Below are 117,851 nucleotides of genomic sequence, written 5' to 3' on the forward strand. Positions count from 1 at the left end.
CATTGAAAACATATTTGAAATCTCAGAAAACTATTAGACTAGAATTTAAGGATGAAACATTTCATCTTTAAAGGATGTCATCATTTTCTTTTCTCTTCTTTTCTAATTTTGAGAGAAATACCTTGTATTACCCTTAAAATACCCTGTTTACCAACATTGTTCAAGTGTTCACACTTAACACGTTGACCTTATAGCACAAAGCAGTAGGATCATTTGCTTATTTGAGGAACTATCAATTGATACGCTGTTAATGAGTAAGTAAAAGCAGGAACATACTCTGCTGTATACTGTATGACCATTGATAAAATATTTTCCTCTTATTAGATATGTGTAAATGAGATTTGTTTTAACAGATAAACATTAGTATTAACTGTAAAAGTCTCTCTGTTCCTTTCTTCTGTTTTTACTGGATGATACTATAAACCCTAAATTCTGCTGATTATGACATTATGTATTTTTTCTTAACACCCACTGATGTGAAAGTAGTTATTTCTCAATCAGGTTTGAGTCATTGCAGTGTGACACAAATCAACTATAAAGGGAACTAATACATTGCTTCAGTGACATCATTACTCTATCATATATATATATTTAGAAAGATCATTTTTCCTATAGGGCACCATTTTAACAGATGTGTCTGTAAAACAGTTTTCGAACACCTCCAACCCCAACCCACAAGGTTCTGCATTTGTAAAACATTCTCACCTCATTAAAAAGTGAGTTTTATTTTTGTGACATACTGTAACCTTAATATAAAGTCTGTGGCCCAACCAAGAACACATATATAGAACCAGCAGATAGAATGCTAATGCACGAACAAGTAATGTTTGAATAGAGATGCTGAGATTCAGATACCAGACGAGTTGCTAACTAATAGTTAATAGGTCTAAAGGGATGGTGCTTGGACAACTAAACGGCCTTGGCATTAGGACAAGGGCACGCCAAGTGCTCGTATAGGCTCTGACTGGGCCAAAGAGTGGCACTTAAACACACTACAAAAACTATCATGTGCATTCTGCGCCTGCATAAGAAGAAATTACTCTCTATATCAGCAGGTGACAATAGTCTGTATTCGTTTTTCCATCAGGTAAAGTGAAAGAAAGCACCACACTGTAAAAACAACAACAAAAAAAGGATTGTTGGAACTTCGATCCCACTTATCATAGACAGTTTCAGTTTCTTTATTCCAAATGTGATGAAGATGAAAAATAAGAAGAGGCTTCCGTGTGTGTCCTCTTGTGCCCCCTATGTAGTTTTCTTGCTTTCATCACTTCTGTTTACCTTCTCATGGTGTGACTTGCTGAGCTAAACAGCCAATAAGAACCACCTAAACACCCAATCATGCTAAATCGTCCAAAAAGCCACAGATGGAGGCACAACTAGTGCCAGAGGGCTTGGTGTGTCACAGCCATTAGACCAGTGAAGCTTGATAAAAAGGGATAATGGCTGGGCTACTGAGTGGGCCTTTGCATTGAGATAAAACTGCCTGTGAAGTCAGTCATTGTAGTTTAGTCTGTAAAGTCTAAAATATAAACCGTAAAACAGTAAAGGAATTGGTATTTTCATATTTCAAACATACGGTATTTATTGTATTAGGAGTTTAGTATCTCCCTCTGAAATGTAGTGGCTCACTCTATTCCAGTTTACTAATGCATAATGTTGTTTAAATAAATCAGAACAGTAAAATATCTCAACATGCATATATCTCGATGTTGGGACTGTGGCTACAAGGCAGCATTAATGTTCTTTATAGGACATGACATGTAAAAGGAGTAAAATAATATCAGTTCAGTTCAGTACTAATTGTCATGATGGTAATTCACATTAACATTTGAGGCATTTTAACTTTATTGTATATAGTGAATTCAGCATTTTGTGATAACTAAAATAGGTTATCGTACCAAATACAAACTATTTGCCTTGACTTTTTAATTTCCTTTCACACACTGTTGAGGGGTTTGAGTAAATGGTGCAGTTTCATGTTAAATACCACACCCTGTAAGCTATTCTCACTTCCTTAGTTGAAAAAGAGAAGAGACAGGGTAGAAAAGTGTTGAATCACGGAGTAAGATGAACACATGCATCAAGCACGCTGTGCATTACGTGGAGATCGGATTTTCACTCTTTCGAACTCACAGGAACATTTTATTTCAACAAAGGGAGATTCAACAGCAAGATTCTGAAGATTCATTCGCTTTTTGTGGTGCAGTAAGTATCATTTGTCATTTCTTCACAAGAATGTTTAGTGACTTGTTGCCAGCGCTTTATAATACAGTCAGTGTTTTAAAGTCTGTGAATGAAACTGTGATTAATGAGGAATAATGAGAGGAATAACAGTTCATCGCACAAACAGTACCTGATTTTCATTGTATAAAAATGCAAATTAGCTTGACTGAGTTAGTTAGACTAGCATATGAGTTAGTAAACTTAGTTAATTACCATAGCTTAGGTTTATCAGTACACAACAACCATAGCTTATCTTATAATGCATTACAGATAAGTTTCTGTCATGTCTGTTTCCTTCTAACTACAAGAAAGAGGTAATTCAGGAATTCTGAGTGAACTCCGTGCAGCTCATTTATTATACTCAGCAGAATATTTATATTTACCTGTATACAAAACAAATTAAGAATGTGACGCATCCTCACATCTGTTTTTGCATACTAGAAATTTTCTTTAGATTTGTGCCATGGTTAAGGTTATGAAAAACTAACTGTTTGGTTTGGTTTGGTTTGGTTTGGTTTGGTTTAAGCACAAAAACAACATGGTTAAGTTTAGGGAAAATCCCGGTTTGGGTTACTATAATCAGTCCTCCAGGATTTCACAGATTATTTTAGGATTGTTAAGTCACAATTTAGGATTGTTAAATCACAATGAATTTGCAGGAGAGAGTGAAAAACAGGCAAGCCAGCCTCTGTCACCTTATAGTACACTGCCATTAACTATACTTACTTAACCCAGCTCTCCTAGATTTTTTTGAGCACTAGATCGCAATAGATCTGTCCGGTTCCTGCACCCACTGCGCTCAACTGTGCACAAGTTTTAAGAAAAAGGAAAGTAACTCTGCGTAGCGTTAGCAGTGCAGTACAAGCGAGGCATTCAGGGTGGTTGATTGGTAAAGGGTGATAGGTGAAGATTGCACAGGATTGACAGGAATTGGTTCAATTTGAATTAATAGTGATTGCAACAATGCAAATTCCTAGATTAACTGAATAATGTGCATGTACTTCGATTTCATCCAGGTTACCTAAAAAAACAAAAAAACAGGTGGTTTTGAACAGGTCATAGAAACATTAATAGGACACTGTCAGTCATCACAACCTCCTTCCAATCTGCTCTTTCACTTCTTATTTAACACATTTTTTTTGTTGTTGTCTGTTTTATTGATTTGCAGGATCAACAGTGGAAACATATATCGGCAAACCGTAAAACACTGCAATTCCTTCGACAGTTGGATTTCACTTTTGTTGCAAAGGAAGAAAATGAGCCTTGCAGTGAAAGCGGATGAACCAAATTTAATGGGAGGAAAAAAACATTTTCAATTAATACTTTTCTTCTGCTTGTTGAATATCAACATCTTCATTGTCCCATGCACAGGATTTATAATGAAGAACTGCAAAATCAGCTACAATATTGCCCTGTGTGACAACAGTAAACTAAGCACTGTTCCTCAAGATATTCCCTCAAAGGTGAAGGGTTTAGACTTGTCTGGGAACAGAATTTCAAAAATACAAGTATCCGATTTCGAAGCTCTACCACTTTTGACACAGTTAGAACTAAATCACAATTACATTACGCACATAGATAACAGTGCTTTTTCAACTATGATTTACCTTGAGAAGTTAAATCTAAATAGTAATAAACTTGTAGAACTTGGCGAGGATCTGTTTAAAGGCTTGAGCAACCTCATTGAGCTTAGAATTAGCAGTAATCGCATAACAACTGTAGCATCCACAGCTTTTAAGTCCCTGACGAGTTTAAAATTATTGGACATAACTCACAATAGACTGCGCCACATAACAACGGTTCAATTGATATTACAGCATCTGCCTCATCTACAAAACCTGTTTATTAGAAAAAACTTTTTAACCACTTTTCAATCATGGGAGCTGACAAACAGGTCGCTCGAACTCAGTCACCTTGATCTGTCTCAGAATCCCATCGTAGTCTTAAGAATCACTGCAGATGTTTTCCCAAATCTCACCTGGTTAAAAATTGGCGACTCTCCTGGAAAGCAACAGATGATACTGGATGTGCATAACAAGACATTTCTTAGTAGAGTGTCTACTCTTGATATCAGTGGGCTTCAAATGGCTTTTGATGACATGAAAACATTACTACAGACTGTAAACACGTCACTTAGGTCTCTGAGGATGAACTCAATGAAACGTAACCTCACAGCATTAGTCTACATCTCCTGCACCATCCCAACAATGTCCACGCTGCAGCTACGCCATAACAAACTCAGGACTGTCAGTTCAGATATGTTTAACATGTGCATTAATTTAAAAGAGTTAGATTTAGCAGAGAATCGAATAGAAAGCATTCGGGACGACGCCTTTAGACCTTTGCAAAGGTTAAGGATCTTAAGCCTGAGCCGCAATAACCTTTCCTCTGTTCCAGTCGCTACAAGGAATCTACCAGCTCTTGAAGAACTGGATCTTAGTACCAATAACATCAGTGGACTTGGATGTGATGATTTTGCAAATCGTACAATGCTCAGACGACTCAGCCTTTACAACAATTCAATCTCAGTTTTGAAGGAGTGTGTTTTCAAGGATTTAGTACGGTTGCAAGTTTTAAAGCTACAGACCAACTGTCTATCAAAATTAAATGATGCTTTCAAAAATAATTTGCCAAACCTCAGACAGCTGTATTTAAATAGAAATAAACTCACTGCTATTAAAAATGGTGAGTTTAAAGGGTTACAATCTCTTCAGAACCTGTCATTACATGAAAATCAAATAAACAATCTTGAAAAGGGTTGTTTTAGTGGTTTGACAAATCTTACCGATATTCTGCTACAGAAGAATTCTATTACCAAAGACGAAATAAACAGAGGTGTCTTCAATGACCTGATAAGTTTAAGAAGATTGGATTTTAGAGATAATTACATAAAATATCAGGATAAATCGCCATTGGAAGCTCCACCATTTTCTCAGCTGTCTCAACTGGAGACATTAGCTTTACTTTCACAACGCGGCAGGGGGAAGTCTGAACTACCTAACAACTTTCTGCAAGGTTTGACAAATCTACTGGTTTTCAATGCCAGAGACATTCAACTTAAATCATTAGATAAAGACATGTTTAAGTACACGCCTCAGCTGCAAACACTTGACATCAGCTCAAATGAACTACAGGATCTCTCTTCAGAATTGTTTTCCCCAATTCCAAACCTTAAAAGCCTCTACATCTCTAGAACAAAACTTCACTCTCTAGATTTTCTTAACAATGCCAACCTTAGTCAACTTGAGTTCCTGCAGGCAAGGGAGAATCAATATCCAGTTATCAGTGAGGAAACAATAAAGTCCGTACCAGCTCTCGTTTATGTGGATCTTCAAGGCAACAGTTTTATCTGTGATTGCAGTAATGCCTGGTTCCTCCAGTGGATAAAGAGCAACAACCAGACCCAAGTTTATGATGGATTTAACTTTGTTTGCAACCATCCTCCCGACCTTAAAGATAAGAAACTTCTCAACCTTGATATTGGATCCTGTTCAGTTGACGTACAATTCATCTGCTTTGTTTCCACCACATGTGTGACTCTCCTGTTTATGGTGGCGTCAGTCACCTACCATTTCCTGAGGTGGCAGCTAGTATATGCCTACTACCTGTTCTTGGCTCTACTTGCTGACAAAAACCAAAAAAACAAAAAAGATAACAATCAGTATGATGCATTCATCTCATACAACATCCATGATGAACCCTGGGTCACTGGAGAGCTGTTGCCCAGACTGGAGGAGGAACAGGGCTGGAGGTTGTGTCTGCACCATCGAGACTTTGAGCCAGGTAGGGCTTCTCTTCACACCTGATATATATTTCTCTTTGTTCAGCTGCACTCCACTGTTAAAGGCTTGATAAAAATGATTGACGATTTCAATATTTTTTATTAATTATTAACTAAGCCACACAGGTCCCCTTTTAGACCCCTTGCAGTTTGTATATAGAACTAATAGGGATCTACAGGATGCCACCATAATACTCATTAACCACATCTATAAACAGTGTTTTATGCTAGAACTCATACTAGACTGGTGTTTGTAGCCATCTTATCAGCATTTAACACCCTCCAGGACTCAGAGAGCAAGTGAACAGACACTTCTCAGACCAGACCACTTGACTGGTTCACCACAGGTCTATGTTCTCTTTCCTCTCATCTTATGCACAAACAATTGTATCAGCAGGTCTGAAAATTGTCGTATATTGAAATACGCAGACACAGTGATAATCGAGTAGTCTCATGGTCTTGTGGTGGATGAATTTAGGAAATGGTGCTCTAGACATAATGCACCAGGTTCTGTCAGCAATGGCCATACTGTAAAAATGGTCAAGTCCTTTTAAATACCTGCGCACAATAATTGACAACAACTGTCCAAACATGCTGTGCAAGAAAAGTCAACGTTGTCATTTCGGTCTTCGAAAGGCTTGAACAAGGTTAAGGTTAAAAGAACTCTGATGACACTGTTCTACAGAGCTTCCAGTGAAAGTGCCCTTACATTTTCATGTATCTGTTGATTTGACTCTCTTATTGTTAAACTGAAGAAAAAATAAACACAAAATGTGATGGTTAAAGTTAGTAGTAAAATCATTGGAACTCCATTAAGCAGCCTGTCTGAATGTCTCCATTGAAAGCAGCTGCTTAAATGTGATGAAAGTGCCCAATGTTCATAAGCCACTGGAATTAAATTCTCACGTTGCACTTTCATTTATACTCCAGAAGGTGGCACACTGGCACTGGCATGAGAGTGGAGATTTGATAGTTTTATCACTGAATGTTGTCATGTTTTCCTTTCCTCTTCCTCAGGTAAACCCATCATTGACAACATCACTGATGCCATCTATGGAAGCAGGAAGACCATCTGCGTGATCAGTCGCAAATACCTGGAGAGTGAGTGGTGCTCCAGAGAGATCCAGGTGGCCAGGTCAGCTCACCAAGATACACAATACAGAGTTAATTGTCAATAAAGATATTGAGTTAATATCTCTAAATGTATTGTACTGAAGTCTAAAATGTATCCCCATTTTGCAACTGTCACCATGAACACTGAAATTTAATAGACTTTAAATTGAAACACCTAAGGGAGACATCAAAGCAACTTACTATATGTATAGTATGTTAAATAACTGCCCTAACTTAAATCTAATACAAAAAATATACAGTAAGTTGATTACCAATTGCTATAAAAAATGTTTGTATTTACCTCAATAAGGGGGAGAACGAGGCCTTTATTCTGTCATGTGAAAGACTTGTGTCTATGTCTATGGGCAGAGTTGAATCACATGCATGTGGTCAGCAGAGGGAAGACTAATGTGAATGTGTGCCTCAAAACGTAAAAGCAAACCTGGATCAGTTTGTGTCCAACCATCAAAAACTAGAATTAGCTAGAATTTGGTCACACACATTTTTGACTAACCGTAGTCCCTATTAATCTTTCTCTGTGTAGTTTCCGTCTGTTTGATGAGAAGAAGGACGTGCTGATCCTGGTGTTTCTGGAGGAGATTCCAACCTGTGAGTTGTCTCCTTACTACAGCATGAGGAAACTTCTCAAGAGGAAGACCTACCTGAGTTGGCCTCGAGCCAGCAGACACACTGGGCTCTTCTGGGAGAAACTCTGCCAGGCTCTGAAAACAACGGGAGATTTTGGTGAAGACAGGTTCTGTCTCACTGTAGTGGACAGAAAAAACAAAATTTCACAGCCAGTGTAGTTCTCTGGTTTGACTCTATTGGTTTGTTAAAAATGAAGAAATAAAATTGACACAGCATAATAAAAAGCAGGTTGTGATAACTTTTCATTTTCATTACATCATCTGGTTTGTTATGTGATGATGATCCATGACTAAAATAACATTTTCCATTTGAAAAACTCAGTGAATATGTGAGCTCTACCTCTGAATTCTGCAATTGGACAGTGAATTGATAGTCAGTTTATAACGACAAACAACAGTTGGATAGAGGATAATGACATACTGTACACAACAACTCATAGAAAAGAAACATGTTAAACAATGCTATGTAAAAAAAGTACTGACAACACATTGGTACCATAAGTAAAACTTTTTCTCCTTGTCATTAATTGTTGTCAAAAGCAACACAATCTCTTTCAGATTCAACTGTCACTTGAATCTATCAGAGTGGCACAAGTACATTTTACAGACAAATCATCTCTGTCTGGATGACTCTTGATTTAGTTATTAGTTAGGTTTCATACAGGTCACAGACCCTTTTTTTGGATTTGTTCTCCTTGCAGTCTTTTACAGTTTGACACATACAGTTTCCTTCCACTTTAATAAAAGCTTTTCACTATACAGTCACTGTACAGATACAATCTGTGGCACACTGATGAGTTCTGCTTCAGAACACATATGTAAGCTATGTTTAGCAAATATTTTTCTTAAAGGAATATTATATTTTGCTTACTTTTACAATAACATTATTATATAATTCCCACTCTATGCTTCCTGGATTATATGATGGCTTTAGAGTTAGAGCATACCCACAATACAGTATACTGTATTTATTGCTAGTATTAAACCTAAAATGCTTAATAAAGTCGACAAGGAAACAGAACTTTTATTTTAGAACTTTTATAACATCACAGTGGAATAATTTACATTTAACAGTTACACATAGTACTGTTTAGTTATTCATATCACAATAACTCAGTGGTGGCTCAGTGGATAGATCATTGGCCTTAGATACAGAAGGTTCGGGGTTCAGACACCAGGTGTATCCTTGAGCAAGACACTCCACGCTAGCTCCCCGGGCGCTGTATGTAGCTGCCCACTGCTCCTCCCAGGGGGATGGGTTAAATGCGGAGGACTAATTTCATCTGTAACATGTGAAAAGTGACAAATAAAGGCTGTTTCTTCTTTCTTCTTCTAAGTAGTCTGCTGACCACAACTGAAGTAAAGAAAAAAAAAAAACAGTAATATAAGTAATACTTTTCTGTTTTGATATAACTGCCTTGTCTTACTTGTTATTGTTGTGTACTTGGAACACAAAGCAAATCAATTCATGGGTTAAGCGACAATAGAGTAATAAGCTACTGTAAATAGTGAAAATGGAAATGGTAATATATGTTTATTAATAAAACATTTTCTTACACTGAGAGTGTATTTGCTGTTTCTGGCCTGTATCATTATTGCATTGTTCCACCTGCATGCAGCCGTTTTCAACTTATTTAAATTCTCTCTGTACTTGCTCAGAACAGTAAGAGTTAATAATGGACTTTGACAAAAACACAACTCCAAATCAGTGATAATGTTGTGCCATACAAATAAAACTGAACTGAATTCAAATCTGCATTTCAACCTGTATAAGCAACTGAAATTAATGTTGTCAATTTGCACTTTCTTTTATGCTCCACAGGGTGGCACCATGGTACCTTTTGTACTGCATTATCAGAGGAGAGAATTGATGGTTTTATCACTTACTGTTAAGTTTTACTTTCCTCTTCCTCAGGTAAACCCATTATAGACAACATCACTGATGCCATCTATGGAAGCAGGAACACCATCTGTGTGATCAGTCGCAAATACCTGGAGATTGAGTGGTGCTTTAGAGAGATCCAGGTGGCCAAGTAGAAAAGATTCGGTCAGACATTTTTGACCAACACTAGTCCTTATTAATCTTTCTCTATCTAGTTTGCCTCTGTTTACTTTTAAATTAAAGCAACTGGGAATCACCTGAACACTAGTTCTGTTCAACATTTAACAAAACAGTATGTTTAAGTGCTATTTTAAAAGTGAGTTTACACAGGAACATACTAACTCTTACAGTCAAATACTGCAAGGCTGGTAACAAGGCAGGAAAATGGCCGGTGAGCAGTGATCCCAATTGACAATCTCAATCGAGCGTTAAAGCAAAGGGTGAACACAGGTGGAACTGATCCATAATCACGGCACCGGAAAGTGGAGAGGGAGGCAGTCCATGGGAATAATGGGAACAGGAAGTGGCTGGGGAGCAGAGTCACAGGAGTGGTACCAGGTGAAAGAGAGAGAGAAACAAAATCAACTGGGCCAGGACCAAGCTCGTGACAGCTGCCCGCCTGAAGTTTGTGAAAGAGCACATTCACCACAGTTTTGGCAAAATGTATTGTGAACTGATAAAACTGAGATTGAATGTACAGCACTACATCTGTCATCTGAATTTCCAAATGATCAAAAAATTCTTCAAGATAATGTGAGAATGTCTGTACGTCAGCTGAAACTGTCAGATCAGATCACATGTTTTGACAAATTAATGTTGAAAACCATAACATTCTTAAGGGTTCATATACTTTACCTTGCTACTGTTATTAAAAGCATTTCAAGCTAAAGACTCACTGACTACTGTATGACAAAGTTTTAAGAAGTGCAGTAGAACATAGTTTACCACATGCTGACCAGGCTACTCAGAACAACTTGCTCAATCTCGATTTGTTCATCATGTGCTGGCAGCTCTGCACTTCTCAGATATATATATCTATCTATCTCACATATAGCTTTATAGTAGCCTACAATACAGTATACTATAATTACACCTTGCTTTTAGCCTATAATGCTTTTTGGTAACATTTTACAACTGCAGTTGTTAAAGAGTAGGTAGGAGTTTCATTTCTGATAACATCAGCAGCAACAACAACAATTACACATTAGCTAACCTGTAGTTTAATGAAATATGTTGTGTTTGTGTTTATGCTTGTGTCCACCCAAAACCAATCACTAGCAGTTCAGCTAAACTTTAGTAGGTAAATAAGCACACATTTATAAAATGAATGGGTGTTACAAAAGACTTAAAAATCCCCACCATTGCTGACCACAACTAAAAGTGATTTCCACAGTTACATTACAAGAGGGAGTAAAAATGGGAGTCTATTGATTTGACATCAACTTTTTCTCCTACTTAGTGTGTTTATGCTTTTTTCTCACTACTCTCCTTTAAATCTTTCTCTGTATGTTATTTTCTACGTATATGTATTTATAGCTGATACTGGAACCTGTGAGTCAGTAAAATCAAAGTCTGAAGCCTTAATGCAAAGAGGAGCACAATATCTGAAGTATGCATGACACTGGCCTTTTTCTGGTTAGAAGGGAGAGCCTTGAAAAACATAACGTTTTTGAAGAGAAAATCAGTGCACCACAGCTAAGAGGTCAATTATTTTGGATCAAATAACCTTACACAACCTTACTCAGATGCTTTTTCATTTTGTTTTACTTAAATCTATTACTAAATGTAAGCACAACAAGGAAGAAAAATTAAATCTTTGTCAAAACAAACAAGAAAACAGAAATTTATGAACAGGCGCCGCCTCCCCCCCACCTTTCACTTCCCTAGTCGATCTAAAAAACACAATGGGCAGAACTGGATTTGCAGTTCTCTTTGGAGCTGAGACAAACATTTTACACACACAGGAGAAAATATACTTCAACATTCAGTGGAAAGAATTGTACATGCTTTCCTTAAAGCAACTGTGAGTATAATGAGCATTTGGTTATACAGTATTTTCACCTGGTTAAGAAGACTTTTTTACGATTTCTTTTGCAATAGGTTGTCTTCCTTCTCCACTTTTAATGAGGTTTGAGAACTTTGCCATTCTCAAATGTTTATGCTTCCTATATGAATATTTTTCTAAATTGAGTGTTTGTGCTGTTGCTGTCATTGATGGCATGTATTATTTGTTTTATTGGATTTTCAGGATTACCATTACCATACATTAAGAAATAGACATTTTGCTTGGACTTCACTCAACAAAAATGTTTGAAATGGGTCGTGGAGTGAAAGCAGACAAAGCAACGCCAACAACAGGATCAAAATGCTGGAAAATAAGTACAATTTTTCTCTGCTTGATGAATATGAGCACTTTAGTTGTCCCAGTCACAGGATTTGCACTGAAGACTTGTCGAATCAGTAACGAAGTTGCAGTGTGTGTTAAAAGAGAACTAAGGGCTGTTCCTGATGATATCCCCTCGACAGTGAAGGGTTTAGACTTGTCAACAAACCAAATTTCAAAAATACATGTATCAGATTTTAAAAAACTATCAAATATGACTGAGTTATATTTAGATAAAAATAACATTTCCCAGATTGATAATAGTGCCTTTGCCAGCCTGATTTGCCTTAAGGAGTTAAATCTACACCTTAACAAACTTGTTGAACTTCAAGAGGGTTTGTTCGATGGCCTGAGCAACCTCACCAAGCTTATAATTAGCAGGAATTACATTAAAACTGTAGCAGCCACTGCATTTCAGCCCATGACAAGCTTAAAGGTGTTGGACCTTTCTAATAACAAACTGGAGCACATAACAGAAGTTCGTTCAATATCACAACTTCTGCCTCATCTACAAATGCTGTACATTACGAGGAACAATTTCAACACTTTTCAATCATGGGAGCTGACAAACAGGTCAGTAGGACTCAGTCACCTTGATTTGTCTCAGAATCCAATGGTAGTCTTAAGAATTACTGCAGACGTTTTTCCAAATCTAACATTTTTAAACATTAGCAACTCTCCTGGAAAGCAACAGATGATACTGGATGTGCATAACAAGACATTTCTTAGTAGAGTGTCTACTCTTGATATCAGTGGGCTTCAAATGGCTTTTGATGACATGAAAACATTACTACAGACTGTAAACACGTCACTTAGGTCTCTGAGGATGAACGCAATGAAACAGAACCTCACAGCACTAGTCTACATCTCCTGCTCCATCCCAACAATGTCCACACTGCAGCTACGCCATAACAAACTCAGGACTGTCAGTTCAGATATGTTTAACATGTGCATTAATGTAACTGAGTTAGATCTGATAAATAATCAAATCCAAATAATTCACAAAGACGCCTTCAGAGCTCTTCAAAAGTTAAGGATCTTGACTTTGAGTGGCAATCTACTTTCCTCTGTTCCAACCGCCACAAGGAACCTACCAGCTCTTGAAGAACTGAATCTTAACAATAACAACATTAGCAGACTTGAATGTGAAGATTTTGCCAACCAAACGATGCTCAGACGACTCAGCCTTTACCACAATTCAATCTCAGCTCTGAAAGACTGTGTTTTCAAGGATTTAATACGGTTACAAGTTTTAAAGCTACAGACAAACCACCTGTCTGACTTAAACAGTGCTTTCAAAAAACACTTGCCAAATCTCAGTATACTGTATTTGAATGCAAATCAGTTAACGCAAATTAAAAATGTAGAGTTTAAAGGTTTGCACTCCCTCCAGAATTTATCATTACATGATAATCAAATAAAAGATCTAGAAAAGGGTTGCTTTATTGGCTTGACAAATCTTACAGAGATTCTGCTGCAGAAAAATAAAGTTACAGAAGCTGAACTAAACAAAGGTGTTTTTAACGATCTGAGAAATTTAAGAAGATTGGATTTACGGGAAAATCGCATAAAATATCAGAGCAGTTCATCTTTGCGTGAGCCACCATTTTCTCAGCTGTTTCAGCTGGAAACGTTAGCTTTACCTTCACAACATCGCAGAGATAAGGCTCACTTGCCGTGCAACTTCCTGCAAGGTTTGACAAATCTGTTGGTTTTTGACATGAGAAGCGCTCAACTTCTATCATTAGACAAAGACATGTTTAAGTACACGCCCCGGCTGCAAACACTTGACATCAGCTCAAATGAACTACAGGATCTCTCTTCAGAATTGTTTTCCCCAATTCCAAACCTTAAAAGCCTCTACATCTCTAGAACAAGTCTTCACTCTCTAGATTTTCTAATCAATGCCAACCTTAGTCAGCTTGAGTTCCTGCAGGCAAGGAAGAATGAATATTCAGTTATCAGAGAAGAAACAATAAAGTCTGTACCAGCTCTCGTTTATGTGGATCTTCAAGGCAACAGTTTTACCTGTGACTGCGATAATGCCTGGTTCCTCCAGTGGGTAGAAAGCAACAGCCAAACCCAAGTTTATGACGGATTTAACTTTGTTTGCAACCATCCTCCCGATCTTAATGGAAAGAAACTTCTCGACATCGATATTCAATCCTGTTCAGTTGACGTACAATTCATCTGCTTTGTTTCCACCACATGTGTGACTCTCCTGTTTATGGTGGGGTCAGTCACTTACCATTTCCTGAGGTGGCAGCTAGTATATGCCTACTACCTTTTCTTGGCTCTACTTGCTGACAAAAACCAAAAAAACAAAAAAGATAACAATCAGTATGACGCATTCATCTCATACAACATCCATGATGAACCCTGGGTCACTGGAGAGCTGTTGCCCAAACTGGAGGAGGAACAGGGCTGGAGGTTGTGCCTGCACCATCGAGACTTTGAGCCAGGTAGGACCTTTTCTCATACCTTTTTCTTTGCTTTGGACCTCAGCAGGAAGTATAACATTTGCTCGAAGTTGGACATCAATATGTTTTTATGCATAATTCATTATTCATAATTATTCATATTATTTTGCATTTTCAGGCAATGATCCGGAAAGTATCACCATAGTGCTTTTTGTACTAGTAGAAAAATTATTATGTTTTCATCACTGAATGTTGTCATTTTTTCTTCCCTCTTCCTCAGGTAAACCCATCATGGACAACATCACTGATGCCATCTATGGAAGCAGGAAAACTATCTGTGTGATCAGTCGCAAATACCTGGAGAGTGAGTGGTGCTCCAGAGAGATCCAGGTGGCCAGGTAATGTCAGATGGCTTTAAACATCTGTACGTGTGTGATGATGAAATAAATTAAAGTTAATCATTTGCTAGCAATGTTTATGCACTGTACTTTCTTTTATTTTAGTGTCCTTCTTATGTTGTACTTTTATGGTGTATTGTGTCTCTTTTTCCTCTTAGTCCTATTGCCATTTATTGTTTTAAATTGATTCTGTAAATTGTTTTACATTGCCTTGAGTTAAAAGTTGTCTCTGCTTTTTCTACTTGTGTTTGTCGGGTTAGCTTCCGCCTGTTTGACGAGAAGAAGGACGTATTGATCCTGGTGTTTCTGGAAGAGATCCCAACTTCCCTTCTGTCTCCTTACTACCGCATGAGGAAACTGGTGAAGAAGAAGACCTACCTGAGCTGGCCTCATGCCGGCATGCACACCGTACTGTTCTGGGAGAAACTTGGCCAGGCTCTGCAGACCAGAGGAGATCTTGGTGAAGACCTCCCACAACTTACGATGATGGACAGGCCATGAAAGAAATAAAGGAGGTTTACAGTAAATTATAGTTTTCTGATTTGATTCATTTAATTAACTAAATAATTTGCTAGTTTTTCAATAAAATGGTCGTAAGTCTTTAAATACTAATTACAATTTGTTTTAACATTTGTCACGTTCAGGATTCTCTGTGAGCACTGTCTATGATGATGATTTTAATGAGCACATAATATAAAGAGTCAACAACACTGTATGAAAGAGGTCAAACTGCTATTTAGTCCCACCAGAAATGTTTGACTCACTGTGTTGATGACAAATCTTCATCTTTTGCTTGTCCCTCATTGCCACAATGTGCTTATATATTGTAAGCTTTTAACAGATTTACTAAGGACATGAAGTACTCAGGTGGCAATCAACAAAGTTAAAATTGAGTATTTGGTTTGAATATGTATCATGTTAGCTTACAAAGGAGCTGGGGGCAGATACAGATACTTTACTAATTCTGAACAACCAGACAGAAAGGCATGATAATTTTCAATAGGTTCATTGAATCCATGATAAACTAAGCCAGAAAGTAGTAAAGAGTATTAATGTTGTGCAGACATTCAATTTTACTTTGTTTAGTAGTTTGACTCATGACCAAACTTCTGCAAAACTACTAAGAGTGTCATTATTATCTTTTTTTTCCCCTCAAATGTACCATAGCGAATCATTAAAAAGAATTAAGCCACTTTTAAAAACCTTCTAAATCTTGACCGGGGTAAAAAAAAAAAAAAAAGACATGTTAAAAAAAGAAAAATGCAACAAAGTTCAATAAGGAAGGTTGTTGTACTTGAAGGGTCAGCATCACCAGCTGTTTATTTCAACTGACTAACTAATGTTTACGGGATGGTAGTGGATACAAATTTGTATTAATTTACATTTTATTCCACAGTTGTTGTTGTTTTTTTGTTGGTGTTGTTTGTTTGTTTGTTTGTTTGTTTGTTTGTTTGTTTTTGCAATTGACTTAGTTTGGGTTCATTCTGGATGATGTGTTATTTTCTGATAAAATCGTATGGTTCTTATATACAGTAGATGAAATTAAAGGTAAAAGTATTAATTTCTTTGGTTTTAAAACAGAAAATGTTGTATTGAAGATATAAAATAACCTCTGTGATTATTGTGAATGGTATGAAATCAATACAGACCAACACATTTATTATTAAACTTAGTTTAATAAATTCTTTATGTGTGACAGTTAACCGTCTTACTTTTTAAGAACACAACGTTTCATGCTCCATATCCCTGACCACAAAATTCCAACATGGTGGACATTAAACACAAATTTAATAAAAAGAAAAAAGTGATTTTTTTCTTTTCTTATTCTTTTTTTGTCGACTCAGCTTTAGCTTAAAGTTTACTGTATGTGTATTAAGAATACTACACTTTTCTGTTTATAAAACAGAACCAATATTCTATGAAAATGTCACAAAAGCTTTGAGTGAGGAATGTGAAGAACATACTACAAAACTTTGTAGTATATAAATATATATATATATATATGTATAAAACATTTTCCATTGTCAAAGTTAGATCTTAGCTGCAGGAATTAATAAAAATTCTGCAGCTATAAAGTGTAGAGATGAGTTCATTCTGATGAGGTGGTGTGAATGTTATGATTTCCTCTTCATTTCACTGTAAAGAAAATGAAAACATCACATGGATGAGTTTTTTTTTTTTTTTTTTTTTTTTATGTACTAAATTAATCATGTACACAAAAACTAGATTGACATGCTTATACTCACTCCACACATTTCATCCTATGTTGGGTCCAAACCATTCGGGGGTTGGCACACACGAACCTTTCTTCAAGGTGGAAGCTGTGGAATGTGGGAAACTTAGTTACTGAAGATTCAAAGTACAATTTTTTTCCCCTGTGGCCTCATTCTAGCTTTTGTATTAACCTCAGACAGTTTTACCTGTACATAATTATAGCAGCAGTGTCATCTACAAAACATTGCTGCTCTCAGACAGTGCTTCAGCACTTTTTGGTTACACTTTAACTACTGAGTACACAGTATCAGATTTGTCACCTCTGTGAATCAGGTTTTATTTCTTTCACTTCAGCCAAAGTGTGGTTTGTCCTCATTTTCACTTCCTATCTTATTTGCACTGTGTTTTTTTTTTTTTTTTTTTACTTCAATTATTATATAACCACACTGAAAACATAATGTAACTGAAGATGAAAAAAGCCCAAACCTAATGAGCAACAACAGATCAGATATCATGATCAACAAGATATACAGTAAGATAACACTTTCCTGGATGACACCCTATCGAAATAACTAGGCAAGTCTTGGCTTTGTATACACAAATGTGTGAATAACTTTTAACTCACACAATGGCATCGATATCACAGGAAGTGTTGATGTTCTGGATGGTGTATCCAGTGAGTCGTTTGCATGGCAACGGACGCTTGGTGTATCTCAGGCAGCAGCTTGCTACAAATGCAAAATTGAATTGGAAACAAAACTACAGTATGAATAATATACTTTTATTTAAGTTGCAAATACAGCATATACAGTGCTAAAATAACACAGCCTTGACAATAACATAAAGCTTTCTCCACAGGTATCTCACTGTACATACATTACTGGACTCTGTCGGACTCACCTGACTGTGTGTTGCCGATGAAGTTGGTGAGGATGACAAAGAAGCACAGAGCTGCCAGGAGACACACTTTACCGCTTGCCATGCTTTCTGCAGGTGCTGTACTAGTTCGGCTAGTCTATGTCGGAGTGAGGCTGCAGTATCTTACCAGTGCTCTTAAGCGCTTGAAGGCATTCAGTAAGAGTGTGACAGAGGCTTCACTGTGACCATTCCTTAAGTAGGACGCCTCTGGGAGTTTCCCTTGTTGGACAGGATTGTGCAATTCCATGTGTGATTGTTAAGAGTGGAAGCGAGCCAGGAAAAAAAACACAGGCACACCTGTCACTTGATGCAGTCCAGCCTCCTGGTGAGAGGAAATGTACTGGAAAATGAAGCTGTCTACAGCAAAGCATCAACATGTGATACATTAAAAATTTCAAACGTGCTATGTTTTTGAGTGAAATTTAAAGTGGTTATAATAGTTTAATATCAATATAGCCAATGGCAATGTAAAAAAATCAATCTACAGAGCATCATTACTCAAATCCGAAGTCTCCTTCAGCTTTATTGAGCTTTTTAGTCAATATTTATCTGTATGCCTGCACCTGAACTTCACTCTCACGCACTCATAGTGTGGTTTCTGACAGCAGCATGCAGATGTTGTCAGTGAAACGCTTTGAAACACCGCTGTACACCACAGTATGGAACATTTTTCAAACCCTCATAGTAGACATATGATTCACAACTTAGCTTTGTGCTGAGGTGTTGTTAAAGCCTCCTGTGGCACATACTAACAAAGCGGTAGTGCAGAGAGACATTTTTCTCTAAAGGTTTTTGAGTGAGGAGCCACGTTCCAACCAATCTGACATCAGATTTTTGGTTTTAACACAGCATCAGTATTAGACTAGCTTGACAGATAGCTTAAAAGTGTCAAATTTTAGCTTTATTTTCAACTCTATGATTCATGCTTTAATAAATAGTAATTAACTGTGTGCTTTATTGCATCCAGATACACGAGGTATAGGTTGAGCTCTTTTATCTGGAGTTTTTTATTTCCTTGTACTTCCTTTTATAAGTTATTCAGTAACTCCCTCCCTCACAGAAACACAGCATGGAATGTAATTTCATCACGCTGTGTGTGTGTGTGTGTGTGTGTGTGTAAAAGAGAGCGTGGTGGTTTGGTATGTCTATGTTCTTTCCAAGCACTATGTACCAGATACAGTGAGGGAAAAAATTATTTGAACCCCAGCTGATTTTGTAAGTTTGCCCACTAACAAAGAAATGATCAGTCTATAATTTCAATGGTAGGTGTATTTGAACAGTGAGACACAACAATGACAAAAAAAATCCAGAAAAATGCGTTTCAAAAAGAGTTATAAATTAATTTGCATTTCCACGAAGGAAAGAAGTATTTGATCCCTTCGAAAAACGTGCTTTAGTACTTGGTGGCAAAACCTTTGTTGGCAATCACAGAGGTCAGCCGTTTCTTGTAGTTGGCCACAAGGTTTGCACACATCTCAGGGGGGATTTTGGCCCACTCCTCTTTGCAGATCCTCTCCAATGTTTGGCAACTCGAACCTTCAGCTCCCTCCACAGATTTTCTATGGGATTAAGGTCTGGAGACTGACTAGGCCACTCCATGACCTTAATATGCTTCTTCTTGAGCCAGTGATTTGTTGCCTTAGCCGTGTGTTTTGGATCATTGTCATGCTGGAGTACCCAACCACGACCCTTTTCAATGCCCTGACTGAGGGAAGGAGGTTCTCACCCAACATTTGACGGTACATGGCCCCATCCATCCTCCCTTTGATGCGGTGCAATTGTCCTGGCCCCTTGGCAGAAAAACACCCCCAAAGCATAATGTTTCCACCTCCATATTTGACAGTGGGGATGGTGTTTTTGGAGTCATAGGCAGCCTTCCTCCTCCTCCAAACACAGCGAGTTGAGTTGATGCCAAAGAGCTCGATTTTGGTCTTATCTGACCACAACACTTTCACCCAGTCTTCCTCTGAATCAGTCAGATGTTCAGTGGCAAACTTCAAACGGGCCTGTAGATGGGCTTTCTTGAGCAGGGGGACCTTGCGGGCACAGCAGGATTTCAGTCCTTCACGGCGTAGTGTGTTACCAACTGTTTTTTTGGTGACTATGGTCCCAGCTGCCTTGAGATCATTGACAAGTTCCTCCCGAGTGGTTCTTGGCTGATTCCTCACCGTTCTCATTATCATTGAAACTCCACGAGGTGAGATTTTGCATGGATCTCCAGACCAAGGGAGATTGGCAGTTAATTTATGTTTCTTCCATTTGCGAATAATTGCACCAACTGTTGTCACCTTCTCACCCAGCTGCTTGGCGATGGTCTTGTAGGCCCATTCCAGCCTTGTGTAGGTCCACAATCTTGTCCCTGACATCCTTGGAAAGCTCTTTGGTCTTGGCCATGGTGAAGAGTTTGGAATCTGGATTGATTGATTGCTTCTGTGGACAGGTCTCTTTTATACAGGTAACGAGCTGAGAGGGCTGCCAATGTCAGCTTGTTACCTGTATAAGATCCACCTGGGAGCTAGAGATCTTGCTGACGCATAGGGGATCAAATACTTATTTCCTTCATGGAAATGCAAATTAATTTATAACTCTTTTTGAAACGCATTTTTCTGGATTTTTTTTTGTCATTGTTGTGTCTCACTGTTCAAATAAACCTACCATTGAAATTATAGACTGATCATTTCTTTGTTAGTGGGCAAACTTACAAAATCAGCTGGGGTTCAAATAATTTTTTCCCTCACTGTAAAAGGCACAAAGTAGTTCATCTAAGGGTCAAATTAGTTCAACCTTAGCAACCTATAGTGAAGCATCTGGAAAAATCCTTGCACGACTGCAGAAATCACCTTTGGCACGAGAATGGTGTGAGACGTGACATGATTTTTTTAAAAAAGGGAAGTTTATCTGAGGAGTACATAGCTGACATCGTAATGCCTGATTATAGATTTAAAAGATAAATAGAGGCCTTTTGTTGGGTAGAAAGTACCTTGACTCCCTCCCTCACATGCACCCAGTGTGTGATCATTCATTTAGATTTCCCTAGTTGTCCTAGTTATAAGTTAGTTAGCCACTAAAAAAATAGCATAAAAAACTACACTTGGTGCTCTGTAAAATAAATCAAAGATCAACTTGAGTGCTCCATCTACAACCTAATATGTTATTTGACTAGTGGTGCTGTTGTGTAATACTACTGCTGAAAAAAATCTGAAAATTAGACTGGAAAGCTGCATTTTCAAGATGGTTTTCTATTTTTGGCTGCTGGCTGACAATATTGGTTGAAAATTGGCTACACAATGTGGTTCTGCCCCTTATGACCTAAGGGTATCTTGTCAGCCTTAGTAAAACCTTCCTTCACAGCTTTACCACGGTATTTTACACCAGCGTAATGTGATAATGTCTTCCCCTTTCTTTTTCCTTATATTTATGAGAAGACCAAGGAAGCACATAAGCTCAAACTTGTATCATTTTTTATAATGTTTTTTTTTTATGATGGACATAATTTTACTGTATACTGTGCATGTTTGTGTGTTAACAAGCTCCTAGATGAATCATTAGTTACCAACTGAAACAGTGGTATTTCACGTGAGTGAGTGACATCAGGTATAATTAAATATAATGAATAAAGATTTCCTATAATATTCATGCCATTACAGGGCGGCTGTATTTTTTTATTGTTTGCTTGATTACTGAACGATTCAAATATAGTAGCACCTGCTGAGGGAGGGGAATTTTCCCTTTTTTACAGCCTGCATTTATGTGTTAATTAGCAAGTCAGTACAGTACAAACTTTTTTCATGCATCAAAGCCACTGATGCACTATGAAAGCATTGTTACACTGCACATCACAAAGCAAGTACAAAAGATCCCTTCTCCTTAAAAGTGGCCAAAATAGGATTGGCAGCAAAATGTTTTTATTCATAACAATAAAATGTGTCCGTGCATTATGTGCCAACTACAGTCTTACTTTCACTTACTTTTTTTTTTTTTACCACAAAAAAAAATCCAACCAACAAAGGGTACTTTCTCAAATGTTGTTACAGCCAAACCAACACATGAGGTATCTAAATAACATGGACTTTGTTGAATCCTTAGCCTCCTAGTGGCGATTTGAAGAGTCTAGTGTATGCTAGTGACGGGTATCGTAGCCTTGAGTTGTTGGCCATCAAACAAAGGTGAGAATTGTGCAATCAAGGTCCGATAACCCAGTCCTATCTTCATGTATCAAACTAGCTGATATCTTATGTCACTGGGTTTTTTTTTTTTTTTTTACTTCCTCCAAAAGCTTTCTCTCCTACTCTGTAATTGTGTTACTACCCCAGACAGCTATATAAACATAAATGTCTAAACAATCAGCACTCCCTGAATGATACGGTCCTACTCTTTTCCTCATATTGGCAAAGTATGGGAACAGGACGATGAGTCAGTTTAAGATGAAAATAATTGCAACATTGTAAGACCCAGTCAAACAGTTTAGTGTACAAGCAATGTACATAAAAAATAAGCTGCAGTGATCAATTTTCTTATACTTTAATTCCAGATAACACAGAACGAGTTCACCATGACAAACAGCCATGTAATTAGCTTGAGCTTCGTGTACCTAATAAGCTGGCTACTACTGGAAGTGTAAACTACTAGTACTACTGCCACCGCATGCAAACATAAATATATTGTACTTTTCCTATGTACTATTGTGCATACTGAATAAATGCTAATGCAGTATTAAGAGCAAAAACAATGCAAAACAATTTGTTCATATATTGACAATGAGGCCATAACTAGACTTAATAATAAGATAATGTAATTAAAGAGTTATTATGATAACACATAACACATAAGGTGGCATGGTGATGTTTATGGAAAGTTCATGAATGGGACTAAGATTCAAATATGTGCGAAGACCAGAGAACATCTGGTTATTTTATGTGAACCTTCCGTGCACAAGGCCATCTATAATTAGAAATCTATTTTTACACCATGAGGACCTAAAAATAGAAAATGAGCTGAGCTAAAAATAGTGACAGTGGAACTGTCCGTCCCAGCATGTGAACAACGAGGTGAGGTGTGCACCGCAGTTTCCTTGTTGATGCAACCACAATAGGTGACGTAATAGAGATTACAGTGCTGTAAAAGAGCAGTTCTAGTGAAGTGAATGTCCTGAATCAAAGGTTATTACAGATATAAACCTTTTATTTATCAGACCAATTAACTTTATCTCATGCATTGCTCTTTAATATTTATCAGCCACAATGTTTGTTCAGTGAGTGAGAGAATGTGGACTGATCCCGTAAATCACATTACACAGCACAACCGTATATGTTTGGTTTCCTATTAGAAAGCAAAGTAACCTATTAAAGAAGCACTTAGGAACATTCTTATTAACAGTGGAGGAAACAGGTGCAGTCTGTGATAGCCTACTTTCTAGCTCTGTTTTCTAGTATGACCAACATCTTTTCCAACAGAAAAACCTAAGGAAAAAAACCTGACTATGTTGGGAGGATGTAGGATTCTGGTAAGTACGTATGTATTGTTAGGTTTTCTGGCTTACTATTCAGGGCAAAAAGTCAGGCTTGGAAAAGATTTGTCTTTGTCCAGGCAGAGGTGTAGAGAGGTGGTGTGTTTGTTCTCAGCAGCTAGAGGATGGGAGTATGGGTCTATGAGTGGACAAGGACTCGGTCAGCACCGATTCTGAAATGTCTAAAACAGAATGAGAGAGTGAAGGCCACTTCAGAGCCAAGGTTCAAAAGGTAGAGGATCACACCTACTGAGCCAAATCCAGAGTCACGGCCTCAAATCAGACAGGCCGCTTTAAAGCACCAGTAGATCAATCAGATCAGAGATTGGCTGGATCTGTAGAGTAGTGAATGACCTCACAATGTAGACAGAGGTGTACGGATTAGACTTATAGTAATGTTTCCAAATGTATGAAAATGCTAAAACAGAAATATCACATCGAGATAAGTAATCAAACCCTTTGGACTTTCTACGGTACTTTGTTGAAAGACATAACGTTTTGAGTGTGAAGTGACTGTCCCAGACCACAATCTTTCTCTCGTTGTCAGATACAATGGATGTTGTAAAACAAGACTTTAGATTGTAAATAAAATATTTTATTACTAATACAATTTTCAGAGTGATCTGTTGCCTTTCTAAAACAATAGGTCTTATCTCCAAAGGTTCTAGGACAGTTGATAAAGAGAGGGTTTGACGTAGGAACCGTAAACTACAGTTTTAGGGTTACATAAATCTCAGTGGAAGCTAAATCTAAATGAAAAGATCTTTGATCCTAATTGTGCTTTTGCTTGGTGAACAAAGAATTAAGGTCAGCGAAGTGGAAAAAAATACATTCTCCTGCGCAAGTAAAGCAAGTAAATACACATTCATCCACAAAAAATTACTGGCAGGCCCTCCCTCCCTTTTATCTTTCCCAGTGATAAATCCCAGAGGAGTTCCAAACAATACTTTACTCCATCAGCAAGAGCCACAGCATCTTGTTTGTGGTGAAATGAGGCTGCTTCCTATTGTTCCACTAGGTCTTCTTTGGCTGGCCATCATGGTCACAAACATGCACACCACGGTTCGGGCAGCAGGTAAGTGATTTGATTATATTTAAAATGCAATCAGAGTATTTTTTTTTGGTCTGCAGCTTAGACTGCAGTGGTTCACAGATCACATCAACCTTGGTTCAGTCACTGACTCCTGCCTGCTGCCAAAAAATGTGAGCGATTAGCTTGTGGATAAGCTTTTGTACAACTTGGCTATAAGATGGCTAACATGGTATCTACATCGTTTAACATAGGTGTACTATCACTTGTGAGTTATTAGTTTTTTTGTTCAACAAAAACCATTGAAAGATTTTTGAAAAGCATACACTGGAAAAAAAACAAAGAGTTGCAAGAGCATGAGATAACTGTCAAGATGTTACCTGAACTATTCAAAGTTGCCTGCCAAAGTCGGCCTGATACTTGTATCAGATGTCGTGTGTGTGTGTGTGTGTGTGTGTGTGTGTGTGTGTGTGTGTGTGTGTGTGTGTGTGTGATTGTTTCTTGCAGAGCATCATGGTTGTTGTACAGCTTTCTCCAAAGTACCCTCTGAAAGCCTAATGAAAAGAGGAGGGAAGGTGCGGTGCCACCGGCAGGATATTACAGAAGGTTGCAGGATTAATGCTGTGTAAGATTATGTTTTCGCCCCCCTTTTTTTTTTGTTTTTTTTTGGTAATAATTTATTGTATTATGTTATTGTATGAGTTCTTGAGCTACGCTCACCAGTATCAACTTAAGTCCCACAACAATATGACCTTGTTTTCAAAGTGACATAATAGACACTGAAACCGAAACTCTTTAACGATGTCTCATATTATTTTTCGTAGCTGTTTATCTATCTTTTTTTGCTTCCACCCATTCTTCATGCCATTGGCACTATCATATTGAGAACTTTTTGTTGTTTCTGTTTCTTCTCAAGTGTACTAAGGTTGAAACACCGCCAAGTGTGTGTGAACCCAAGACCTCATAAGATGCGAAACCTTCTGAAAGTTTTGTGGTAATGTAGGCACCCGTACACCCAGTGCACTAACAATGTACAAAACAGCGACAAAACCTCTTGGAAATCTGGTCCGACACGACTCTATTTCAAAATGTTCCCTATCCTCAGTAACACAGTGGCAAGAACAAGTATGTGATATGTCAATTTAATATACAGTTTTTGTCTATACAACAGTGTTATAAGCATACACCTAGATACTGATGTACTGATATGTTTTGAGCTTCGGATGTTGAAGCACTGAGCACAAGGTCAAAGTAAAAGCATATCTGGCATCAGACACTGGCGGGTGTTTGGATGACGACTACTGTATTTCCAAAAAATCAACAGTTGCTGGCTAGAAATGAAATCACCACAATTACCACATGTACTGTAGCAGCATAAAGTCAGAGCCAATCCCTGCTGGGTGTATAGATGGTATTGAAGATACTAGATAATAGGTTTTGAGTGGTACTTTCCTTAAAACAAAATGGTTTTGAAGCAATAGACCACAAATGGAAACTCAGCAGCTTGTTTAGCAATACAGCATAGCCACAGTTAATGTGTGGTTATGTGGTAAGGTGGGAATTTATTATCACACACGCACACAATGATAACAGACTTAAACAAACAAAACCTATTTTCACTGTCTATTTTCACACACCTTTTTTCCCCCCAAGTACACAAAAAAAAAAAATCCTAAGTGGCAATTAATCATTCACCAGTGCTTTCCGAAACCCATTTTGTCACTGTAAAGTTATGCTGAGCTGCCTTCTTTGTGTTTTTATCCAACAGCCGCACTAAAACTGGTGAGAGAGTGGGAAAGCCCGGCCGCCTGAACAAGAGGAGGACTAAAAGCTGAACAATCATCTTCTGTCACTATTAGTACTTGTCTTCTGTTGAACTGCAGAGTCATCAAGACTAAGTCAAGTTATCTCTGCCAGGAGAGGCATGCATACAAGCTCTGTTTCTGCAATACTATGAATGTGCCAGTGGGGTTTTAGGGCCTGACACCTTATTGTTGACAGTGACTCTCATAGGCTGACACAGGCTGACACAACTGTAACAGTTTGCTAATATGTATGCCTCTTTGAATTTGATATGCCGGTGTTTATATCCTGTATAGTGCCATTTATCATTTCAACATGCCACCTTAACAAAGTTTCTTCAGTCACCAAATGCATTTCTGCTGGACACGTGGGTGAGGTGTAACTTATAAATACACATATCAAAGAGTGACGCACAAATTGAACCACACACAGGTGCAGGGACAAAGGGAAGTCAAGAACATTGAAGTCAAATAAAGATATAATTTGAAACACAATTGGCTGAGAGAACAATGCATCTTTCAGTGATTCCATGTCTTCAGGCAGTGTGATATGATGTTGGGAATATTAAAAAGCCTTGGCACAAGGAAGCAGGACAAGATAAATGAACACCTCTGCCATTTCAAGGGCCAATGCAAAACATGCCACAGAATTTCCCAGCATTAAAAGCACCGTGAACCAGTGTGTTAATGAGCAATTCACTTGCTTTGTTTGTGTCCTGCTGTGACGCACATCCATGCCACGGGGTGATGATGTAATACATATTTGTGTCAGCTGCAGACGGTGGCATGTTAATGGTTGCAATACACTGCAAAGTGTTACGAACTGAAAGATGATCGGCTCAGTGCAGACTTCATTTTTAAATGATGTGTTACAGACAGGATCACATTCGATGTGTTTGTTTGGCCTCAAAGCAACGCGTTGCATAATATCCACTTTAGACCACTGACTCTACTACAGCCAGCAGTCAACTGGCTTTGCTTAACACAGATACTGAAACAGAGGGAACAAGTTATTCTGGCTGTTTGAAAGTAATAAAATAAACCCTTAGCACCTCTGAAGGGTGTGATGTCTTCTCTGTTCAATACATACACACAGCATGCATTAATGACAAACAGGATGTAGGTGAACTTTGTTCTGATTTTGCTGGCAGGGGGGATTAATTTTTAATTAAAAAGAATGAAAAACAAAGACGGGCTACAAGCTAGAGGTAGCTCTGGTGAAAAAGAAAGGGTTTTCCCCTTTTCTCCAAACTATTCCAAGCATCTGCAAGTTGTCTTTTATTTTCCGTGCAGATATGAGAGTGGTATTGTTTGTATTCCTATACGTGTGAGTATGCGCGCTTTAAAGTTGTGTATCACGTTCTATTTCTTTAAGTGTTACAACGGTTTTCATTTTATATCTTTATTGCTTAAATAAAAGCATTATTGTTGTGACAGTTTGTGAAAACAAATTCCTTGAATGTTTATTAAAGGGTTAATGATTTACCTGTTTCCCTGTGGGGATGTTTCTTTGCCGCGACACGTCTTCTTGCTTGTTGATGGGTTTTAATCTGCTTCTTGATAAGTACATGCTTACAGCAGGTCAACCGTACACGCTCAAACACGGAAGAAAGCTTTTGTCCCCGTCTCATGAAAATTAGAAGAATGCACACAGTTAACGGAGGTTTTTTCCAAAGTGTTTGATAGAGCTCCTGCGAAAAAAACTATTTAAAGCTGTTGGGAAAAACGTGCCCAGCTGCAGCCGGCGCGTTCGCGTTTTATTTCCTCAAATAAAATCCCAGCATTTGGAGGCATTTTCCCTGCAGCAGGTAGGGAAACAGAAATTCAAAACACAAACAGTTCTCCACAGAAAAACAAAGCACAAGCTCAAGCATGTTTACTTTTTGCTTTCCTTGTTCCTTTTGTTATGAAAAAAAAAAAAATCACCTGCTGTGTTAATAAATGCAAATGTGCTGCATGATTTGATGAGATAATAACTGAATAACTGAAACGGCATTGCAGCACACACACTGCAAACAGCTATCACTGAGGCCGTTTCCTTGATAGAAATGGATCCAATGACAACTGCTGAGCGCACGTTCTGTTCTGCACAGCTCTACACTACTTAGGGAAAGTTGCTATTGATTTTTTTAGAAATCTAGGGATTTGCAATTTTCAGAAATATCTCAACAGCTACTGGAGAATGGGATGAATGGTTCTATGTTCTTTTAACATTACTTTTACAGTACATTTATTTATTTATTATTTTTTTATCCAAATCAACTTACAAGGCAAGCAAAAAGCTAAGTGACATTGAAAATAAAGTAGGGAAGCGTTTCGGTTTTATCAGATCTATGTAACAGAAGGATGAAGGGTTACACGTAGGAAGTAGTGTCTTTAGTTATTTTCTGGCTATTATGTGACTATTAGTCAGCTTGTTCCACCGCTGTGGTTCACTGAGCTGAAAGAGATTTGCTTGGCACCTGCATATGGGTGTTCAAGTAGGAAGGTGCTGCTAAGTTGACACCTGTTGACCCTGTAGCCAAGTGTCCTTGAACCTGATATCTGGCCAGGTGCGTGCTGGTCCTAAGATGATGCTTATGGCCGAGTTGTATGAAATACAATATTGGCGGGGAAATCTAGCACTTCTGTCTTGAAAAGGTCGAGTTGAGAAAGGTTAGATGGAGAAACTGAGAACAGAACCTCCACACGTGGAGAGGCGATGAGAGCTGGATCCTTGCCCATGTCAAGTGAAGACATGCTTATTCTCAGGTGTATAAATATGGTAACTATGCACCTGACCACATACTGTACCACTAGTGGTAAATGAGACAAGTTTTGTTGATGTTATTTAAAAAGTACTGGTTACATCAGAGTAAAAGATAGCAGGGCATTAGACTAAATACTGGGTTGTTTACCTATATGGATTACTGTTGCAGAAGGCAGGCAGTCATTGAAAGTAGGTAGGTCATAGTTTAAACAAGCAGACAAACTGGTTTTAGGCAAGTAACCATGAAAAAATCTAAGATTAATCTGTCTCTTCTCTTGAAACTGATACAGTGACTACACGTGAACGTTGGGAAACGAAAGTTAACTTTGCAAAATAAAAGTCTTTAACTGTCATAGTTCATCTAAACACTGCCCATATTTCAGTGATCACCAACAGTGGACAAGGGCTCCATTATTTTCATGTTTATTGCAGTTATAAAGCAGTTGTGACACAGACGAGCACATAAACATTAGTTGGGATAAAAAACATTTCAATTCAGATACACACAGAGGACAAAAGGACAGTTACTTCATTGAGAATATAAAAGTAATATTACACAACTCATAAATAACATGCATACAAATATAAAGGCAGTGATGGGGTGGCAGTCATAATGTGTGTGCATGTTTCAGTAAATCATCTCAGTGTGGCTGCATCACTTAAACTTCACAGATGTAAGGCATGAGTCTTTAATCGAGACACTTACAGTACAAACAGTACACAAACAGATCTTCAATAAAAGGTCTGGCAGGAGATAATACAGTACGTGCATACGTTTGTGCACTATCCTTCACACCGTTGTGAAATAGTTAATACAATACAATAAATGAACGTGCTTTTATGTGAAATTAGAAATGTTTTACTTTTGTTTACAGTTTGGCTGAACTGCAACAGTGACATAGCGTTCTGTACTGCTATGCTCACTGGTCATGTAGAAGATTTGCATGTTTTCATGAATAAAATGCAGGTGTACACCTACGTATTTTATATAAACAACAATAACTGACATTACAAATAGAGATTTGGTCATAGTTTGCAGCTTGTTTCTTTACAGAGAAAAGAGATCGTGATCAGCCATGACTTACTGTAGTTGCTAATGATGCCAACAGTAGTGTGTTTTTTGGACTATCAAGCTACTTGTGCAACATATTTAGCACGTTTAGAGTGATGCAATATGTGCAAAAAAGTAAAAGAAGTTGACACAGGTGAGCTTCATGCAATGTAACCATATCTTGGTAGAACATAAGATTATTTGAACCAAATGTTTCCACCCTGGATGATCAGACCCCCATGGGCACAACATGATAAAGTGATGACAAATAAAATATATAAAATTACACAATTTGTTTATTTATATATTTATATTATATATTATATATTATTATTTATATATTTTTGCTTGTGAAACACATGCATTCACCTCTTCAACTCTCCCAAATTCCTTCATATTGAACATGGTTGCTCATGACTCCTCCATTAAGACTATAAGGTGATGTCTGAGGGTCATGAGTAAATGCTACGTTTGTGAATCACTGGTTTAATATATTCTGAGAATAAGGATAGACGGGGAAATTTTGAAATGTTTTAATGGGGTTGATACTTTTTACCGCTATTAAAACCAGTGTACACATATATCACACATATTTAAGCACATGTAAAGAAAAGTAGTGCCTGCACTAAAGCGCTTTGGTCTGGTCAGGTCTGACTCTATGGATGTGCGTGAGTACGTGTCAGCAAAGGTTCAGTCAGTCCTGTGCATACAATGCAGAGAATACAACATGAAAAAGGCACTGTGGAGAGAGAGAAAGGAGAGCTAGCCATGCAGGCCTGGTAGTGCGTGGATGTGTGCGTGTTCCTGCAAAACTGAGTCCCCCAGAGTTGTAGTCCAAGTATCGCATCACGCGTCGTCTTCCGAGCATCCGTCGCTCCTCTCTCGCTCTCTGTGTCGCTGGATGGCTCGCCAGATGCGGCAGAGGACTCCTCCCCTGCAGCAAAGACAGTTTCTACTTCACATTTCTTATTTTGGGTAAGTGAAAAAGGATAAATTGCACTTGTTTATACCCTCTGCTATGTCACTGGTTTCCTCAAAGGTGGTTAACCACTGGCAGTTTTGTTAAAAAAAAAAAAAAAAGAGGAACTATTAAAAACTTCTTAACTTCACATTTTACATGCAGCCTGATTTGAAAAAACCCAGAGGGAACAGACAATGCAAAACATGTCCTATGACTTTAAAAAGCACCATTTTATTTAAATTTCACTGCCTGTAAAGGTTTTTCAAAACATTACCTGAGTTTTTTTCCCCTGACATCACTGATGCTGTGAATTCTGGACAGTTTCTTTTACTTTGCAGCGTTAAACACCAAATTATACGTTTACACAGATGTGCATATAAAAAACGAATAAAGAATAATTCAAAAGATATATTGTCTAACTGCTTCAGGGATTAAATGTGTGTATAGCTGGTCCAAACTGGCACAGTGGAATGAACAGTGAAGTGAAAGTTGGTCATTATAAAGAGACACGGAGGTGCAATGCTGTTTTCTCTAGGATCTTGGTAATGATGATCATAATAAAGCAAAAATAGAAATGAAAACTACAAATGACTGTACAGCCGGTCAGTCCTGGTGTGAACTGGGTGTGAATTGTGGATAGAGTGTTTAGAAAGGTGTAAGGGAAGGAGGTTCAGGCCATTTGCAACAGTCAATTAGTTTCATTAAAAGTTCCCGCCTAACAGTTTTGTTGTCACGGGATGGGCGGTGATGAGAAAGCAAATACCGTAGACGTAGACAGCGGAGGTCATCTTTGGTAACATCTTTGAGAATGTCAGTCAGAGTGTATTCCTCCAGCACAAACTAGGATACAAAACAGAAAACTGTTCTGTGAGCCATCACACTATTATCACACTGTGTGCTGACATGGCGTCGGGAAAAAGAACAAGGCGCTATAGATATTCAACCTTTTCTATGGTGTCAGCATCTGCCCCCTGCTCTTTCAGCCAGTCGATGAGCTGCTTGTCCGGCTCATGGTCTGCTGGGATGGGGAAGATGGAGGGGAGTGAAATGTCTGTGAAGAAATAGAGCTGTGAAATGACGCAGGCCTTAACACAAACCCAAACTGAGGAAAGAGCTGTCTGTACTCCGAGACGTGTTTACCCGGTGGTCTGTGTCTGACTCGGACCAGGTCCATGTCATGTGTTCTCTGCTGCAGTGTGGCCTTCAGGACCTGCTGATACTCCTTCTCCTTCTGCAGCAGCTCCTCCAGTAGCCTGAAGCAGCAGTAAGATCTGTCAAAAAAAATCTCCCAGGAATACAACATGGAGGGCTGCTGTACTGCAGATAGCAGATGCAAATAGAAACAGTCCATGGACTTTAAATTCCAGAATAAACCTGGGATAAATCAATCAACGCGATGTTCTGTGTCATTTATCACCTGATATGATATCATGTTTTCAATCCACTATTGTCTCGGCCAGAAATAATTCATAATACTGATATTATGGTAAGATAAGATAAATATGCTATCAGTCAGTCATCTGTTTACTGTTGTGTTCTGGCTTTCTTTGGCAAATGCATTACAGTTAAAAGTAAATCGGATGAACAGATAAATTTGTTTAGATACTTTAAGTCTGACGAAGTGGTGGACTGACTTCCAAAATGGGCACACTCAAGGTGAAGCAGAGTCACAGATTGGTTTCCACACACATTAAGCATATTGAAAAATGCTTTGCTGAAAATGTGTCAAAGGCGTATAATTGATACTGAACTGTGGAGTTAGACCATTAAACGGTATTTCATCATTCGGGCAGGGCAGAAATAAAGCTTGATGACGCACTGCGCCCACCTAACTGAAGTGAGCCCGGAACACTGATTGTTATATTGCTAATAGTGATAATAAGTCCAGCCTTGAAACACAGGTCCAAGAGTGTGTCATGTAACTAACTTGGTGTGTTAAGATACGTTTATGCTCTCTCCACGTTGTCTCTGCTCCCAGCATTTCAGTGCAGACATTTTGAAACAAACATAGGATGTGTTAAGGGCATTAAAGGGTTAAATGAAAATTAAACAAATGACTCCCAGGCATTTGGATGGAAGCCAGGAGCGGGGCTTTTTTTTTTAAGGTTTCAAATTCAGAGTTTCCATTTAGTCTGCAAGGATCAAACAAAAGAGTAATCATTTGATCATTTTCTCGTGAGTGAGCATGTTTATTATTTTGAAAATATGTCTGGCGGTCACAGTCTTCAAATGTAAATAATGTAGGATGTAATAATAAAGGAAGTAACAATTGTGTTTCCATCTCAAGGAAGGAAGTCTTCAATAGTTTTTGAGTGGCAGGGTTGTCTTTGTAGACTTTTGTTTTACTGTAGAAGATCATATGACGATCTAAAACGTCTAGGATGTGTAGTAGGATGGCAGCTGTCTGTTTAAATGAAGATATTTTAACATACGTATATTTTTAGAAATCCTATGCAGGTTATTAACAGAACCTGACAAACTAAAAGTTGAATAATCTCTATGAGCTTTTGTATTGTCCTATATTTGTAAAACCATTGTGCTATTCCCATACTGCTGCTCTAACCTGTTGTCTGTCGTTATCCAGCACATCAAGCAGCGACTCATATGTTCCATTCATAGAAAGCTCACGTGTTTGTTTGCATATTTGGGAGCGTGTTTGGTCTTGTAGGTGCACATTCTCTTCATCTTTTCCACTTCTTGTCATGAAAATGGGAGGAATTTAATCATCATAACTACTTTTCACACGATATGTTCATGTCTGGAGCAATATTTCCATGAGTGTGTGGGTGTCTGTGGGAAAAAGCATGTGTTGAAAGTATTTAAATCACGCTCTCTCCCCTCAGGTTATGGAAAGCAAAGATACTGGTATTGCCAGTGTGCGGTTGCTTACCTGTTGGTCTCCTGTTTGAGCCGTCCCAGCTGAGCTCCCAGCTGATGGTGTGAGCGCTGATGCTCCTGAGAGTGGACAGAGTTGAGCGTGCTCACTGCAGAGTGGGTGGGATCAGCTGTTGTCCCAGAATCGTCATTGTGCGAAGCTAAGCCAGGAACAAACTCTGCTTCCTCCTCATCCACCTCGTCCTCTTTCTCGGCGCCCTCACACTCCGACGCTGGGCCAAAATGGGTCTGCAGCTCTGTAGATGACAATCGAAAGGTCACAGTTCTGCCTACTAGTTTAGAGATTCAATACAACAGCGTCTTATGACTGATATTTCTGTATGAACGTGCCAATGGATGACAGTAAATTGTGACATCTAAAAATGTGCATTTGTCCACAAGATGGCGCCAAAAAGTGTGGCTGCAGCAGCCCGACCCACTTACCTGGTATGAGGATGGTGATTGCAGCCTGCACAGCTCTGCGGATGATGTTATCCATAGCAAACATCCAGTGAGGTTTAATGTGATGATTCCTCAGGACCTTATTCACCTGAGAATGTTGGACGCAAACAAAACCAGGACAAACATTCAGACGTGATGATGATGATTCTGTAAAAGCAAACTTACAAATGCAAACTCATGTGAGGCACGAACTGTGAGAACTGACCGAGTCCTGGAAACCAAAGAGCACCAACTGTATCTGGTTAATGGAAGTGGAGTCGAAGTCCAGGTCGAGCTTGAGCTTGGAGATGGTGGCCGCCATGACGCGCCGCTCTGGGGAATGGATGAAGTCTCGAAGGATGCAGATGATCTGCTTGATGTGCTCGACAGACAGCTGGAGCTCCTCGCTGCCCTATACACACATACATGTACATACATATAATTCTATACAGATATGACCAATTCAAAGGCGCTTTAAAGTAAACTGATCATTTCATCAGTGGTTTGTGATCTTTTTTTTTTAACAGTGATGTTTCAGCCCCCAAGTGGTGATTTTGAGCAATGACACTGACAACAATGCAGGCTCTTTTCCTGTCATACATATTTTTACATTTACATTGATTTTCTTTTCCAACACTGAAAGAATAGTATACTACTCATGATTTGATGACCTCACCAACATGACTTCACAGGAACTTTACCTAAACTTGTGTTAATTTTTATGTTCGTGCATATATTTATTTATTTCTTCAGCAAATTTCCATACATGAGCTTTAGAGTTTATTTTTCTAGCGATGACATTTATTGTAGATGACAAGCGCAATAGGAGGATGGGTATTTGAATGTATGGTTGTCTACTGGAGTAAAGTCTTTTTTTTTAAATACTGAATGTCACCCACCAATATAAAAATGTATTTACTTTGTTTTTTTTATTTATCTATGATGCCCTTGGCATGAATGGGAGCTGTCATATTTATCTTTTTAAGAAGAAATAGTGGGCACTTCTTCTGCACTCACAAATACACACAGACCTGAATGTGGTTCTCCATCAGGTTAGAGATGACCTTCTCCTGGTCTTCATTGAGGACTTTAAACAGAATGGCCCGTCTCTCACTGTCTTTCTTCAGCAGGAACAGGCCGCTATCCCTGTCCTCGGGGGACGGGGGAGCACTGCGGTCTTCCGATGCCAAACCCTCATCTGGCACACTGCAATACGCACATAAACACGCAGTGATCTCACAGCAACATAAAACCACAAATGATTTACAAAAGTGTGATGCACCGTTCAGTTTATTTACAGATACAAGCCTCGCCTGGCTACTATGTGTGCCCAGGGAAGTGCAGAGGCAGCATGAGTCAGCTCCGAAAGCCGTGCATGTGTGTATACACACACTTGCCTGTGCGCGTGCAGATGTGCACGTGCTGGTGCGTGTGTGCTCAGCCGCCAGCTGAAGCTCATAAAATGATCAGACTTCATTATATTAGCGCTGTAAAAAGCAGCGGAGCGCACTGTGTGCACAACAAGGCCACCTGCCAGTCACACATGTACACACACACACACACATACACATTCATCCACATCTTTTCACATGAACTGACCAGCGCCTGGAGGAGTTGTCAGCAGTAATGTGCCGTTTTAATAATTCAGGGATATGTGACACATTGGTTTCCCATTTAAAAATAATTATTAATTCAACAAGAAAGTTCTAATGCCTTCCAGAATTAACAAGCCAAGATATGGATAGTCAGTGTTAAATTCAACACAAGCGGCAGCAGATGAGACATTTAAGAATTCTGGATTTGACTGGTTCTCAAAATCACATGAAATCTGTGAACACCTGAGTGACTCGCTATTTGCTCACACAGGCTGCACATACACACCTCAGGTAGTTTGAATTGGGGCGCTTGAGAAGGGTGTCGTGACTGGAGCTTTTCTTCTTATGGAAGAAAACATCGTGTTTGGAGTCGCAGTCTGGGCTCACAGAGCCGTGTTCACTGCTGCTGCTCCCCGTGGCCTCGCACTGCAACTGCACGGGCAGCAAAACATTGTGGATGTTATCTGCAAAAAGATACACACACAGAAAACGTCTATGAAGGACTAGAGAAGGCAAAAATATTAAGTCACACCCTACAAATTTAGTGGGAGTATTCTACTCCGCGTGTATGCGTGGTAACCTGATGGTTTGAAGGCGATCTTGCTCTTCTTGCCCTTGGTGATTTGCCTGACAAAGGTGTCTCTAAGCAGATCGGAGGCGATGGCTCTCTTATGAGGGTCTGGCTCAAAGCAGCGTAAGATAAACGACTTGGCCTCCAGTGACAAAGACTCAGGGATCTCCGGGTGAATCTTGAACATGCCCACCTATAACACACAGCCACAGAGACGCATGTAAACTGTTATTGTTCACAAAAGCCTTTGACTGCTGAAAGATACGTTTTGGAGCATTAATCTTTAACATGGCAGCTCATAAACAGTGTGTGTTGCACTGTTGGCATTTAAAGCACACTTGCCCTTTCACCTTCTAAAGGAACACACATGCACAAAGACTCACCGTCCTACCTTAAACATAGCAGCCTGTGGTTCCCCCAGCTCATGGAAGGGGGGTTTCCCAGTGGCCATTTCAATGATTGTGCACCCCAGGGACCAGATATCAGCCGGGGCTCCATACCCTCGAGGACCCTTATCAATGATTTCTGGTGCCATGTACTGCAGGGTGCCTGCAGACAGAGAGGTAGACGGTAACCTAGAGCAATGATTTCCTACAGATAAAGACATGTAATTAAGCTTATTAACCAATAATTATAGCAAATATTTGTCCAACTCACAAACTGAAATGGAAATTTAGAAATATAACTTTTTACTAGAAGGTTTTTTTTTATATAAAAGTCGATTAGAAGTCATGCATTCATCTTTCTAGAGGTCTTATTATTAAACTGTTGCATACATGATTTGTTTTAGACTACTGTATATATATTAAACTATACATTTGCATTTTGCATTTGAAATTCAGGCCACGTTTTGACAAATGCAAATGTCATTATAGTTTATTTTATTGACTGAGGTTTAGGTATAGTTCATAAGAAACTGCCATTAAAAAGAATAATTACGTGTATCTTAAAGTATTAAAGTATTCCATTTGTAATCTACAATTCTGAGCAGGCTTGGCATTTGTGCTCTGCCCTAAATTCTGATGTAAACGGATAGAAACAGAGTTATAAAAGGAGACGAGTCAGAGAGGGCAGAGAGAAAAGGCAGAGCAGAGACAGATAAGGACACATGCACATACACACACCTGCTAATGAAAGGTAAACACCCTTCTGCCTCCTGCTTGATTAGCTAATCTAATTACACACCTTGCTGGCCGCTGGACAAGGCCAGATGGCCATTGAATGTGCATGTCCCTAAGTGTGCACATGCACATTCATACACGCTCGTGTTTCCATAGAGGCTGATAGTGGCTCTTGACATTTCGAGGGTCATTTGATATTTACACTAGTAGTCTGAGACCTGCAGCATTTCTATGACTCCATTTATGCAGCCCAGACTGAATTACTTACTCTGTTTATGCATGGCAGCACTTTGTCAAGCTCAGACTTGTGTGGAGTGTCTGTCTCTGGGAGTCCTTAAGCACTATTCATCCACTTTCTTTTGAAAATGTTGTTTGGTAACGTCGGTGGTGTGGTGTTTGGTGGCATATTAAGATGTAAAACAGTAGAAATAGAATTTAATAGTTTTAAAACTGTATGTAAATTAATGTATTATGTTAATTTTGGTAATGGGTCTATTATTTATTTGCATTAGGTGGATGGAAATGAATCTAATGTACAGATACAATTTGTGCTAACAAGCAAAAAAACTGCTAAATTACCTGCTCAAAAACCACAGAATGAGTTTCACTGGGGGTTTGCTTACATGAACGAAATCTCCATGAAATCTCTCTCTATGTCCACTTTTATTTCTATTTGAAATTTGGGGATTTTGGGACATGCCAGTTACAAATTAAACATACACAGTATATGTTTTTGTGTGATATAAGCAGGACAAGAATGGCTTTTATTGCAGGAAGAATTAGCATTAGTTACCGGTGAATGTTTCTGTGCACGGGTTGACTCCAGCCAAACGCTTCGAAGTACCAAAGTCTGAGATCTTCAAGACGCCACTGTAGGTGTTCACTAAGACATTATCACCCTAATAGGGAAACAGACAGACACAGACACAGAGGAAGAAAACAGGTTTTTATGTGGTACAGTATGAGCAAGAATCGACTTTTACCCTGAATTTGTTTGTTGCCAAAAGACTGCAGTGCTTACTCATTGCTGCAGCATGACGCTTGCAACATGAAGGAAAATCAACAGTGCAGCGAACATTAATGGTGGCTCTGTTCCAGTGAACGTCACCGTGACTCATCAGGCACAAAGGAACCTGATGTGTCAAAGATCTCGTAACAGTGGGTAAACCACACGAGCAATTACTAACATTACTGGTGGCTGGGATTTTATTTAGTGATTGTATTTCCATGATCCTGCTTTAATTGTTGCTAATCTCTACTGTAGTGTAATAGCACATGTAACTGAGACAGAGCCGTCATCAATGTCAAAATACTTGCCAACACATGTCAACATGTCTGCTGTAAAAAAAAAAAAAAAAGGCAATGGGAGGGGAGCGGTTCAGCTTCCTTTGGATTCATGATTGACTTGTTGCCTTATAGACAATCAGAGCAATAACTAAGAGTGAGGAAACCACAGATAATTAAATTATCACTTGCATTTGACAACTGGGATACGGACCACTCATCTCTACATCACAGGCGGCTGTAAACCCACAGCACCGCCGACTGCGCGCAGACTCCACGCACCTTGATATCTCTGTGGACGATCTGGTTTTCGTGCAGGTATCGGAGCCCCTCCAGGATCTGCCTGGTGTAAAATATTATTGTCGCCTCCTTCAGAGGGCCCCATTTCGACCGCAGCAGCGCGGACAGGCTTCCTGGAGAAAGGAGAGAAGGAGTGTCCAAAACCTATCATGAAATGGGAAGATGACCAAGCAGTTAGAGAGACCGCCCAGTAACCGAAAGGTCACAAGAATCGATCTCTGACTATTCGTGCGCGAGTTAGGCCTGAGTGGTACTTTAGGTTCCTTTACCAGCCTACCTTTAGGGAAACACTCCACTCAGATTAAGAAGATTTGATATATTTTGTTGTTGTGTTGAGTCTAAATGCCTTTTACAGCGTTAACAGTGTTTCTTACCACACAAAGTAATTATATTATTACACAAGACTCTATGTGTTCCCTTCTCTCTCTCTCTCTCTCTTGTACAAACACACCTCCGGGCACTTGTTCCATGAAGATCTTGATGTACCCATTCTCAGAAACGGAGCCCAAGTACTGAACAATGTTCCTGTGCTTCAAGTACTTGTGAAGGGCGATCTCTTCATGAAGGGGCTGAGAGTACCTGATCCACAGAGAGAGAGAGAGGGAGAGACAGAGATTTTATTCAGTTTGCCTATTCTTTTTCAGGTATGTGAAGACAGGAAGTGATCATTATGGAGTTATGTGTTGGTTAGGCCACCACTGAGGTAATATATACAGCTTCTTAATTAACATGCAATGTAAAACATTAATATTTTACAATTACAAAAATCGAAAGCCATCTAGACTATCACACGCTGCCACGCACACCTACCTGCTGTCTCTTTCAGGGATTTCTTTGATAGCTATTCGGACCTGGTTGCTGAGGTCTCGTCCAGCATACACAACTCCATAGGTGCCGCGTCCCAACACCACCCTGTCCCCCGTCTCGTTGGTGTCGTACTCATACTATAAACCCACAAATATTTTTAATGAGACTTTAAGTGGCTTAGAAGATTGATATTTCACCGGTTATATTTATGCACCCTCTGACCTCCAGCGTATCTGCATCTCCCTCCCCTTCCAGCTCCACAGCATTTCCTGTGCTATCAGATATCATCTCCTTCACCATGGAGCAGAACCTGGAACACATATAGAAAAAGAACCACAAACACCAACACATTACGCCATCAGTGTTTCCAGCTCCATCAGCTTATACGGTCGTTTTTTTTTTTTTGGTTTTGCTGTTTTTTTTTTGTTTTTTTTTTTTTTTATCTAATCGCACAAACGAAGTGTACGAACACAAACGCAGACAAACACACACACCTACACAGACACATCTAGAGGTGTGTATCCTCACCGACCGCACTGCTCCTCGGTGGAGAAGTAGATCTGGAAGTCATCGGAGTTATCGTGGACATAGAGGAAGCAGCAACGTTCGTCGAACTTACTGATACTGCAGACAGAAGAGATGCAGTAGGTGAAAGCTGTATTTTTTTTTATCTCTTGATATCCAACATGAATGTATTTTATTCACCTCCGCCTATTTATTCATACCTAATGCCTTTGATGGACATTGCAGTGAAGTTCCACTCATGGATGCCCTTCTGTGGAATAAGTTTGAATTTTTCACATTATTCATTTTTGCTCATAATGGTCACATAACCAGGATTCAAGCATTAGGACATGTAAAGTTAAATCTTTGGATAGGAGAATGATGAATAGTGAGATTAAGCTAAAACATGGATTTTTATGTGATGGAAAATTTGTGTAAAACAGGTGAATGGAAACACCTTTATTGTGAATGTTTCAATGCAATAAAATGTTTTGTGAAGCGATAAAGCAAAAAAAAAAAAAAGACAAACGCATGACATTCTTACTGTTTCAGCAGGAGAAACATGCCAGATAGAGACGTTCTTCTCTTCTGCCTCGTTGTTAATGGACACGTATGATGGCTGGTACACTTTAGTTGGCTCCAGGATCAACACCTGTCGTGTTAGAATAAAAGATCAATAGACACGTTAGCATGTGGTTTGAATGCTGTACCTAATTGAGCATCTGTGTGCCTTTGTACCGGAAATCGCAGTCTATTGGTGGTGCCCTGCGTGGCCTCGACTATAATGTCCATCCAGAAGTTGAGTCTCTCCCTCTGAGGGGAGTGTTCCACTGTCTGCTTCTTAAACCTCTGGATCAGCTGTAAATTCTGCACCACTGACCGCAAATACCTGGAAATAAAAAGACAAATGACAGAAAAAGGCAAAAGAAGAGGCCGAGACAAAAGAACTACTCTCTATTAACCACCTAATACAAACTACCACTTTCTAAAATCCTTCTCTAATATTTATGAGTACAAATTGTGACAGTAGGTTGAAAACATTCCCTTTGACTGGCTTTACGCTGCACTGCTGACTTACTTTTAGTTACTGCCTTCCGACAACCTGCAATCCTTCAACTACAGACTGACAAAGAAAGAATATATCTTTACCAGATGGGAGGCTTGAGTTTGAAGAGTTTCTCAGCAGCCTGAGTAGCTTTAGGGATGTCGTTGGCCAACATGCTGACAGTGAAGAACTGGCCCACGTCCCAGTAGTTATTCATCTTCTCCAGGGAACCTTTGCGCCCCAACAGACTGTTCAACCTCACACCTAAGGCATAAGATCATCTAGTTAGTTCATTTGATAGAAATCTACACACCTGCATCTTATATGGTGTCTATATATCCAGGTGTCTAACGTCTGTATATGCACTGAACACCGATCAAGGGGACGTCATGCTCAGGATGCTCTCACCTATTTTCCTCAGTTCAATGGAGCTTTCAAACTGCTGCCCAGCGACTATGAGGAGGACAGCCAGGTTGATACCAGAGTAGAGAGTGGGCTGCAGCTCAAAACCTTTCCTGTACCTGTGGGTGCGAGGTGACTCACACGTGAATTCATGAACGCGATTACACGTCGACGCGTTTATTTTCGTGCTCTTACCACTGTATTGCGTTGTCCCTGTTTTTAGTGTCTTTGCAGTCTGAGTCTAGGAAGATGTCCTTGTATATCCGTCCACAAAGGCAGAACATGTCCGGTGCTGGGTGTTCACACGACTGTAACACCTGCAGCATCACCCTGAGAGCCTGCTCTCTGTCGCCAGGACTGTTTCTCCTGCAAACAGATACATTCAATAGATGTTAGCTGTAATTAACAATTCTGGTTCATAGCTGTACATACAGTTGTGCTATGATAAATCAGATTCTGGTCTAAACCGTACTGTGTTCTGTCTTTGCTCTACTGAAAGGTAGACAAGGACATTTTCTATTTAAACTGAAAGTTAAAGGTGAATAAACTTTAACTATACAACTAAAGTTTGTATAATCCCATCCTGAACCTATTCAAGACATTACAACTGGGTTTCTTTAAGCTGCTGTGTACCTGTTGAGAGCAAAGGCGTAGTGGAACTGAATCATTGGCTGAGTTGCCAGATCACACGTTGGGAGCATCTCCAGAGTTTGCACCAGCTTCACCATGGCATCATAGTCCTGGTGGTCAGATAAGGTGAAATAATATGTTATATGCTGTTGCTACTGCAGCTCTACGTTTAGACCATGTTGCACACGTTGGTACCTGTATGTCTCTGTAGGAAAACAGCAGGTTCATGACGATGTCCTGTGTGAGGACTTCGGTGTTGTCGATTCTGAGTTTGATACGCGAGAGCTCTTTGGCCAGCTCCTCTCCCTGGTACTTCTCCCTGGCCTTCCTGATGTCGTTGAGCAGGGTGTCCTTGAAGGAGGCACTGCATAGGACACAAAAACACACCACAAAGGGAGACAGCGATAGCTTTTATAGATATTCCACCTTTGTAAAGGGTTTTTTAAGCTCAAATGTAAAACAAGTGGATAGAAACACGCCTCCTGATTACCCCAGTTTTCAAAGTCCTCTTGCAGGGCTTACAGATCAGACAGACAGATACTTCAATATTCAGTTTTTAATCTGTCTTAACTTTATTTTTATTTATTTTTTCATCAATTGTCATTTGTTCACAGAAAAAGAAAAAGTGGAAAATTCTGTGTAGGACAATTTGTGTTTCCGTCAGTGTTTGTCTCACCATGATGTGACGTGAATGTCCTTCAACAGACTGGTGAAGCGGTCGGTCAGAGGAACACACAGCGGCCCCAGCAGGTTGTCCCAGCTGGGCTGCATGTACTCACTGGCCCGGCGCTGGGCATCACTCTCACAGCACATATACTCATGGTTAGGAGTAACTATGTAGGGGATGAAGTAGTAGTTACCACTGGATGCCTGGAAGGAAAACAGGAGGGGGGGGGGTTACAATGCAAACAAGAGGAGTCTGATTTCAGTCTGAGCAGTAGAGGTGAATTTAAAGTACTTGTGTAAACACTGTATAATACAGCTACATTAAATATCAGATAAACACACATGCTGGATAATGATGCCAGGTGTTAAAGGCAGAAAAAGACAGGGAGAGGGAAGGAGGGGGTTGGATGAGAGAGGGGGGTGGGGATAAGAGAGTAATTAATAAGGAGGGTTGGTACGAACCTGCCTCTCCCCCAGTGATGGCTGGGATGGACAAGCGACAGGGATAATAAATGAATGAATAAATGTTTTTGACTTATTATAGTATAGTAGAGTATATAGGCAGAAGAGCTGCCAGACCAGAAGAGAAGAGGAAGGCTGAGGGAGAGGTTCATGGATGCGGTAAAGGAGGATATGAGAAAGCCTGGTGTGCCAGACATACCTGTAAAGGCATCAGTAAAAATAGAAAAAGAAGAAGGCACACAGACGAACTAGTGAAGTGATGTGACAGGAGCTCACTTATTAACAATCCAAAGAAGACGCAAGATATACTGTATGTGCAACAAGGTACGACAGCTCGTTTACTTTCTTAGAAGACTGAGGTTATTTGGAGCCAGTACACAGATTGGAGTCAAGTGTTTTACAGGATTCTCTGAAAAGATGCTGACTTTACATGAGGAATATCAGCTGTTGCCTTCAGAGAGAAGATTTAAAGATCCACGCATTTGACTGAACAAATAAAACGTTTGCTCCTCAGGCTGGTGGTTTCTTAGAAGGCCCTAGTAAACTCCAAATGTTGGACCTGCGATAACTTATCATATGGTCTGATATGATGGTTATTATTGTGTTGAATGCAGGAGTATGCATGGCAAATAAGCCAAAGCGCAGGTGAGGGATTCACTCCTATGCGTGCGTATGTGAGGCTATAAGAGGAGGTTACTCACACTGGAGTTAGACAAATGTCGGTACTTATTTTTATTTTTTTACTGTCCTTCTACTGCTACTCAACGGCTATATTTTTAATTTAATACAAAAAAAATATTGAACTTTTGATTTTTACTTCTACTTCAGTTTAATAATTTCAGATCTTAACTTCACTCAAATGCATTTATGTATTTTTGGGTGCAATGAAATTTGTCAGCAGACCTATGTCAGTGATGTGGAAATGTTTGTATATCATCCTTTAAGATGACTTTAAGAATGAGGAAGCTCATGGTAAATGAAGAGTTGGTAGGCTATTCATAAATTTTATCATCCCATCTAAGACGGGATGGCACTTCCTGTTCTATTTTCGTTGTGATTAATTGGAGCTCAAGTTAAGATACTATCATCAAAACACAAGCTACAGAATCTCCGTCATGTCCCAAAGTCATTTTTTCCTTCTTTGGCTTTGTGAGTTGCGTGTTGTTACTGGATTTAATTTGTTATTCACACAACATCCCATGGGGAGGTCAGTGACATTCAGCCCCTCCTCCATGTTTAGTATTATTATTAGTCTATGGGAGAATCTCCCAGCATGCTTTAGTGCACAACGGTACCTACTTTATTGCGCAATCCAGAGCCTCTGTACTCTGGAGGCAACTGAACCCAAGGAAAACCTAATGCTGGAGGCCGAGCAGCCTACTCCACACACACACACACACACACACACACATACCCACACACACACACACACAAACACACACATACTTTAGCAATTGTCTTCCTGTGTGTATGTGAGAAAGAGAGAGAGCGTGAGAGCAATAGAGTGACAGAATAGCATGTATGAATTCCTGCACGTGTTTGTGCATGAGAGGACGGACAGCACTTGTCACGAATACTATTCCACAAATAGAACAAACAGTATGTGGACATAAATCACACTGAAACACACACACACGCAGAAACTTACGGTGTTTTTCTGCGCCACCATGTCCTGTAAGGAAATAACACAAGTGGAATTTCAGAATGGATCTCAGCACCCGAAACTTCCTATGTATTCTTGTAGCTCGTTGGAGCTACACTGCACTGTACTACGCTTTACTATTTCAACCCCTTGCGGCACAGGCCACTAGCCTGTAAATAACTGAGTGGATCACCTTGTTCCAAGGAGGCGCAAAAGGAATGGCATCCATGAACTTTGATTTCAGTGAGAGGATATTAAAAGGGGTGTGTGTACCTTCAGTGACTGGGCAGTGTCGGGGTCGGTGTCGTGGTACAGGATGACATTGTTGGCCATGTCGAAGCTCTCCCTCACGCCCAAGTGGTAAAACAAGGAGGGTTGCCGAAACACATCGCTCATGTCCACAACTGCGATGTCTACAAGGACAAAGAGTAGAAAGATGATGATGATACATACACACACACACAACTAAAGTGGACGAACATCATCACATTAAGAAATAATAGCTTCTAATTGGAGGTCCTTCTTGAGTGAAACGATAGAAGGAGAGTAATCCTTCAATCAAGCTGGTAGTTTTTTTAATAATTACAGAGTTCCTGGATCAAATTACGACGTGTCTGCATAAGGGAAACAAGAACGGGACAGTGTGCAGACACGAAGAACCACATTTTCCTCGGGTAGCTTTATAGACGTAATAATTATATACACACAATCTGAAACCTGGTACTGTTGAATGTGTGAATGAAATATCTCTTGCTGAGCTCCGCCCCCTAGGCTTTAGAAGATCCTGAATGTATCAGTTATTAATAGGATTTCTGAAAGCTTTTCCAAAGGAAATGCAAACAAAATACATTTTTGATATAAGCAATATATTCATTATGTCCAATTTTGTAATCGTACCATCGACTTAAATGTTTGCACATCTTTCTGGGGATCTTTATGTGGGAGTCTCTGCCTTCCATCCCTTGCGACATGAGGGCACAGTGTGAAGTGCTTATGTCAATTTGCTGATAATGCCAATGCCAACATGCTGATGTAACACTTGCCCACGTTGTCATCTTAGTTTAGCGTGCACAAACCAAATGACTAGTTAAATACTGATCTGGCAATCACCAGTGTAATTACAAATAATCCTGAGGGGGCACATTCATGTCTGTAACAAATGACATGAAAATCCATTCAAAAAGTTGATGATCTCCGAATCAACACGTTCTATTGATATCAGGATATACGCTTTGGATTTCTGAATATTATACTTTTACACTGCAGTATTTCACAGCGAACCTTCTGACCTGTCATAGCTGGAAAACCACAGGCAGGATCAGTAACACAAACAGTGTCTCGATACCATTTACTAAAGGTTTTCCAGTTCCCAGCTCTGCATTGTGCAAGCAGGCTCTGTGTCATGGCTTAGTGGGAAACATCAAAGTCAGCAGTTCATGATTAATTACACTTAGGACTGCGTCTTACTTGTTCTGACAAGTCAAATGTCTGCCATTAGACACGTTTAACTCTTCTTACCCCTCTGCTTTTTTTTCTCAAGTTGAACACGGTCATGCGTATCCTCTCTGACAGAAGCTAGAGATTTAGTGGATCATTTGTTCCGTCAACCCAAACTGTGTGATATTTTCTGCAAGCAGGCCCAGGCCCAGGATATTTGTCGAGATAAAACCTCCTATCTGTGTCATCTTCAGCAGAGCTGTGGACAACACCATCGCCCGGTATAAATAGCTCGCAATTAAAGGCTTTTGAGAGGAGCTCTGGTTTCACTGAACTGATGAGCGGCGAAGTGTTTGCTTTCATGACGAAGACAGATGAATCATGCAATTGAAAAGTAGTTGGGAGACACAGAGGACTATTTATACTCAGTCAGTAAAGGCGTTCAGATTGTGTAAGCAGGTGAACATTTTGGAATTGCGTGGTTCTTTTGCATTAATTTGTCATAAAACTTGATCTGATCTTCAACTAAGTCAAGAGTATTAACAAATATCATGTGCCTAAGATAATAACAACACAATAACACAACACAAAAAATGTGATCTTTCATGTCTTTACTGTGAACAACCATAAAAACCTCATGGTGACGGTGGAAAAAGTATGTGAACCCTTTGAATAATGAAGAAAAAAAAAAAGTTAATTGGAGTCAGGTGTCACTGACCGAATTCAGGAGGAATTTTAGCCCATTCTCCCTGCAGAACTGCTTAAACATCTCATGTCTGTGGCTCTCTTCAAATCGTTCCATAGCATCTCTATTGGGTTGAGGTCTGTGTTTTTTGTCAGTCGAAGTCAGTAACACCTGACTCCTATTAGCTTTGTTGAGGTCATTATTTAAAGGGTTCACATACTTTTTTTCCACTATCACTATGATGTTTTTATAGTTGTGTGTCATTACTTTACGTACATTATAGTGGTTAATACTCTTGACTTAGATTCAAGGTTCACATACTTTTTCTTACCACTGTATATCCTCAGGTCATGTCCGGAGAACATCATTGTAGTAGAAAATAGGAGATGATAAAATTCTCACTTTGTGATTGGCTTGTATTGTACATCAATCCAAACAATGATGGTAATCTCACTTCACTGTGACAACACTGATGAATGTAAATCGACCATGACCGTGCATGTGAGCAGATGCATGCTTCTAAATACTGGATGTATGAGAGTAAGTTTGTAGGTAGTTTATGGTGATCTCCAGCAGCATACTCCCAACAGCTCTCCTGATGAATAACACGACCTGTTTCGACAGCGTGTCAGTGGCTGTTTCCCCTTGTTCTGCTGTGAACATGCTGAAACACCGTTTGTGTAAAAACCGTTAACTCTTGCAGCCGTTTTTGTCTAGTTTTAACCGAGACGACCTGCTCATGATCCAAACACACGCACACACACACACACACACAGAAACACACACACACACCTGCATCGTAGAAACTATCCAGGACTGATGTTTCTCCGAAGTCCAGTCTCCCAAAGGTGACGGTGGTGAGCAGGGCGCTCTCGGAGTCGCAGGCTCTCTGCAGACACTGCAGCGCTCCGGACTCCGGGCTGCTGGCCATCACCGACTTCAGCCCGTCGTTCAGGACGTACACGACCCGCAGAGAGCGCTGTTTGAACGGGGGACTGGGACTGGACACCTCGCCCCTCTCTCGATCCCTGTCTCTATCCCGCTCCGCCGCGCACACCCCAGCGGAGTGCTCCCCTCCCATGTCGGCGACCTGCGCGCTCTGCCCCGTTTCCATAGCGAGAACCTGGAGCGAGTGTCTCTGCTTTACCTCCTTCCTGCTCCGGTCACTTTCCACCTCTCCCTGTCGTTAATCCCTTTATCCTGTCCTCTCCCCCCCAGTGTCGTCCTCCTCACGCTCACTTGTTGCGCACCTGCCGTCGCCGGAGAGGAGCGCGTCTGAGTTTGTCTCCGCGCATCTCCGCCTCATTAACTCACATCATCTGCCGATTATCTCGCACCAAGAAGTCCGCTTCACCCAAACTGGATCCGACTAGATCCCGAAGAGAGAGGAGGAGATGTGGGGAGAGGGAGGAGAGTGTGTGGGGGGGGGGAGACATAAAAACGCATCTATAAGTTGAATTATTCTCTTTGGCCTGTCGCCTTTAACCTGGTTTAAAGTTTCCCACGGACACTGTGTTTATGTTTCAGGATAAAATCAGGACGGTTTCCGTCCCCTGCCGTCCTGTCCACAGTTTGCAATGTTATCGCCATGTCGTTAGTTGTCTAAATATAAAACTGTATGTCCTTCAAACTGCAGCCAAGTTATTCTCAGTTCTCCCAGCACATGAATTTATCAGGGAGCAGATGTGATGATTTCAAGTCATTTATTTTATCATCCAGAATCAGGTTCCACAGCATCTTATGATGTCTGTAAATGCTTTTCTCTGGTCTCTATGGACACATTATTGAGATAAGCATAAGTGCAGCAGCTGAAAATCCCATATAAATCAAACGCAGCCGAGGTGACCATTGTCAAAGGAACATTTTCAGATGATATTGTGTTAAGAGAATGAATCTCTTGTGGCAATACTGGACTGTACAGTGACGGCCACCGGCCATCTGCTGTATGAGGGGACAGCTAAAGGTTCATGAGTGCACAAAGTGGGGTCAGTATACCGACTGGTTCTTCCTTAATGTTTCCTCAAAGAGTAGTTTTCCATCTTCATGTTGATGTTGGTGACTGAGTGAAGTAAGAGGCATAATAAAGAATGCCTCTAGAATAATGAAGAAGAAGAATAATGCTCCTTCTAAGGAGGTAAGTAAATGTATAAGAATAAAGGTGGAATAGGTTTTATATACATATATCTATGTTTATGTTCTATGTATGTATGAAAATAAATAACAGTGGAGGTGAGAGGGCATAATAAAAGACAGGGACCAAAAGAAGGGAGCATCCCTCCCTCTGCTGCTTCTTTGACCACAGAAGTGCAAAATAAAATTAATCAAATTAAATGTTTAATCTCCTTTCCTCCTCTTTCCCAGTCACGGTTGGATTTCCGCACACTATTCGAGTTACCACACTTTTGACACTTTCACGCTCACGATTACTGTAGCTCATGTTGCTCAACACAGTAACCACTTTACACTGCAACAGAACTGCTGGCTGACAGCGTCTTGTCATTGACAATCAGGGTTTTTATCCAGATTTACCTTACATAAAATTCTTGCTATTGCAGAAAATCTGCAGTGATTTCAGTGTTTCCATTAAGGCTGATTCAGGACTTTCATTTCTCCTTTTTGCTCAACCAGATCACACACAAGCAGAGCGTATGTCCCGTTTCCAGCTGCGGTGCTCTCTCTTCATGCAACTAAATATGGTTCATACAGAATCTACCGTATGTTACACATGCGCGCATCGCATTGTTTTTGTCATTTTTAAAAACATCATATACACACACGGACACACAATACATAATAGCATCTTTATTACACTGAAATATAAAAGTATATATTTATCACTATCCTGGAGAGAAAGGACCGAGTCAAGAAAACAACTTGTAGCCTCAGTTGTAGCAGTTTTCTTGTTGTCATACGAAAGAAAGAAAGAAAGAAAGAAAGAAAGAAAGACTGAAAAAACAGGAAGGCCACAGTGACGGGTTGCCATAGATTCTGTGCACATATAAGGAAGGGAGGCAAACAGCCATACATGCTAATACACGCACACACACACACACACACACACACGTGCATACGCACATTTTTCTCTTCCTTTTTCTTGTGAGGGTATTTTATTGACTACATTCCTTACACCGTCCCTAACTTCAGCCTACACCTGCTGTCAAAAGAGCACCAGAAACATCAGGTGTGCACAGGTCTTGGTTTGAGATTTTGGGGTATGATACGACCAGTTTGTTAGTCGCTGTACAAAAGTGCAAAAGCAAAAAAAGGACAAATAATCTGGTTTTCTTCAGAAGGCAATACTCAGGCAATACTAGACTGATAGCTGTGTTCATGCAGTGACACAGTACTTTTCTTTAAATAAGGTTTTTATTTGCAGCCAAATATCTGTGGGCAGTGGGGAAGGTGAACAAAATCCATCTAGCATTACCTCGATTGTGCTCCGTTATTGACATCCTTTGTCTCCTTTTTGTTCTGTCTGTATAAAAGTTCAAAGCGCAAAAACAACAATTTGTGGATTTATGGAGGTATAATGCAGGACTCTTTCTTGAGAGAGAGTGGTGACTCTCTGAGGTCAAGGTTTTACCTCATCTAACTACACAAAAGCAAATGCTTCAGCATATTTTCCTAAATGTCTTACTTGAAATAGCACCTACAGTATTAGTACTTATCACGTGAGGATCCAGATGCACTTTTTTACCCTGCTTAATTTAACAGATGGAATATTTGACTGCAAATTAAAAAGCTATGACACTTAAGACGAAAACTGGAGAGGAGGGTTGATGCTTCAGAATCGCCCGCCTGCAGTGTACCACAGAAACATCAAGCTCGCTGTGTCCTCAATGCTAACGATGTGCCTCAAAGCCGGGCCTTCATTCCTAAACCCAGATCCTAACCTTAGTCCAGCAAGTTGAAGAAGTTGGGACTCATTTTACAGTCCACAACTAGAGTCTCCGCATGGATAAAAAAAGAAAACACACACACACACACACACACACACACACAGATAAGAGGCAAAGGCCGCAGAGTGGACACACGACAGCACAGAGGTCGTCTGAGCCAGGCGGGCTACGGAAGTCAAGGTCCCACTTTTCTTCGCACTCCGGGAAAGTACCAGTGACAACGCCACGGCAACTACGGGTCCGTGACATTGTTCTGTAACCATGGCAACACACAGCGGCAAGCCGCAGCCAGTCAGTACCGGTGGCACAGCAAGCTCCGACAAGATAGCAGTAAACTGAACATAGAAGCCTCTTTCAAAGAAAAATAAAGAAGTAAATGATAAGGCGGCGTCGGGGGAGGGGGAGGGGGAGGGCGGGGGCTGATCCCATGGTGCTGAATTGTTGCTGACGGTGATCGCGATGATCATTTGGCACAAACTTTGCTTGGCTGGAGGCTCAGCCAACAGTGAAAATGTTTTCAAATGATGGCCTCCGATGTGCTGATAAGGATGCTTTAGTCTTTATTTTGACAGGTTCTTCTTTATGTGCTCGACTTCCATCTGTGAAAGAAACACAAAAAGAGTCAAGGCATTTGTACATATCACTTCATTTTAAAGATCTGTGGTCTTAAAATTAATAAAAACTGTAATAAACGCAACACAATATTCATCATATCGGGAAGATAACTACTCCTTTATGAGTCTCACCTGTAAACTAAGACGAATCCTCTTCTCCTCCTCCAGCACACTGGTCAACTGTTTTAGCTCCATCCTGGAATCATCCAGCGAAGCAGTCAGTAAACGCAAACACGAAAAAACCTGCACACATGTCGGCACAGAGACGCACACTCACCTGTGCTGGTTCTTCAGCATTTCTACGGAGGTCCTCAGTTCTCTCAGCTGGTTCCTCAGCTCCTCAAGCGTCGGGGGAGTCAGAGGTGAGTGCCGGAGCTCCGGGGAGGGGCTCAGACCTGAGGAGGAAGACGGGGAAATGGAGCGATGGCTGGAGTTCGGAGGGGTCAGGGCAGAGGGCTTGGTGGGGAGCGGTGCTTTGCTGTCGGGTACCTAACAAAAATACAGATCACAAATTATAAATCCATTATATATAAATGTTTATATTTTCCTCCCTCTGTAAAATCTCACATTGTTTATAACACTACAGAGCTGCCTGAAAAGTCAGAAACCCAGAACCCCATGTGATGAGGAAGGAAGGTTGAGCAATCTGATGAAAAGCTCGGGAGCAGCTTTTTCGTGACAAGGTTTTTCTAATGAAAACATTCCTAACACTTGAATTGTCACTAAAATGACAACATGAGTCGAGAGGAAGCTGAATTTCTTAGTGATTATCAGCTGTTGTTGAACTCCTTATTAAAATATCATCCATCATGGTGTCATCTGTCTACAGAAGGTGTCCTCGTGGACATTTACTCACAAGTGCTATTTAACGTTTGACTAGTAAAAAAAAAAAGACAAGGCAAAAAAAAAACTGTGGTGTGGCGCCCCCTGCAGGACAAAACAAATGATTGCGTTGAACTGGTGGTCTTACAGAGACAACAGGAACTCCTTTTCTCAGGGCGACGTCTACAGGTCTTGTGGAGACTATATCATGGTCCTCCTTCGCTCTCTCCTTCTCTTTTCTGTCCTCCACTGCAGGAGCATCCAGGTCCGTAGAAGACTGCAGGAAAGAGGGAAACATGACTGACGCTCTTATTTCTTCAGGACTTCTAAAGGGACACTTTGTCATAACAGTTCTGCAAGAATTGCATTTTTCTCTGGGTAATGAATGTAGAGAATTATTTTAATTTAGTTCTCAACAAAAAAAATAAATAAATATGATAATACATTTCAAACACTGTAATGAGTTTGCTGCTGCCATCCTTAAACCATATTGTAGGGTCTTACTATCTAAACTGTCCTGATGCTTAAATGGAGATTATTATCTGAATTTCAGCAGCAGGACCACGCCTCAACCACTTGTCTTCCTGTTATTAGCATATCTACCATCTTATCCTTCACACCTCTCTCTCACTCTACCTTGCTCCAAAACCTTCCCTACACTGCAGACATTACATGTAACATTAATCATCACCAAACAAGGGTCTCAGGACAGAGAACGTTGTTGTTGAACAGCGTACAACCCACTGAGACAAATTGGTGACTGCATTTGATGGTCTCTTGGCTTTAGGTTAGGGTTATTTTCGGAATTCCCCCGAAACCCCAAAATGTTCCGTTTAAAATGAAAACACACAAAAGGTCTTTACATGCAAAAAGACTGAAGATCACAGAAATTGTTTACGAGTCTGTTTTCTGAAATAGATTCATCAGTAATGGTTTAAACTCAGAGTTAACGTAGCACTGCGACACAGAATGGTGGTGCAGATGCTGAATAAGGCGACTGTGGGTCGACCTCTGACAGGCTGACTGCAAACACTTACAGGTGCGACGATCTGAGAACGAGGTCGGCGGTCGGTGACTCTTGGCCGTGAGGCTGTGGGATGACTCAGTTTCTCTGTAGACGTAACCACTGCATCCAGGTCTATGTCTACACAAACACACGCCAAAATGCAAAAACACTCGAATCATGTGAAGCACACAACACAGAGAGCGCGCTGACAGTTACTGAGGCACCAAGTCCTGATCTCATTGGTCAGTTGCTCCCTCAGGTCAAACTCACCAGTGTCATGTGACCTGTCAGGGGCAGATTCTGGTGTTGAAGCCCCGCCCTCAGACTTGGGGCTTTCACACCTGAGCAGGTAAACCATACAACAACATTAGGCTGCATACGCTTGGGGAGTCAAGCACGTTTTCTGAGTGAGTGTTCAAGTGTGTTACTAACGCTAGGGTGGGCGGTCTCTCGGGACGCCGCGGGGGCTGGGAGGAGGAAAAGGAGCTTGTCTTTGGAGGGAGGGGTTTCTTGGGGAGCATAGATGGGAAGGAGGGTTTGGGGGTGTCTCCAGCCTTCACCTCTTCACCTACACACACACACACACAAATAATCATACAAACACACATGGATATACAAGGTGATAACAATAAAAAAAAAAAAAAAAACATTTACAAGACATATCAGACTAGTAGAGATGCAAAGAGGAGGAGCTCAGACACTCACACAAAGACATGCAGTTTAAATTGCAGGAGTACAGTGATAGAGTCTGAAGCCGCAGCAGTAACACTGAACTAAATTTAACGCAAGGAGGAAAATGGGTTAAAAAAAAAGAGGAAGCAGAGAGGTCTGAAGTCACCCAAGGTTGCAAGAACAGGAAATAGAAAAAAAACCATGAAGAAAAAATGTACAGTAGCGCTATAGAGAGCTGGCGTCGAAATGGAGAGAGTAGTATTTTAAGGTGTTAAATTTATTTTGTCTCTACTTCCTTTTAAACTGTTTTTAACTTTTTCCACTTGCTGTATTGGAATAAAAAAAAAAATGCTACATATGTGAAAAATAATAATAAAAGCAATCTGAAAAAAAAGAGTGACTGCTTTGAATTGTTTTGGTAGAATCTGACACCCGCAGCAAACTTGATGCCAGTGCATCAAGATCAAAACCAAAGTGCCCATAGACTTCCTGTTGCACAGGGACTGATGTCGAAATGCACCTTCAATCAAAGCTTTGTTTCTTCACTTCACAAAAGAGAACAAGACATGCTGCGAGTGATTTGAACAAGTTTCACATGTTTCAACATGCGCTCCTGCCACTGTTCCCAAAAAAACAGATTTATTAACGTTGAGCGTTAAGTTAGTGCTCTGTCTAGGAGCAGCTGGAAGATCAGCAGAAAGCTGTGAGATGCTGCAGGATGAAGGGAGCTGAAGAAGTCGACGAGACCTAAACTGTACCTCGATCCTGGTCTCTTTGTGGCAGGTGTTCCGGCCGTTCAGGAGGAACCTTTCTCACATCAGACTTTTTCTCTACAGGTCAGAGTGTACATGTTTTTTGCTTATTTTTATCACCTTCTCTCTTTCTCTCTCAGAGCAGAAATACGAGGCTGAAAAGTAGACGAATTATTAGGCATTACCTGTGGGGAGTTTGGCTGAAGGTGCACTGGGAGGAGGCGGTTTCTTTGGTCTCTGGAAACACACACAGCCATTATAGAAAGACATCTTTGAGACCTTCCAAGCTTCAAACATCACAGTAAACACAACGTGCCAAGAAGCCAGAATTACCTCTTTCTCAACTTCTAGCAGCTTGACAAAGTTATCTGGGAAAACACCTTGTCTTCCGCCGACCTCCCCCATCCACCAGCCTGCATCAGCGCAGTCCTGGACAAAAGGAAGCAAGGTTTGGTCTGGTCTACACTGTGTGCACTAAATGCCTGCTATCTGCATTTGGTGAACAGCTGGAATTGTACTTTTCTTACCAGCACAAAAACTAATCCAACTAACCAAGTCATACACACTCCTAGTCTAACTTACCTTGGTGATAATGTTGATGATATCCCCCTCTTTGATCGTCAGCTCGTCTTGATTTTGTGCTTCATATGGAAAGAGGACTTTACACTGCTCGCGCCCTATCGGCCAATCAAATCAAGGATATAATCAGATCAGTGATGCAGAACAGCACAATAACACTGCAGGAGATTTTAAAGATATATCCCCTTTGAAGTCAAAAACCAGGAGATGCACTGATATTTAACACGAACACTCCATAAACCAAAGCTAGAAACTGCACCCATGCCTCTGTTGTTTACTGAAGTGTCTTTATTCTTATAGTTGCAAAAAAAAAAAAAATTCTTTTGACATGGATGACTCAGAAATATGGGGAAAAACATTAAGTCTCAGAAAATAAAAAAAATAGATGTTTTAGGTATGTAATAAAGGATGACGTGTTGTTTATGCATTTTTAGTCCATTAACTACCAATGTTGTGAGCCGAGAAACTACCAAATTCACTTTTGCTTTATGTTGATTTGCAAAAATTTAATTTTGCTTCCAAAACTTGTTTTATACACTTTACCACCACCAACAAGGAAGAATTTTCAAAGCGCTACACAACTACACTATAATACTGTCAAAATAACAGGTAATATTTTTATACCAAAGAGTAGTAATGTAATATTAATGTTATGTTGGAAATTATATTATTATGAAGTAAATTTAATCGAATGCATTTGCTTTGCTAAATCCTATATTTTGTGTTTCATGTCTTATTTTTTGTTTGCTAGCTGCGTCTATGATCTATATTAGAGTAAAGCTGTAACTTCTTACCTTTGGATTTGCTTTCTGCATCAGCCTTCATGGTTTCTGCACTCGCTGCTTTCCCCTCGTTGATCTAAGTGTTGAACAGATTGAAGAAAAGCTTCAGTTTCACATTCGGTCTCGTCCTCAGATGCAGTAACAAATACAGTGTCTTTGTAGTCAGTGGTATAGTGTTTAATTCGAACTACTCTGATTTGGTTTGGGACTTCCTGAGTCTACCATAGTAACTTTCAAAACTTAAATTTTGTGACCTGTTTTTTTCTGCTGTGGTTGCTGTAGAGGTGGAGAGTGCGATATTGACGGCAGAGTACCAGGTTTATTCAGTACAGTATCTCTGCAGATGCTACAGTGGGTTTCTTCCTGTACAAATTCTTCCCCGTGCCTTATTCTTGCTAAATAATTATCTGGAACTACAAGTAAATTAAGAAAAAAATACTAGCATGCTAACATGGCCGCACACTCACACACAGAAAAGTGTCAGGACTTCCTATGACTTGAAAAAGCATATTTACAAGATACTGTATTGAATTTGCGAGTGTGAGAGAGGAGCTATTAACATTAGGGCGGGACTCCCTCAAGTGCTGGGAGGAGATGCGGTGTGTCAGCGGCAGCAGATGCTGGAGTCCTGTCTTCCCAAAGTCTCCCTAGATTAGAAATAAAATCCAAATGATGCCCTGTGCACAGCAATGCCCCTGTGCTTTAAATCCAACCAGCTATTTAAAGAGGAGAAGCTGACTTGCAGATGAAGCGTACATGCTCCAGTGTTTGTGTCTGCGTGCATGAGCAGTGCAGGTTGTTAAAGGACCCGTTGTTTTTTTTTTTTCTACTGGAGTGGATCCCTCGACAGTGTTTGTGGAACCAGGGTGGCTCTTCCACAGGAACATGCACACATATACACTCACAGGGCCCAGTCTGTGCCCAACACACAAACTGCTCTGTTCTGTTGGGGGCAGAGAAAATCCACACCGCCTCCCCCCCCCCCACCACCACCACCACCACCAGCTTCTCTGCTCCCTCTGAAGCCTTCTCTTTCTCTCCCTTCCTAATGAGACCCATGTGGTGCCACAAGCGTCGAGACATCGTTACAGAATACCAGAGGTTTCTCTGCCCACTAGTATCACACTGCTGAACCTCAACAATAAGACCAGTAAGAGTTTCTTGATGCCGCAACTATTTTTAGAAGGAATTAGAGGCAAATGCTACTTTCATTACTCCCACTGACAACTATTTTCTTATATCCTTCTGAAACCTAAGAATGTATTTTTGTCCTGACAGACATGTCACTCTTCTGTATTTCAGTAACCACAGAAGTCTGTTTGAACAACAAAGGTTTGAACACGTTTAACAGTTTTTCAACAATATAATATATATAATATATACTTTTTTATTTTGCGTTCACAGCAACGCTGTCAGTTACAGTTACATTACATGGAACTTTTTTTGTGCGTGTGTCTCAACCCTGTGCACATATTGCGGCCCTCATCAGTCACTGAGGGCAAAATAAACACAGTGGAAAGCAACAAAGACACAGATGGAGGGGGGAGAAATTTGATATTTTTAGATTTGTTGGACATTTATGGAAGGAGGATATGTAGCTGAGCGGTTTTTGAGGAAATGTCACAATGTGACAGGGACACTAACGACATTGTTATCATGAGCTTGTGGCTCACAAGTTTGACCCTGCATGGTGTGTTTAGGTGTGCACATCATGCATATCTTCATCTCTCTATAAGGGCTATAATTGGTTTCTTGACCACACTGCTAAATGTGGTGTCTATAAGCAGCAGTGAAGTAGTGTTGTTTTGTTTTTTAATATTGGAGAAACATTAGATGACACTGATGCTGCATTTAAATGATGTCCTTATGTCACAGAGCAGCATCACTGTAAGCCAAGCTTGCACCTGCAAAATAAGTTAAGACTTGAGGCAGGAAATTCAAACTAGCATCAAGCACGCATGGCGTTGCAAGCTAGTTTACAATATGGCCTTCACAGAAAAAGTGTCAAACATTTTTAACCGGAGGAAAGTGCTGTTCTGCAACATGTGGTCTGATGCATCTCAAAATTGTGTTTTGCGGGTTCTGTTACGAAACATAAATCAGCCCACGAGCCTCGTATTGTAAGCTCAGTATTTTCGATTTGTGAGATTTGCTTCTGCTCTGTTTTGATGTTCAGATTATTATGAACATCATGACTTTTTTTGTTTGCATTTGTCTTTGCCATGGCAAAAAACTCGTGCTCCCACAACACACACTACACTCTGAGGAAACTTTGAAGAAACTCAGAGAAATATTTGTAGCACAAGACTACTTGACAAGCCCAAAGCCGAGAAGATAACCCTGATGATATTAATGTGTTATATACATTAGCTTATATACAGCCATAAACATAAGAGTTTTAATATGCAAAATGTGTTTATATCGTTTATATCTACTGTACAAGTGCCACAAAAAGAATCAACATTTATCCTATACTGTACACTACTGTACCGTAAACCCATGTACCTGTTACTATGCTCTGTGCTCTGTCCTCCACTGTTCTTCAGCAGATTGTCAGAATAAAACTCAAGTTTAATAAAAACAAAACAGATGTGATGGCGTTGTCTGGGTAAGGTTCGGATAGTGTAGTAGTAACATCACCAGGTTTCGAATCCCCCCCTACTTCCAGTAGACCTTCTTATGCTTACCTTGCCTTGTACCTTGTAACTAACTTGTAAGTTACTTTGGATAAAAGCTTCTGCTAAATGTAAGTGTAACTGTTTTTATCTCCTCTTCTATTAAATTACTAAAACCTGACCCTGGACCTTTCTATTACATATGGGGGGAGTCTGTTAATTCTCCCACGCCAACAAATTCCCTAAAACTAATAAAACTTTCATGAAGATTTAATAAAACATACATATTATTGCGTTAAGGCTGCTGATTGTGTTTTGCCCTGAGGAACCAATAGGCACCACAAAAACCCAGCTGACTCTGACTCACCATGGAGAAAAAACAGTCAGAGGAAACAGTGAGCGCTGCTCCTTTTAGTGGCATAAAAGCAGAAATATATTGAATACTGGCCCAGAAAAGAATCCAAATCATTATTATCAGATGCAAAGAAGAGCTCCTAAACACATATACATACTGAAACCAGCTTTATGTATTTACTGTGTGCTTCTGTTCAGGACACTAGCGTAGCTGCACCCATGCACAAGCAGCTGAACATTAAGCTAAGTTATAAAGTTTATGTGGCTTTTGAGTGACTCAGCTCCCCCATCCCGGATAGAGACGCTGTCACCTCCTCCAGAGGCTCATTAGGGAGTAAAGAGACTCGTCTCACTGTAAAGCAACATAACAGCCTCCCGCTCAGCAGGACAGGCTGACAAACATCCTTCAGAACAGACACACGCACATAGAGTATGTCTGCAGCAGCTACCGGAGGATTGGTCAACCAGCATGTGTGTGTTTGAAAAGCCCTTTCACGATTATTACTATTATTATTTCATGCTCTTTTGTTTTCACACAGTTCATTTTCATCCTGTCCCTCAAGTTCCTGATCTTAAGTGAGGTCAGACTTTGGCTTATGTCACGGAGAAGCAGATTTGCCTGTGGATTAAAAAGAAGAAGGGTTCTTTGTGTTTTGATGGTCGGTTCATGAAAATAACAAATAAGTTGTACAATTTCTTATGCTAATGGTTTTATCTTTACAACATTTGAGATTTCAACAGTTAAGTATCAATACAACAATGAGAAAACACTCACATTATCGGTCCTAAAGTCAAGAACCTGCTTACAGTAAGTTTCGCAAAATGTGCATCAGCATCAAGGACAGGTGTACTCTGGACTGAACAGCAGGTCTTGACTGGCATACGTTTTGTGAACTATTGGATCTTTTTGCTATTTCTGTCCTCCAACGTTTATGTAAATGAAGCTATTTGAGAAATTAGGAGGGGACATGCCTCTTAAGTGGAACTCAGACATCTGGCTTTGCTCACGAGGGGTTCAAGTTGGTTTGGGACAAGATCACACAACAAAGCGCTTGGCTGGTTTTATGCTTTAATAATATAAAGTCTGTCATGAGCCCATTTTATGTTTTTATGTAGCAGCTCACAGATAATATCAGTGCAGGAAAGTACATTATTTATCTAAGCACCACTGTTTTTAAACTTCTTCAACTTCACAACTTAAATATTTTAAGTCACCTTTGGACAAATAAAACATCATGTTACAGATTAATCATCAACATGGACAAAACTCTTCACATTGATTTTTTTAATTTAAATGTAATAAAAAACTGAACAAAAGCCTGCAGCCAGAAGTCTACACTAATTACAAAACCTACGCCTTCTATAGTGAAACCACCACACGTGTAACATTGTTTCATTTCATGGGAAACAGTGCGTATTAGGCAAAAAAAAGCTAAATGCCGACGATAAGAGAAGAAGACATAAGACACACAGGACGACAATAAATTAAGTGGCAGAAGAAGAAAAAACAAAAAGAAGAGAAGAGAAAACGGGACCCTACCGTCCTCTGGTTCCAGTCAAACGCAGACACACAGACGAAGTGTTGCTACATCAGTGCAGACTCAGCCGGAGACAGTGTGTGTGTGTGTGTGTGTGTGTGTGTGTGTGTGTGTGTGTGTGTGTGTGTGTGTGTGTGTGTGTGTGTGAATATGTCAACGTCACTGAAAAACTGTACTCGCTCTCTCTCTCGCTCTCTCTCTCTCTCGCTCTCTCTCTCTCTCTCTCTGTCCCACTCTGCCCTGAGCTCTCACTTCTGCTTTGCTTGTCAAATCCCTGTGGGAGGTGTGTGTGTGTGTATGTGTGTGTGTGTCTGCGTGTGTGTGTGCCTGTCGACATAAAATCATTTCCTGTGCTGTTAAGCTGAAACAGAGGAAGAGGAGGAGCCAAGGCTGGGACTTCCTTCCCTCATTGCACACAATACAATGATCACTGAATCAAAAAGAATTTATAAAGAAAGAGTTCTGTGTGTGTGTGTGTGTGTGTGTGTGTGTGTGTGTGTGTGTGTGTGTGTGTGTGTGTGTGTGTGTGTGTGTGTGTGTGTGTGTGTGACTCACCTTGTCCCCCTCTGAGTCCAAGTCCATAGAGCGAGGTCTGAGCTTGATAGGCTGGTCTTTGAAGATGTCCCCAAAACCAAACCCTCGAATCTACATGTTGATTTCGAGAGATCAGATGACACACCGTGGGCTTGTTGGTAAATTGATAGGTTCAGACTTTAATTATGTGCATGATGAGCACCACTAAAACTGCCACATGAAGCTAACTGCACAACTTTGGTTGTGGAAATGTTTTTTACTGCTGTGTTTTACAAATGTCAATTTTGCAAAATTCAAGAGAATTTCTTCACCGACATATCAAGATTTGACTCATCTGAAGCTTCACCTGGATGAAATTACTGATACCAGAACTTATTTCATATTGTTTACAATCTTAATGCTCAGAGTAGGAAAGTCCTCACTTCCAATAAAGGATCTTTAGGTTTCTGTCTAGTGTGTCAACCTCTGTAGCTGCAGCCAACAGTGTAAAATCACCTACTTGTGCACTTTAATAGTCTCTCATTTCTCAGTAATTGTTGTGTTTTTGTATTTTGTAATACCACAGTTTGTCTAATGCAACAGCTGGCACTGTTAAACGTGTTACGCTTTAATATGCAGACTGGAATCTCCGCATAAATTCTTTTTTACGCTGTAAAACTTCTTGTTTTTAAGAATGAAACTTTCCCAGAAGGCAGCCTTACGTGTTAATTTTAGGTGCATGAAATGTGCTGATGATCCAACCTCACAAGGACACACTTCCTCATAGGCAGTAACTCATCTGATAAAAAGCTACTTTTATTTATGAAGTAACGATTAAATTGAATTGTAATCTTAGCTGGAAGCACATTTGTCTTGATGAGTCATAACATCTGTCTGTGTGTGTGTGTGTGTGTGCTGGAAGAGCAGAATCATCTTCCTGTGCTTCGTTTTAATAGAACTGCTGCATGATCCCGGCTTACAGGAAAAAGACGGCTTTTTCAAACACTGTCCCACATTCAAAACATTTGTACTAAGGTTGGATGCAAGAGCGCAGACGGTATGGCAGCAGACGGCGAGTAAGTAAAAATATGTTTGTAAAACTCTGGACTGCAGATGTCTGATTACCTTCTTAGGCTGGACTTCTGTGGACCCTGTCTCGGACCGACTGTCCCCTCCATCACTTTCGCTGCCTGGGCTGTCCTTACCTACACACACAAGCGCATGAAATACACACAATACAAATGAATGTTCTCTTTGGCACTTCTGAAAACAGAACTAAAACTCACACTTGTTTTTCTGATCAGACTCACTTCTGCGGAGCTCGTCCTGCGAATTGGGAGTGTCTACTGAGGCCGTGTCGGACTCCGCCAGGATCTCTTTGGTGAAATTGGAGGGAAACATTCCAGTCTTCCCGTTGAGAAGTCCCTCCCACCAGCCTTCCTCCACCTGAGACACGCACAGAGCAATCAAGTAAAACAAGTGTCAAATTAGGCACAATTATGAATTAATTAGACGTGTGTGTGTATGTGTGTGTGTGTGTGTGTGTGTGTGTGTGTGTAATCAGTCTCACCTCTGCTATGATCTCAATGATGTCTCCTATTTTCAACTCTAGTTCATCTTCATGCTGAGGCACATAGCTGAACGCCGCTTTACACCTCCTCTTACGGATCTGCTCAGCTGCAGCGCGCACACACACACACACACACACACACACACACACACACACACACACACACAGACACAGACACAGAACAAGAGTGTATGTAAAGACGTGTCACAAATAGCTTGTGCATTTGTGTATTAGTCACTGACTCGACAAAAGCCCCAGTGGCTGAAGTCTGACACTTTCTGACCTTTCACCTTACAATTAGAGGGCCGTCTTAGCAGCACTGACATCTAATGCTTCCCACTGGCCTTGCAGTTGTTTGTCTTATGGTCATTAGCCTGCTCATTACTCTTTGACTCATTCCACACCAGCTCAAACATTAAGACATGACCCCGCAGTCCCAATTCTGCCCACATGGTGTCGCTCTTCTTCACGGTAAATTGGAACACATCACGTGAAGGCGTGTGCGCAGCCATAGACAGGGATGGGCTTAGAAATGTTTCAATGAGGGTGGTGGATTTGGGGAAGGTAATGGAATATGAATAAGATGCCAGTGCTCTGTGTTAATATGAGCAAATTTATGCCTCTTTGAAATTATTTTGCATCTTTATGTAATCATTTTGTGTCCCTCAGAAGTAGCTTTTCATCTCTTTTAGTCATTATGTAGTGTGTTTTATTTTTGTGTAGTCGTTTCATATTTCTTCATAGTCAGGTGTGGCCTCTTTTTGCTTGTTTTGTGTCTCTTTATGTTGTCATTTGTGTCTCTTTGTGTCTTTAGAGTCATTTTTTGTGTAGCCATTTTGCATCTTTATGCAGTAATTCTGTGTGTCTTCACAGTTAGTTGTGTCTCTTTGCGGTTGTGTTACATCTTTTTTGTTGTCATTTTGTGTGTTTCCAGTCAGTTCTGTCTTTCTGCGGTGATTTTGTGTTGCCTAATAACATTGGATCGTTTTGTAACAGTTTTGTGTCATATTGTAATTATTTTATTGCATGCCCAACAAAAATTGTGAAATGTCACACCCCCCGTGCCACTGCTCTGACCGCCTTCCTGAGCACGTGTATATGCTTAGTGTGTGCATACATGTTTGTGGTAGAAAGGTGAGAAACACTTGACAGACTTGACATGATGTATAGTAAGTTTGAGCCTGGAGATTTAACACTGCCCAATAATCACAATGTGTCAACGTGACTGCGTGTACGAGCTCAGTACCTTTCCGGCCCGGTCGTGCGCTGGGCTCGGACACAGGGCTGGCCCTTCCGTTGGAAAGGTCATTTTTTATCATGCTGGTCTGTCCTCCATCTCTCTTCCCCTCTTTCTTTATCTCCTGTGGAGAGAGGCAGAAGAGATGATTAGTGGCAGAGGAAAAGGAGGGGAGAGAGATGGAAAAAAAGGAGACTCGGTCGAGAATATGCATGTGACAGAACCAGAACTAAGAAGAGAACAACAGAGAAATTAGGTGATGAGAAAGAGTTAAAAGCGCAAAAGTGTAATCAGTTTAAATTACAGCTTCATTAAAAGGTAAGTCGTCTAAACGGGTGATTGACTTTCAGATTCTTAGGTTACATAAATGACACACAGTCTAACAGAGCAAATAATTACATTTTGTCCACAAAACTTAATAATAAATATTAGACTTCTGTATTTCCAGATACATTAGACAAAATTATTTGCAATCCACTCTTGATGCTACACATAAAATACAGTTTCAGTTTTATAGTCAGTCGTTCTGCTACAGTAACAATTCCTTATAATAGTAGATCAATAATAGGGTTGATTAACGAAAGGGAATCTCGCATCAACATCTAACATGTCTCAGGCATAACTGAAATAAAGGCTCACACTTCTTCATACCTGACCTACGTGCATGAGAAGAATGCCTAATCAGACTTCAGCAGACTGAGTTGCATAAATCAGATGGTTATCATCTATGTACAAGTTACAAATGTATTAAGATAGACTTCTTTAAGGCACGCATAAAGGACAGAACGAAGAGAAACTGTGATTGTAAGGAAAAGGCTAGACCTACATTTATTTATTTTTGGTGGTTCTTATTATAAAGAATTTATGGAAATGACTGAGGCTAGAATGCAAAATTGCTGGCAGCACTAGCACTGCTGAATACAAAAAAACGCAAGGTTATAAGGTTATTTGTTATGCAATAAATGTGCTGAAGTATTCAATAAATGCAAATTATGTTTGCTACACTGTATGTTTATTAGCCATCCTGCTCTGCTCTGTGCGGTGCAGCAGATGCTGCTGTGGAGCAGCAATATTAGATTTCAATGACCCGGGTGACCCTCTGTATTTACCTGCAGACAACAGCAAGAGCTTGCAAAGTGTGGACAAACACAAACACAAAACCGCCCCCTCCATCACTGCTGCAACCTTTCCCTTTGTTTCCGCTCACTAACTCTCTGTCCCCATGACTTTTGCTTGCCAAAAAGAAGAAGCACGAGGCACCGTGTAAAACTGGTGAAGGAAACCGCGGGCAGACAAGTACAGTGGGCGACAGAAGAATCAACACGCAGGAGTAGATGGGGAGACAGCAAACAGGGAGACGCACAGACATTCGCATTCACACACACAGAGATCCAGAAATACTAGACATGACGGTTCACATCTCCCCAATACATTCAGCATGACACTGTTTCATAAGCCCTGGCCTCTGGCGAGCACAGCTCTGTGAAGCAGACGGACCCCGGTACGCTGACTCACAGAGTCTAACCCCTCACACACACACTCTGCTTGTGTATGGCCTGGTGTGGCGTGAACGCCTTAATGAGCCATGGAGATCCAAAAATACCAACAAGACATAGTTTCCTAGACAACAACTGAAGAGCCATTTTAGGAGCTATAAATGTTGGGAACCGGACATAATGCAGGAGTGAGGGAGATTTTTTTGTGTAAACCAGTCTAAACTACTAATTTGGCACACACAGCAGAGCACACATTCACATTCCCAGTAGTTGAGAGGCCAATTAAAATCCAACATGGGGTATGTGCACTCCTTTTTGCTGCAGGGAGTGGCAGATAAAACAGTGGGGACTGAGAAGATACAATTCTCACTCTCCCCACCGAGAAATGAACTAACCAACCTTTTTACGTCTTTCTTCTCTCTGTACCTCTATTTAAATAGCTGTATTTATTTACTTACTTAAAAAATAGGAGATGTTTATTATATATCAGACGGAATGAGGCCAGCTGTTTCCCCAAGTTTAAGCAAGAGCCAAAAGCATAATCCGCAAGGTTGAGCTTTAACCAGTATTATCATAGTTTGGGTTATTTTAGGGCAGCACAACCTGTTATAAATACAACACTGATCATATTGTTTTTCACCGTGTTGTTTTTGGCGAACATCAGCATACTGTTCCCTGTTTTTACACTCCACAGGCATAGAGCAACATTAACACTGAAAGTGTGTTTCTGGCAGGACTTGAAATTATTTTTTCAACTCACTGTCTATCTCTAACTGTCCCAGACTTAACAAGCACAGTTCAAAATGAAGTCGCTTCTTATTTCGCAATTTGACAGAATTCACAAAGCCAAGACACTGAACAGCTGCCAGATGACTAAATGCATATTTAATTAAGCCCCATGTCAACCTAACACTGAAAATCAAGGAAATATCTGGTACTTCCACTGCAAAACTCTCCACTATTCACCAGCTGACTTTGGTCTCTAACATTGTCTGTATTCCACTGAGAGTGTTTCTGTAAAAATATAGTCAACAAATATTACTTATTTACAGTATAACATAATGACAGTAATAATTACTTTTGTGCCTCAGCTTGGTTCAGTCAAAGGTGCTTTTTGATTTTATGTCAGATGTTTTGTGACTTAACTTACCATGAACTGGAAGCCTGGCCCTCAATCTGTACACAACTGAAAGTTAGTCCTTGTTTAAAGCCTTTTTTGACCACAAATCGGTAAAAAAATTTATCTTGTATGTAAAAACTGCTTCTATTTTTAATGTTATTGTTTCATGATTTCTGCCCGCCGAGAGGTTGGGCCGGTCACACAGTTACCTTTCCCTGACATGCTTTCAGTTTGTTAACTAGGCTAATGTACTGTTGTGTTAATGTAAAAAACAGGAAAGCAGACATTGATTCTGCAGCCACGGTGCAGAACAGTTGGCTCCCATTGCATGCCTTCATGTACTGCAAAAAAAAACACACACACACACACACACACACACACACACACACACACACACACACACATTCATTCAGAAACTGAGACACAGACTGGTGAAAAAAAAAAATCACACTTTGAACTTGGAGACTCCACAATGCACAAGACAGCCTACGCAAAAACCCACAGCAGCCATTTGTTAGCCTACAGCTTCCTTTTTTGGAAGGAGAGGCGGTGTTTACTGTTTGGCTCTTTGCTGCATCTGCATGAAAAGCAATGGAACATAAATTCTTCTTCTTGGATAAAAATCTATAACGCATCTATTTTTTTCATTATAGCTGCTAGTTTAAATAATTCATATATTTGAGTTTGGAACCAAAGACTAATGATTAGGAGGTGTTGCAGAGGAAAACACAGAGAAAGCTGTACTGTTCTTGGAAACCTTTGTTTCTGCTTGGACTCTATTCATGCTCTAATGCACTTCTTCCTGTGGGGATTATGAAGGTAACTCAGAGTTAAAGGAAACCCATCTGAAAAGAAAAGAGGAAGACAACGTGATTCATCATATCTGAACAGGAAACACCTGTATTATGTACAACGCACTACGTTCAGTGTTGTGTACATGTTTGTCTGTGCTCCTTTTATGCTAAACATTGCTTTGTGCCTCCACTATCATCACAACCCTGACCTCTTCTCGTCTCCCAGTCACAGATAATGTAAAACAATGCAGTGTAGCAGCTAACTGCCACTGTGTTGAATACATTAGTCTAACACAGACATGGAGAGAGAAGCAGAATGAGGAAACAGAGAGAGTGTATGCAATAAAAAAAACATTGTGAAATACAGTGGAACAGTGATGCAAACATATTATTTTCCTCCTTTTTTGGTAAAAATATCTTTAATGCACAACTTTATGGGACAAACTAATGGAGACAAGCATTTGTACAAACTATCTTTGTATCAAGAATAGTTGCTGTAGCTGAAAGGCTTTATAGATCAACCAATCGTTTAAACAGCATTTCTCAATACCCACATAAAGACACATACCATCACTCAAACAAACAATCTACAAATGGAGACACTTTGGGACTGTGGCTACTCTACCAAGAAGTGGGTGGCTAGAAAATGACCCCAAGAGCACAATGAACTCTTATTATGAGGTAAAGAAGCAACCCCGAGTGACAGTCAAAGATTTGAAGGCATCATTGAAACTGGCTAACATCTGTGTTCATGAGTCTACAATAGGTAAAACATTGAACAAGCAGGGTGTCTATAGGAGGACACCACGAAGGAAGCTGCTGCTTACTGAAAAGAACACTGCTGCACGCCTTTTGCCAGAGCACATTTATACTCCACAGCAGTACCATTGGCAAAATGTTTTGTGGACTGATGAAACTATACTGAACTATTTGGAAAGAACACACAGCACTACATCTGGTGTAAAAAGGTCACTGCATATCATCATGAAAACATCATCCTAATTGTAAAGTATAGTGGAGGAAACATCATGATTTGGGCCTGCTTTGCTGCATCAGGGCCTGGGCAACTTGCAGTGACTGGAGGGTAGATAAATTCCCAAGTGTATCAAAAGATTCTTCAGAATAATGTGAGAATGTTTGTACATCAGCTGAAACTCTGTAGAAGTTGGGTGATGCTACAGGACGATGACCCAAAACACACAAAACAATGGCTTCAGAAAAACAAAATCCACCTTTTGGAGTGACCAGGTCAGACCCCAGACCTCAACCCAATAGAGATGATATGAAAAGACTTGAGCCACAGACATTTATTCCAAGGGTTCACATACTTTTTCCACAACACTATAAGGTTTTAATAGTTGTTCTCAATAAAGACATGAAGGATCAGATTTTTTTGTTTTATTACTTTAGGCACATGATATTTGTTAATACTCTTGAATTAGATGAAGATCATATCAGGTTTTATGACATATTAATGCAGAAAACCATGAAATTCCAAAAGGTTCGCATACTCGTTCTTGCCACGGTACAAGTAAAAGAAAAAGGTTCTCTGCATGAACCCTTCCTATACATTAGGACAGGACTAGAGCAGCAGTGCTTTCTAAGTCCAAACAAAGTAAGTGCTTAGTTCATGTGTGTGACTGTTGCTACCTGGACTACAACCTACCTGATTTATTGTACACGTCATTGTGTTACTTCTACTTTTAATGCTAGTTGTGTCACTATTGGAGGCCAGTTTTTAATTGGCATACATGGCACACTGCTTCTCTGTCATCATACAGTTTAAAGTATTCCCACACAGCTGGCGTCTTCAGCATTTTCCCTTCTTTTTAACAGCACTAGTGAATAAAAAGTATGACTGCTACGTCCTTGAATAAAAAAGATGTCAACAAGATGGCGCATATTCCCTCATATGAACACTGCCGTTTAAAAAAGAGTCCCGATGCTTTTTAATAATGTTGCAACAGCTCTGTATATCTATTGTTCTGATAACTAGTAGTTCTGTTCACTGAATGCAGTGTGACCTGTTAGTGTACTTAAAAGTAAGAGGAACATTTTAATAAAGCTAATAGTAATGAATAGATGGCCAAGATTAGGTCTTCGATTACTGGCTAAACGGAATGAATTAAGTGCATGATCTGTACAATGTGACCTTCCTTCCGCTACTGTCGTACAGATATTGCACGTACAGTACATCGTCCAACTTCCCTTCTCTACATTATACTATTATTGTAGTATACATTTTAACTACATCTCAGCTAAACCTATTTTTCCCCCCACAAGGACCCAAAAAAGTGTTGTTCGATGGAATTGCTTGCAGCCCTAGTTTAAATCTATGACTAATAATAATGATATCATAACTGTTTTTCCAATATTTTGCAACTGAACTACAGTGACTTCGACTCTCAGAAGGGGCTCGGTTGCAATACCTGCTTGTCAAATTCACAGAGGTCAGATGACTAGAGCAGTTCCCACAAACAGGATATCCTCAACCTCAGCTGAGAACATGGGTCTGCAGGGATATTCCCAAAGAATGCAGCAAACATCAAGCGACATCTTTTGTTGGAAGTAAAATAACAATACTGCCCCAGTGCTGGTTAGATTGCAACAAGGAGTAGATTAGTGAAGTGGCCAATTAAGAGAAAATTAAAGGCCAACTGTTTTGAGAGTCAGTAAAGAAATGGAAACAGAAAATATTCAGCAGGCTACAGAACATAAAACAATAATGAATTCTTATTAACAGTCTTCTTCAGCATTTAACTGGCTTCTTTTTGGGAAACATTAGCCGAGAAAGTTGACTGTGTTTCTATTCTAATATCAGAGGTCTTATGACTGACAGTATCTCGAAAAAAGTTGATAGATATGGTGAATGCTTGTGTGGCTTTTGACGCACTCGCATTTCCCTGGTGACTAATGTGGTTTGTAGATCATATGAGCTGAGCTACTTGATTTGAGAACCACTGATATAGCCTGTAGCACAAACACATCAGATAGTAAATGCATCTTGAAAAAGTCAGAATATGTTGCCTGTAGACATGATATCTGTAACATGCTTTGCTAGATTACCCATCTGTGTACACTAACCATGCCACGAATCACATGTTTCAAATGGGAAATATTAATCTGGTGACCTCAACAACAAGACTCTTAATCAATTATCTGTCCTTGTTGTCTTCTGTGACAGCACTGGCAGGGGGCTGTTCACATACCATAGCTTCCTGTTACCTTTTTAACCTACTTATCCACAACCCCCCCACTTCCTACACGCACGCACATTCATCAGCGTTGTGAAGCTTAATGTCACTGATTCCCATAACTGCAGTCTTGTGACAGACCAGTCTGGCATTCCTGCATTACTCACAATCTCCCTCTGTTTCGCACACACAGATATAAGCACATCCACACACGGTCAGCGAGACTTCACAGGCCCATTGTCCGGCTTTCTGACAGTGAATAAGGGCTGTGACATTCGGTCAGCACAAATAGAGCCAGAACCACCTGACAATAGATGCACTTCTTTAGTGCTGTCAAACCCTGTTGTCTGACATCATTAGCTCGTGGCACTTGTCTACTTCCTCTTACGGTACAGTAAATAGGATGCTTCCCTTTCCTTAGAGCCACAAACAGTTTACCACTACACATATGATATCAAAGAACGGCTCCACCAACCAAATTTGCTGTCTAGACTGATGCCTCAGTACTAATAATAGTATATTAGTAACAGGGGCCATTTTTCTGCGACCTGAGTGCTGTAACTGAATGTCACAGACCTCAGGTCACATCGCAATCACTGAACAGAGCTGCTTTATAGCAATACAGGATTTACAAGATTGTTGCATCAATATGAGGAAGTACCTTTATTAGTCAGTTCACTAAATTAACCAAAATTGCTCCTGCTTTGTTTTCTTTTTACTCTAGATGGGTTAAAAACACAAATTGTGGTATATGAGCCCAAAGCTCAAACTGATGTTCAGTGTTTTATTTTTTTAAGTGTAGATATTAGACCTATTATAGATATTAGATCAGATATTAGATATTAAAAATAGGTTGACTTTGTAGCCTTGCAGTTTTCTTTGTCGTGTACTTTGCCATCTCTTTTATTTCATTTCATTTCTCTTTTTGTTTGTCATGTGTCTCTTTACTGTAGTTTTGCTGTTAATTTGTGTTTTTATATTGTTAATAGTTGTGTGGTTTCTTGTATCTCACTATTTTTAATCATTTTTGAACTATTTGTGGTGAATTAGTTTCTTTTTTTCTTCTCTTTTTGGTCTCATTTTTCCATTTTTTGTGGTCATTTTGCGTCATGTTTTGGTGTCACATGTTCACTGTGCAGAACCCCTGCTATGAGCCTCATCATGATCTATCCATTTTCCAGCTATACTAAATGTTGTAGCATTTATTGAACTTATTGTTGTGATGCATTCTCATCACAGTGGAAAAAAAGGGACTGTGGTCAACATAGTGTTTACCACTTGGAAACACCCAGTGTACCACTACAACCCCAAAGATGCCTAATCATTTTGTCTGGTATGATCCGAGGTTGTGTTGTTATGTTACATTTCTGCAAATAACATTTCAACATAATAATGAGGTACGCTCAAAAGCTGTTTTACTATTTATCACGTTCAATGTAATATTTAAGTCATCAATATGTTTACATCAGAATGTAGGCTCTATTTGTCACTCTACAATCCCATTCAGTAAAACAAACCATAAACCGCATATTAGCTTGGCTGTTGCCTGCTCTGAGTTCACAAAGTGCATTCAAAACAAAGAAGCAAGGGGTTGACTGCGATTACTCACCCTGACAAAGTTATCCGGGAACAGGCCCCTGCGTCCACCCAGCTCACCCTCCCACCATCCACCATCGTCTCGTCGTATGTTCACGATGATGTCGCCCACCGTCAGGCTCAACTCATCATCCTGCTGAGCCTCATAGTCAAACTCCACCACGGCCTCCACTGTGCACACATAATGAGAAAGACACAGTTAGTATGTTTATGAAAAAATCTCAAATCTCACAGAGAAGCCACTGTTCCATTTTTAGTCTCAGTGGTTTTTATTTAGATGACTGTGCGAGTTTTAGTTATTGATCCAAAACTAGAAGTAAAAGGAGAACCCGCACAAACTCACACATGGGTAAACACACAAAATCACAGTAATTACTGAATTATACACCAGAAGACTATTTACTCTGGGTTGCAGCACTGTAGGGATATAGTAAACAGTATTTAATTGCTACTTTCCGCTGCTCTGATTTATTGAGTGTTTAATTTCCTTAGATTGAAACTGGTATTCAAAAAATGTCCAACTCTTAAACATGCACAAACAAATGCAGGCCAAAACTAATTCTTGGTGGGATGTTGGAATTATCCGTACTGTCATTGCTCAAATGGTGAATTCTGCATCATGTACATTTCCGCGGCACCATTTCAGTATTATATAGGGTCATGTTGTACTCAACGCTCTGCTGCTCTGCTGAGTTTTGCTTTTAAACTAGCAAATCTCACTCACTACTATTTTCTAAACAAACATGTCTACATGCGGTATTTCTCACCAAAATGCCATGTATGTTTCGTTGTGGTCTAAGAAGCGTGATGAATGCACGTCTTTCTTCAGAAAAACAACACTGTCATTCCAAAGAAGAATTACAGCATCAGTCCTTTTAGCCCATGATGGGCACAAAGGAGGATGTTATACAGCAACAGCAAGTATGGGAGACTGCTGTTCATTTCCTGTTTCAAACTGACAGTCAGCGCTGGTTTTGTTAGCAAACAATCATTTGTTATTGTAACCATGATGGTGCAGCTCAGCTAACACTAGCAAGTACTTATTTTAACCCAAACCGCATTGCCATAGACCTGACTGAGTTCTTTTTGAGCCTGAACATAACTAAACCCTCACCATAACACTGAAGCATCATCATCATCATCAATAATCATTTTATTATTATTATTTTTCATAGTTTAAAAAGTGATTTGTAACAGCTTCGAAAAAAATATCAGATGAGAAAACACATCTACGTGTGATCTGAAGAGCACGTACGAATAATGGATTTGGTCATTTTTTTTTTGTTGCAAACAAAGTTCTACATCCTGCTCTTTCATCGTCCTCGGCCCCGTTGGCACAGCAACATTTCTTTGAGCATTACTGCGGCAAACTGTCAGTTGTTCGATCAGCACGAAGCTGTTGAGTATCACGTTCTTGCAAGTGCAACATCATGCAACATAACGCAAGTGCATAATACGTGCGTGATGTTACTTTATACTGCGCAACAAGTGGTCAAAAATACATACACCACAAAGCACGTTTAATTCCGGTCAGTAATACTGACACAGTTCTTTCGTGCAGTATTTGATCTACTGTCAGTGAATTTGGACACTTCTTGTATAAGAATTGGATTAAAGAATCAGGGTTTTTATGAGTTCCCCAATACAATAAGTGAGGATGGACAAAGTACAAACCAGAGAGCACTGATAAACCATGTATTTTAACAACCGTTTTGGAAAACGTTTAGCATAAACCCCTTTTTTTTTTAAGAACGTTGTTTACATCCATGGTCATTAACTTGCATTGTTGTTTTTCCATACCTTTATTGACCACTTACTTTTTACAATTACTATTTTATTACTGGTACTAACTCAATGGTCTTACTGGTACTAAGTCAGTGGAATAGCATACAAGTGGCTGTGGCACCCATGCTAGTGGATTTATGAGAGTACACAACACAAGTGCATGTTACCATGATGATACAATGTACAACTAGTGTTTAGAAACCTGTCTAAATACTAAACAACTGTCCTCTAATTCTATACAGTACTTTCCAGCTGAATTTGAAAAAAGGTATTACTAATATTTTATATTATAAGTTATATAATCATAGGTAAAAAAAAAATTAGTTATGAGGTAAATAAAAAAAATGGAAAGGTTGTTCCATTTGAGTCTATTTGAAGACTTTTCTTGTCAAAGTAGATAGTGGGCATCTGATGTGCCACTGAAACTAACATTATGCTGGACCTAGAAAAGTAACATTAAAAAGTATTCATTAAACATGTGGAGGAAGTCTTCAGTTTGCATTACGAGCAAACAGCAGCAACTTAAAACAGAGGCAGATAAAAGACAGAAATGTAAAAATAAAAAGAGGATATCAGTTTTTAACAGACGTTTCAAATAAAAGTCTTGAATTGAATGACTATTTGAAAATAGCACAACAGCGCAAAAACTCAAATGCAAACCCACGACACAGCAGATCACCCATTCGCACACCTTGTGCCTGCTTGTGTCAGTTCTGGTTAAATAATTTACTAAATGTGTCATATTACATATAATTTTTCAACTATCTCCACACACACACACTAACACGAACATACACTAAAGCACACACAGTCATACTGGCCAACAAGCTGATCCTTGCCTAAACAGTGTGGGCAGCTGAAAGGGGGGGGGGGGGGGGGGGGGGAGTTTTGGGGGTAGGGTAACCATGGGAACAACAGCATGAAGGGGTAGCAATGAGTCAGACCTACTGGCTTCCTCCCTCACAGGCATTCATATAATATAAAATGCACAGAAATGCACGTCCTTACACAAAAATGCATCAACGGTCAACGCCCAAGATGATGTTAGCAAGAAAGAAAGAACCACAAGACCATAGCTCTTGTGCAAGCAGTTGTACTAAAGCAGAAGGTCAGGGCCTTGCCGAGAGGTTACACCAGTGGAAAGAGGGAGGAAAGCTTCCACTAGACATCAATATTAAGCAGACACCAGTAGTCCATGTTGGCCTGTTGCTCTGGCTTGAGATAACTAGAGTGATTAGCTGCAGACAAAGCAACAACGTGGCACAATTTGCCCAATTTACTGTTTTATTTTTATTTATTTATTTATTTATTTTTGGTTTTGAGTTGTAAGCTTCATGAGGAAGTGGCAGACACTGAGTGCAAGTGGAAGGTTCTTAGTAAGGAGAAGTATGTACAGTTAAATGATAGCTTGTGGCATTTATCTTGCAAATCACATTACAGTACATCTGAGTGGCAGAACAGGAGAGCACACTGCAGCACACCCACCCATCCACGTCAGTCAACAGCACAGAACACCAGCGAAGAAGACGACAGCTTGCGGCTCTGCGAAGCAGCGAGTGCAAAGAAGGGTACAGGTTGAGAATGACACAGAGTCAACACCAAATGTGCTCTGGAGAGGAGCTCTGTCTGGTGTAAAGCTGTGCGATAAGAGCGGAGAAAGAAAGATGTTAATCCAAGATGTCAGTGCACACAGAATGCATTGAAACCTGGATGCTACTGGATCTCAGGCGGCTACTGATGAGCCCTTCCTGTGCAAAGATGCAGAAGCAGAGCCCGTGGAGTGTCGTTACGTCCCATCTGGCGTCCAGAGGAAAACATTGCGTGTTGAAGCAAAAAAAATATTCCAGGAAATACTTATTTATCTTTCATATGAATGTACTTTTCACCTAACCCCAACCCAGCTGGATTTGTAAAGGCGACCAAACCGACCACGTGTTGAGTGTTGATGACAATACGTCCCACATGCAGTCGCCACCTTTACCTTTAGCATTAGTATAAGACACATGAAGGAGTTACAAAGCGGCAGTATAATAATAATCATTTGCACCCGTTCAGTGAAATGAAATGATGCAACCCGTGTTAAACCCGAAGTCTGTGTGCAAGACTAAAAATGGCAGACACAAGACTTTGAAAAGAAAGGACTCAATATTTGAAAAACCTGCAGACAAAACAAAACTCCCACTCAAGCGACCCGAGAAACACACACACACACACACACACACACATGCACACGGGAACTGACTCAGGCCTGTAGCTGCCGCTGAACAGCTGCAGTCAGTTTAGATAAGAGGAAATCATACATAGAGACACACTGAACTCTGCAAACTCATGCTGACACTTCACTGGGTTCTAGCAGGCCGGTGTTCAGCTCTGTGTTTCGCCACTGATGATGTCAAGAGCAGCTGTGCGTTTCTGTCTGTACAACATTCACGCTGGACTGGAGTCCACTGGAATCCAAAGCCACCCACTCTGACTACGGATCAAATCACAGACTTCAGCAAATTCTCCCACATTAAAGGAAAATCCCAACTATTTTCTGCTCGTTGCACATTTTTTTGTGACTGTTTGGAATTTTCTCTACTCCCTCAACATGAAGTGTGGACTTCCCAGTCCTCCCAATATGCAGAAAGCCTTTCGATAAGAATGCTGTGCATTGTACTATTGTACTACAATGTGCTGTAGGTGGAGAACACAACAGACCGAAAGCAAAAAAGTGAGCTTGGGTGAGAGTGTTTTGGTTCCAGTTGAGAAAAGTGAATCATGTCTGTCGGCTCATTTGTACTCCTTCCTGTTAAGATGAATGACGACATAGAAACTGAGCTCTATTAAGGTGTTTCTCCTTGTCTCGCTGTTGAAGGTTTCTACTAAATGGTATGTCTTGGACCGAAGGGCCTTGGTACAGATCTTTGACACTGTTTTCTCATTAAAAACTGCTGCAACAGCAGAAGTAACGACAGCTAACCACTATTAGGTGTGATGTTTTATCTTCGGGTCTTAATTTTTACACCATCTCTACAAGCAATGTCAAGGTGCATTTGCTGTTTGGAGCCATCCAATGCTAGTTTAACATATTTCAGTTAAAGTTTCCTTTAACTCAGGCCACTTTATTTCATATGTCTTTATAGTCTAATGCACGTAATACAATTCAAAACAACTCTCCTGCCATAAAGTCTAAAGAGGTGTTAATTAAATCTGATGCCTTAGCAGTGAGGTGCAGTCAGTGTTTTACGGGACTGCACGATGTTCAGAGGCGTTTTCAACCTTCTGCACCGTGTTAGTACAGAGAAGACAAGATAGTGTTATTAGAAACACATTTCAGTATACTGTAATGTAGCCCAGTACAATGCTATCTTTAACAGTGACCTCTGTAATAATGGTGCGGGGACGTGGAGCAGTTGGTTTGCAGCCTTGGTGGCGGTGTGTGTAACTATGTGTTAATGTGAGTGTTACCTTTGAGCTTAGCTGTGCACTCTTTGTTTGCATGCAACAGAGACTGAGGACCCCTGCAAAGGAAGTAGATGAAAAAGCACACAGCGTGTATACAACTAATGACTGCCTCCATTACTGGCTGATATTTAGAGCATTCACCTGACCAATAAATCATTCATGCCTCTGTGATGACATTATCCAAAAGGACGTGAACAGATATGAACGTGCAAATATAAAGAGTCAGGACCAGAGAAAGGAAGCAGCTCCTGGCCCCAACATAACAAATGTGCACACATGCACTCGCTTACTTGATGACTCCTGCAGTTATAATGTATGCATTGTGTAAAAACAGCGCAGTGCTGTGGAAAACGATGGCGATGGTGAGGAGAGGGGTTCGCCACAGTCAGGCCCCCGGTTTCATCCACGCCGACGCGGAGCTGGAGCGGCTCAAACGACCGTGCAACACAACGGGGCAGACAAGTGGGACTGAACGTAAACGTGTCAGCATCTGCAACTCATCAACGTGACCCCGCCGCTTGTCTTCTGACTCGAGGCGGCTCGGCTCGGCTCGGCTCGGCTCTGCTCTGCACGCCCACGCGCCGCTTACTAATCATGTATGAAGCGTTTTTGGGGAACGTGCGAAAACGCAGCGCGACGCTTAAACCTGCAGCGGCCACTTCCAAACGGCTCGGCTTCGTATGAATGCCTGGTGTCAGGGGAGGTGAGGTGGGGAGGAGAGCAGAGGAGAGCAGAGAAAGAGAGAGAGAGAGAGAGAGAAAGAAAGAGAGAGAGAAGGAGAAGAGGGGAGGGAGGGGGAGAGACTCAACCCAGCGCGCATCTGGACCGGGCGTTCATTCCTCCCCATCCAGATGCGCAGAGGCGCTGGAGGCTATTTTGGGGCATTGTCCGCATAAAAAGCAGAAAGAAAGCACAGCATCTCACCCATTTATGTCTCCCGGCGTGTCGGTAGTGCTCCTGCAGGCTGGTTGCTAATGGGGAAGGTGGTTGTTTCAGGTATAGAGGGGGGTTTTGCACCGGACCGTGCCCCGGCCTCTTGCTCGTACTACAGCAGCGCTGGAACGGGAGGAGCGTCAGATGAAACCATATTCCTTCCTCTTTTTTTTTTTCTGTCCGGTGACACGACAGAGGAGGCAGAGCGAGTGCCCAGAAAACGGAAAAAGAGCTGATGAACAAATCTCTCTCTCTCTCTCTCTCTCTCTCTCTCAATGTCTTTGCTACCTTCAGGCGCACTGCGTAAATCCCGCTTTTCCAGTTTGCATTTCTATCATAGGCAGACATGAGCGCGGTGTGACGCACTCACAGCAGATGGTGGTGGCACAGCTACTCTGTGGTATGGGGCAGCAGACCTCAATGCTAAAAATAAGCTAGTGATAATTTGATTTCACCCAGCAAATAAGCTCTAACATGTTCAAGCTGTTTATGCTTGTGTCAGACACTTATTTTATTTTAATTTTTTTAAAATCTCATTTTATATTAAATTTCAATCAAATCTGAACATGCTAGTTCTGTCAGCTAGTGCATAGTTTAAATTAATGAATAAATTCACACTCTACATCTTTCACTTACATCTTCACTCATGCTACTGACTGCCACACTTTCCAACCTTCGTTTTTATTACGTACATTTATTTGAAATTACTAATAGCTCTTTCACATAAGGTTTCATGTAAAAACCTACAACTGGTTCATGAAGTTATAAAGCAACTTTGATTTTTGACATGCTGATGAAATTTCCCAGGTTATGCAGTCAGTTTAGAAAAGTTACAATCCAGAAGTTCTGCTTGTGATTTAGCCTAATATTTTGTGATCTGTGTCCTCGATGTGGCTTCACACAACCCACTACTTTTACTTAAGTAGAAGTGAATACTGTAGGCTACTGCAGTTATAATGTTTGTACTATCTTCTTAGGTACCTATACATACAGAATATACAAGACACGTTGAGTAAGATATTGTGTAGCCTAATACAAATATTAATTTTAAATACACATTTAAAATAAATCAGATTATAATAGAAAATAAAAACTGTACAACAAAATGATGGTCTATGTAAACTGAGTATTTTAGAGAATGGATATTAAATGCAAAGTAAGCACAACACAAAGTCTAATCAAACACATTAACAACTTTAATTACATACTTTTTAAATTAATTATGTAAAAGTTGTATATCCTGTTATTGCATATCTTTTATTATTGCCTTTTATCTTTTATGCATTGTAAAGCAAAATCAGAACCACATCACTCTACCACTTTTTCGAGAAAAGTTTGTCCTTGTTTTACTTAGAGCGTCATTATTTCCAACTGTCATTGAAGGTAGCATAGGTTTGAGCTCAAAGCCCCGCACCTATGTACCCCAAATCTCGCGATAATTACACCCACTATATATATGGCATCAAACTGAGTTTATACTGACTTGATCTCCATCTGAGTAACATATCTTATGGGGTGGTCAGATTGTTTTAGTTTACATTAAAAAAAAACTGTAGATGTAATCAGTTCATGGAAACCTTAAATACAAAAACTCTGTATCTCTCTCTCTCTCACACACACACACACACCATGCTGAGCCCTGCAGTGTTGTTGTCCCCTTGATCAGTCCACATGCAGGGGAGAATGTGCTGGTGGCAGCGGAAAGAGGGCGGCGAAATGATGCAGCAACAGAGCAGAGAAAAAAAAGAGATGAGGAATTTAGATTTTTCCACAATCAGCCGTCATTTTAGTGGAGCACAGTGATAGAACAAGCTGCTTTATAGAAAACAAGGAAGCTCTGATATACTCAACTGTCCAGAAAAGTGTAAATGGTTCTCACGTATCTGTGGTGCAACAGATACTTACCTGACCTTGACTTTAATGACGCCAGCATCATATTGAATTGACAAATAAGAGTGTCGACCTTCTAAAGGCACGAGTCCTTATGTGAAAAAATGGCCAAGTCGTGAGCTTAGTTAAAAGCTAATAAACACAAAAAGAAGAATAAAAAATCCCAAAAAGGAAACTAATGATGGTAAAATTAATGTAGTGGTGTAAAAGTACAATATTTTCCTCTGACTTGTAGTGTAATAAAAGTAAAAGTAACATAAGATGGACATACAGTAAAGTACAAGTACCTCAAAACTGTAGTGTTTACACTTCATGAAGTTTTAAAAGTGTGTCATAGGTGAGAAAAGTAGCACGGGCTCATTTACTAAGAAAAGGTACATTAACTGAGTGTTGTTAGGAGCAGAAATTCAAAAAAGTACATTACTTAAGTACAGATTTTAGGCTACCGTTTCTATCCCACCTCAATTCACAGATCAATACTATAGTCACTCCATATCATTTACTGTATACAGTACATGTCCCTGCAGTTTCCTTGACAAGTCACTGTGATGTTATGAACAAAACATACAATTAGAAAATGAAATATGCATCATTAAACATTAAATGACTGAACAGCAGCCTACAAAAGGAAGTTCAAAAAGGGCATTGCAACCAACCAGCCTGCAGAACTGATGTGTTAATGCATTCATTATTATCTAAAAATGTAATGCTGTATTACTGACATGGTGAGAAGTTATATGTTGTTTTTAGTGGTTTGGTCCAACAGGCAGCCAAAAAAATCCATCTGCCAGGCGTGTAAGCAACATGCCTAACTTCTGTATGATCAGTCCCAAGATATGATGACTATGACGTGTAAAAAGTAAAATATGTGATATTTTGGTAACTGCTCTCACATATCCTCTCAAAACCATCTGTGCTGTTAGTCTGCTTTAGGAGACACACATTGTTTTCTGTTGCAGAGATGGAGGATAATGTCTCCTGAGATGAGAAGTAATTTTAACACAAAGCACAAAGGTGACACCATCTGGGACACTGTTGCTAGTGCATGATGTGCTCAGTCCCAATTAAATCTTCCCACATGTGGAACACCACAAACACACATACACAGTGAGAAGCCTTAGTGGGGACACATTATTTCTAGCGCGTTGCAGTCCAGCAATTTAAATTTAGGGTATAACCATGTTTTTTTTTCTGATAGACCACTTTCACAACACAACACGTGTAGACCTACTTAAGCACAGGTTTAGATATCGTTACTTTACTCAATGCTTTGTACTAGCATCTCTCATTATTTTGCTTATGACCTCTTATAATATAGCACTGTGTAGCTCGGGTCCGTGGTTTTTAGCAGATTCTCCCCGTAAACCTCTGAGGTTTTATTTACCTAGCAGTTTCAGTATCAGATCATGAAATGTTAAAATTCCCCTAATTTGTGGCGACAGTGACAGATAAAAATCTCATGAGAAAAAAAATGACACAAACAAACTGTCAGAAATAGTAAAACATTTCCACCTTTTCTGACATACTTTTCCTCCCTGATAAATTGAATAAATTCCCTTGACTATTGCTACTGACTCAAACGTCTCTACAGGCCCACCATACTACTTTATTTAGTACACCACAGTCCAGCTCTGCACTTTGACAGATGACTGGTAACCAAACCATCTGTACTACCACTACTGAGTAAGATCATATTTCTGTAAATATCTTCCTTCGCAGGATGTGGTGGTTACAGAAAAATAATTTCCTACCTGAATAGATTGTTGGTGAAGATAAGCAGTCTGAGAAGTGTTTCCTTCACTCTCTTATGTCAGAGTAAAACTTGAAGCCTTTCACACATAACTGATGCTGTTGATAGCATATTCTGCTTGTTCATCACAGAAATTAACTACAGGAAAAAGAGTGTGCGGTTGGGTAAACGTCCAACAATGCCAACGGCAAATAAGACATAAATAGACTAAAATGTGTTTATTTGGTTGCTGATGTTAAACTGGGTTATAGAGTCCACAGAATTGGCAAAAGCAAGAGCAGGAAAACAGGAAAAGAACACAGAGAAAAGTATTTGTATCTGCGTGCAACGACACAATAAATAATAATAATAATAATAATAATAATAATAATAATAATAATAATAATAATAATAATAATAATAATACATTAATTTAAGGGACCCCTGGTCAGTTTGCTTCCGCCCCCAACTACGTCACTTCGCCCGCGCAGGGCGACGTATGGCGAGATGACGTAAAGCGGAAGCGCTGCAGCGGCAGAAAGACACCGAGCAGCAGGGCGTCAGGTTGGAGAGTACCTGCGGCAAGGTGAGTTAGGCCTACACTACCTATTTCCATCCATTATTTATTCTTTTCTGGGTTATAAAGTTAGTGTAGTGTAGTTTTGCTTCGAGTCCTTTGTCGCTAGTCAAACTCCCGAGAACACACAAGGGGAAAGCACCTCGCTAATCCATGATGCTGTCAATCATCTTTAACGATGATTCCTAGCACCGGTGTGCATCGACACCAGGTCAAAACAAAGTGTTTCCATGCGAAATGGTCCAGTTCTGTGTTTTATTCGTTCGTTTGTTTCGTGTTTGTAAATGTGCGTGAACATGGAGGCTTGTGATGCTTTCAAAAAAATCTCTCCAAATGTTAAAAATAGCCCAAGTTAATATGTGTAATATTGTATCTGACAGCAGTTTAATAATACCTGTTTGGTGGGGATCAGCTTTCATGTGCAGTCGCAGCATGATGCAACTTCCTCATGTCCTCCAAAGCGAATTGCTAACCTCTTATACTGTTATTTATTTATTTATATATAATATATGGCAGAAGCTCATAAATGCATGAGGAAGTTTTGTATTTTATAAGAATGTAGCTCCAGAGCTAGATGATCAGTAACCTATCATGGTTACCAGCCAGCCCGCATGGTGGGTGGAAAGGCAGCTCGGCTTGTTAAAAAGGCCGGCTAATACTGGGTTTTTAGGTTGATGTGAGAGGGATTAAGTCCTCTACATTCACCAACTTCAGTCAGTGTGCCACAATATTTTAGCTTGGTTGAACTTAACTGATCTTCTAATGGCCAACAACGTTTCCTCCTTCTCTCACTCACAATGGTGCTTTCCAGTAAAGTGGTAGGGTTACTACGCCTTGCATCATTTCCTGAATCTTTAAGGAAGCAGACATACCTGAAAATACAGATTATCAGTCCGTCTCCATCTGTTTATAGTTTAAATAAAACTGAACAGAATGAATTGTTATGAGGAAACGATATCTGGAGGTCACATTTTCCAAGAACTGTCTGACTCGTGTCTTTGTGTCAAACGAGTTGTTAAAAGTTACTCAAGACTTTTGAAAATTTGCATTGAGATAGGAGCCCCTAATGGCACTGAAGAAAGCATTCATTAATGATTAAATAATAATTAATAGTTTGTAACTATTAATGTTACTTAAAAAAGAACTGTTTATTTGAGAGTTGCAGGTTTAATCCCTGTTGATCACCTAATTAATGAAATGACTAATCACTGGAGCTCTAATCCGTTAAGCTGGTGGTTCTTAACTTGATTCTTAAATTAATCATTTCGTTTGCCACAATTCCCTGAAGCTCTAAGTAATGTTAAAAATCTCATGAGATTATTAAATGCTAGATTTGTAATTTTGTGTTTTATAAAAATACAATATTTTAATACAGATTTTTTTATAATGACGGTGTAATTATATTTCTTTTTTTTTTTTTTTTTGGACACAGTGTTCTAGTCCTAATTGTTTTGTACAAACTTCAGTGATATCTCTCATCATATACAAAACAAATCCATGTACTGTGTATATACTGTAAAATCTGGTCTCGGATGCTGTTGGTGCTGTAAATGTTTCTGTGTCAGGAAATGCGTATCTGCCTGTTTACAGAGAAAACACTCTTCACACTCAGACCATAGAGCAACATTTAATGGCCGTTTGAATAGCAGCTCTGTTACAAACCTGACTCACCACATGCACTCGCTGCTCCTGCCCTCTCTTACTCCCTCCCTGCATCTTTTTCTGTCTCTCCCTCTCTCCCTGATTCCTTTGCTCTTTTTTTTTATCCTATTTTCAACTCGCCTTTTGCATGCGCTTTCCTTATTTTTCGCTCACAATCTCGTCTTTTTCTACCACCTTCTGTTTTTAGAATAATGACAGCGATGGATCGAGTGAGGTCAGCATTTAACAGCATGGTGAGTTTTTGCTATTTACATTACACTTTTTATTTTATTTTATAAATAAATGTTTTATAAATTGGACCTTTCTAAGTACCTGGCGACTCATTGTTTCTTGCAGCTGCTGTAGCAGGTATGCATTTCTCATAGTTTTCCCTCTTATCTCCTCCGGTCTTTGCTTCTCTCTCCAGTTCAAAAGTGAGCAGTACAGCAGGTTCACTTTGCAGCGGGCGGAGGATGGAGAACGACACGTTGAGGTCAAACTGTCGGACGATGCTACAGATGACAGCAGAGAGGTCGAGGGCCAGGCGGGGGGCTCTCCAACCTTCAGGCCAGCACCTCAGCATCAGAGCAGGCGTAAAATGTGTTACCTGGCTCTGGGATTCCTGCTGATCTTTGTCACTGGTAGGTTTTTGATTTATCACGTTAGTGTTTCCTCTTTCGCTGTCTGTATTCTTTGTAACAAATCAGTGTGACACATTCAAACGTACTGGGCCTGTAGCTAAGAGTTATTTTCGGTTAAGTAGAAGAATAGGATAGTAGTAGTTCACACGCTTCTGTATGAGCGATGGGATAATTCAGTCTTCTCTCTCTTTAACACACATTTGGTTCATTTTGTTTCTCCATGTAACCAGTTTCTGGTGTCTCTGTCCTGTTTGTCCTCCAGGCTACCTGGTTGGTTACATAAGTCACCGTAAGCCATGGGTGGAGCCTGAGAGCTGTGACACACACCTTGAGACTGAAAATGCACTGAAGAGCACGACAGCTGATGTTGAACCGCCTCCAGAACTTCAGCTGAACTGGAAAGACATCACCCAACTCCTGACACAGAAACTCACTAGTCAGACCTTTGAGAAGACTTTAAGGTAAACTGTTATGTGCATGCCCTCAGAACACACGCAATGATTTAAGCACCGACCACAATCTGCCCATTATGTTAGAGACAAGAGAATATCTACACTACGGTGGTGGCGTGTGACAGTTGCTTGTTTTGTTTTTAGCCTCTTTGTGGTCATATTGTATCTCTTTGTAGTGGTTTTGTGAGTCACATATCCTACCACTTTTGAGTTAGAGGAAAAAGAAAATCATAATTCTCCTCCTGCAGCCTCATGAAAACCTTTTTAAACACTCACTACATTATTTCAAAAATGTTTTATCTCAAAGCAGCCAAACTAATCTGCACACAAACAGTGTCTTCACCTGACAAACTAGGGATGAGAGTTGGATAATAGCACTATATTCTAAAGCCCTAAGATCACTTTGGCCTCGTCAAGGTGACAACACTTTCATACAGTAAAATATTTTTTCTTGGTTTCCAAGAAACACGGTGGTTGGCATTTAAGTATGTTACGTTCCTTTTGAGTTGAAGGGTTGAAGGCTGTTGAGTCATATTTTGGTCTGCACATGAAACACTCATTTAGCAAAAAGGAACTGTGAGGGGAAATTTGACTTGCTCTTCTTTGCAGGGACTTTGATTCGAAAAAGCGTTCAGCAGGAAGTGAAGAAGATATGACTCTGGCAAACAACATCTTTGACAGATTTGAGAAACTAGGCATGGATCCCTGGACTGACATTCACTTTGTCCAGCTTCAGACACCAGACAGGTTGACACACACACATTTATTATTTTTTTTTTTTACTGTACTTTATTTTTTAACTAGACTGTACTGTATTTTTTACTTTTACTAGCCGTATTGAAGCACGTTAAACTATAACATTGCTTCTCTCTTATGTCCTCCATCTTCCATGACTATCCCAGAGTCTCAGGAGCATTTTGTCCTGTTTCTGCTTTGATCATTTTACTGTAAAATCTTCTCGATCCAAACCTTCATGCTTCATGATCAGCAATTTTATGATTATTTCCTTAGAATTCCCTCAGTTATTTCCACAAATAGCTATTTAATGTGGTACTATTACAAAATAATTAGACAGTAGCAACAAGCTTTTTTATTTTTTTAGTTGAGCAGTAAATTCCTCTGTACCACTTTGCATAGGTTTCAGTAAACATAAAAGAAAACAAAGAAAGCCAAAATGATACCATAACAAGATTTCACTCTGTCATTCGCAGAGAGTGCGCAAACCGTGTCATTTTTGGTTCACATGTCTTTGAGCCTGCGGGGTATCTGGCCTACAGTGCTCCTGGGCATGTTCAGGTGGGTCTACTTAGTTTAAATTAAAGACACATTTACACGTCAATAGTACAATATTGTTTTCTCACCTTATGTTTCTAGTTTTGTTCTAGATGTACAGGACTTAAGCCAAAATACTCAAGTCGTCCTGTATTTGTATTTACATCTCAGTTTTTTCTTTAAAAGTGGGTCTGTTGTGTTTTTTTGTTTGCATGTTTATAAGCTGTTTCTCCTTTTGTGAAACGTTGAATGTTGTGGCCTGTTTGCCTTGTTAACATAGGGAACGTTGGTGTATGGAAACTACGGTCGTCAGGAAGATCTAGATGTTCTGCAGAACAAGGCTCTTGAGCTGAAAGGTTCCGTGTTGCTGCTCCGAAGTGGAAATATCAGTTTTGCAGAGCAGGTACCGTCTGGTTTAAGGTGCTCTCATGTTGCGTATCGGATGTATCTGTTCCATTGTTAGCAGAGAACAATATCTCACATCCTTTTCTTTTTTTCTTTTTTTCTTTCTTTTATTTCTTTTGTTTGGCATTATGTTTTTTTAGGTGGATAATGCTGCAACAAAGGGGGCATCTGCTGTTCTAATCTACCCCGATGTTCAAGATTACAAGTATCTAGCAGACACAGCCCTCTACGGACATGTGAGTTGGAACATAATAGGAGATTATTATCATAGAACATTATTGAACAAAGTGGCCTCACTCTGGAGCACAGTGGATTTGTGTCTTAATACTGTATTTTGTCCTTTTCAGGTCCATCTGGGATCAGGTGACCCTTACACCCCTGGATTTCCATCTTTCAATCATACACAGTTTCCCCCAACTCAGTCGTCCGGTCTTCCCAAAATCCTAGCCCAGACCATCACGGCAAACATGGCTTCTACTATACTGAAGTAAGATGCACACACACACACACACACACATATGCCACATATTCTCACAATAAAAAAAGGATGTTGGATGTTTACTAATTCAGTGGTATTTGTTGAATCTAACATGTCAGTGAACAAGCAGTTTATTCTTACTGTGTCTACCTTTTAAAAATCTCAACGTCAATATAATGTTAATGAGTTTGTATTTGATTTCTTATCACCTCACCTGTCTCTCATTGTCTCTTGCAGGGAAATTGGTGGCCCCGAGTCAAATGCAAATAGTGGTTTTAAAGGTGGTTTGCCGTCGGTGTCTTACCAACTAGGAGGCACCAAGAACATCAGTGTTAACGTGAACAATGTGCTGGTCAACAAGGAGATCCACAATGTTTTCGGAGTGATCAAAGGATTCACTGATCCTGGTAGAGTCAACCTTTTGCATGCATTATACACACTGGAACTATTTCTTTTTCTTCATTGTGTTACATACAGTCGTGATGGTTTTGCGTTTTTGTTTTGCAACTCTGCAGATCGCTACGTTGTCCTGGGAGCTCAGAGAGACGCCTGGGGGAATGGTTATGCTAGAGCTGCTGTTGGAACCTCTGTGCTGATAGAGTTGGCCAAGGCCATTCGCGAGATGGTGGAGAAAGGTAACAAATATAATACTTTTTGAACTCAATATCGGTGTCCTGGAAACATGGCGACATTCTTATGAACTTGATAACTAATGATACATAATAGAAATAAACACCAAAGTAGATGATTTGAAGCACCTGTAGATGTTGATTATGGAATATTGATTCTCCTTAATACTTGAAGCTGTACCAAGGATTCTCCTTAATACTTGAAGCTGTACCAAATACAGGTATGTTGATACCTTCTGTGTAGCATTCAAATACTTCACCATCTCTCTGCCTACACTCTGTGCTACCAAAGTACCTTCCTGTTTGGAAATCAGTCTGATATGAGTATTTTTAAGAATCGCAGCTGTGGGTTTTAGGAAAGGAATTAGCAGTGATGCCACCATGATGATGGCGTGACAATTTAGAGGCTTCATTATCTGTTATTGTTGAATCATATGATGACGACACGGTCAAAAAAGAGGCATTATTTCATTTATCAAGGATGAAAAAGCTAAGTTACAATCTTTACTCCTGTGTGGTGGTTTTGTAACAACTTGCAACCCACTCCTGCTGAGGCATTTGTTATTGAGGAACATTTTGTTTCCTTGTAAGATAAAACTCGAAAACATGCAGGGTTGTCAAGGACACCAATGTTTCTGTGATCTGCTTTGGTTTTGTTGTTGCTGTATTGTTGTATTGTGTTTTAAGAAGATTTAATTTACAGATTTTTCACCTGTTGTGATTTGCCTTTTTTGTTTTGCTGTTTGCAGTTGAGAGGCACCACTAAGTACCGCAGTGCCATCATTTGCTCAGTCATCGTTATATCAACGGTGTAATTTTTGTGTGTGTTTTTCAGATGGATTCAGGCCAAAGAGAAGCCTTGTGTTTGCAAGTTGGAGCGCTGGAGAGTATGGAAGTGTTGGCGCCACCGAGTGGTTGGAGGTGAGAACTGAATGCCTGATAAATGTGCACAAGGAGACAAGTCTCAGCGTATTTTCATAATGTCTGATTGTCTTTTGTATATTTCTAATTTTTTATTTTATTTTATTTTTTTGAAGAGTCGCATGTCCTCTGACAAAAGCGTATTTACCTACATAAGCCTGGATGGAGTGGTCATGGGTATGTAGAGTACGCACACCTTATTTCTCTGCATTTGAATGGTTAAAATTGTGAATAGACTGGATACATTTCCTCACCAGGTCGTGGGAGCTTCATGGCCTCAGCAAGCCCAATGCTCTACAAACTCATTGAGAACACAATGAAAGAGGTAATGACAGTACATAAATTACACAGATGCATGCTAATCCTGACTTTGTACAAACCATGGGAATTTTATTGCTTTGTCCATACAGGTGCAAAGTCCCCTCGGTTCTGACACGTTATATGATATGATGGGAAAAAACAAGTGGGAAGCAAACGTGTAAGTAGAAACCTATCACTGTTTTGTTTTGTTTTGTTTGTTTGTTTGTTTGTTTGTTTGTTTGTTTGTTTGTTTGTTTTAAATAAAATTAATATTAAGATTGAGGTTCAGCTTGGCAATTTTAAATGATTATACTCTGACCAGGCTTTTATGCCAGAGGAAGCATCCTGGTGCTACAGACACATTTCAGTCCAGATCTAAGACGGTTTTAAGACTTTTTGTCACTAGAAAGGTCTCATTAAGATTGTATTAGTCTTATAGCTGCTTTATGTACAATAATTTTACTATTTTATTGTGCAGTCTGAGGCCCATGACGATAGATGATCCTGCCTATCCCTTCCTGGCCTTCTCCGGGATTCCGTCCATCTCTTTTCACTTCATCACTCCCAATGTGAGTCTAATTAAACATCAGTGATTATTTTCATGATGGTTTAAAGCATGCTAAAATGCCAGCATTTATTGAATTCAGCATGTTGTACATGAGGACTTGATGTCTTTTGACATCTCATATGTTGATAACGTTTTTGGTTTTGGTCTGGTTGACAAAAAAAACATTTAACTTTTCTCTATTTTGTGACTTTTTAAAGACTAAGCTATTAAATTATAGTGAAAGCGTCTTTGTAGAAGTGCGAAGTCTGTTTTTGTTGTTTACTGTACGAGTTAATATGTGATTATAATGAAAGGAGGGTAAAAGCTTATTTTGACAAAATCAACTACAACACATTTCTACCTAAGCACAGATACTAGTGCGCATTGTTAATGTAATTGTTTGCATGTCCGCTAGTTGACCGACATCTGGTTGCTTCTGGTGTCAAACCTGTAAACCCTTTGTCTTGTATTGAACCCCCTCTTCACTTGTTTGTGCTTGGCAGACTGAGTACTACACTTACTATGGTACCAACCTAGACAACATGGATCACCTCAATTACCAAACCAACCATCGCACCAGTGAAATGACGGCGGTGGCGGCACAGTTTGCAGGACAGATGGCATTGCGACTTGTCCACGACCACATGCTCAGTCTGGACGTGAGCCGGTACAGAAGGTGTCCTTAACAAGGCTGTGGCCAAAGTCTTCCGACACATTAACCAGCTCCTACAGGTCCATCTCCCACTTTTCCTCTGTATTAGACATGTTATAGGTGTGCGTGTGTGTGTATTTATATTAGATCTTCTTTGTTTTTCTGTAGTCTGGTCAGCTAAAAGATGTGAGCCCCTACTGGCTGAGCCGTGCACGAGGCTCCTTCCAACGAGCTGCTGACAGCATCAACAATGCCATAGACAACACCGACTTGAACGACAAGGAGGCCTGTCGGATCCTCAATGACAGGATTATGAGGGTAAGATACATCTTGTGACAATTCCACACTAAGATACACACTATATACTATTTAAAAAGTGTGGTGACCAATTCCATTCTGAACTTGATAAAAGCTGGATGTGTGGTTATTAGAAACGTGAGATATTGAAGGGATTTCTTACTTCCCCTGGTTATGTTTACAATACTACTGCAGTAACAGCCCCTCACTTGTAGTCGTTGGCCAAGTGAAAACAAGATTTGGTGTTGAATCGTAATTGAAAGTGAGGTTACACTGAGGTTATGGTCAACACCACACACAAATTATCTTTGAATCATTCTAGGTTGAACACACCCTCCTCTCTCCATATGTATCCCCCGTTGAGACCCCCTACCGTCACCTCCTGCTGGGCCGGGGCTCCCACACTTTGGCATCCATCGCTGAGACCACCGACATGGAGCAGCTCCGCACCCAGCTGGCCCTGGCCACCTGGAACCTGCAGGGCTGTGCCAACAACATGGTGGGAAACATCTGGGATATCGACAACGAAATTTAAAGAGTTTTGAGGTGTTCTATGTCTGTGTGTCTGTGTGTGTGTGTGTGTGTTTGTGTGTGTGTTTGAAATGAGTTTTTTCTTTATTTTGGTGAATTGTTGCTCCAGTATCAGCAATTAATCACAAGCTGTCAATCAGAGGTCCCATCCTATAAATACAGGCATTCATTCAGTTCTTTGCAGTAACCTCTTACCATCAAATCACTGAAAAATCTTATTTATACTGAAGTTCTTTTTCTTTTTTTTTTTCTTTTTTTTAATCAGTGGCAGCGCCCACTATAAAGTTGTCTTTCTATATGATGTTATCGGAAGCAGTGCCTTCCATAATTATGACGGTTATACTGTCTGATTCAACAGCAGCATCTGCTACACAAATGACTCCTCAACTGTTGCTGACAAAATGGACCCCTGATATTTGTAGAGATTGACATGATTTGGACGGTATGAACCACTGTAAAAGTAATGTTTATTTAAAAGATTTTTTTTTTCCCCAGTGCAGAGTCTGGCACTATTACAACTACTTCTGTCTGGATGTTAGGAAGTTTTAATCTAAATACCACAAGGCCAGACATAAATTGTGTCTAACGTGATTTATTCTGCACTTTAGGGCAGGATGAATACTAAATTAAATCCCCCTTTACCGCAACTTAGCTGACTGATTACATAATTTGCAAGAAAGCCATTTATGTTGCACAGTCTACTTTGGAGCAGTTACTCTGTTAAAGTTATCGGGAGCAGGGTCTTCCATAATTAAAACCCATTATCGGGAGCAGTGCCTTCCATAATGACAAGCATTGATGGTAGTTTTTGTCTACCAGTGTGTAATCACGTGTGTTTTACAGTAAATGTGTATTTATCGAGAGCAGTGTCTCTCATATTTCACTTCAAGAGTGGAACAACTTATCGGGTACAGTGTTTCCCAGAGTTTTATACTTGAAATATTTGTTTTCTTTATTTTTGAATTGTGTGTGTGTGTGTGTGTCCCACTGACCTCCAGAAACTGTGTTTTTCTGATTTCTTTCTGTTTTGCTTGTGCTTATAGTTTTGATTCATACTATGGCGTTAACTCAGCAGTCTGATCAGAGTCTGATCAGCCCCATTTCAACAGGATAACCACACATTATCACAGGAACAGGTGGAAAATGACACTTTCACTGTGCTCCTCTATAATTTAAATCATGTTAACTGTTGGAAAATTACAGGATAGGTTCTATAATAGATGTTCGGTAGTACAGAGCCAGAATAGAAAACCAAAAGCCACCTCATTAGAACAAGAGTCAGAATTACAGGTGTCGTAAGTCATTCAAATCTTAACACACACATGTGAAAAGCTATTAAACATATATAAACCCACTTGGAATTTATTAACTTCCTGACTATCATCAGGTTTTTAAGTTTACCTCAGCACCAGTGTAATCCAGTGGTAGCTTTAATGGATGGCTTTAATTATTTTACACCAGTCGTCTTGGTTCCAAAAAAGGCTGATATGTGGGATGAATTTTATTTAAGTTTATTACTTCTTTAAAAAGCAGGAGTATGGGCAGCTCTTAAATGCAACTTGTAGTGGTGAAAAATGATCCACATACTCGTTCAAGGCGGGAGTAAGATCACTGATCAGAGCATCTCACTTTCCCTAGAGAATTACATTCAGTTCAGCGAGGCTTCTTTGTTTTAGTTTAGTTTTTTATCGTCCTGAAGCAACTCAATACACACATACTGAAGAATCTTTAAATGCACTGTAGACATTGTAGATGGCAACAGATGAAGCCTCCAAACATTTGTTGTTTCTCTCTGGTGTTCATGATGTTAGAAAAACATAGATGCTATACTATTTACTGTATGAATTCACTCCTAAACTGTCATTGCGTGCATTTTAATTATTCATTCCTCTTTGCTGCATGTTACATTAAGAAACCTCTCAAATATTATCTACCAAAAAAAGTGCTTTATTTTACTTCAGCATACCCTCAGTAAGTATCAGACTATCCATGTTTCGTCACTATTCAGATTACTGGAAGATATTTCGTGCCATATTTGTTCTGTTGATCTCGTGACTGTTTTACTTTCCTACATTTGTTACGAGAATAAAAAACGAAATGTCTGAATGCTGAAAATGCATGGATTGTCTACTCCCTGTGTTCATTTACATAACCTGATAAGTATGATTTCTGTGATTCCCATGTTTTAATATATAGTAGAAGTGTAATAAACCTTTTGGCTAAACATCCAGTATGTCTCAGTTTTTATTATTGTAGTAGAGGTTAAACACTGAAATTCACTGCAGATGCTTCATGTTTACTTTTCTGTCTTTCTTTTGACATTTTTACCTACAGAGTCCTTCTATTTTTTTGAATTCACATCCTCTTTGCTATCTTTCTTTGCTAGTGTTAAATGTTATCACCAGCCCAATATTTCAACTACAAGTTCATGGGGTTAAACAAGGTCTGCTTTTCAGATTAAAAGCTGTATTTGCAGTTGGCTTTGCCATTCACCATATAAAAACAATAGATGTGTGCAGAGAAATTAAGCCAATACCGACAAATAATAAAAAAAAAAATTATAAGGTGCATTTTTATTTGCTAAACTGGGAAATATTTGGCTGATAAATTGATAATGTGTCCGCAATTTGCAGTTTTAATAATGCATTTGTACTGTAGAATAATACTCTTTTATTTTGAAGCCCTGACCCCAAAACAGGAAGTGCCTTTATTTTGGTAGTTCCGTAGCAACACCATCAGCACCGGTGCCTTCGTGCGTGTTGATCTTACGCACGGTGACGTTCATAAATCTCGGCAGCCGTACTGTGGACCGTCCCGGACTTAACGGAGGAGAGAGAGAGAGAGACAGTGGGGAGAGATACATAACGGATCCGGTGAATTTAAGCGATTCCCCCGATAATCAGCGCGGCTCCCACCGGGCTGCGGCGGCTGAGAGCGGCGGACGTAGCGAGCAGCCCGCGGACGAGGGGACTGCTCTCCCTGCAGAGCCCGTCTTCATAGGTCGGTATGCCAGGGTTAGGTTTTATTATTCCCGGAGCCGCTGTTACGACATGTTGCACCCAAACAAAAACATTAGATTAATAATCAAAGTGTAAACAGCACGATGTTTGCGTCCTGTGTTGAGGAGGTAAACTGATGTTTCCATTGTGTCAGGCTGACAGGTGTCCACCTACTGGAACATGACTGAAGGAGGCTAATCAGCTGTTAAGTGGCTGCGTGTGAAGCAGCAGCTTAATCAATTAAAATCTATTCTGGTCTATTCATTAGAAATCTTCCCTTCATTCACCATCTGTGTGTTTTTTATATTAGTATTCCTCATGGTTTGCAGTAGCCTACTGTGCTTTATTATTCACCTGTGACGCTTAAAGTACTGCACTGTATTATTATGGTAGTACAAGTAACACTACTTTGAATTCAATATGTTTACATTCACATGTTATTGTACAAAATCAAGTTGATTTTTGTCACTGATGAAGACACAGTCAGCCTTTGTCCTTTTCCAACTTCACAAGGTAATTTCCTCGAAATTGCTGCTCAAAACCCAGAATAAATTCCAATTAAAAATACAGCATGTGATCTCAGTGGATGGAGTTTAAATAATAAAAAATAAATAGTTAAAATGGAGACCAAATGTATCTTTACTCAGCCAGATGCAGTGGTTACAGTATATCGTTAAATAAAAAACATGATTGTCACAGATAGAAGATGATTGAGACATTATTATTTTATTTTGAACAGTATTAACCTGTAATTTGACAAACATAGCTTGAACTTGTCATGAAAAGTTTCCCATGGGGCCAGTATGGAAACATATAGAAATAAAATAAATGATAGAAGCTGATGTTGGGGATAATATGCCTGTTGTTACTGGGTTGCCAGGTTTGCCTGTTGAAGATCAACTTTGCGTTGTTAGGTTAGGTTTCAAAATAAATCTTAATGTTTTCTTTCTCCCTGTTTGCAGACGTGGGGTCTCTACATTCATGGGCTTCTGCAGGTGACCTCCAGTGACCCCAGTCACTACAGACTGCAGCTTCAATACGAGATTGGAAGACCTGTGCAGGGTGAGACCAGTCTAACAATATGACTATTGCAGAGATAACTCATACATATATACAGCACAGTACATTCTCTGCTTCCCCATATTCTGTAAACAACAGATTCCTTCACTGTCATATACTGTCAGTTCAAAGATGTTTAGCACATGTTAGCATTATTAGTATTCTGAGAAACAATATCAACAGAATAGCTGCGGTATTGTGGTATGGGTGATTATCATAAAACACTGATACCATAAAGACCTCAGTTTCTTAAGCATCAGCCAAAAGCAGTTAGTTGTAATTGACTCCTCACAGTGTAAGTGTTTCATATAGCCAATTATCAAAACTATTGTTTTGATAATTGATAAAGACAGATTACAAAATAACTCTCAGTGAAAAGATGTTTTGTGTGGTTAATTGTACAAGGTGTATTAAATATGAGTAAAGGGTTAAACGTTGCTCTCAATGTAAACCCGTAGGGATCTCTAACAGACTGATCTGTGGTTTGACAAACAGCATTTTCATAAAAATAATAATCTATGAACAAGTGTCTAAAAAAGATAGAAGGTGGGCTGCGAAATTTTGATCGTGAGTCGCACTGAAATATAAAATAACTTCAATACTAGCTGTACTACAGTGTATACTTTCATTTCATGAGTGTTATAGTGTTCAGTGGAAAATATACTGACAAATGCAAATAATTTGTATGGCAAAAAAGCCAAATTCCTGAGGCCTTTCAAAATTGCAAGTGGTATTTTTCCACTATTCCTTAACATATTACAGTTTTAATAAAGAACAGCTACAGTGTCATTATGTGGCCCGACTGAACACAATAGCTCCAAAAGCTAAAACACCATCAAAGATATCTCAATAAATTCCTGTTATATTTCATGTCGTCTCCAAACCGCTGTGACTCTACAAGCTGACTGAACGGCAAATGCACCAAATTAGAGGCAAGCTGCTTCTAAAACTGGCATTTCTTGGTGCCTGTAATTAGTCCATGGGCATGAAATCCTACATGGAGATAGAGAAAATACGTTCTCATCCTCATCATAGAGGGAAATTTTAAGTCTCTGTTTTTTTTTAATGTTGCGATGGGAGCAAAGTAAATCAGCCTCATTCACACCACATCACTTTTAATGCCACTGAATGTAATCTAAATTTAGCTTTGCTATTTTTAGAGCATCACCCTCAATAAAACACATGCGCGCAGTGAGAGGAAAGTCTGATTTTCTGCTCATTTAGGCCGCAGATACACATGCATACATGAAATGAACACAAATGCACACACACTGCCATCACAGCTGTGGTTCCTGCACCAGTTAGTCGTCAAATGTTGTTACTGGCTGCAGCTCAGCACCTGAACCTATGTCTGCATTTATTGATCTACGCTATCTCTGTTATTAAATGTTTTATTTAACTGTTCTGCCTTAAACTTTAACGTTTAAGAAAGCGAGCACCGTTCTCAAATCCATCAAAAGCTTGAGATCACAGCATTTTGATGCTGTAAAATCTCCCAGTTTTGTTGTGTGTCTGCTAGTAAAGGGGCCTCTTGATGTTAAGTATGGGATTTGGGAGACTGCAAGAAACAGTGAAATGTAGAAATCTAGTGGCTAAGGACGGCCACATCCGTAGACAAACAAGGGCCAGATATTGAGAAATGTTGAGGTCAAAATTTTCCCTCCCATCAGTCTAAAGAATGTTTGATAAGCCACCAACCAAACTCTGTTGACATTTTTATGTATTAAAAATCTCTTCACACGATGGTGTAAATGTTGTTCCCAGTTTTTTTTTTTTTTTTGCCTAATCATGGTGTATTGATCTTTCACCTGTTTCCTGGCAGTCCATTCAGTAAATGTGAATACAATCCTTACGATTATATATACAATTTCTTTTTATCATCTTATCTCTCAATGATTGAGCGCATAAAACATCTAAAACATGATGAACTCTTGATTTCTCCAAAATAAAACTCCACTGCTCAAATGTTAATATAGGTTTGTCTGACCAACAGCTCAAAACCCAAACAGTTTATTATGTTAAAACCACGTAGACTAGTTTCATAAATGACATTGTTTAACAATTTCTTCAAAAATGTTCCGGAAATCAGCTTCAAAGAAGGTTTGTTTACATTTTCAAATGAATCGCGATTATTCCATCCTTCACAAATGTTATTCTGTGTGGATCAATGTCACATTTTACTACTGTCTACACCGATCAAATGCATGCTGGGAAACCTATCCGTATCCTTTCTCTTTGGCTGGACCGTCTATGCATTCACCAGTCCATCTGTCCGCCTATTTGTATCTACATTTTCTCCCCTCCTTCCTGCAAGCTCTCCCTCTCCCTGCCTCTCATCCTCTCGTTAGAGCTTCTGAATTATTTAACATCAGACAGTGCGCTCTGCTGCCGAGCCACGGGGAGATGGAGAAAGAGAGCTAGAGAGGAGAGGAAGTAAGAGAAGAGGGAAAGATGGAGAGAGAAGGGGAAGTATGGAGGTGTCCGACGCTGCAGGAAGTTGTGAGTCAGCAAGGAGAGAAAGAACCAGTGGGAGGGAAGACGGAGAGGATTTATAGATAGCTTTAGGTGATACAACTGGAGAGCATGGCGTCAAATGCCTCCCGGTGCGTCTGCGTGTGTGTGTGTGTGCGTGCGTCTATCGATTGAGCATAGAAGGTCATGGAGCTGAGAGCAGATTAGCAAACTAGACTGAGAGGCAGGGGAGCAGGGCGGTAAAGCTAACGCCTCCTCTGAATAGCAGCTAGACAGATAAAGCAAAGTGAAAAAAAAAAAAACACACAGAGAGAGAGAGAGGGAGACGTGTGAAGGACGACTGGAGCTGTTACAGAATGGGGGAGAGCTATATGTACCAGCGACTCCCCTACACCAGAGGAGAGGAAGAGGGGGGAGATGAAGACGATGAAGAGAGAGACAGGAAGATCAGAGAGAGTGCCGGGGGACAAATGGTAAAGTATGAGTTTGTGGGTGGATATGCAGTCTTTATTCATCTCTATGTGTGTGTGTGTGTGTCAGCGATGTCTGGGGGTTCATTCATGTAGGTAGGATGAACGTTTGTGAGGATGCATGTGTGTTTGTTTCATCGTTTATTTTATTCTAGGGCTGCAACTGAGGAGTGCACCTAATGTAATGATGACATTAAAACGCCCCTGAATTGATTAGAAAAATATTTTTAACTCGTGTCAAATTTTCTCTTTATCTCCAATTCTCGAATGTCAATTTAAGTTCTGCAGTGTCAGAAACATTATTACAGATAGATACAAAAGACATTGATTATCTCGTTACCATGACACCTGCCTAGCGGTGGGAAACACTGTGTTAGGCAGCAAGTGAACAGTCTGTTCCTCGGGGTTTGGATGTTCCTGGTATGCAGTGGTGAGTACCACGTCCCAAAACAGCTGACTACAGGTGCGTTGGGTGGGGCCTCATCGGTCACTGTGAGGATTGAAGGTTGGCCTTTTGTCCCTCTTGTGACCACTCTTCATTATTTAAATACTGTATGTTAAATCATTTAGACCAAAGACTGTTTAAAGATCCTAAAGGTCGAAGCAAAAATAAGAAATATCCCTTGAAATTAAAAAAAGCAATAAAGACCAAGTCCATTTCTTTCCTGTTAATGATGTTGCATCCTCTGAGATTTAACTCTCAATGTCTTGTCGTACTGTGGCAAATATTTTACAGGTTATTGACATTTTGTGAACATGAAATGATGTGCTGTGTGCAGATGCAGTGTGAGGAGGGGACAGAGTGGCTGCTGGAGTTGCTGACAGATGTACAGCTGCAACAGTACTTCCTGCGGATACGTGATGACCTCAACGTCACACGAATCTCCCACTTTGACTACGTCAAAAACGAAGACCTGGAGAAGATCGGCATGGGTCGCCCAGGTACGTCATGCCATCTGTTTCTGTTTTACTGCTGCCACTGTAAAGACATGTTGCTGCAGCCTGGATTTAATCTGTGCAGTTCTCACTGTTGGGGATTGGAAAGTAAATAAATCCACCAAGGCTAATTCAAGTTGATTCTACTTCATTGTGCTTTTTACAAGATCTGTTTTTAGTTTTGGTGATTTGCATTGATTCAGGTCAAAGGAGGCTGTGGGAGGCAGTCAAGAGGAGAAGAGCCCTTTACAAACGCAAGTCCTGGATGAGCAAGGTGCAGTACCACAATGTCCTGCAAACACACACACACACACACACACACACACACACACAAACATTACACAGACAGTTCTTCAACCAGAGCTGACCTTGTGCTTTTATTTTTATTTCATCAGTTAATTTTTTATTATTACTTTTGTCAGTTACAAGTTATGTCAGTGATCTACGTGGATTCTTCTGTCTTTCTTTCTTTAATAGAAGAGAACCAACATTTTTTTTTACTTAATGCTTCCATTTGTGGTATTTAGGCGGATTATTGTGTATTCTACTGTTTATTTTGCATTCATGTACATGTTGTTTTATGTCACACGTTTTGTGTCTGTTATCTTTTACACTGTAACATTTTAGCACCCAACATGTTGGAAACAAGTGTTATCAATGTGTTTTACAGATCAATGAATAAATTGGTTCTACCCATGAAAAAGAAGGAAACCCAGTCATCTGCCATTTCTCTTTGTTGGCTTTGCAGGTGTTTCCAGTGAAGCGACCTGACTCCGAATCCCCGCAGCCTCTCTCCCAGGGAGCATCATCCAGCCAGGCGCCAACCAGTAGCGAGCCGGGACCTTCCCTCACCTGCCTGATCAGGGAGTCGGAGCTGCAGTTGTTTGAACGGTTGGGAGACGGCACGTTCGGTGTGGTGCGGAGAGGCGAGTGGACCGGACCCAACGGCAGAGTGGTGAGATGAAGAGAGGCAGTAGAGTATTGTGTAGTTTGTGGATTAACATGTGCGTGTAACGTTGTGACGAGTGTGCAAAACATATGCAAGGCTGTCCACATCGCCCCTCCCTCTCTGTTTCTAGTTGTCGGTGGCAGTTAAGTGTCTGAAGGCCGGCGTGCTGGACTCAGACGGTCTGGATGATTTCATCAGAGAGGTGAACGCTATGCATTCGCTGAGCCACCAGAACCTCATTCGCCTGCACGGCATCGTCCTCACCCAGCCAATGAAGATGGTAGAGCACACACACACACACACACACACACACACACACACTGTTGAACAAATGAAGGCACCAACATACACAGAGGTACTTTACTACAGAACCTCACAGGTCATACAAATACTGCTTGGTGTGTGTTTGTGTGCAGGTGGCCGAGCTCGCCCCACTGGGCTCGCTGCTGGATCGCCTCCGAAAGCGGCAGGGCCACATCCTCATCTCCTCCCTTTGTAATTACGCTGTTCAGGTCAGTTAACGCTAAAGAAAACAATCAAAGAGGGACTCAAAGTGACGACAAGGTCCTCTTTACTTTAATTTCATCACATTTTCAGTTATTTCACCACGTCTGTGGATGTGGGGGGGGGCAACGCTGCAGTGTTTTCATTCTCAGATGATTAGATTATGTTGGAGTTTACCTCATGTGTGTGGTTAACTGTATCTCTGTATGCGTGCTTGTGTAGGTGGCTTGTGGCATGGCTTACCTGGAGCAGAAGCGCTTCCTGCACAGAGACCTTGCCGCTCGTAACGTTTTGCTGTCAACCAATGAAACGGTGAAGATCGGAGACTTTGGGCTGATGAGGGCGCTGCCAACACACACTGATCAGTACATCATGGAGGAGGGCCACAAAATCCCTTTCCCGTGGTGAGGAGAGAGCAAATGACGTGCTGTTTCGATGACTCTCATTTGCTCCTAGGCTTCTCTCAGTTTCTGTCTCACCGTCCTTTTTTGTCTGCATGTCTTTGTCCTTGTGACTCCCCAGGTGTGCTCCAGAGTCTCTGAAATCTCGTACTTTCTCTCACGCATCTGATACTTGGATGTTCGGAGTCACGCTGTGGGAGATGTTCACCCACGGGCTGGAGCCATGGCTGGGCCTTAATGGGAGCCAGGCGAGTGCACCCACAGACGAAAAAAAATCGCCACGTCTTGTGCTGTTTAATAATTGTTTAGTGCTGTGTTATTTATTCATATCTGTGCTTTTGCAGATCCTCCACAAGGTGGACGTGGAGGCTGAGCGGCTGTGCAAACCCGATGACTGTCCTCAGGATATCTACAACGTCATGCTGCAGTGCTGGAGCCCAAAACCTGAAGACAGACCCACCTTCGTCGCCCTCAGAGATTTCCTGCTGGAGGTGAACACACTCTTTCAAACACACAACACACGTTCATGACTCTAACAATAACAGCATAAGATACTTAATGTAGACTTAGATATTTTACTTGCTTTGTACCTCACTTATAAGTTGCCAAATAACTAAATGTAAATGTAGAAAGAGAAAGTAGGAGCTTGGAAAGTCAACAAAGTCTTGCACCAAGCAAATAAAATACAGTAAAATGAAGCAAGTGGAAATAAATAAATCAAAGTTGTATGAAATGATGTAGAATATTTGATCCTACTGATAATGATTCATTCAGCTCTTGCGGCAGTTAACTCATTAGCGTGTGTATGTGTTCTGCAGACCATGCCCACCGATATGAGAGCCTTGCAGGACTTTGAGGAAGAAGACAAGCTCCAGATTAACATGAACGATGTTATCACCATCATAGAGGGAAGGTGAGTGTGTTAACTTCAAAGAATGGGAAAAAACAGCATTGTAACAGTGCAGAATGAAGATCATTCCTACAGGACAACACACTGTTGACACTGGATTCCTTGCATTGTGGCAAATTACTGTAATGCTGTTTTTTGATTACTGACTCATTCTAAAAATATTTTGCCTTCTGGAGATGGGACAGACACACACATCTGTTTAGTCTTGTGTATGTGTCCTCAAATGAAACGGTATTCATGTGAAAGAGAGAGTCATATGAAAGTCTAATTATTAACTTTACATCTACTAGTAGAATATGTGAATACAGACTTTGGCACAATTGTGCATACACGTATACGTCTGTTTGTGTGTTTTCAGGGCAGAACACTACTGGTGGCGAGGTCAGAACAGGCGGACGCTGCGAATCGGTCAGTTTCCTCGTCACGTGGTCACGTCAGTCGCCGGCCTGTCCGCCCATGACATCAGCCGACCGCTTAAGCACTCGTTCATCCACACTGGACACGGAGACACAGACCCTCACAGGAGCTGGGGGTATGCAGACCGCATAGACAGGTAAAGGTTAGGTTTGACTTTAGGGGAGTTATTATATTGTGCTTTTTTTGTAGAAAGACATCTGCACAATCCCACAAAATAAGACACTTTCCACTGTATTAGTGGAGTTCTGTGGTTCTGTAAATGTAGGTTTGATTAGTTAGTTAATTATATTGTGACCTACTTGTACCTCTGATTCAGAATCCAGTTTTACCTTTGCTGTTACAGCTCTTAGACCAACAGGACCTCTTATATCACTAAATCCTGAAGCACTGGTTGTACTGTCACTCTCCACTGGAGTGCAGCAGAGCACCACCTGAGGTTCTTGAAGACACATACACTTTGCTTACAGAGCTACCTTTAGTATATCTACTGCAAGAACTCGGTGCCCCAGAGTGTGCAGAAGTCACAAATAATATTCACTGACTGTGGCAAATAAATATTAGTAAATGAATAAAGGTTCAGTTGTCACTTGACCTAACTTCTTAGTATGTTCTTTAAATAAATAAACCACAAAAAGCTAAATACATGTTTAATTAAATCACTATATTATATTAACCCATTAAATCTGCTTTTCTTTCAGTCTATATCTGGGGAACCCCATGGACCCCCCTGATGTCCTTGGAATGGACTCGGGCATTGCCAGACCAACCAAACTCCCCAACCGTGCCAAGAGTAAATTTATCCAAGCACTTGCTTTACTCATAATGATTTTTTTTGTATGTTTTTATGTGTTTTTTTAATTTTATTTAATTAGCTTAAAATGTTTAGGATTGAGAAAACTCATGCTTATAAACTTTCTTTATCAGAGCAGCCCCCGCCTCGTCCACCTCAGCCAGCTGTTCTGTTAAAAAGTAAGCTTCTCTCCTCTCACTGCGCTGTCTGTAACGTCCGAGCTGATCTTTGAATACACTCACTTACTATTTCATGACTCCGGTGTTTACATGTGTGTCTAGAGCCGTTCTACGACTCCGTAATGGACGACTACGACGACGAAGACGACACCAGCACTTCGTCAGGGCTGAAGAAGCTGGGAGTGTCCTTGGGTCTGAAGCTCCGCCCATGGGAGGGCTCTGGCGTGCGCTCGGCCAAAAGTGAGGTGTCGCTCATCGATTTCACCGATGACAGCTTCAGCTCGACCACGCCCTCGCCGCTCACCGAGTCACAGCAGCCAGATGAGGACACGCTTAAGGTATATTGTAATGAAAACATCTGACTCATTATGTCACTCGAAAACTCATCTACAACCTTCACAAAGGTTCCTCTGATGCTGCGCAGGTCATTCCATAATTCTGTTTTTATGTAAGCGTCCTTTCGATGTTTGTCCTTCTTCTCCTCAGGACACTCCCTCCATCCTGGACTGGCCTCTCCCTCAGCCAGCTTACGATGAGGTGACCACGGATCTCGACGACCAATCAGAGGACCAGGAGGTACGCTCCATCAACAAGGGATTCACTGAGGAGACGGCGGCTGCATCTGGGGCTGGCATGGCGGGCAGGAACGAGTCGCAATCAGCTGATCTCTTCCAAGAACTACAAAGAGAGGTGGAAATGTAGTTTATAGACCAGTGAGCAGGTTCTGTTTTCTTTTTATTTAGTATATCATTTTGAGCTTATCTCAGTCTCTCTCTGTGAATGTAGGTGATGGTGAAGCTGCAGGTTCCCATGGCAACTGGCCGCTCTCTTCCCTCCTCCCCCCTCCCAATGCCTCTGGCTCCTTTGGGCCCCCACCGACAGATCTACCTGCCTCCTCCCTCCCCGTCTTCCACCTCGACCTCCTTCGCCTCCTATTTAGAGGACCGTCCTGTGCTGCCTCCTCGCAGCCCAGTCCCCCCGCTACGTCCCTCCAAGCACAACCTCTCCACCCGCGCCAGCCACCAGCAGTCCCGCTCCAGCTCCATCTCTCTGGGCAACGAGGAGGACACACCTCCGCAGATTCCGCCCAGAGACCATGCCTTTTCACAGCCGGGGTCCCGCTCTTCCTCTCCCCTCCCGCTGGTGCCACCGCTTTCCTCCTCACCCGTGGCGCTGCCTCCTCCACCCCTTTCTGTCTCCCCACGCAGGGCATCGGGACTCCTGGGTCCCCTCCTGTCCTCCAACTCCCCTTCCTCCTTATCTTCCTCAACTCAAGCTACATCCCATCCTTCACGTCTTGCAGCTCCCGGGTCCTCCTACTCATCCACCTCCTTACTGGATCCTCTCACCTTTCGTGAGGGGCGTGGCCTCTCCTCACTGATGGACAGCTCTCAGAGCTCTGCTCCTGCCCCGCTGCCAGAGAGACCAGCTTTCCTGGAAAGGTGTGTTTCTGATAAAACAACATATTAAAGACTTCTAAAAATAGCTTACTAACTAAAGAACTAATGAATTAACTTGCATACCTCCTAATTAACCTAATAGTTCAACATTTTCAATAGTTCATGATACCACTGGCAATCCAGAAAGTTAATGAACCTAACCAAAACACAGTGAGGCATGCCCGCATCAACCCCACATATTTTTTATATTTGTAGGTATAATGGTACTTAGTTAAGGGTATTTAAAGGAGATTTGGGTACTTTGGACAGAGCCAGGCCGTTTAAGCCTAATTTTCAGTGTTTGTGCAGGCTATTACCACTGCTAGTTAGCTTATATGTGACATCATATTAAACATAGTGGTATCAATCTCCTTGTCTACAACTTGGCAATCAAGCGAAAAAAAATCAGGTTCTTAAAATGGCAAACTTATTTCATTAGGATTTCTCTGAAGTGAGCAGTTATCCCTATACTATTCTATTCAGTACAGACATATAGAACAGATATAGCAAAGATAAAATTATGAACATGAAATATAATATAATCAATGTTTGGTATTATAACAAATTAGAAAAAAAATAAGAAATTAACCAGCTTAGTCTGCTGGATGGACAATTAAACAGCCAGCTTCATAAGTAAGCAAGTTGCCCTGAATCTACCTGCAATTACTATTCTGTTGGGTAGATGTTCAACAGAGGTGGCGATAATGTAGGGGGAGCATGCAGCATTATTCAGAATGGTCATAATAATGATAATTAAAATTTCAATTTCAAAGTTTTCCTTTTAAGTCTAGTTTATTTTATCTTGTTTCAAGGTCTTCAGAATCATCCATCATTTAAAAACAACACAAAAGATGCTTGAAGAGAAAGCATCACTCAATACAAAGTGAGAAAGTGCTGTTTGACTGATGTTTAGTCAAGAACTCATTAGTCAGGCAAAAAAAACAATGTTTTGTTTACACAGGTTTAATCTAGTGCCATTGATTCGTTTCTTTTGTGACAGTGGGACTGTGACGTCACTTTTTTTTGTATATAGTCTTCCTTCAGTCCTTGTGAGAAGATAAATACTTGTTTTTTTTTTCCAGTAGTTTCAAATGTTCCTGTGAGTCACATAGCAAATAATCAAATAAACCTCAAACCCAAAAAACAAATTAATAGAATTGGAATAATTGGAAACAACGAATACATCAATTTTAAATATTTAGGTAGTTTTAATCCTCCATGTTAAAACTTTACTAAATTAAAGTTAACTCTTGACCTTGAGAACAGCATTCGAACAAACAGTCCACATACAGTAACCTTGCCACCTAATAAATCCTCCTGAGACCCTGTAATTCACTTTGTCCTCTGCGGAGGACATGCGTCTCTCTGTCGGCATCAATGCAAAAGTGTGTGCATGGGTGAAAGTGAGAACTGTGAAGCACTTTATCCTGTCATTTTAAAAGTGTGATGACCAAGTGCAGCTCCTTAACTATATTTGTTGCACTTGACTAAGTTTTACTGGTTATTGGTTGTATTTCTACTTTTGCTTCCACTCATGCTTTGGTGATGGATACAGGACAAAGGTAGATGTCTTCTACAGTATGTAATTTGTATGGAGGTGTGTGATCACTACCTGAGTGATGGAAATAAGTCAGCTCAAGTACAGCCCTAAGACCTCAGTAAGATGTAGACATGAGGTTAATGAATGCTATTTAATGATTTGATGAAATAAAGCTAAAAGCTAAGCTAACCATATTTAATGCAGAATTCTTCTTCTTTTCGTATTGCTGTATTATTTTATTTTGTTATTTTTTGTGTTCTCATGAAACTTCCAATGTTCACTACAGAGGATATACTTTAAATTAAACAATATTTTTAAAAAAATGTTACCTAAAATTACTGAAATGCACAAATGATTTTTCTGGGGTCACAGAAGGATAAAACAAAACACAAATTTAGTTTAGAAATGGATTTTTGAGTGTTAAAATAAAAATAATAAATTGTCATGTCTTTATATTCAATCAGATATGGAGCAGCCAACATGGCAGCAGTCAAACCCATGATGCAGCAGCAGCCTGGAGGAGCGAAACCAAACTCCTCCTACAACAACAACAATGGACGAACTGCAGCTTCCAGCATGCAACAGGAGCACAGCATCACACAGGTACGTGAATGAGAAAGAAGAAATTGATTTATTTTTTTGTTGAGAACACATAATGAATACAAATAGTTGCATAAATGCAAATGTGATGTTTAACTTTATTTGTTGCTGTCTATCTGTCTGTCTGGAGGAATGATTGTTTTAACATTAATTTAGGATCATTAACTTTCCGATTTATTTCATCACAGTGTGTTTGTAACTGCATTAACTTAAATTAGCTTAAAGTGCTTTCAGGTCCTGTGAAAAACCTCTGTGAACATTAGCTGATTTTGTCATGATGTTTTTATGTACACATAAGTTACTTAGAATATGCTAGCATTTATTTTTGTTTTATTGAGAATCTAAACAATTCCTAAAGCTACGGGATATTTTTTTAATGAATAAAAGATTAACAATAAGTGTATGTAACTGACAGGTCCAAGGGTCAGTGCACGGTGTCACACTGGAGGAGTGTCGTGCTGCATTGGAGACCCACAACTGGAGTATCCCTCAGGCCATAAAACATTTGAAGGTACACCTTTCTCTCCATATATATATATTTATTTATTTATTTTTAAAGTACTTAATTTGTCTCTGGGACAAGAGTTAGCCTTAAAAGCTAAACTGCCATCTGTTGTGTTAGATGTTGAAAAAAAGGTGTGCTACAAGAAGTGCATTTTCCCCAGTGATTGTAACCACATTCTAATAACATAATTTGTATTTTCTCAAGTTAATGCATAAAATCTTCTTGGAAATCTGTTATTTCACACCTTATTTAATACCTGAAGCATGATAAAAACAATGACACAAGCAGGCTCGCACAAACACACAAATTAGAAAAATTCTGTGTTTCTACTCGTATGATTCTTTACCAGAAAAATGACAAAGACAGTTATGTAAACACACATAGTACACACACAGAACCCAGTCAGATGTGACCATAGAATAATATACATGCAAAAAAATCAAACAGGGGGCAGTTTAAAATACACGGTGAACTGGAATAATAAGTGTTACAATGTGGATAGTACATTGATAGTACATGAACAAGATCATACAACAGTAAAACACAGCAGTCAGTACTTTTCAATACTGCCCTTACCGTGTGTACTGTAGGTGGAGCAGTTGTTTCGATTGGGGCTGCGGTCCAGAGCTGAGTGCGAAGAGCTTCTGCAGAGCTGTCAGTGGAAACTGGAACAGGCCAGCACAGTAATGCTGGATACATATGGACCACATCAAAACAGGTAAACACAATAAATCAACACCTTATGAGTAAGAGAAGCTGCAAGTCAAATATGGTGGACCTGAAGGCTCAATTTTGGGTACATGTGCACTTTCATAGCAGCTTATTTCATTTAAATCTGATTGACAATTGCTGGCAGTACAACTATTTGCTTTGTTACCAGAGAGTTATAATGCATTTTTAGTATGTAATGTGTTAATAAAACATGGAGTAGTAGTAGGAGGAAGAGGAGGAGGAGGCCACTTTGGGCAGGATTGCACACACTGAGTGAGATGAATCCTAATTAACATTCATAAAAATATGCATTTGACAAATCCACATATGATGAGTGTTGGATTTTCTACTCAGTTCCACTCTGTAAGGTGTTAAAACCTTAAACACTGTGAAGTGCCTTCAGGTGACTTCTGTTGAGATTTGATGCTATACAATTGAATGATGCCAAGTCTCTCTCTGTGTCTGTCTCTCAGGAAGTGACATCAGGAAGAAGCACTGGGTACCAGTCAACTACAGATGAGCTCCTGATGTCCTTGCCACAGTGAACAGCTCAATGACTCACCATTAAAAGGACCTAATACACAGCGATGCTTTTAATGAACGGAGGAACTTTTAAGGCAGTGCCTCACTCTGTACTGTGAATATCTGCTACTACCTGTGTCATACAAATGCATGCTCACCATTAGTTACCCGAGCAGCCTGTTGAATGAGTCACCCTATATACTTGAATTGTCGCTATTTATGTTTTTTGAGGATCATGTGAATTATGTTTAGCTACTGCTGACTTTTAATGGGTGTGAGTTTTGCCTTTGTTGTGTATGTGTGCAGGTTCAAGTGCGTTCGTGCGTGTGCAAGCATAAACTTACATTCATGTACAATCACGGTAAATGAGCACGGTTTTGCTGTTAATAAGCGATATATAAAATCAGGGAAATGTCAGCTTAACGCCACTGTTATATGTGTGTTATGTAGCACTTTACTGATTGTGTCAACACACAAACATATGTTTTGTGAACTGCTGGTCAGAAGTGGATAAACGATGTATCTTTTGCGTCTTAAAGCTTTCTGCGCTTTATATAAGGTGTGAACCGAGATTTCTAGTTTTGGTTTTCTTGTCAAAACATTGATCTTATTGTAGGCAATAAGATGTGAAGATAGCTACCATCTCCTCATAAATACAGGGTATTAGTTGAATCTCTACAAATTAGATGTTTAATTTATGCCATATAATATTAATTTCTATTAAAATTACTGCTGTATGATAATCATAAACACATGCTGAAGAGCTTAATTGTCATTTACCTGAATAAACTGGCTACTGCTACGTGTGCATGTGTGCATGTGTACTCAGTGCCGCAGGTAGAGCTTGCTGGGGATCGTAGCCGATAAAACTCATAGTTAACACATTTTGATCTTACGACGATGAGCGTGCACTTGCGTTTTAGTGTGTTTGTGTGTGGGCTTGCTTATGTTTTAGACATCTGTTACTAATGGCTCAGCTTTAAGTCACACTTTAATGTGACACTGACTGTGTTGTACTGTACAATTAGAGCAGCTTATAAACGTAAAATGAAAACATGGCCTCCACTGTTATATAATAAAGTGAAAGTTGAGTCATTCCCTTTTATACTTCCTTTTTAATTTTAAAAATCTGTATTTTGACTTTTCCAGAGGAATCACTACTGAAAATATAGTAGATCATTTATGCTGATCTATAATATAGTATATAAACAGAATAGTTACTGGTGAAGGGATGGCCAAATAAAATAATTTAAAAATTAATAAAATAATAAATAAAAACAGTATTTCACGCCAATGAATACAGTTTAAGTAAGTGTTACATATGTATATACACACACTCGCTAAGTGATTACTTAATTTATCATGTCCAAGACCTGAGTTTTGATCTCACACAAATGCTATATGGGCACAATCTTGAAATATCATCATCATCAACAGGAAATACAGGGTGGAACAGAATAGCTGTAAAAAAAAAATATGGTAATTGTAATTGTCATGTTTTCACTTGTATTTCTAACTGGAAGTAAATTGAAGAGAAGTGGTAACAGCTCAAAGCAGAGTGACAAGTTCAAACAGTACACTAGTCCCGTCTCTAATGGAAGTCTTGTCTTGCCTTCCTCTGGGATCAAATCTGTGACCTTTCCATTATGGGATCACCAGGCCACCACACACCCTCAACCCCCACTCCCTGTCTCCCTCACCCACTCACCCAGTCACTCACACTCTCACTTGCTCTTAAATTGATCGTAACTGCAGTGCATTCTGGTCTGATTGCTCGTTGTGATCCCTGGACGGCGTAGTTCAGCAGCCTGTGCCCCTCAAAGCTCACTCTGGTTTCACTGATGAGGGACATATAATGGGAACACGCACCGTTGTGCCTCACACGCCCAAATAAAATTGCATTATTCTCATAGTACCATGTTTCTGCTTGAATACTGCAAATCATGTGTACAATTACTGTGTTTAATCAAAGCAGTGCCGAACACACGTTGTCCTATTTAACATTGTAGCCTGTGCTACCTAGAAAATGCAAAAGTGATTTATTTTATAGCATTAGCATTGTCTAGTTTGTTGGATATGCATATTTGATTATGTGCATCCCACACTGAGTTTTTGCTGCAGAATTGGGTGCTGATTCATGCAGTTCTTGTTGTTGGTGATTTGATAGCAACATAATGCTGAGCATGTTACACTGGTATATGATTGTGGCATTAGTGAACATTAAATTTACTCATCCGACCATGATGATTTATTCACGAAATTGAAGTTAGAAGATTAAAATAAGGCTACTGACCTGTAATTAACGATGTTTTTCACTCAACAACGGCACTATGTAAGTATAATTAATGGTCAATTAGTAGCTCGGAGACTAAAAATCTAACTTGGAAATTGTAATCTCAGTGCTAGTGCAGGAGTACACATTGATTTCCCCAGGCCTTCAGTCTAGAGTTGCCAGTCAACTATCAGCTGGAGATTGACTACTGACTCACTTGCCTCTACTCCTCCCGGCACGGTGTTCAAAAAGATGCTCGATGCATCAGTCCATACTATGGATTAACTCATTGACTCGCTCATAACTCAGCACAAACATTCAGAAACTAGGATTTTCATCATGTTCTGCTGCAGAAGTGTGCTGCTTTTTGAAAAATCTCCTTTGTGTGTGATCGCTTCGAGTGGAAAAGAACTTAATCATCATCCAAAACATTGTTGACAAATCTGTCAGTGAAGATGCTCATTTTCTACAGCTTGAGAAAATAATTTCCAGTCTACGTTGTTTCCAATCCTTTTGGATCCTTACATATTTTTATCTAATCACCTTTCATTTTCATTAAAACTGTCTGGCAGTGTGTGTGTGTTTGTGTAAAAGAGGGAAAGACAAAATGATGGATCCTAGGCTCAACAGTTCCTCCCTTGCCAGCCTTGACGGGTAGTGTTACACAGTATACTGTCTCAAAGTATCCTAAGGTATCTCCAGGTGTGACCAACCAAGCTGAAATCTTCACATCACATGTAACTTGTGATGTTAGCTCAGAGATTACATGCCAATGTATTATGGTCCTGGATATGAATGCAGAGAACATTTATTTTCTTGTTTCTGGACTTTGAAATGCAGAACACACAAAGCACCAAATTGAAGTGAAGCACTATTAACAACATCCATTTTGGATGGATTCAGTCTGCCTGTAACTTAAGTTTCCTAACCTCGATTTACACTTTGCTAGATAGTTATGTTTGTTTCTGTCATTGTTGTGTGTTCCTGATAGATCTGTCTTCTAGCTTGGAAAGACACCTTTATAGATGAACCCTGCTGATTCCTTGTAAACAGGTTCAGAGTTTCTTTGGCTGCCTGGAGAGAGAGAGCGGTCTTGCATTTTTACCATGGATAACAATATGGCAAAAGCTTCATAAGTGGCCATTCGAAAAGGATTACTTACTCTTCAGTTCACTAAAGTCTCCATCTTCCTGTGAATGTGTTCCCATGTGAAGCCGACATTATCGTACCTCTGCCTTTAGTCTGTTTTCTGCTCTTCTGTCGAATCCAGTCAATCGCACAAATGTGAGTGTTTGAGAGAAAAGAACGACTGAGGCCAACACTCATCATACAAACATCACAAGCTTCACTGGTGCAGATCTGAACCTGCAATCCAGTCATCCTCTCCCCTTGTTTTGGGTTGTTTGTTGTTAGTTTTGAACTGTGACTTAGAGGGCACATCATTTGGACATAAGCAGGACTCTCAGCCTTTTGATGATCCTGGCAACGCTCATCAAACACAACCTGGCAACCGCGTCTGATTAGGGCTATAATGTGTGTACTTAAAAGGCTCAGCATCTTAGAGGAAATGAGCAAACCCAAAACACACAAACAGTTTGTTCCTTCAAAGGGGACAAAAAGAGGTACCCATATGGATTTCCACTGGTTAGATTTCAATAAATTAGAACAGCTCATCATAGCAAAAGTTCATATATTCCAACAACGTCTACTTCTATGCTACGCACAGTGCTGTCAGAATTTGATCATTCATAGCAAAAACATTTAAAGTTATTTCATTCTATCTCATTCCTGTGTGAAATGAGCCAACAGGAAGTCGGCTGGCTTGGGCTCAAAAATATGGAAGCTTGCAGGTAATCTTTAGGGCCGGCATTCGGAAGCACGAAGCAGAATTAGTTGTCAGTGGGGCGTTCATGGCTGTATTAATGTGCTGTGTATGATTCTGCCACTCAGCTCCTCAGGAGTTTTTCCCAGTGGTCATGTGTGGTAATGCTATGAAAAATCATATTAGCATTTTCTAGGTAGCAATGGTAAAATAAATATATAAAAAACAGTTAATAGAACAACCTAAAACTACAAACAAAGCCAATTCATTTACTTGATTTACTGTCTCTAATCCATGTTAGTTATATCTCTAAAACTTCTTTCAGAGTTTAGAAATGTGAGACTTTTAAAGACTTTAAAAAAAAAAGCTTGTATAAGCAAGGAAACAATTACTCCTTTTTTTAATTTGCCTTTCTTCTTCCTTTCTGCCTCATGCTCTACTTTAGTAAATCATATTAGCAGCACTATCTTAACAGCTTCAACCCTGTCATTTTAATTTACCTCATGTGGATACTGTATCTCCTTTTTCCTCAGTGCCGACCGTGGCTGAGTGTCACAGTGAAGTGTGATTTAGGATTCGGATTGATTAAAGAAAAGAAGCAATTACATAATTGCATAAATATTTACGAAGAAATAAAAGGAAGAAAGACGGAGGCATGCACAGAGACATCAAAATGACTCATCCTATATCTGGGCTGAAATCGAACGCGTCAAACCAAGAGGAAAATGTGTTCTCCCAGCAGAGAGGGGAAAGGAGAACAGGGCAGCAAAGAGGCTGGAGGTGCAAGAAGAAGAATGTAAAAGGGTAAAGCTAAAACTAGACAAAGTAAAGAAAACTAAATAAAGTGCACTAATCCATTCACGTGTGTACGAATGATTTAGATTTAACGTGCTTTCAGAGACCAACACGGCAGCCTGACACCACCTCATCTTTGTCTCCTTTGCTCTTTTATTTTCTATTGCACCTTTCTCTCTCCCTGTTTCTAGTAGCTATTGGAAACCAAACACCTCCAGCACCTCTGTCCTACTGCTAAACCATTTCCTTTAAAAGTTTACTGAAGTCAATCACCCAGTGCTACTGCTCATCCTTTTTTTTCTTTAACCGTGTCCTGTCCGGAGGGGACAAAAGGAAGGAGACAAAAACCTATTAAAATATAAATGTTAAATAAAATATTACAGTCAGCCACAACAATACACACACACACACAAAACAAGAAGTTCTCTTTTCTGCCCCTGTTGACTTTCTTGTCAAGGTGACAGTCTTGGTTGTGCTTCCTCTTTTGTTGGACCAATCCTCTGTAATTGAGGAGTCTATACACCAGGCTGCGAGTCCTGAGTCCTTTTTCTATCAGCTGTGATGACGATCATTTTTCCTGCCTCCATATTGTCTTGACTATTACACAGAGCTCCCTCAGTCACCTAAAATCGGCCTGACGTGCTGTTTCCAAGCTTTTTTTTTATTGACACTGACTTCCCATCAAATTCAGAAGAATATGTTTGTGCTTGCACAACTACTTTTAAACTTTTCATAGTCTGGCACCTTCCTGCTTTGAACTACTGCAGCCCTACAGCACCAGAGTCTGCAGTCCTCTGATCAAGGAACGTCGGCTACACCTCACTCCAGGCTGAACTTTGTGATGTCTGCTTTTGAAAGATGCTTTGTAAATAAACCTACTAGCTGGCCACATAACGGTATATTCTAGGTAATGTGATTTCCCAGAGCCCTCTCATGTTTCTTGCATTTCATGTCATATTATTGCTTTTCTGTGATTGGGTCCCACACAATTTTCCTCATTTGATTTTTCTCAGTTTTTGCTTAACAGATTACAACATTTGAGTTGCAGTAGATTATTAAATACTGTATTTACAAACTGAATATTAATATAGTTTGCCAAAATAAAGATTAATTAATATTTTAAAAAATGGCAGACATGTTTTATGTACTTCTAGTGTCTGTGAAGTCTAATCACACTTGGTGGTAGGACTGATTTCTGCTGGTCCACAAACATGGGGGTCAGACAGGGTCTGAAGAACAGGCTGCAGTTGAACTGTTTTCTTTTCATGTGGACAGTGCATATGTGAGCAATCCCAATATATATTTTTTCTAAACCCTTATCTCTCATTCCAGGTCTGCTATTGCTCACCTATCTTCAATGTGCACTCCAGAGCACCACCTAACCAATCACCTGCCTGTCCAGCAGCTCATTATTAGTCATTGGCCACAGTGTACAAAAAGGCTGTGCATCCTTTGACCAGAGCTGATCAAACAGCAGCAGATCGTGAATTTACTGTTTGTTAACTTTAATTCAGTCTTTGAGGTACTCATTTTACTGTTGAGCATTAGCCAATACGAGCCATGTTAAATATTTATTGGTCATTATTGTTTTGTAATGGTGTTGTGATAGTTTGTTTGTTTGTGCTGCACAGACGGTTGAAATGAAAGAGGGCTACAACTGCTGATTGTATCGATTTTATCAATAAAGTGTTCATGAGAAAATTGTGGAAAAATTACACATTCAAAACATGAAACCTGTAAATATTCAAACTTTAAGATTATGTTTCTAACTAGAATATAAAAAAACTAAATTCCTAATAAATCAATGATCCCAATCCATTTGTTAATTTATTTGCAGATTGCTGCAGATTGTCTGCCTTTGCTTGCTCCTGCAATAACTTAAACATGTACGTTACCTCATTTACAAGGTTAAAAACATCCCTTGTTAACACGAGATGTAATGAACCAGCCGGCACACAACTGGTAATGGACATATTTTAGGGCTTACAGAGGTCAAACCTGTGACCTATCAATTATGGAGCATTGACGCTTGACACTGTTCCCTCCTGCAATAACCCTCGAGCACAGTGGGAAATAACTTTGGGCCTCGTGTTATTGATTGACACAGTGAGCAGCTGGCTAATGCTGTTTGCCAGGTTCTGTTCTTTCCTTTAGGTTGAAAAGGAGAGTGAAATTGTCTCCCTAATCTACATCCATGGGGAGACCTAGGGATTTATTTATTTATCCTTTATCTAACACTATGTTTATATGTATATGTATATTTTCAACAGACTTTAGAAGTGTATGCATTGACTTAAGTGTTGTGTGTTTCATTATGGTAACCTGGATGAACTGTGTGATGCTCCTGTGCTTTCTTGTTGTGTGCATCAAATCAGACATGCACTAGGCTTCAGCTGTTGATGAGTTTCACAGTCTGCAAGTGGGTTGCAGATCCGGTACAAGCCATTCCTTTCTTTCTGGACAGAGTTTAATCCACAGCAGTGAAGATTGGAGTTCGGTTGGGTGATCCATCGAACATAACTGCCATGGGCTCGTGGTTTATGGTTTGGGGGCATTTTCTGTTGCTGTTGGGACATATTCTACCAACACCACTGGTTCCATTTCTCTCATCCCAGAATCAATGGGAAACAAATCACTTGGTCATAAACTCCCTATAAATCACCAGTGGTAGTACACGGGCAACAGGAGCCACGATCACATATGAATAAATGACAAAAAGGACAAAAACTCAACACAGTGAAATTGGGAAAAAAAGAGGCGACTCAAATGTATTTGCCCAGCCAATTATTAATTTCTAGGCCTTAGGTAAATTAAGCCTTCAGCTCTTATTAATTTCTGACCCTGATACTAAAATTTAATTGCTTGTGAGATGAAGAGCCTGAAGATTCTGCGCAGAAACTTGGATTAGCTTGAACTATTTCATATCCTCCAAATCACAACTTAAAGAACTGAGGACTGTGCTGTTGAGCCAAGGGAAGACAGTAAGTCTGTAAATGTGGAAAGGGAGCAATGCCAGAGGTAGTCTGGTGTTCGATGCATGTTTTAAACACAGCTTCTTAAGTTAATGAATAATATAGTATAGTAGATGTTGAACAGTGTCCCTTATTAGTAAAAAGGGGATATTTACTTGGCGATGTTCTTATAAGCTTGTTGTTGAATGTCATGTTCACATGGGAAAGAAGGTAATGATGGGACTGATGATTCCTTAATCAATGAGCTCCCACAAAACAAAGACAAAAACACAAGTTAGTGTTCAAAAATTAAACACATCACTGAGCCACATCCATGGATGTATTAAAAGAGATGGATAATGCAACGGCTCTCATCCCTTCAGCCAGTTTGTCCTAGTGGAAACTTGTGGTACTGTAAAGTCCCCAGAAATCCCCCTTGAAATGTGTTTCAGATTTTTATTAAAGGATGCGTTTCTTCTGATCACAGTGGCAGAAATGATGGAGCTTGTTGAAGTGAATCTGAGCTCTAACTCCTGCTGGGTCTAATTAGCTACTGCACAGAACACTTTCACATACAGGCTGTGGAGGTCAGAGCGAAGCAGCACATTGTTTTGTTTTTAGAAAAGTTATAAGGAAAGTGTTCTGAGACTGAAGTTTCCAAATTCACATGTACAACCTTCCTCTGCTGACCCTCATTAACTGTAACATCAGCAAACTCTGCTGCCACTGTCAGTGTAAATAGATTCAGTGTAATTAGCCTCACACTGCTGAACAGAAAACT

The 117,851-nt window shown here is 40.0% G+C and overlaps 7 protein-coding genes across 15 annotated transcripts; 4 read left to right on the plus strand and 3 right to left on the minus strand.

Moving 5' to 3' along the window:
* Nucleotides 1-2,065: 2,065 nt before the first annotated feature.
* Nucleotides 2,066-9,320, plus strand: LOC113163430 (toll-like receptor 13). The gene is made up of 4 exons (XM_026362039.2): nt 2,066-2,208; nt 3,395-6,009; nt 7,025-7,142; nt 7,665-9,320. The coding sequence occupies exons 2-4, from the start codon at nt 3,483-3,485 to the stop codon at nt 7,924-7,926; spliced, it is 2,907 nt and encodes a 968-aa protein (XP_026217824.1). The 5' UTR covers nt 2,066-2,208; nt 3,395-3,482; the 3' UTR covers nt 7,927-9,320.
* Nucleotides 9,321-11,546: 2,226 nt separating this feature from the next.
* LOC113163431 (toll-like receptor 13) lies at nt 11,547-16,105 on the plus strand. 3 transcript variants are annotated; one of them, XM_026362042.1, is made up of 5 exons: nt 11,570-11,672; nt 11,750-11,777; nt 11,898-14,494; nt 14,733-14,850; nt 15,111-16,105. In XM_026362042.1, the coding sequence occupies exons 3-5, from the start codon at nt 11,956-11,958 to the stop codon at nt 15,349-15,351; spliced, it is 2,898 nt and encodes a 965-aa protein (XP_026217827.1). In that variant the 5' UTR covers nt 11,570-11,672; nt 11,750-11,777; nt 11,898-11,955; the 3' UTR covers nt 15,352-16,105. The 3 variants fall into 3 exon arrangements, with proteins under 3 accessions (XP_026217825.1, XP_026217827.1, XP_026217826.1); XM_026362040.1 differs by lacking the exon at nt 11,750-11,777 and having other exon boundaries at nt 11,547-11,672; XM_026362041.1 differs by having other exon boundaries at nt 11,570-11,777.
* Nucleotides 16,106-16,506: 401 nt separating this feature from the next.
* Nucleotides 16,507-18,164, minus strand: ccl20b (chemokine (C-C motif) ligand 20b). Its single transcript, XM_026362043.1, has 4 exons — nt 17,965-18,164; nt 17,690-17,792; nt 17,097-17,171; nt 16,507-16,986 (listed from the first exon to the last, which is right to left on the minus strand). The coding sequence occupies exons 1-4, from the start codon at nt 18,044-18,046 to the stop codon at nt 16,965-16,967; spliced, it is 282 nt and encodes a 93-aa protein (XP_026217828.1). The 5' UTR covers nt 18,047-18,164; the 3' UTR covers nt 16,507-16,964.
* Nucleotides 18,165-29,476: 11,312 nt separating this feature from the next.
* On the minus strand, nt 29,477-48,925 carry map3k15 (mitogen-activated protein kinase kinase kinase 15). Of its 4 annotated transcripts, none has more exons than XM_026362962.1 (29): nt 48,340-48,925; nt 45,699-45,838; nt 45,432-45,455; nt 43,332-43,525; nt 42,851-43,019; nt 42,659-42,765; nt 42,221-42,391; nt 42,032-42,144; nt 41,728-41,887; nt 41,317-41,467; nt 41,123-41,230; nt 40,800-40,849; nt 40,603-40,698; nt 40,297-40,384; nt 40,078-40,211; nt 39,719-39,846; nt 39,250-39,380; nt 38,477-38,582; nt 36,954-37,111; nt 36,572-36,755; nt 36,278-36,455; nt 35,428-35,602; nt 34,623-34,808; nt 34,400-34,505; nt 33,972-34,212; nt 32,222-32,334; nt 32,026-32,132; nt 31,845-31,921; nt 29,477-31,054 (listed from the first exon to the last, which is right to left on the minus strand). In XM_026362962.1, exons 1-29 carry the CDS (start codon nt 48,659-48,661, stop codon nt 30,967-30,969), a joined length of 4,005 nt encoding a protein of 1,334 aa, XP_026218747.1. In that variant the 5' UTR covers nt 48,662-48,925; the 3' UTR covers nt 29,477-30,966. The 4 variants fall into 4 exon arrangements, 3 of the variants coding, with proteins under 3 accessions (XP_026218747.1, XP_026218745.1, XP_026218746.1); XM_026362960.1 differs by having other exon boundaries at nt 36,954-37,153; XM_026362961.1 differs by lacking the exon at nt 45,432-45,455 and having other exon boundaries at nt 36,954-37,153.
* A 1,409-nt stretch (nt 48,926-50,334) lies between these two features.
* sh3kbp1 (SH3-domain kinase binding protein 1) lies at nt 50,335-79,060 on the minus strand. 3 transcript variants are annotated; one of them, XM_026362011.2, is made up of 19 exons: nt 78,857-79,060; nt 72,714-72,871; nt 64,510-64,624; nt 63,264-63,370; nt 62,980-63,139; nt 62,819-62,898; nt 61,736-61,825; nt 56,686-56,749; nt 55,895-55,989; nt 55,646-55,741; nt 55,498-55,549; nt 55,319-55,390; nt 54,321-54,456; nt 54,159-54,229; nt 53,920-54,026; nt 53,031-53,159; nt 52,338-52,549; nt 52,193-52,256; nt 50,335-52,045 (listed from the first exon to the last, which is right to left on the minus strand). In XM_026362011.2, exons 1-19 carry the CDS (start codon nt 78,858-78,860, stop codon nt 52,007-52,009), a joined length of 1,851 nt encoding a protein of 616 aa, XP_026217796.1. In that variant the 5' UTR covers nt 78,861-79,060; the 3' UTR covers nt 50,335-52,006. The 3 variants fall into 3 exon arrangements, with proteins under 3 accessions (XP_026217796.1, XP_026217798.1, XP_026217797.1); XM_026362013.2 differs by having other exon boundaries at nt 63,004-63,139; nt 78,857-79,059; XM_026362012.1 differs by lacking the exon at nt 78,857-79,060 and adding an exon at nt 78,223-78,593.
* Nucleotides 79,061-82,997: 3,937 nt separating this feature from the next.
* On the plus strand, nt 82,998-94,057 carry tfr1b (transferrin receptor 1b). The gene is given in 20 exon segments (XM_033326512.1): nt 82,998-83,070; nt 84,911-84,956; nt 85,130-85,343; nt 85,606-85,804; nt 86,405-86,542; nt 87,007-87,091; nt 87,348-87,470; nt 87,613-87,708; nt 87,820-87,959; nt 88,188-88,357; nt 88,466-88,585; nt 89,415-89,500; nt 89,617-89,677; nt 89,758-89,825; nt 89,911-89,978; nt 90,279-90,369; nt 90,851-91,018; nt 91,020-91,079; nt 91,168-91,317; nt 91,619-94,057. Coding segments are annotated over 19 exon segments (2,292 nt in total). The 5' UTR covers nt 82,998-83,070; nt 84,911-84,914; the 3' UTR covers nt 91,832-94,057.
* A 632-nt stretch (nt 94,058-94,689) lies between these two features.
* On the plus strand, nt 94,690-110,316 carry tnk2a (tyrosine kinase, non-receptor, 2a). Of its 2 annotated transcripts, XM_026361001.1 has the most exons (21): nt 94,690-94,827; nt 95,789-95,888; nt 99,607-99,769; nt 99,967-100,037; nt 100,512-100,718; nt 100,843-100,992; nt 101,129-101,224; nt 101,439-101,620; nt 101,739-101,865; nt 101,962-102,108; nt 102,436-102,530; nt 102,886-103,080; nt 103,643-103,734; nt 103,869-103,913; nt 104,016-104,251; nt 104,400-104,603; nt 104,700-105,355; nt 107,357-107,495; nt 107,908-108,003; nt 108,588-108,715; nt 109,182-110,316. In XM_026361001.1, exons 3-21 carry the CDS (start codon nt 99,607-99,609, stop codon nt 109,186-109,188), a joined length of 3,036 nt encoding a protein of 1,011 aa, XP_026216786.1. In that variant the 5' UTR covers nt 94,690-94,827; nt 95,789-95,888; the 3' UTR covers nt 109,189-110,316. The 2 variants fall into 2 exon arrangements, with proteins under 2 accessions (XP_026216786.1, XP_026216785.1); XM_026361000.1 differs by lacking the exons at nt 94,690-94,827; nt 95,789-95,888 and having other exon boundaries at nt 97,486-99,769.
* The last annotated feature ends 7,535 nt before the right edge of the window (nt 110,317-117,851 follow it).

The sequence above is a fragment of the Anabas testudineus genome, chromosome 2 (genome assembly GCF_900324465.2).
Source record: "Anabas testudineus chromosome 2, fAnaTes1.2, whole genome shotgun sequence".
Classification (NCBI taxonomy): domain Eukaryota; kingdom Metazoa; phylum Chordata; class Actinopteri; order Anabantiformes; family Anabantidae; genus Anabas; species Anabas testudineus.

Excerpts from the sequence above, each read along its gene's own strand:
- map3k15 (XM_026362960.1), bottom strand. The coding sequence starts at position 48,661 with ATGGAAACGGGGCAGAGCGCGCAGGTCGCCGACATGGGAGGGGAGCAC. Across the intron at positions 40,699-40,799 it reads ATGTCCATCAAAGGCATTAG|TATCAGTAAGTTCGACGAAC; the intron begins GTATGAATAAAT and ends TTCTGTCTGCAG. Across the intron at positions 37,154-38,476 it reads GTGCACAGAAACATTCACCG|GAAATCATTGCTCTAGGTTA; the intron begins GTAACTAATGCT and ends CTTTATCTGTAG.
- LOC113163430 (XM_026362039.2), top strand. The coding sequence starts at position 3,483 with ATGAGCCTTGCAGTGAAAGCGGATGAACCAAATTTAATGGGAGGAAAA. Across the intron at positions 6,010-7,024 it reads CCATCGAGACTTTGAGCCAG|GTAAACCCATCATTGACAAC; the intron begins GTAGGGCTTCTC and ends CCTCTTCCTCAG. Across the intron at positions 7,143-7,664 it reads AGAGAGATCCAGGTGGCCAG|TTTCCGTCTGTTTGATGAGA; the intron begins GTCAGCTCACCA and ends TTCTCTGTGTAG.
- tnk2a (XM_026361000.1), top strand. The coding sequence starts at position 99,382 with ATGTTAAATCATTTAGACCAAAGACTGTTTAAAGATCCTAAAGGTCGA. Across the intron at positions 103,914-104,015 it reads GCCAGCTGTTCTGTTAAAAA|AGCCGTTCTACGACTCCGTA; the intron begins GTAAGCTTCTCT and ends ATGTGTGTCTAG. Across the intron at positions 107,496-107,907 it reads AGGAGCACAGCATCACACAG|GTCCAAGGGTCAGTGCACGG; the intron begins GTACGTGAATGA and ends TGTAACTGACAG.
- sh3kbp1 (XM_026362011.2), bottom strand. Across the intron at positions 53,160-53,919 it reads GTTCTCAGATCGTCGCACCT|TCTTCTACGGACCTGGATGC; the intron begins GTAAGTGTTTGC and ends TCTTTCCTGCAG. Across the intron at positions 52,550-53,030 it reads AAGGAGTTCCTGTTGTCTCT|GTACCCGACAGCAAAGCACC; the intron begins GTAAGACCACCA and ends TATTTTTGTTAG.
- ccl20b (XM_026362043.1), bottom strand. The coding sequence starts at position 18,046 with ATGGCAAGCGGTAAAGTGTGTCTCCTGGCAGCTCTGTGCTTCTTTGTC. Across the intron at positions 17,172-17,689 it reads TGTGATATCGATGCCATTGT|CTTCCACCTTGAAGAAAGGT; the intron begins GTGAGTTAAAAG and ends CACATTCCACAG. Across the intron at positions 16,987-17,096 it reads CATAGGATGAAATGTGTGGA|TGAAATGAAGAGGAAATCAT; the intron begins GTGAGTATAAGC and ends TTTTCTTTACAG.
- LOC113163431 (XM_026362040.1), top strand. The coding sequence starts at position 11,956 with ATGTTTGAAATGGGTCGTGGAGTGAAAGCAGACAAAGCAACGCCAACA. Across the intron at positions 14,495-14,732 it reads CCATCGAGACTTTGAGCCAG|GTAAACCCATCATGGACAAC; the intron begins GTAGGACCTTTT and ends CCTCTTCCTCAG. Across the intron at positions 14,851-15,110 it reads AGAGAGATCCAGGTGGCCAG|CTTCCGCCTGTTTGACGAGA; the intron begins GTAATGTCAGAT and ends TTGTCGGGTTAG.